The sequence below is a fragment of the Drosophila persimilis genome, unplaced genomic scaffold, assembly GCF_003286085.1.
Source record: "Drosophila persimilis strain 14011-0111.01,24,50 unplaced genomic scaffold, DperRS2 tig00000002-arrow-pilon, whole genome shotgun sequence".
NCBI classification, from domain to species: domain Eukaryota; kingdom Metazoa; phylum Arthropoda; class Insecta; order Diptera; family Drosophilidae; genus Drosophila; species Drosophila persimilis.
Window position 1 is genome coordinate 1,860,586 of NW_020825289.1, and position 144,179 is coordinate 2,004,764.

Below are 144,179 nucleotides of genomic sequence, written 5' to 3' on the forward strand. Positions count from 1 at the left end.
CGACAAGTACTACATACAAAATGAAGAAGTATTTGTTAAAGAAACTAGATTGAAAACCAATGACAATTGTATAAAGGGAATTTTAATGCAAACTCCCACTAAATGTCCATATTCCAAAACTTTTCAAAACTTTCAAATAAACTTTATTGAACCCAATATACTAATCACATGGAATCTTCCAAAAACAACGCTAAACCAGAATTGTGTAAACCAAGAAATCATAGCGGAAGGAAATACCATTATAAAAATCTACAACTGTTCAATCCAATTAAATGAATTTACAATATCAAACACAATGTTAGATTTTGCCCAGAATGTTTATGTCAACAACAACATAACTAAAATAAAACCACTGTCGTATGTCCAAACTAATGAAATAATTATGCAATACACCAAATATAGTAACCTATTACAAATAAGTCTACTAATTTCATTTGTCATAATTATATTAGTACTACTAAGTTATGTAGCTGTTAAACTTAAGAAAACTTCTAAAAGAGTCACGGTTAAATGTATTAATACTATAATAGAAGCAAAAGAGGAACCAACCTCAGCCACCGCACTTGACACCCCGTCACTATACCCGAGGGTAATCGCCTAGGGACAGGCTAATAACAAACGTTGGGGGAGTTACATATCCATAATTCCCCACATCCCATACACATTATGTTTATGTACAATTCATCCACCCCATCCACACAAGTAACAGGACCCCACTCAAGAATCAATAACTGTTTCTTTCCATACTCCAAGCTAGGGCCCCCCATAATATAAACAATGGACCCCATTGTTTCATCAACATTAGAATCACGCCACTCTCGAGAAATCGATTCTTTAGAATCACGCCACTCATGAGGACCAATCAAAGCTAGACATAAAACCAAGGAGTATCACATTCCTAGCTCCGTCATGTAATGCAACACCGATCGCCAGCAGTGGATGCCTTTCATCAAATCCGACGCATCCCCAAATATCGATCCAGGCACGTACGCCACCGACACGAAGATGCAGCCGAGGAAAGCAACGCCCGAAGCCAGAGTCGGGAGTTCCAAGAGAAGGGCTCATGGAAACTAGCCAGCAGCAGAGAGATCAGTTCCCTTTGAGACAAGCAGACCCAAAGTCAAGTCGGGGAATTAATTTAAATCTTGTGACATAAAGATATTTAAGTTTGTAAAATAAAAGTCTTATTTAAAAACTTAAAATCGAGTTGCGAATATTTAACTATATGTATATATTATATATACTGTGTATGTACACAATAACGTGCATGTTCACTGTTTGAAATCGATTTTTCAGATATTATTGGGCAATTATTGTTATTGGCAAAATGCAGTTGAATTTCTGACGGGTATAATCTTCATTACCATTACAAATTTTCTCCATCAACTCTCTTCAGTTTCTAACAAATTTGCAATTCTTTAGAAGTATATTACAATACATATAACCTAAAAAATTCAGTATTTTTGACTGTAACACACACTCAAGTTGATGTTCATAGCCTTATTAGACTGGGCACCATCCAGCATCCATTTCTGTGATGGTTCGTAATAGCCTACTCCAACAGGCGATCATCTACCATCCATTTCTGGGATAGTCCGTAAGGTTTTGCCGTTCCGAAAATTTCCAGTTATCGCACCATCCATATGAGATGTTCATAAAGCGCACGTTTCTATGTGATATTCAGGCGATGGTTTTCAAATACAGCCCTTAAAATCAATTAATGGCAAAAATATATCGCGCATAGACATATTTCAAATTTTACTTCGAATTGTAAGTTGTTAAAGACTAAAAAAAAAATACAACAGACATAATACAAAATGGAAAGACCAGAAATTTATGTTACTGTAATGTATTTGATTTCTTTTTTTATGATTAATTATTTTGTCAATAAATAAATGGACTGCATAGATGGAAAATCCGCAATAAAGATTTGTCATAGGTTTGGTTAGGTTAGGATGACCCGGACGGCCCTCAGAGGGGTCCCCACATAGGCCAGTATGGCCCTTAGTTGTCCGGATAGGGGGGAGGTATGAACCGTCGCGGCAGTGTTTAGGGGGTTTCGAAGTCCTCGAGGATCGAGGTATTTTTCGCATAGGCCAATAGTTGCTGTGGCGTCCTCTTGGAGGCATCTTCCAGTGATGCCAGCACTGGCGCGCCCAAGTACTTCCTCCTTGCCCTTAAGAGAGCAGGACAGTTGCAGATGAGATGTTCTAGGGTTTCGGTTGCCCCAGGTTCTTCACATTTTCTACAACTGTCTCTGTTTGTGATTCATAGCTTTGTTGCATGCGGCGCAGCCAGGCAATGGCCCGTTAATATTCCCACTAATAGTCTGCAGTCCTTCCGTGGTAGGTGCAGGTAGTGGCTGAGTTTGTCATTGCGGTCCTTGCACATGATTTTCGAGGTTCTGCAGGCGGTGGTACTCCTCCACCTACTTTCGGTTTGTGATCCGGCCTGCTTTTCTAGATCGCTTTGCAGCGTTCTAAGGGAGACAGGCACGTTCTCGGTACTCGTATTCGACAGCCCGACGCCTTTCTTAGCTAGTACGTCCGCCGTCTCGTTTCCTTCGATGCCCTGGTGGCTGGGAATCCAGTAGATCCGCACTAACTTTGTCGTGCTTAGGGTATCTAGTGCCTCCCTGCTCGCCAAGACATTTCTGGAACTGACTGCGGACGACTGCATGGATCTTATCGCCGGCTGTCGACGAATAGGTTGACCGCATCGTGTGCTCTTTCAGTGAGAAGAGCGACCTCTGCTGCTTTCCTGATGGCAAAAACCTCTGCCTGGAATATGCTACAATGGTCCGGTAGCTTATATGACAGCCTTATCGCAGGGTCTGTACAGTATAGGCCCGCTCCTACTCCTCCGTCCATCTTGGAGCCGTCCGTATATATATTGAGGTGCTCCGTTTGGTCTCTTCCGATTTTCTAGTCTTCAGGTCCCAAAGATGCAGTTGTTTTTACGTCGAGGCATGTTTGGGGGGTCATGTAATCAGTTGATCTGTTCATTTCCCTTGCAATTGAACTATGCCCGTATTCTTGTGGCGACATATTTCCTGAAGCGATGAGGCGTTGTGCTGCCTTTCCTGCAGTCAGACGGGCGTGGATGTCTAGGGGTTCGATTCCAAGTAGGGTTTCGAGTGCTTTTGTTGGGGTTGACCTCAGCGCCCCTGTAATACAGAGCAAAGCCTGTCGCTGAGTAATTTCATACAGCAGAGTTGGTCGCACCACCGAGAGGTAAGTCCAATGCATCAGAGCCGGAGACAGGCCCCATGTGCTGCTGAGCATCTTCTTGGATGCATAAAGTGCAATGGTGGCCTTCTTTACCCTTTCCAATACATTTGGTTTCCATGCCAGTTTACTATCCAGTACTGTCCCCAGGTATTTGACTTGTGTTTTTGGGGTTAGCCTAGTTTGATTGATCTTCGGGTTGGGTCCATATCCGTACCTTGTACCTCTTGGTAAAGAGGATGAGGTCCGTCTTGTCCGCGTTGATACTGAGTCCCACTTCCTCCGCCCACTCGCGTATCTCCCTGAGTGTTCGTTCCATTAGTGAGCTGAGGGTCGATGGGCAAACACCCGTAATAAGTATGGTTATGTCGTCCGCATAAGCTGTTATTATTGGGGCCTTCCTTTCGTATCTCTTGATAAGGTCACCGACCACCAGATCCCACAGGAGGGGCGACAGGACTCCACCCTGGGGTGTGCCTCTGTGTGCCTCTTTCACCATGGAAGCGGTGCCCCACTCTGATTGCACCCGTCTGCAACCTAGGAGGTTCCTTATCCACAGGTTGATTGCTGGGTGTGTATTAGTCGCTACCAGATAATTTGTTATTGCTTCCGTAGCCACGTTGTTGAATGCTCCGGAGATGTCCACGAATACTCCCAGTGCATACTTTTTATTGTGAAGGGCTTTCTCAATGGTAGCTACTACCGAATGTAGTGCGGTCTCCACCGATTTCCCTTTAGTATAGGCATGCTGGTTGGTTGACATCAGTCCCCCTACCTCATTCCTGATGTGTAAGTCCAGCAGCTTTTCTAGTGTTTTTAATATAAAGGAGGTAAGGCTTATCGGTCTATAGTCCTTGGGACTCGCATGGCTGCACTTTCCTGCCTTTGGGAGAAAAACAACTCTCGATGTTCTCCATTGGATAGGGATATAGCCAGTACTTATACAAGCTGTGAATATTGCGGAGAGCCATGGGGTAATCGCCTCTTTGGTCACCTGCATCATGGCTGGGAATATCCCGTCAAGTCCTGGTGCTTTTCTGCCTACAAAGGAGTCTATTGCGCAGTGGATTCGCTTGGTGGTTAACATATCTGTTGGGGGGTGTTGTTCCTCGGTTGCTAGGTCCTGGTGCTCTTTGGCATCAGGGACCTTGGTGCAACCAGGAATATGTTCCTCCATTAGTGCTGTTAGGGCTTCGTCACTGCCCTCTGTCCACTGTCCGTCTATTTTTAATTGGCTTTGTATGGTAGGCTGCTTATAGGCTTTTCACACTGACGACCATCCACCATCCACCATCCATTTCGGGGATGGTCCGTAAGGTTTTGCCGTTCCGAAAATTTCCCAGTTAGTCCACCATCCATTTTGGATGTTCCTAAACCGCACGTTTCTATGCGATAGTTAGCCGATGGTTTTCAAATGCAACTCTGAATAATTGTCATTCACAATGGAAAAATGGTATTCACTGCGAAAACGTAAACAATGATTGTGACAAAATTAACAAAAAACAAAAACAACAACAGAACAGCTCGGAAGGACAGCAGACCAAAAACTTATTAATAAAATGGATTTAGTGCCAGAAAACTCCTCCAGTGGTACGTTGAATAGATATATTTGTTTTTTATTGTTTATAATATATAATATTATTACACAATGCAGCAAACAAGAGAACAACAGCAGGCGGCAGGGTGAAATGGAGTGCCGCGCTTGAGTGCCTGCTGGTTGACATATGGCAGGAGAAAATTGAAGATTTGCGCGGACCACGCAAAAATTCACATGTGTACATGGAGATGGCCGAGTCCATGAAGGAGGCTGGGCTCGGATAAGTGCTCTGCAAAACTCGTGCAGGATATTACACACACTGTTTGGAGCTACACCGAAAAGCCTGCCAACTGTTCGGTACTCAGAGGACGAGCCCAAAGTGTATAGCGCAATGGCGATGCGCTTTTCCAAAGGAATTGCAGCTCGGCAGTTGGTGTCCTTCTTTCGCAGCACTTCAAGCCGATTCACTAAAATATCAAAGCAGTGCCTCTCCATTCGGAAACTCTCTTTGAAAAACGCCTCGTTGTTTTCTGGTACATCTTTCTCCCAAAATGTCCCGAACCGCTTCTAAAACCATAAAATATGTCCTTGTACTTTAAACTAAATAAATAAATAATAAACTTAATAAATCTTCCGCGCAAATTTAATGAACTTGTTATTGGCATCAGCTGTTTTTGATGGATGTTGGATGGTGGATGGTGGATGGTGGCAGTGTGAATCGGAGTTTCACATTTGTCAAAAAATCCCACCATTCCCCCGGGATGGGCTCAGTGTGCAGAGGCTATTAGAGAGCAGCTTCCGTAGCCGTGCGGTTTCTGGTACTTTCTCGATGTTGGAGCAGAAGGTCCTCTACGAGTTCCGTTGTGCTTTACGTATTTCCTTCTTGTAGCTCCTGAGTAGGAGTCTGTATTCCTCATAGACGATCCCTTCGTTTGCTTGTTTGGCGATCTTAAAGAATTCCTTGAGGTTGTCCCTTTGAAGAGAGAGATCACGGCTCCACCAGAGTGGCTTAGACCTCTTCTTCGTCCTCGAGGGTTTGCACGATGTGTGGTAGGCGTCCAGCAACACGTTGGATAGAGTCTCTAGAGACTTCTCTATGTCCTCCGCGGATTTCACTGTGCCCGGACTCGCGAGCTTTGAAGTAACTGTCTTTTTAAACTTTTCCCAGTGAAATTTTAGAATAGTTTTTCTAAATAACAATACAGAAATTTCTTGGGTGACTGCAATTTTTTATTTTAATACGACGAAAGAAAAGGGGTGCGTGCGTTCGATTTCATGGATTTTTCTCGACTCCTTTCATATATTAAAACAATTTCTTCTATGCCTACCTTACCTAAGGTGGCAAAGCGGGGCGAATTCGCCAAGAGCGAGAGAGCGAGCTTTTATTGCGCTCCCGCTTTGCCCTAGCCTAACTTACACTAGACTTCATGAAATACTATCCTAATAACAATTATTATTATTCAAATGGCGCTACACCGGCCCCGGTGTAGCCTGGAAGGCTTCAAACCATTGGCAGAAGCGCCAATTTGTGTATCGGCCTCCTGAACGTGGCTCCGCTGCTCGTCCTTAGCTCGACCACTCTGACCCTTCCGTCCTGCCCGGCGGTTGTTCCGACCACCCTTCCGAGGAGCCACTGTTGAGGGGGCAGGTTGTCCTCGGCGACGATTACGAGGTCGCCTTCCTTTATGTTTGGCTCCTCCTGGTGCCACTTGCATCTTATTTGTAATCCCAGCACATACTCCCGGGACCATCGCTGCCAGAACATTTGCCTGGCTGACGAGACAAGCCGCCATCGCTTTAAGCAGCTCAGACCCTCCTGGTCCGGGGTCCTGGGTGCTGGGGGTGCGATGAGCGGCCCGCCTGTCAGCAGGTGCCCGGGAGTCAGCGCGTCTTGACGCAAATTCGCGTATCGCGTCCGCTTCCGCCTCTATCTTCCTCCGCAGTTCGCTGAAGTGGCGACTTGCTCCGACGAAATTTGTCGCGTTGTCGCAGTTCACGCGTTGCGGACATCCTCGACGACCGACGAACCTTTGGAATGCCAACAAGAAGGAATTAGTCGTCAAATCGGAAACAATTTCTAAATGAACCGCCTTGGACGCAAAACAGACAAATAACGCTATGTAGGACTTATAAGGGGGCCTTCCACGAATTTTCAGAGTCGTATAGACTGGGCCACAAAAATCAACGCCACATACTGAAAATGGGCGGAGAGCACGGAGCCGGTCTGCGGGTAAGTTGCCCATCATTTGGGTCTGGAGTAGCGGCTTGCATCTAAAGCAACGAATACACGACCTAACTGTCGCCCTGCAGACCGCCTGAGCATTCACTATCCAAATGCGCTGTCTAAGGATACTCACGAGTGCTCGTGGGCCGGCATGAAAATTCGTTTGATGCAGATAGCGAACGTATGTCTGCACAAACTGCGAGCGTTTTGTCAATAACAAAGGAAACTTGGCATTATATGACATAGGAGCGTTAACTAGTCGCCCCCCAACTCGCAACAACGAAAAAGAGCACCATGTCCCAGCCTCTTCATGGATGAAGGGATTCAAGCGCTGAAGACTGGGGCCTAACTTGGTGCCTTTACGAACCCTTTCAATATCTTCTTGAGATTCATTTTTCTGTGTTATTTCGACTATTTTTAGAAACGCCTCGTCGTATTCTACGGATGACGGAATTTTTCCAAAGTTGAGACTTTTGTCTTTGCATTTTCGGATGAAGCGGAACACGAAAACGAACACTCTTAGCAGTTTGAGGTGTGACGAGTATCCCTTGATTACATCCACTAAGTAATTTGGCTTGGCCGCGACGGTCAGTCCGACCGATTTCTTCCGACTTTCCATCTGTATCTCTTCTTCGGAAAGCTCGAAGTGTGGATTTCTGGGCCAGCTCTCTTCTTCAAACTTTAAGAACTCTGGTCCACCAAACCAGATCGACTGCACGATTTCCTCTACGTCACAACCTCTCGAAACTATGTCTGCTGGGCTCTGTTTTGTTGGCACATGCCGCCACGTAGCTTCACTTGACCACTCTTGAATCTCCGCTACTCGGTTCGCAACGAATGTTGACAACGACGAAGGGTGGGATCTGATCCAATGAAGAGTAACTTCTGAATCTGACCAGAATATCATTTTATCAATTGGAACCTTGAGCAGTGATTTGATTCGGTGACAAAGGTCTGCTAGAAGGTGAGCGGCACATAACTCAAGCCTTGGGAGCGTTTTCGTCTTGAGTGGCGCTACTTTCGACTTTGCAGTCAACAAGGAGACCTTGAAACCTTCTGCAGTCTTTCTACGGAGATAGACGCAGGCTCCATAAGCTCTCATGGATGCGTCGGCAAAGGCATGTACTTGAATCGGTGACATGGGATCAGTATGCACAAATCGAGGTATGGTAATCTTCTCCAACTGACCCAAGGATTCTTTTAATAAGTTCCATGCTGTTTCCAAGTTCATTGGAATTGACTCATCCCAATCTAGCTTGTTGAGCCAAAGCTCCTGCAGTAGGATCTTTCCCTTAATTACTAAAGGACTTAACAAGCCAAGGGGGTCAAACAGCTTTGATGTCACCGATAAGATGTTCCGTTTTGTCGCTCGGAGACCCATAACTGACGTGTCAATTTGGAACTTAAAGACGTCTTCGTGTGGCAGCCACGATATTCCTAACGCCTTAGTTGACTCTGAGTCCGAGATCGTTATCGATTTAAGTGTGCTCTCGGATGCGGTGACCTCAGGTGAGTTCGAAAACCATTTAGTCAATTCAAACCCAGCGGTTTGAAGAACCTGAGCCACATCAGACTTAATTGTCTTTAACTCCTCTACGCAACCAGCACCAGTCAACATGTCATACATGTCAACATGTCAACATCGACATAGAAGTCGGAGTCAATAACTTCAGCAGCTTTAGGGAATGAGAGTTTTGCAGACTCACTCAACCTCTTCAAACACCGAATTGCCAAAAATGGGGCTGGTCCAGTCACATATGTTACGGTGTTGAGCTGGTATATTCTCAAGGACTCAGACGGGTCTCTTCTCCACACTATGAGCTGGAATTGTCTATCCGCATCAGCGACCCAGACTTGGCGATACATCTTCTTAACATCGGCTGTCAAGGCGTACCTGTGTAGTCTGAATCGGAGCAATGTCGAATACAGCTCATCCTGTATCGTAGGACCGACCATCAATATGTCGTTCAAGGCCACCTGGGAGGACGTTTTACAAGACGCATCGAAAACCACGCGGAGCTTGGTCGACGTGCTTTGAGGCCTCAACACACACTGATGTGGAATGAAATAATGTGGAGTTTTGGGGATTGTGTTGTCTGTGGTAGACATGTGACCCATGGAGAGGTACTCTTCCATGAACTCCAAGTACATTTTCTGCAACTCGGGGTCACGAGACAATCTTTTTTCAAGCGATAAAAACCGCCGTTTAGCCACATCAAAGGAGTTGCCTAAGATACTGGGATCTGATTTGAACGGCAGTCTTACTTCAAACCGACCTGAAGGCACGACCTGAGTAGTCCTTCTATAATGCTTTTCACATAACTTGTGTTCAGGAGATAAAGACTTTTTAGAAGACGGCAATTCTTCCAGTGACCAAAACTTTTGTAATGTATTGTCGAGGTGGATCACTGACTCTTCTCGACAACTCAAACAATTCCTAGCTTCTTGGGTGGCAGTCACCTTTGGAGTGTATCTGCCCGACACAATCCAGCCGAGAAGCGTTTTCTGCAGAGTTGGATAGTCAGGACCTTGTCGAATCTGACCAACAGATAGAAGTTCGAAAAATGTTTCTGCACCTATCAACATATCTATCTTCTGTGGCTTGAAGAAATATGGGTCTGCAAGTGGTAAGTTCTTCGGGATTTTCCAGTCACTCACGTTAAGTGTCTGATCAGGGTGATACCCCGAAATGGACCTTAGAATCCAGAAATCAACCGAAAACTCACTACCAGTAATTCGCGACTTCACCACCGTGTGTATCTTTTTCTTGACTTGTGAATTGGATTCACCAATACCAAGCAAGTTGATACACGACTCCTGCTGAGTCCTCAGTTATAAAATTGGTTTGAGACCCCGAGTCAAGCAGAGCTCGGGCCAAAACATGTTCACCATTATTTGTTCGGACGCTTACGATCGACGTAGCCAGAATAACTCTATCCATAGCTGTCGCATGGAAAGCATGCGAAGTGGAAGGTTGATTCTGATTGGGAGGAGGAGAAGAATTCTCTGGGGGTGATGGTAACGCTAGACTTTTATTCGCCACTGTGTACCTATGCAATAAGGTATGGTGTGAGCAGCCACACACTCGACACTTCTTAGCTTTGCATCGTACTACAGAGTGGCCTGGCTGCAGACAATTGATGCACAAGGATGCAGTTTTTGCGAATTCGAACCTTTGCATTACTGCTAGCCGACCAAATGGACTGCAATCTGTCAACAAATGGCCTTTCGCATTGCAGTAGCTGCATTGTTGATTTTTGGTATTCGCGGTGGAACACGCGAATGAGCTCCGATTATGCGGCTTGCTTGGCACAGCTTTCTGCTCCTGCTTTGGTTTGTCCGAATTTTCGGCCGAAAGATGCTGATGTCTGCGATTAAGCAACTTTTCACAGTCCGTCCAAAGTGGCAGTTTGTCATAATCGAGCTGTTCTTCCCATTTCTCTTTGGTCACCGGATCGACTCTGCTCAAGACGAGATGAATAATCATCGCATTCGAGATCTTTTTATCATCGCCTATCGACAACAACGAACCATATATGGATGAGGCGGTATCGATAAGGTTCCTTAAGGACGATGCTGATTGCTGTGTCATTTTGGGAAGATTAAATAGGGCATCAATGTGATTTTTAAAGATCAGACAATCATTATCGTAGACCCGTTTTAAGCTAGCCATTGCTTTTTCGTAGTTGGTCTCGGTTACTTGGAAAGCCCTAACTGTTCCCAACGCTTCACCGGAGAGACACGAAAGCAAATGGTTGAACTTTTCGATAATTGGAATGCTTTGGTCATTATGAACTAGAGTCTCAAATAAACCTATGAAGTTTTTAAAGTCCGAAAAGTTGCCGCTGAACTGCGGCAGAGCTAACTTCGGAAGGCGAGCACGAGTTGGGCCACCATAAGCTGGTACTGCCGGTATTGTCTCATCAGCTGTCTTTAATGCGCAAATGAGAGACATTAATTTTGCCTTTGTGACAATTGAGAGTTCTTCCAACTCGACTCCAAATTCATCGTCAATGTCTATATCTTCAATCTTCTCTTGAAGTTCGCGTGCCGTGTCAATGCTACGCATCAGCGTTTCGAGTCTGCACTCGAGCTCCGTCAATACCAGCGGAATATCCCCCGCTTCTAAACGGTCCGCTAATAAACGAATGCCTTTGACACGGCAACTGCGCTTTTTCTTCAGCTCTTCAAGGACGATATTGTTGGCTTTTGAGGTCATATTGATTCTCAATACAAGCAACTGAAGGCGAAAGATCGTTTCTAATAATCGTATTTAATGCCGAGGCACTCCATGAAATAATGGGTAATTGTACCCAAACGAGGTGAATATACCCGAAAAATTTAGGGTAGAGCGTCGCTTGGCTGGCGCGTACACGAAAACCACACAAGAATACCAACGAACTGCACTGGTGACAAGCGAAAACGAAAAATTTCACCGCTGCAGTTCTGAAGAATTAATGTTGTGTATACGTATGCACCGACAACGATCGACGCTAAATTGATTTGCGAGGCACGACTTTGTCTTAATTGATAGTTGGATCCTACTGACACCAAACGAATATACCCGACGAAAACAGGGTATCGCGTCACTTGGTGTTTGATTTGGATCAAGCGCGCCAAACAAAAGAACAACGATAAGCAACGGTGAAGAGCGAAAGCGAGACGAAAAAATTCACCGCTGCAGCTGCGTATTGGTATGCGTGCTTGGCCAACGACCCAACTATACATATATTTGACACAACGAAAACGAGAAAGGGGAAAGAGGCGACAGCGATTGCAGTTAAAACGAGGGGGAACGTTGTGAGTTGCTGCGGACACCGCAACTCTACGGTTATACCCGATACTAAGTCAGTATGGCTCTCCTCCGGCAGACGGCGCTAATATTTAACGACACGACAAAGAGTGCGTGCGAGAGAGACAGAAAATCAGTCTGAGCGTGACGTCGGGCGCTGCGTAGCTACTGCAAATTGATTTGTTCCTTTTGGCTATAAAAATGATCTGATCTGATCCAGATTCAGATAGATAGATATGGTCATTATCTATGATTCTGCGTTTTTAGTTTTCTCAAATCTGCAATATTGTGGATGCAACAGATTTTCGTCCTTTGTGGGGGCGGATGGGGGTGGGGCGAAATTCTGAGATATACGTTTTATAGTGACACTTTAAAGGAGTGTTTGTACCAAATTTGGTTACTCTAGCCTTAATAGTCTCTGAGATTTGTGGTTGCCTAAGATTTTCGTCATTTGCGGGGGCGGAAGGGGGTGTGGCGAAATTTGGACACGAAACGGTCAAGGTCCGATATCACAGGAGCGTGGATACCAAATTTGGTTGCTCTGGCTCTTATAGGTTCTGAGATTCTTGAACTCATATTTTGCAATTGGCAAAACCGACCATGAAACCTGTGTGTTAGAGTGAGACAGAGCGAGAAAGAGTGAAATTGTTTTCGTGATTCTGGCTGTAATAATTATACGATCTGGTTCAGATTTTGCACTCTAGAAGATAAAGTCATCTTCTACGATTCTGCGTTTTTAGTTTTCTCGTATCGTCGAAATTGTGGATGCCACAGATTTTCGCCCTTTGTGGGGGCGGAAGTGGGCGGGGCAAAGTTTTGAAATATTTTTGGAGCAGTGACATATCACAGAAGTCTGGATCCAAAACATCGTTGCTCTAGCTCTTATAGTCTTTGAGCATTAGGCGCTGAAGGGGACGGACAGACGGACAGACGGACGGACGGACAGACGGACAGACGGACGGACGGACTGACAGACAGGGCTCAATCGACTCGGCTATTGATGCTGATCAAGAATATATATACTTTATAGGGTCGGAAACGATTCCTTCTGGACGTTACACACATCCACTTTTACAACAAATCTAATATACCCCAATACTCATTTTGAGTATCGGGTATAATGAGTTATATGTGTAGTTATTGCGTCCAAGAGGGTTAGATGTACATATGTATGTATATATGTATTAATATATATGCTCAACTCTAACTACAGCATGCAATCTAGCTCTACTATGTCATACGTATGTGCCAAGAATTGAAAGCGAGGTGCAATTGTTTCAGCACAAGACAATAATTGCGAGTTTTTTAATCTTTTCGTCTTCACTCGAGCTTTCAATTTTTTGCACAAATACCTCTTGGGAAGATAGGAAATTCCAGGTGCTGTACTCCCCTCTTGTTTATATGTAGCTGCAGACTGATTTTGTTTGGTTTGTTTGATTATTTGCACACACGTCGCGGTCAATTTGGCAATTTAGCTGCCGCACATATGCATGTACATGTATGTATAATAGATTTTGGCTATTTATCTTTTCTTCACTGTGTCACTGTCACTTTTTGCCTTCCACTTGAATTAATATGTACGTTTAAATTGCAAGTCCACCCGGGGGCGCCATGAAATTTTGGAATAGTTTTTCTAAATAACAATACCGAAATTTCTTGGGTGACTGCAATTTTTTATTTTAATACGACGAAAGAAAAGGGGTGCGTGCGTTCGATTTCATGGATTTTTCTCGACTCCTTTCATATATTAAAACAATTTCTTCTATGCCTACCTTACCTACGGTGGCAAAGCGGGGCGAATTCGCCAAGAGCGAGAGAGCGAGCTTTTATTGCGCTCCCGCTTTGCCCTAGCCTAACTTACACTAGACTTCATGAAATACTATCCTAATAACAATTATTATTATTCAAATGGCGCTACACCCAGTATGTATTCCGGGGGTTTCTATAGACTATGACCTTTGAAGAATGTTTGAAGTCGCACTTAAACTGAATGTACTTGTGATCTGAGAAGGAAGGTCTTTCAAGGACCCTCCAGCTAGATACCGTAGTACTGTTTCCCGTTGCAAGTGTTAGGTCTAGCACGTTGGATGAGGTCGGACCTACGAAGGTGTGCTCCTCCCCGACGTTTGATATATAGATTAGTTGCTAGTATAAAGTCTAAGAGTGACTCACCTCTATCATTGATGTCGGTGCTTCCCCACACATTGTGGTGGGCATTGGCATTCGTCCCGATGACGAGTTGACGAGTTTTTAGTGCCGGCTTCTGTCACCAGGCTCCTGAGTTCGTCGTGTGGTGCGGGTCTGTCGTGAGCCATGTAGCAGGAAGCCACCAGAAGGCGCTTTTTCTCACTTTCCAGCATCACAACCGTCAGGTCATCCGCGCTGTAATGAGACATAAGGTAAGCATGGATTCCCTTTCGTACGAGTACGACGGCCCTATTCCTGCTTACCGATGTTGAATAGAACAAGTTATGATTTGAGAACTTTAGTCCGGCCACTGAGATGCCTGTGGCAATCCAGGGCTTCTGGACTAAAGCTATGGCGACGAGCCCTTGCTCCGTGCCATTGAGGAGCTCCGCCGACGCGAACTTGCTTTTATGCAAGTTTAGCTGCAGCACACTCAGCATCATGAGCATCAGCCTCAGTTGCACCTGGTTGACTACCAGCGTCAGGTCACCGTCCTCTTCTTCTTCCTCTGCGTCTTCGAGCGCAAGACCCTGGTCGGCCTCCACGATGGACTCAAGTTCTAAGTCGTTTTCCACCTCGCCTGCCTGTAGGTTGTGTGCGTCCTTGTCTTTGGGGTGGAGCTTTTTGAGGCACAGGTAGACACTACCCATGCCCCACGCCATCTTCCCGAATTTGGGGTACAGCAGATCTTCTGTTTCTTTGTTTATTTGAAGGATCACACATTCCTTCGAAGCTCCCGATTCACGATCTCCAGCTTGGCCCCCTCCCACAATTGGGAGGCCGTGCGCGTCAGCCACCTTAGGGTTGGGTCGTCACTGCACTTTAGGATTTTAACCCCATTGAGTCACCCAGCACTATCGAAAGTGGGAATTGGGGCCGCGGGTTCTTCCTCCATGTGCCCAAACAGTGCGTCGACAAGACGCGCATGCACCAGCTTCCACTATGCCGCTGTCATCTTGCCATTCTCCTCGCTGCGGTCGATGAGTGCCACGATCAGATATCGTTTGGTCACGTCACTGACGTTCACTTTGAGCTTAGTTATTGGCTTCTTGGCCGGTGGAGGGTCTGCACTCTTGGGCCCGCGTTGCCGCTAGCTCCCTGGAGTGTCCTTGATGGCACTCTCAGTCGAGCGTTGCCTCTTCGAGGCTATCATCTCCTCCACCTTATTGGCGAATTCACCGCTCGACGCCCTTATTTTTGGCATTTGTGCGTAGTTTAGCCGGCCCCCCTCTACTGGATGCTCGGCCCAGACCAGCTTGACTTTCTCCTCCTGGGAGATGTTTGCCTTACCTTGGAGCCGGCTTTTGATCTTGAGGGCCGCTTTGTATTGTGCTTTAGTCCTCATCCCCTCTTTGGAATACTTCTACCATTCCCTACGCAGGGAGTTGGTGCCTGGTTCTGGTGAGCGGAGAAGGCTCTCTTCCTCCGTCCTGCTTAATGAAAAAACGCTCTCCGGATCCATGACTGTTTCGACCACGGCATCTGTGCGGCTCAGCTTGCGTAGTGCGGATTGAGTTTTAGGTGTGGCAGTAGCTTTGCAGCTGATATGCCCTGCTCCCGCCAAGTCTGAGGTGTGACCGCTGGCGACACGCAGAGAGGACTGCTCCTCCCCGTGCCCGCCGGTGGTAGCAGTCACGCTTCCCACCGACGTTTGGGTTGACATCCCAACCCGTGCTTGCTCCTTCTTCGACTCCATAGTTGGCCCGAGGGTCCATACTGGTTAATATTTTTCGGGGGGACCACCCCCTAGCGTTTTAGGCCTGACCGCCAGGCACCTCTAGCCATGGCCCTGGTTCGGTTCCCCCGACTTTGAATCGGGAAGACGCCGGACCATAGCCTTAGCTAGACACTGCATTACCCCGGACAGAGCAAGCGACAGTGCATTTCCCTTGTCCGGGGTAATGCAGTGTCCATTGCCCAGCCGGAACCCTCGTGGAGGGTTCAGCTAGAGGATTTTCGCCAGCCGATTTGTCATGATAGTACTGCGGATTTTCGGGAGTCCCGAAATACTTCCGTTAATTTCGACCGGGGCAGATACAACTGTTGCTCTAGTATTCGTTCTGCAACAAAGACGCCGCACCAAAGCGAATTCAACTGGAAAATCTTCTACATATTGTTCGGAAAATTTATGGGATGAGCACCATTAATGTCTATTTTACACGGTTTTTTAGGAACCAATACCGTGTAAAAACAGAATTTGGAAAAATACCCAAATACTTCTTGAGTACCGGGTATAAAAATGTATATATGGATGTATGTAAGTACATTGAGCTTGCTCTTATTTGTATGGGCGAAAAGCCCGATTCGACAATGTTTAGAGGTGCCAACTTGAGGTCAAAGTTAAAAAATACGATATTTGGCCAATGGTTCCTATGGCAGCTATACTATATATCGCTCTGATCGGATTGAATTTTTTTTGTGATTTAGAATATTATAATATAATAATTCAGCTCCCAAAATTTGATCTCGGCTTCTTAATATTTAAGCCAACAATAAATAGTTAACATTCAACTTTTCAAACAAATGTGCACTAATGTGACTGAATTATCGAGTTGCCAACCTCGTCTACCCATAATGCTGTCGGAAAGGGAAACAAAATGGGGAATAGTTGATATGTGAGGACCCATACTGGGAGCCTCACATAGTAACGAGAGCTAATTGATTAAGAAGACAGCCCGAAAATATAGTAAATCGCAATGGAGCGAGATTTGTATCAGTTAAAATCATCTTCTATGGTAGTAAATAAGCTAGTTAAGTTTTGCATAGCCGAAATCCCGCCAAACGGCCAGCTCACACAGAATAGCCTCAAAGAGAACAGCGAGGAGAGAGAGCCATGCTCGGCCGGCAACAGAGCGGATCTCTTTCGAGAAAGTCCCGTTGGCCCGAAAACGAGCGCAAGGCGTGGTGAGAGCCTCGAGCGACCGTTGCAAGAGCGAGGAGTCGATTTTCAGAAGCGAGCGAAGACAGAACGCCGCGGACAGTGAATAGAGAAGCAAAAAGTGTTGAACGGCCGGGCGCCCAAGAAGAGAGGAAGAATGGACGAGCTGCAGGAATACAGACGCCGGATCCGCGGGTGAGCTGGCCGATGGCCAAGGCCATCAGGCCAATAAACTTCGATCGTATGACTAAGAATTCTTTCGCTTCCATTTGCTTTCCCCGGTCGGACCACCGACTGCGGTCATCTCTCCCCCTTCCCCTTCCGTTTTCCTGACCGTTCTCGGCCCCCGCGCTCCCGCTCTGACTCTGGCAACAGGGTTTTACCCTGCTGGAGTGAGAAGCGGTAGGCGTTCTCTTCCTTCCTCTTCCTCACCGGACCCGCGGCTCACCTCGACCTTGGCAACAGGAGTTTTTACCCTGCTGAGGGCGGGGTGTGCAGCGGCCCCTGGCGAGTTTCGCCCCGCCCGGCCCAACGCCCGCTCCCCTCACCACAGCCCCCCACCATAATTTCTCCCGAATGCCCCGTCGTTGACGACGGCTCGGCGATCCATGCGCCCACGACCCGTCTCAACGTCTCAGCAACTTACAAATAAACTGTAGGTGACCCTGGGCAGACTGAGACTGACCCCAGCCTAGGATCACCACTTTACAGATAAAATCAAAGATTAACAATACATATATTTTTTAAGAGGAGTTTAAGTTGACAACTCGAGAAGAAAAATATTTGCGCGACGTTTCTATTCATACCCGACAGTCAAAATGAGTAGAGGCGTAAATTAGATTTTCGGTGATAGGGGATGTGTGTAACATCCAGAAGGAATCGTTTCCGACCACATAATGTATACATATTCTTGATCAGCATCAATAGCCGTCCCTATGAGTGCCTAGTGTTCAGAGACTATAAGATTTAGAGCAACAAAATTTTGTATCCAGACTTCTGGGATATCGGACCTTGACAAGTTTATTTCAAAATTTTGTCACACCCCCTTCCGACCACGTAATGGACGAAAATCTGGGGGTATCCACAAATCTCAGAGACTATTAACGCTAGAGTAACAAAATTTGGTATCCACACTCCTGTTAGATCTCACTATAAAAAGTATATCTTAGAATTTCGCCCCATCCTCTTCCGCCCCCACAAAGGACGAAAATCTGTTGCATTCACAATATTGATGAAAGGAAAAAACGCACAATCATAGAGAATGACCATATCTATCAGGTTGCCGAATCTGGATTAGATCGGATGATTTTTATAACCAAAAGGAACAAATCAATTTGTAGTGGCTACGCAGCGCCCGACGACACGCTCAGACTGATTTTCTGTTTCTCTCGCACGCACTCTTTGTCGTGTCGTTTAATATTAACTAAGTATCGGGTATAAATGTAGAGTTGGTTTCGGTCAACATAAGCTGTTGAAGCTCCAAATGTGGACTTTCAATTTATATGCGAAATGTATAACTGTAAAGAATTTGATCCAAAAATTCAAACATAATTTTAGTAGTATACTAGAATATACACTAGTCAACCACGCACAACACTTTTTTTGTGGGGCTGTATAATTTATAAAGAACAACAATAAGACCTCAATAAAACAAATTTGTTGTTCCAGCTTTTATAGTTCCTATGATCTCGGTGCTCAATTGGAGCGACATGCAAAGCAAAATACAAATATAAATAGTTAATATCTTCCAAAAAACCCAAAAAATTGAAGCTTTGTGGAAATGTTCTGTTAATGCAGAAACATTGAAATGCATTTTCAGCTCAATCCATTGCTGTAAAATTCGTTTGACTGCATGATTAATTGAAATCCAGCGATTGTCGCCAACATAGGGTTTTTGAGAGGGCAAATATTCACTACTATTTTATATGGTAAATGAGTTAATGAAGCTCACTTTACTTCATCATTATAAGCAATTTGCTTACTGAAGCTTTTGCAGAACCATGCGTACGACTCGCTTACAAAAAATTTAATCAATTATGGATAATTCTTCTTTCAAAGCGCCTATTTAAAATTAGCGACGACATAGACTTTTTAACTAAGCATAAACACCACTAATATTTTTTTACCCACCATAACATTACCATTACCAGTTACATTTTGGGTTGATATTTCTAGTTGAGATAACTCTGTTAGAAGTAAATTTTAAATTTAATTTCAGAGTTAATACAAATGTTTTAACAATATAAATTAATTTGTTATCATTATAATTAGAGCTATGTAATTTTTCTTACTTAGAATCTGAGAAACGCTGCATCAATTAAGACATTATTTTTCATCGCCAGTAGCATTTCGTAGACCCTCGTTGAAGTGGTCTTATTTACGTTAGTGCATTTTGTCCGATCTAATTGATATTAGTGCCGCCGGGCAATAAACATTGCTAGCCTTACTTCCTGGCGACAAACTTAATTGGTTTCAACAGGCTGAATATTTAATTTTATTTGCTTGAGCGAATGGCAATGCAATGCAATTTGCATCGCCTTTGTCGCGACACATCCAGATCCTTAAATCTTTTACTATTTAAAAAAATAAAATAAAAGGGTGACTAGCTCATATGTTTTTGGAGAAGGGCACAAAAGAGACGCTCTGATGCCAAACGAGTATCGGTAACACTATCGATATCAGTAAGCATGTATACATGCGATGCCACATTGTTGAAATTGGATCAAATTTACAACAAAACAGACAGAAAGATATCAAATCAAACTTAAAGCGAAATAGATATCCAGATGTCTGAAGCAGTTAAAAAAAACAGATATTTCCGGAAAATGTCATCAATAAATCATTTCCGAGACTACGAACCAAACTAGCTTATTTTAATCCGCAGTGCTCGCAATTGGTTTTAAGGGATTCGAGTCTGACTGAAGGCAGGATTTGTACTGATCGAAAGCATTAAAGTAGCAACGACATACATACATATGTAGCTGTGATTTTATGAATACTGTGGATTCATGGAGAGCTTTAATAGAACAACAGATTCCCAGTTTAGTCCTGCGTATTTCACATATACTTACATTGTACATACATATGTAAATTCCTAACGCTATAGTTAGGAATAATGCGATAGTCATATGTACATATTTATGTGCTTTCAAGCCATATAATTTACTACATACATATGTACATATGTGAAACGTCCTAACGTCCCAAGAGCTAAATACAAATACAAAATACCGAAACTCCTGGCAGATGTAATGAACAACGTAATAAAACGGATGGAATGAATCTATCTTTTAAACATTTATTAGAAATTAAAACATCTGGTCAAAATAATAATACCGTCTAAGTGCTTCGATTTTTGTTGTACGTATACATATACTTATTCATATACATATACGTACATGCATATATTTATACGTCATTACTTTCAAAGATCATAGTCAATGTACCAACAGAGCAGCCTGCAACATGTTGCACAACGGGAAAAACGAGCATAAACGTTGTCAGCTGCAGAAAGGGCCGCGGCTTTACTTTTATACATGGTACTCCAGCGTTTTTTGTATTCAAAATTGCAGATGCCACAGATTTTCGTCCTTTGGGGTGTCGAAAGAGGCGTGGAAGTCTCTGAGATTTAGGCACTCATCGGGACTGACGGACAGACAGACATATCTATGTACATATGTATGTATATCGACTCGGCTATTGATGCTGATAAAAAATATACATATGTATGTACATACTTCGTGGAATCGGAAACTCTTCCTTCTAGGCGTAACACACACCGACATTCATCACAAAACTAATATAGCCCTAAACTCTGCGAGTACCAGGTATAACAAACTTTCTTTCAACTGGTGGTGGTTGGTTTTACAGCAACATTTCGACCCTGCCTGTGTTTGGATACCACGAAAGACTTCAATGCCGAACGAGTTGTGTGTTGTGTTCGAACTTGCGTTGAGGGTGGACTCTCCTCCGGTCCTCGTCGTGTGCTTTATTCTTCCGAGATTCCTTCGTGCTTGATACGGTTGTGGTTGATTACATACATACATACATATATACATACTTTTTACAAATCCAGTTCTCGTTTTGTTGTGTATGTCTATAACTAAGTGTGTAATGTATGAATATAACGAGTGCAATATACTTCAAATTATGTTTATGCTGGAGAAATAGCTTATTTCAGTGTCTATATGTATGTACACAAACAAACCAATTTACATTATTTTTACAAATCCATTCATTTATGCATAGTTAAAAATGTACGTCCGAAGCAAGCTGAAAGCATCCAATTAGTGAAACATTTCATTAAAAATAAATACCTACATATGTATGTATGTTCGGTACTATTCAGTTCTTATGCACACATACGTACATATATATGTATTTAAATAATATTAATGTTCATACATATTTAGATAAAAGTGCAGGATTTTTGTTACACTGGATGTAAACAATTGTTTGTATGTATTTTATTGTATTTGTATTTGTATTGTACAATGTATGTATGTATTTTCATGCATGTATAATCAGCAGGGTCTAATATATTGTGCATATACATACATACATATGTAACTATAAAACACATTGCGCTTATTTTAATAATTTTTGGATCATCAATTATGTATACACATACATATGTAAATACTTCTGCACATTCAAATGTACATATGTACATATTTACCCTGTTCGTATATGTGTACGCACATGCGTTTCAGCCTATTGCTGTTGTAAACGAAAAAATTTGTATTTTCCTTTTAATTGATGATTTGTAACTAAATAAATTTGCATACGTTTATATGAAATTCAATATTTATATATGTTTGTCATCTACATATATAACGAAAATAATTCACTTTTCTCTGCATATGAGATATATGCATGTACATAAATACTACAAAATTAAGAAAAATCTGTCTGCTTATGTATATACATACATATATGCATACATATGTATGTAAATGGCGGGTGGACATAAACAAACATCAATAAAACGCACATTGCCGTCTTCATTCATCAAAAGAAAGATTTATATCGGTATGTAATGTACTTACATATATGTATATTATATACATATATATCTATATATATATATATATATATATATAAAGAAAATATCCAAATATTTATTTCCATATTTATATGTCTGTAAATGCATGTAAATTTGCATTCATATACTAGTACGTATGTACATACATACATATGTATGTACAGTGGCTCATAGCTTAAATGAACCAGAGCACGTTTTTACTCTCAAAAGTGCTATATGTAACTTCTAAACCAACTAAAAATCAAATGTACATTCTATTTTTAGTGGTAGGTTAGGTGGTTTAGAAGTTATAACACTTTTAAGTGTGAAAAGTGTTCTGGTTCATTTAAGCTATGAGCCACTGTACATATGTAAATTTATATTCGTATATGTCTATTCCTTTATATATCCTTTTTTTACATACATATGTAAAAATAAAGCGTTTTGTTTTGGTTTTGTGTGTCTGAATGTACACATCTACATATATATGTACATACATACATACATATTTCTTGTTTGTAACCAGGAGCAATTATATTTAAGGTGGTCTGATATGTTGCAGGGTCATTATTTAGTTTCGGAAAACCGCAGAATACTTACAAATTAAACAGTTCGCGTAGATGTACATATGTACATACATATGTATGTAACATCCAGGATGTGTGATATCACACAGAATCTAGCTCGTTTTCCAAAATTGCCACTACCCCCAATTGGCAATAATCTGAAAAAAAAACACAATTTTGAAGATACGAGAATGACAAAAACAGATAATCATAAAAATCTCTCTCACACACACTCTTCCTCGTGTAGTTCCGACCCTCTGGAGAAGTGATCGAGATATAATAGCCGATTGGTAATTTGTTGGAGTAAAGAGCGAGACTGACAGCCCAGCTACAGTGCCGTTTGTTTCTTATCGAAACGGAACATCGCAGAATAGGCGTTTACAATGGCAACCGTAGGTTACAGCGTTATTAGAACTGCTGATTTGTCTTTAAATAAAGGAAAGAAACCAAAGTTTAGAAAAAAAACAAAATGAATTAAAAAAAAAAAACAACAAGAAAATGCACATAAAGGACTCCATTATCTTATCTGCGGTGGAGCAACATAAAGAACCGGTTTTAATATTCATGGATTTGACAGAATGTCTGCAACAACATTGTCTGTCCAATCACTGGACAAACTGCAACGTCCTCGAAGCGTATGGAATCTTATACAGCTCATTATTTTTTTTCATTTAGAATCATGGCGGCTGGGGCAGGATATAATTGGTTTTAAGGATTTTTGGCGTCGTACAAGAATATAGATAAGGAATGATATTGCGATAGGTTATGGGTGAATTGTGCTATTTGATATGTTAGGGTACTCAGGTATTAATTTATTTATGTATTAATTAACAAATTATCTGTTAATGATGGTACTTAGTTACTAAAGGCGGAAAAAGATAAGTTAAAAGTTAGCTCAATTTAAATGATTATAAATATTGCATGCAATTAGTTTAAGAGACAGTTCAGGGGATAGGGTTTGACAGAGGGAGTTATAATTATGGCATAAAACCCTAAAAGGTTCATGATCAGCATAGTTAGACCTACATATGGGTAGACGGATAGGCCTAAAAGTACGGGTAGGTCTAGATGGAACGGCCAAGTCAATCTGACCCAAGAGAGTTTGGGAGTCAACAGTCCCAAGAAGGAGCTTGTGCACGAACATTACGCCATTGCATATTCTGCGATGGTGCAACGACGGCAGGTCAATAAGATTTAGCCTAGACCGGTAGGGTGGCAAGATTCTACCTGAGTCCCAGTTAAAGTTCCGAAGGGCAAAAATTAAAAATTGCTTTTGCACGGATTCAATAACAGCCTGCTGTTCTTTATACTGCGGGCTCCACACACAAGAACAATACTCCAATATAGGACGTACTAACGAGATGTACAGTTGTTTCGTAACGTACGGGTCGTCAAACTCCTTGGACCAACGCTTGATGAACGTTAAAACACCCTTAGCTTTATTAACAGTTGCAGCAATATGGGTGTTAAAACACATCTTATGATCAAAAAGGACTCCGAGGTCATTTGAACTCGAAATTCGTTCAAGGACATGATTTCCTAGAACATATGGGACAAAATGAGGAGCGCGACGGTAAAATGTCATAAGTTTGCATTTGGAAAGGTTCAGAAAAAGAAGATTAGTTGAACACCACAATAGTAGTTCACTTAGATCAAGTTGAAGGCGTGTGTGCAAATACCAATCAGAGTAAGAAAGACAGATTTTGACATCATCAGCATACATTAGTGTAGTAGAGTATGTTATAACTTGAGGAAGGTCATTCACAAATAAAATAAACAGAAGCGGGCCCAGATGACTTCCCTGTGGCACACCTGAAGTAACATTAACAGTATTTGACAACACGTTAGAAAACAAAACACGTTGAGTACGGTTAGAGAGATAGGACAAAATACAATCTAGAAGATTCGTTGGGAACCCTAATAAAGAGAGCTTGTTAATAAGCAGAGCATGGTTCACAGAATCGAATGCCTTGCTGAAGTCCGTAAAAACTACATCCGTCTGCAAACCAATTTGAAAACCACGGTGGATTAGGTTAGAAAACTCAAGAAGGTTAGTCGATGTTGAACGATGTCTGAAAAAACCGTGTTGTGACGGAGATATCAAGCTGCAACAAAGATGTTGCAGTTGCCGGGTGACCAGGAACTCAAGAAGCTTCGGGATGGCGGAAAGCTTTGCGATACCACGATAGTTTTCAATGTTTGATCTTGAACCTTTTTTGTGAAGCGGAATGATATAGGACTCATTCCAAATTACTGGGAGACAAGACTGTTGCAAGGAGAGGTTGAAGAGAAAGGTCAAGGGTTTGCAAAGGGACTGGGCACAGTGTTTTAAGATGCAACTTGGTACCTTATCTGGACCCGCAGAAAACGATATGTCCATAGATGACAAACCTTCCAGAACAATGCTTTCCTCGAAAAAGGGCAGAAAAATGCTGTTAGCTTGAGGTAGCTGGTACGGATACGGAGTGGATGCGTTGTAAATATGAGAGGAGTACGTTGTTTGGAAAAAGTTAGCGAATAAATTTGCAATACCAACAGCAGAAGCTTCTGTTTTGTTCTGGTAATGAAGGGACGGAGGAAAAACGTTTGACTTGCGCTTAGAGTTAACGAACGAATAGAATTTTTTAGGATCACTACGAAAGTTACTACTACATTGTGAAAGGTAATGATTATAACACTGACTATTGACGGCAAGGAACAGAGAGCGAGCGGAGGAGTATAGAGCTAAGGCCAACGTGGAGCCCGACTTCTGGTACTTTTTATAGAGCCGGGATTTATTATTTTTTAAGTATGACAAATACTTGGAGAACCAGGGAGGCTTGGACGATACAGGTACAGTGATATCTGGAACAAATGTATTAAGGGCGGAGTAAATAGAACTATAAAAAGAGTTAACAGTTGCATCTATGTTCGGTAATGAATAAAGAAACGACCAATCAACACGCGAGAGATGTAGATCTAAATCGATAAAGTTTGTTTTGCGAAAACACTTTATGTGACAAGGAGCCATGGAACTGTCAGCACCTCCAGATTGTGTACACTCCAGTGATATCAACAAAGTTGGATGGTAAGGATCTTCAGGGAGAGATATTGGGCTTGCTCTAGATACCGTAGCAAGAGAACCATCGTTAACAAAAACGAGGTCAAGAAGTCTGTCCCTAATGTTTTTAACGGCATTAATTTGGACAAGGGAAATATCCGTTAGCCCATTGATAAAGTCATTATGGCAATTGGGAAACAACAGGTTAGCGTCATCACAAGGCAGCCAAGAAAGAAATGGGAGGTTAAAGTCCCCAATGACAATAATTCGATCATTGCACCCTAATGCAGAAACAACAGTATTAATTGCTGAGAGGTGGTGTAAGTAAAGCTCAGCATCAGACCTGGGAGGAATGTAAGAGCAGGTTAAATAAAAAAATGCGGAGCCGACACGAACTTTGACTGCAACAAATTCAATTCCATGAATGTTATTGAATGGGAATAACTCAGATGAGAAAACAGATTTAACTGCAATCAGAACCCCACCTGCAAAAGATGGGCGGTCCATTCTATAAATAGTGTAACTATCAATGAAAATTTCATGATCATTGACAGAGGAGTTAAGCCAGGTTTCGGTAAACGCGATGGCATCGAAATCAAAGGACGCGCTATTAGTATGAATTTGACGCAATTTTCCCAGCAAACTGCGAACGTTCTGATAGTGCATGGAAAAATAGTACATCAGTTTTTTGGAGCATGTTCGGTAATTCTTGGATTCGAGTTCGAATCTTTGAGAAGGAACTCATGCACAATTGTATGCTCACGCTATATTGACGGTACTAGAGAACTGGATAGTAAAGAATCAGGGAGAAGAATTTTAAAGGATGATATGTTGCGCTTATGTTTAAATGTAAATTTAGTCACAACTATATCTGCAGGCGAAGTGTTAAGTTTAGAGGAAAGATGTTGTTTAACATCCTCCGTTGTAGCCTCAGGAATAAGACGAGAAACAAATATTGCTTTCCGAGGGACCACTGCTCTAAGTTGAAGTCCCGAGCGAGATAGAGATGGTGGAGCCACTCCTAAAAGAGATCTCGGTCCAAGGGCAGAGGAATTGGCAGCAATGGCTGTAGCAGGAATTGGAGTAGGAATTGGAGCAGGAATCGGAGCAGGAATTGGCAAGACGTCGTCAGCAACCAGCACACCCGCACTAGGAGCACTCACCGCGTCAGAAGTGACGGCCACAGAAACTGCAGGGATGGGATTGATGCTGTTGGGAAGTTGGGTGCTCGAAGGAAGCACATTGCTCGGTGTAAAGAACACCGGAGCCACCGTTGGCGGATTTACAGACAACGGCGTGGCATGACTACACGGAAATGCTTCCGATGGATGAAGGTGGAAGGCAGGCGTACCAATCGGATTAGGTTGCAAGAGATTGGTATCATTATGCGGAATTTTCCGTCTAGGCGATTCGCTCAAGAGTTTGAGCCCAAGAAACTGTGATTCAAGGGCAAGAAAATTCTCGTTGAGAGCCACAAATTGTTTCCGGACATCCAGAAACCCAGTTCGAGTCTGTCTCATAAATGTGCGCATTTCGGCCTCAATCTCCCGAAAAGCCAGACATGACCAAGACAGGCCCATGCGTTTCGAGATCAGATCATTCAGCCGGCCAAAATTTCCACCACCAGCACATTTTATGTGGGCAAAATTGTCGCACAGCCAGCAGCTAAGAAATGAATCACCAATGATTACACCACCGAATTCACATTTCTTTGCACTACAAACGATTGCCATTAGTGACAGCAGTAGAATCACTGTGCACGAATAATAAAAGAACGGAGTGAGATCGCAGGTAAAGTAGGAGAGCAGACAGCAGAGCGAGCCAGACAATCAGCTGCAGCGGCAATAATTCAAAGCAGATGATCCAACGAAGTGCAGAAAACGAGCAGTAAACTCACCAAAGCAGAGACACAAAAGAAAAGTCCACAGAGAGGGAGAGTATAGGCAGTCCAGAGAGAGTGAGAGCAACAATGCGAGCAGCCCTCTTATGCTCACGAGAGATTGTGGGCGATGCAAACGCTGATGCGCGAGAACAGTGCACACCGAAGAAGCGATAACGAAAAGCAGACTGGGCAAAAAACAACAACAAATTGCCTGCACGAGTCCGATGCGTTACGTTGCAATATTGAATTTATATTAAACACTTGTTTACAAACAAAACACTGGTGGTTAACACAAAGTAGAATCAAATTAAAGAGATGCTATAATATATCAAAACAAAGTCCCAACAATGTTGTATGATATTTAGGCAAAGGGCGGAGAATGCGGGAGCAAGAAAAAAAACACAACCGGCTTAAGCAGGAGCGAATGAAGGTAATGAAGGTAATTGGGGATTGCCTCATAGATTTATTTATTTATTTATTTAATAACTGCTAGCTAGGGATTACCCTAATAACAAAAAGTTTTAAATATTTTAAATTTCAAGATGATGGTAAATATGAAATTGTATAAATTTAAGGAATATTTCAGAGTGTAATTTGATTGTAGTTTGTACTTCATATGCGTAAACAAATAGGCCGGAAAGTACGGGTAGATCTGGAAAGACCCTCAGCGTGTGGATATGGCTAAGGGTAACAAAGTACCTTCTGAATTTCTTGGTAATTTCTTTGTAGCTGATTTTTTGAAGTTGTATTTTTAATGCAAACTGTCCTAAAATCCTTAATACATCATCCAAGAGAAAGAAAACTGTTTCATTTGCCAAGGGACTGTGGACTCACAGAAACGTGAGATTAATTTATTCCCGGTACTCAGACATTATATATGTGATTTTATTATTTATATAGCTATTAATATTCGCAAAAGGAAAATTTAATTTTTAAGCCAAACAAAATTTTTTTAAATCGATTTTTTTTTCTTTTAAATTATTTTTTCCTTCTGTTTTGTTTTCTATTCTCACACATACATCTACATCAGCCGTTTTGACTCGCTAGAGAGCTCACACTACACGACGCACAGTTTGCGTCAGACAGACAGACAAAGCGCGTGGAAGGCTTTGCCACTTGTTCATTCTGGCTATAATAATCTGATCTGATCTAATGTAGATTCTCCAATGTGCTAGATATGGTAATTGTCTATGATTCTGCGTTTTTGGTTTTCTCGTATCTCCAAAATTGTGGATGCCACAGATTTTCGTCCTTTGTGGGGGCGGAATTGTGCGGGCGAAGTTTGGAAATATACTTGTAAAACTGACATATCACGGAACTCTGGATACAAAATTTCGTTGCTCTAGCTCTTATAGTCTTTGAGCACTAGGCGCTGATAGGGACGGATAGACGGACGGACGGACAGACAGACAGGGCTCAATCGACTCGGCTATAGATGCTGATCAAGAATATATATAGTTTATGGGGTCGGAAACGCTTCCTTCTGGACGTTACACACATCCACTTTCACTACAAATTTAATATATAGGCGTCAAACAAAACGGACGGACAGACAGACATGGCCATGTATTAGGTCGGCTTTTGATGCTGATAAAAAAAAAAACGCTTACCCATTTCTCATTTTGAGGATCGGGTATAAAAATCATAATTTTGCATTTAAAAACTTAGTATTTCCTAAATTCTAAAGTGACGCTAAAACGTTTTGAGGGTCAGTTAATAGGTGGGTTCATTACGTTTCCAGAGTTGCAAACTCCTTTAAAGCTAGATTGTTGTACTCAAGTTATACAGTGGATTAATATAACTTATAAATACCATATAGCTACGTATGCAGTCCGTCTATCCTCTTTCCACCCAATGAAAAATATATCTGCTCTAGCTCTTATTCAAGGGCTGTTCAATAAGTTTGTGACTTTTTTAATCAAACACAGGTTTTTGGATAAAAAATCGTTTTATTTTTCAACATAGTCTCTTCTTAACTCTACTTTGTGCTACGTTTCTCCAATTCGTATCCCTTTCAAAAAATAGGATTTCTCGTAGTCCTCACAATAGGCATTTTTTTGAATAGGGCGGACCTGAAATATCAAGCATTCAACTTAAAAATTGATAATTGTTTCGGTATATTTTTTCAATATGGTACATTAATTAGGCGTCGTTGAAGGTATCGTTTGTAAAACTCTATGGATAAACGAGATTAGAAAAACTTTTAAATAAAAACTAAACAAAAATAAAATGAACATTAAACATTTGTAAAGCCCCAAATATATAAAAAAAACGAAGGGGAACGTTGTGAGTTGCTGCGGACACCGCAACTCTACAGTTATACCCGATACTAAGTCAGTATGGCTCTCCTCCGGCAGACGGCGCTAATATTAAACGACACGACAAAGAGTGCGTGCGAGAGAGACAAAAAATAAGTCTGAGCGTGACGTCGGGCGCTGTGTAGCCACTGAAAATTGTTTTTTTTTCTATTCGGCTATAAAAATTATCCGATCTGATCCAAATTCAGTAACTGGATAGATATGGTCATTCTCTATGATTCTGCGTTTTTAGTTTTCTCGAATCTGCAATATTGTGGATGCAACAGATTCTCGTCCTTTGTGTGGGCGGAAGGGGGTAGGGCGAAATTCTGAGATATACGTTTTATAGTGAGATCTAACAGAAGTGCGGATACCAAAGATGGATACTCTAGCCTTAATTGTCTCTGAGATTTGTGGTTGCCCCAGATTTTCGTCCTTTGCGGGGGCGGAAGGGGGTGCGGCGAAATTGTGACACAAAACGGTCAAGGTCCGATATCACAGGAGTGTGGATACCAAATTTGGTTGCTCTAGCTCTTATGGGTTCTGGGAGCCTTGAACTCATATTTTGCAATTGGCAAAACCGACCATGAAACCTGTGTGTTAGAGTGAGACAGAGCGAGAAAGAATGAAATTGTTTTCGTGATTCTGGCTATAATAATTATACGATTGGTTCAGATTTTGCACTCTAGAAGATATAGTCATTTTCTACGATTCTGCGTTTTTAGTTTTCTCGTATCGTCGAAATTGTAATGCCACAGATTTTCGCCCTTTGTGGGGGCGGAAGTGGGCGGGGCAAAGTTTTGAAATATTCTTGTAGCAGTGACATATCACAGAAGTCTGGATCCAAAACATCGTTGCTCTAGCTCTTATAGTCTTTGAGCACTAGGCGCTGAAGGGGACGGACAGACGGACGGACGGACAGACAGACATGGCTCAATCGACTCGGCTATTGATGCTGATCAAGAATATATATACTTTATGGGGTCGGAAACGATTCCATCTGGACGTTACACACATCCACTTTCACTACAAATTTAATATATAGGCGTCAAACAAAACGGACGGACAGACAGACATGGCCATGTATTAGGTCGGCTTTTGATGCTGATAAAAAAAAAACGCTTACCCATTTCTCATTTTGAGGATCGGGTATAAAAATCATAATTTTGCATTTAAAAACTTAGTATTTCCTAAATTCTCAAGTGACGCTAAAACGTTTTGAGGGTCAGTTAATAGGTGGGTTCATTACGTTTCCAGAGTTGCAAACTCCTTTAAAGCTAGATTGTTGTACTCAAGTTATACAGTGGATTAATATAACTTATAAATACCATATAGCTACGTATGCAGTCCGTCTATCCTCTTTCCAGCCAATGAAAAATATATCTGCTCTAGCTCTTATTCAAGGGCTGTTCAATAAGTTTGTGACTTTTTTAATCAAACACAGGTTTTTGGATAAAAAATCGTTTTATTTTTCAACATAGTCTCTTCTTAACTCTACTTTGTGCTACGTTTCTCCAATTCGTATCCCTTTCAAAAAATAGGATTTCTCGTAGTCCTCACAATAGGCATTTTTTTGAATAGGGCGGACCTGAAATATCAAGCTTTCAACTTAAAAATTGATAATTGTTTCGGTATATTTTTTCAATATGGTACATTAATTAGGCGTCGTTGAAGGTATCGTTTGTAAAACTCTATGGATAAACGAGATTAGAAAAACTTTTAAATAAAAACTAAACAAAAATAAAATGAACATTAACCATTTGTAAAGCCCCAAATATATAAAAAAAACGAAGGGGAACGTTGTGAGTTGCTGCGGACACCGCAACTCTACAGTTATACCCGATACGAAGTCAGTATGGCTCTCCTCCGGCAGACGGCGCTAATATTAAACGACACGACAAAGAGTGCGTGCGAGAGAGACAAAAAATAAGTCTGAGCGTGACGTCGGGCGCTGTGTAGCCACTGAAAATTGTTTTTTTTCTATTCGGCTATAAAAATTATCTGATCTGATTTAAATTCAGCAAACTGATAGATATGGTCGTTATCTATGATTCTGCGTTTTTAGTTTCCTCGAATCTGCAATATTGTGGATGCAACAGATTTTCGTCCTTTGTGGGGCGGAAGGGGGTGGGGCGAAATTTTGACACAAAACGGTCAAGGTCCGATATCACAGGAGTGTGGATACCAAATTTGGTTGCTCTAGCTCTTATGGGTTTTGAGATCCTTGAACTCATATTTTGCAATTGGCAAAACCGACCATGAAACCTGTGTGTTAGAGAGAGACAGAGCGAGAAAGAATGAAATTGTTTTCTTGATTCTGGCTATAATAATTATACGATCTGGCTCAGATTTTGCACTCTAGAAGATATAGTCATCTTCTACGATTCTGCGTTTTTAGTTTTCTCGTATCGTCGAAATTGTGGATGCCACAGATTTTCGCCCTTTGTGGGGGCGGAAGTGGGCGGGGCAAAGTTTTGAAATATTCTTGTAGCAGTGACATATCACAAAAGTCTGGATCCAAAACATCGTTGCTCTAGCTCTTATAGTCTTTGAGCACTAGGCGCTGAAGGGACAGACGGACAGACGGACGGACGGACAGACGGACAGACAGACATGGCTCAATCGACTCGGCTATTGATGCTGATCAAGTATATATATACTTTATGGGGTCGGAAACAATTCCATCTGGACGTTACACACATCCATTTTCACCACAAATCTAATATACCCCAATACTCATTTTGAGTATCGGGTATAATTAGGTTTGGCTCACAGCGGAAAAAGAAAGCTCAATTTTGTTGCCTAGTGCTATCAAATGGTCAAATACAAACTATTTGACTTCTTCAACATGTGACAGAATACAACTGAAAGATTCCTGTTGAAAGCAGTGTTGTGGACAATCTATTAGAAAATATAAATTTATAAAAATAAATATCGTTGAAAAAATATCATAGAATTTTAGTTTTGATTTTTTTTAAAGTTATTTTTGTATTTCTTAATTAATTAAATAATTAATGGATAAAATTATGTTTTAAGACTTGAACAAATTATGAAATATTATTCAGAATCATATTATGGTTCCTACATTAGGATCCGAAAAGAAACAGAACACTGCACTGCAAGTCGATCGATTAAATGAAAGCAACTTAAAACTATTTTTTTTTTTAATCTGAAAGTTGTTTGAATTGTTTTGTTTCTATAAAATAATCCTCCATCTCCTGTTAAGTGGGGGGAATAACTAATAAGCTTATTATTTCTGAAGAATAACTGCTTGCCGATTTATTTTGTGATCTCACATATCTAATGGATGAAATATATGGATCTGAAGAGGCTGCCAACATGTTGAAAAGGTCTTGGTTTTGCTTAATTCGTGATGTCTTGCACGTATTCTTATTTCTGTATTTTTTGTAATCTTTTTTTCTCGTTTCCTGGGCTGCCTCTGACATCTCTCCAATTGGTAGACTCTGATGTTAAATTAAAATTTGACCATGTGCCAGAATTTTATGAAGCGTGGTAGTTAGCTTCTTTTCAGGATATTTTTCCAGTAGTAGCTCTGTAGTCTTCGCATATTCACCAAAATTGAGGGTACTTATTTTTTCTTTGCAGTTTAAAATATTTAAAATGACACCCAAGTTTTTGATAATGTAAATATTCACCCCAGTTATCTCTGCAGTAATTTCGTTTTTCTCAAAAAATGAGTTTGTGTTTCCAAATCCTTGTTTGGGGCAGTCCACCTTCAGTGATAGTTTGTCTAAGAATTTTTCTGGAATTATTTTTTCCTAGGCTTTTGTATTTCCTTGGCTGGCGTGCTGTTGTCAAAAGATTCTCCCTCTCGCGGAAGTGAACATGCAAGTTTTAAATAATAAATAGTCTAATTCTTGCATGCAAAACCTGATCAAAAAAACAGGTCAAGGTAGAAATACTAGCCTGCATATTCATTCATAATCAACAACATAATTGAGGTGGCGCGAAATGGAAAATTATTCGAATATTGAGTGTACCTGAGCATATGGATTCATTAGTACCTAACCTTTGAGCAGTTTTTCAACTTTGACTGCACTTTACAACGATTTTTTTTGTACTATTTTACTTATTGAACTGTTCTCTGAACTTACTCTGAAATTACTTATTTTTAATCGAGTCAGGACATATATTTACAACTATTAATAAATTAAATTACTTTCTAACGCTATTAATCGTATCATATGTATTGCAGCTCAAAATGTCACTCATCAAATGCACGTAGCCCACAAACAAATGAAATTGATTTCAAATGTATATTTTGGATAGATTACATGTAAAAAAAATCAACGAGGAATAATTTAACGCAAAATTAACAAACTGGGGCTCCTTCGTTCAAGTTGAGCTTTACAATAACTTTAATCAAAAGACACAAAGATATAAGTTGGATTATTATGTGGTACCGATACCAACTTATCACATCAAACATTTAACTCTACAATAAGAAATTAAAAGTTTAATCGTCAAGCACAAAACAATTTACCCCTATTTAAAAATGAATGTTTTTAAAAGGAAGCATTGCCCATTGTGGATTGTATATTTAATTTGTGTTTTTCTGATGGCGTCACGGACTAATGCCGCGGCTGGATCGCAAGGTGTGCCAACATGGATGTAAGTACTTTTGCTTGTATATATTTTATTAGTTATTTAAATACTCTCCAACCCTATCGTTGAAATTTGTAAAATGCTGCGCTTTTAAAGGTATCAATTAGTAGAGTTTTTGACACAAAAATCGTTAAATAGATCAAACATAATATACGTACATACTATTTCCCAAATGTATTTTTACGTCAAGTCATATTTATAATTGTTATTTTAAGTTAAACCTTTATGCAGTTTATAGTAGAATTTGTATTAAAGAAATTAAAATGAATGTAAATTAAAACCATATCTGGGATGTTTTTAAAATTTGAAAACATTTTTAATAAACTTACATATAATATAATACATTGTTGATTAACTTAGTTGATAAGCTCTTCAATGTGACAAAGAGAAAGTGATGCTCAACGAAATGCCTCTCATATTTAAATGGAGACTCACATGGAATGCTGTTACTCAAAACAAGCTGCCACACAACGATTTAGTTTCTAATCTGAACTTTACTTAAACGGTACCGGCAGCCCCGTAGCGTATAATAAATTGAAAGAGCTCGTGTTATACATGTTCTAATTTAAAAGCGCTTCAATACCGCTCATATAGTAGACACTACTTAAACTGATAAGAGTTTATATACATGCACATGCCCCGATAACACAAAAAAAATAATAACAACTAGAAGCATCTTACTACAAATCAACACTACGTTCAATCAGCTCTATAAATAGTGCTTGTTCACTTATCAAGGAGTTTTTGTTCATAGATTATAGACGCTAAAATGGCAACAAACTACAAGAGTCTAATACGTTTGCTAGTAGTCACAAGCTGTGTGGCAACAGCCTATGCAGTATCCAGTACATGGGGAAATATTTCAAACTCCGCTCAACTTTTACATGCTGAAAACGTGGCAAACGCATCATCCCCGGGACGATATGTTAACCATGAGATTAAATATCCGAAAAACGTAAGCATCATCGTGACATATACATATATATGTATACATAAATACATATGAATGTATATATGTATGTATATATATGTACTAATATATATTCTGTCCGATTTCCTGTTTTTGTGTGTGTTGTCAACTTCCAGCACTGGCGGAAACATACTGGAAAATAGCTTACACATATTAGTGTCTTAAAAAGTATATAATTCCAACCTTTTTTTGAGCAAAAACTTGCAAAAATATTTTAATAATTCAGATAAAAAATAACATGAGTATATTTCGAAGCAGCAAAACGTTTTCTTGATTACGAGTCTTAGGTTTTGATCTAAAATATTCACATGCTCGCCAGTGCATCGGAAACTTAAATCTTTCATTTATATCTTTATCCAGTGTTTCCGAGGTAGACATTTTTTCCTTGAAGCCCCCACATTGAAATCTACATATATGAAATCTTCTATATGAGAAAGCTAGTTAACATACAAATTCAAGCACGAACTATAATAGGCCTTGTGTAAAAATGTATACAACTTGTTCGCGCTTCTTTCCCACAATATATATATCTCGGTTTCCACACACTACAGGGCATTGGTAACGGGAGAATCATTACGGGAATACGGGCGTTCGACCAGGTGACGAATAACACGGGTGGCCATGCTACAATTTACTCTGGAGGTCCCGGCTTCAACTTTGTACACATCAAGCTTCAATCTCAGTACAACTATGGCCTTATATTTCGAGTTGAAATTTACGGAAAATAAAACTAGTATCCAAATTGATTATAGCCCATAAGTAAATAAATAACAAAATGCGTAAAATAAAATAGTAAGGAATCTTGAAAAAAAAAGTCTTTTGCTTCTTTTATTATGACCCATTAAAATAAGGATTCTCTTTGCGCAAGAATCACAGTACAATACAACTACACTGAGTCATTTTACAGATAGTCATTTCATAATTTTCCTTTTTTTATTGACTTTAATGTAATATGTACATACTATATAAGAACATTTCTGCCAATTGTCATATAATTTAATTATATATAATATTTTTTTTCTTGATTATTTTTATAATTATGTTTATAATATAAGAGAGATAAAATCTCTTATACTTTTACATTTAATAGACAGCAAAAAAATCACTCAATAAATAAATATTAAATATTCCCAGTTTGGCGTTTTGGCAACTTAAGCTAAAAGATCACTTCTATTTTTGGTAGCGTAGAGTTAGGTCATATTTAGGGTTTTATCTTAGAATCCGTACTTTTGATTGTTGTTTTGCTGAATACTTAATTAATTACTTACATAATTACTATGCAAATAGGAATACATCTTTTTAAAATTTTAATTTTTTATTATTAATTTGTTACATTTTGTCGTATGAACGTAACGTTACTCCTGAAGGGAAATCCTAAAATATGAAAGTGAATTCTTTAGCGTTTGTGAAAATGTTCTTCAGAAACAACCTTTTTTGTGAGGTATTTCTCAATTCGAAGTCTTGAAGATATATAATATATAATGATATAGTGAATATAATGATCAGATTTTTTAATATTTTTCGCTGAATGGTTTGGTCATTGGTAAGTAACAATATAACAATAACAATCTACGTAAAATCGTTGCAAAATTGCGCAACATAGTTCTTCTAAGTACAACCAATCGAGTATACGAGTATATGTACATAATAATACTTCTGTACATATGTACATGCATGTAGGTAGAAATTATAATGTTAAAGTTGTTACAGTTTGCAAAATTGCGCAACATAGTTCTTCTAAGTACAACCAATCGAGTATACGAGTATATGTACATAATAATACTTCTGTACATATGTACATGCATGTAGGTAGAAATTATAATGTTAAAGTTGTTACAGTTTATTGCTGGCAAAGTATTCCACCTAACATTTATAAGTCCTTCTTAAATGTATTCTTAATAATATCAGCATATTTTTTATGTTTTTTATTTTTTATTAGAACAATAAACTATGTGTACACTTAAATACACTTAAAATGTGTAAGAACATCGCGGAAAAATAACTATTCGTGAGATATTTTACCATGGAGTTTATCATTCGATCATGCTCCATATATTTCCACTTGAGATTTAATTCCGGATCCTCTTGAAGAAGTAAATTTGATTGTCACTGTCGTGTCACCTACACCGCCAGAAGTGATCTCAGCAGTTGCACCGCGCATGCGTTTTAGATCCGTTATGTGTATATAACTTATAGTTTTGGCGGTGCCCGCCTGGGTCAGCGTATATGTTTTTGTTGTGGTTTGCAGCAGCATCTTTGTTTTAGTTATGACCTCGCGTGCAATTAGGGTATCAGTTGTTAATTTAGTACCCCACGTATAATCGTTACCTTCGCTACTACTGCCGCCTAGACCGTTGATCAAACAGACATAGGAGCCTAGTAGCAACAAGAACACACTGCTGAAGTACATTTTAACAGAAGTGAGTTCCGGTGGTGTTTTGAAGATGGAAGAATGAATACTGATGCGAATGACAAGACAGCCTTTCGTTTTTATAGGGCCGGCGTGATTAAAAAATTGTTATTCGATGATGACCTACTTCGATAATAAAATTGTGTCTCCAACACCTGCAGCATATCTCAAAAGTCCATAAATTCTAGCTTTCCACACTTTGTGGAAACTCTTGTAACGGCTCTTTGCTGTTATCGGTTTAACATAAAAAAACAAAACATTTTATTGCTGCGTATCTCATTTATTATGGAGAAAGTAAAGTGGAATACTATACATCATAATAGTTGGTGTGGTGTTAAATTTTAAATTTGTTACACTTTATCGGCCCCATATTTCAACAACATCGTTAATGCCATAGCCACGCACTGAATTAAATAAAATTGTAGCACCCTTCGAACCAGGGCCACCGCTTATAAGCTCGGCAGTGGCTCCATTATTTTTCTTTTTGTCAGTGATTTGAATGGCAGTAATAGTTAACGCGTCTAGGTTGTCCTGCAATTAAACAAAAACACTTGATTGTTTAGAGATATTGCTTAACTTAATAGGTATTTAACCTACCGACTGTTTAAAAACATATTTCTTAGTTTGTACCAGACCAACAAAAAATGCTTTCTTGACTGTATCTTTGGCTAGCTTGTAGTCATTGGCCCCAATTTCGCCCCAGAGGTAGTTGTTAGTGGCACACACCGGTTCGTGGAAAGCGACGAATAAGATGAATGCTACTGTCACTACAAAAGCTACGGAACTTTGCCTCATTTTGAGAATTTCGCTGAATCTGCAAAACTTTTCAAACTGCAACGCAACAAATCTTACACGAACCTTTTATTTATAGCGCTATACTCTATACTCTGAACTAGTTTGATAGTACAATCATATACTCGACTTGCGAATGCGATCTCCGATATTCAGACTGGAGTATATCCACTAATCTGATTTCTTTATAATTTTGGGAATGCAACAGAAAAACTGTCTATAGGAATTACAGTTATTTTTCTGACAAAAAAAAAAAATTTAACAGGGATCTCTTAAATTTCTTAATTCCCTTTTCAAATTCAATTAGGGATCTTAAATATCAAAACGGTCCTAAAGCCCTCTGGCTTTGGCTCCAAATTTGGTTAGATCTTGCTGTTAAAAGTGTATATATATGTACATATGTCAAAAACGATTCATTCTGCCCTTTTCACACACACGTAACATAAGCCACAATACGAGTTACGGGGTATAAATATAATGCTACATTTTACCTAAATTGTATTATTCAGGGTTCAAATTAATTAAGAAACTTTATCTTATCGAAAATAGAGACAAAAATATTAATTGCTACAGCAAAACATGGCAAGCTTTAATAGAAAAATGAAAAGTAAAAAAAAAAAAACAAAGCTCGCTGCTTAGAATTTTGTATACCCTTGAAGTCTGATGACCATTTAACGTTATTTTATCTACTAAAATAAATTCAAGTTATTCTTAATGTTCATTAAAATAGTAGTGGCGCAACTTTCAAAACCCTTTTTGATACATTTCTAGACTACCAAATTAAAGAAGTCATACTTCTTTAAAAAGCCTGAAATTAAGTATTCCACCTCTTTGTCTTTAACGACCGTAATACCCGTAAAAGCTGCTGTTCATTGAAATAACAGCGCTGGGTGTAGTTATTTAAAAAATCAAAATTGTAAAATATCACCATCAATATATGTAATTATTAAATATTTTGATGAAAACAATTTTTGGACACGGCACCATCTACTTTTCCTTTTGGAGCGAAAAATTAATCATTGCTTTGTCCAGAAGAAGAGACCTAAGAGTTAGACGAAAAAATAAAGGCAAAAGTAAGAAGTCGAAATCTTGTGAGGGTATATCATATGAATATATCAAACTGTAAATCCATCTACCAAAGCCGAGTTTTGGAAAGTGGTTTAAAAAGTATTGACTCAAATACTAATCAAGAGTCGGCAGGACCTTATGCTAGGCCGTTGCAGTGAAAAAAATGTATTGAAAAGTAAGAAAGCGTATAAAATGTAAGTATCTTAGATTATCTTAGAAGATTGGGTTCATGAGTCACACACATAATTAAAATTAATAATTATACTAATAATTATATGAAATGCATCTCGTAAAATAATAATAAAAAAAAAGTGTTCTGGATTTACGAAAAATTCATTTCTGTGTATGAAAACGATGATCCTTAGATCATCCCTCTGTGAACCGGATTCTCTTAGCAAGATGAGTTGCTATGATGTCAACCATGTTACTGCGTATGTTCACTGTCATGACGAAAGTGGCCAGTTACTTTAAGCATAGTTTTTCATTAATTGACCATTTCGCCTCTATCAGGGCCTATACGGTTCCGTTTTTACGTTTTTATGTTTCTAAAAACAGGACAATATTTTTTTCATACTTTTTCCGAAATTCTTGAATTTAATGGTACGCAATTTATTTTGAGCTCGATAGCTTAAAGGTAAATGAGAGAGTTTTCCGAAACAGTATATTTAAATAAATAGATATACCTATATACTTACATATACTTTAAACCAACTAGTAAACGTTGGAAAAAGTAATATCCTTAAATTTTCACAAAAAGGGAATTCCTCTAAATGTTTGCTATCTGCAATTGCTCTGTCCAGTAAATTTTCTTCCATTTCTCTTTATGCTCTTTCTTGTTTTTGCATGGTTTCTTGCTGTTTTTGAGCTATGTGGGTTTTTATCTATTTGTGTACAAAAATGTACAATTTTTGATTTTTGAACAGTGTTATTTCCAAACCGTGTAAAAAAAGACCGTGTAAAAACAGGTTTAGGTGTACCGGCAAACTAACTTTCAACAAGGGGTTAAAGATTCCGTTGGAGATTCGAGTAATTGGGTTGACTTATCGGAGTGCTGCGCGCTTTGCATTGATGACCGAATCGGACAATCTTATTTATATATATGTATATATATGTATATATATGTATATATATGTATATATATGTATATATATGTATATATATGTATATATATGTATATATATGTATATATATGTATATATATATAATTGTATATTTTTTCAATTTCAATTAGGGATCTTAAATATCAAAACGGTCCTAAAGCCCTCTGGCTTTGGCTCCAAATTTGGTTAGATCTTGCTGTTAAAAGTGTATATATATGTACATATGTCAAAAACGATTCATTCTGCCCTTTTCACACACACGTAACATAAGCCACAATACGAGTTACGGGGTATAAATATAATGCTACATTTTACCTAAATTGTATTATTCAGGGTTCAAATTAATTAAGAAACTTTATCTTATCGAAAATAGAGACAAAAATATTAATTGCTACAGCAAAACATGGCAAGCTTTAATAGAAAAATGAAAAGTAAAAAAAAAAAACAAAGCTCGCTGCTTAGAATTTTGTATACCCTTGAAGTCTGATGACCATTTAACGTTATTTTATCTACTAAAATAAATTCAAGTTATTCTTAATGTTCATTAAAATAGTAGTGGCGCAACTTTCAAAACCCTTTTTGATACATTTCTAGACTACCAAATTAAAGAAGTCATACTTCTTTAAAAAGCCTGAAATTAAGTATTCCACCTCTTTGTCTTTAACGACCGTAATACCCGTAAAAGCTGCTGTTCATTGAAATAACAGCGCTGGGTGTAGTTATTTAAAAAATCAAAATTGTAAAATATCACCATCAATATATGTAATTATTAAATATTTTGATGAAAACAATTTTTGGACACGGCACCATCTACTTTTCCTTTTGGAGCGAAAAATTATTTTTTTTAACATATTAGATCTCAATGAATGTTGTTTCTATCCAATAAATGACGCGTTGTTTTTCTTTGTAGGTGTCTTGGACTAAGATCGCCATTTATTGAATTTGGAAGTCAAGAGGAACAGCTGGCGAATACAAGTATTCCTCTTAATATCACTAAAGATGAACAAGCATATATGCATCAAGAGGGTCTGCGTAAACTTGGAACTTTTATAAAACCTGTAGATTTGCGAGACTCTCAGACTGGTTTTGTAAAAGCAGATCTCACTAAAAGACTGACAAATGATCCGCCAAGATCTCGCCGGATTCATCCGATACAGGAAGAAATGGATCAAAAACAAATTGTACTTCTTGATGATGATACTGATGAAAATGGTCTGCCCGCTAGCTTAACTGATGAGGATCGCAAGTTTATAGTGCCAATGGCACTAAAGAATGCATCACCTGATCCTGGGTGGCTTGATTCTGCCTCTTCCCATCCACCAGTTGTAAAATCGACATTCGTAGCCGCTTCCAATACACAACGTCGAGCCACGCAAATAGCACATAGCAGTACATCGACGAAACTAGAAGTGGACCCTACTTCCAATATAGACGATTTGAAGAAGCACATACTGTTCTTGCACAATATGACTAAAACCAATACAAACTTTGAGTCAAAGTTTGTTAAATTCCCAAGCTTGCAAAAAGACAAAGCTAAGCAGTCTGCTGGTTCACCAACGAACGTGAAACGTCCGCCTAGACCGGTTTTCCAATATGCAGCGCCGATAGCGCCGCCCACACGCAAAGTTCCGCACGGCGCACATACTCCAGGTCAACAGCCGTTTGGCGGTTACTACCATAACGATGAAGATATAAATACGTTGTCGTCTTTTCTTAAACCAGTTGCGGATACCAATGATTCTGCTCAAAGCGATGGGAACAGAAAGTTGGATAATATTCCCATAGTGCCTCAAGTACACTTGTTGAATGAGGATGAGTCAACGACCCGGTCAACCACTGAAGAGACAGTGCCCACCATAGTAAGTCCAGGAAATTTGGAACCGGCACGCACAACGAAGCGCCCGGCTTGTCTTCGTAATCCAGAATCACCAAAATGTATACGTCAGCGGCGACGAGAAGAGCAACAGCGCCAACGGGAACGAGATGAGTGGTTTCGAGGTCAATCAGAATACATACAACCTCGGTTTCAGCCTATCATACAAACGATCAATAATACTAGGCGTTTCGCTGTCTCTATTGAGATACCAGATTCCTTTAAAGCACATTCCGCCTTGACTTCACCATCCGATGAAGCAGAGGATGAAAGGCTGTATCGTATGAAGCGCTCGCAACCAAGCGGTCAGAAAGCCATGAAAGAAATCACTGAAGGCTCAGCTGAAAAGAAATTTGATAAACTGGCTCGTGATACTGATTATTTCGACCGAGATATTGTGATGACATCGGCAGATATCGCAAGTGGAAGCGATTTCCTGATCGCCAAGATGAACGGCTTGGTATCACCTAAAGAACAGTACAATGATACAACTTCAAGACTAAATGCCTACTCAGAAAAAATAGACCTAAATCCTAATAGCTGTTATAAAATCAATGGCTTAAGCTACGGCCAGAAAAAACAATGTGTAAAGCATACTAGTGTTATGCCAGCGATTAGTCGTGGTGCCCGTGCAGCTATTCAAGTAAGTATGTAACAAAAGTGGTAACATACTAATGTATGTAACTATTATTGCTGCATATTAAAGTATGTAGTACATGTGCATATATTGAACATAATATGGGCTAAGATAAAAAATCTAAATATACACCCAGAGACAAAAAAAACCATATATATAAACTTTGAAAAAAGGGAGTCAAAATTTAATTTAAATAAAAAAACGACTATACAACCATCACTCAATTTTAACAGTAATTTTCGAGCGAACAAGAAAAAAGTCAAATTGAATTCAAAGTTTTTTGTTTTTTAATAGTAATTAATTAATCTTTTTCGGTATCAATCTTGACCATGGGAAAAAACTTTATTTATATTCAGGATTGGCTTGAAAATTATGTTGAGATAGTATCAGAGGTGCCGCAATGTTTTGCAAATTATATTTCGGCTCGAACTATTTAACGTCGCTCAGTGGAGGTAGTTTAAGTGGCAAGGTAAAACATATCAAAATTTAAAAACATGTTGGGGTGATTCCTAATTGTTACGCCCTATATCCTCGGATAAGTATGTATTTTTTAAATTATCTGCTGGTTCATATTTTTGTCCGCATATCTCTACATATTTATAATAGAAGTCAAGGAAAAAATTCAATGGAGATTTCATGCTCATTTCAATTCTCCATTTGCCAGACTATCAACTAATTATCATTTTAGTTCAATCGTAAACCAAACCAGCAGATACAAAAATTACTTCGGACTTGTTCTGCGACAAATTTTTCATATCACTATAAGATTTTAATACAAACTTTGCGAGTTCCGTAAAAACATACGGGTGTATAAACACACACACACACGCACGATATTTCTGAAATATAACAAAAAATCTGATCTCAAATATATTTATTACCGATATTTGTATTTAAATTTTAAGAAGTTTTCATCTCCTATTTTAAACCGTTTCTTTGTTTTTATTTATCAGGAGTGCCAATTTCAATTTAAAAGTCGTCGCTGGAACTGCAGTACAACTAACGATGAAACCGTTTTTGGTCCCATGACAAGTTTAGGTGAGTATTTTAAATAAAATTTAATTCTATACTATATTCTTAGCTATGTTCCAGAACTAGTAGTCAATCAACACAAAATAATTGCGATCAACATTAATAAAACCTTCGAATAAACATTGAATGAATTTTGATTGAAGAATGCTCCATTCAAGAATGCATCCAACAATCGTTTGAATAAGAAATGGTTGCATCGGGTTTTTAACTAGTCCAAAGCAAATTTCGGTTCGAATTTAGTTCTTGTTTCTGAAAAATGCAGTCTTTTACCCGCAAAGAGCGCCATTAAAAAGTCGATTTAACTCTTGGAAGAATATTTTATTTAGAATATTTATAGTAGTTAGTTATGGTTAGTAAAGGATAGTATAGTATAGCATATATAGCCGTCCGGTCCATCCATCCTTCAACCTCTTCAAATGTTTTGCACTCCGATTAATGCGTTTAACAGTTGCCAAACTTGCATTTACACCGCATTCTTCACTAATGTTGGCTGCTGAACGCTTGGAATTTGAAGCAGGTCTAATGATAAGTTGTCTGTCTTCTGGTGTTGTCGCGTGCTGTGACGAATAAAATTGCCAATTACATTTTGGCTTCGTCCGATTTTTTTTTTTTTTTTTTTTTTTTTTTTTTTTTAGCGATTTCAACCTGATTTAGGCCTGAATTTATATAACCTGTTATTTGACATTTTTCAAAGGGATTTAAATGCTTTCCGCCACCCATTTTTGAAAAAAATCGACGTAAATTTCTTTGACTGCAACTTTCAAACAAGAAATGACGTCGTTTAATAAGCGATAAGGACGTCAAAATGCAATAGTGCACTTGAACCTATTCAGATGAGCTTGAATAAAGTTTGCAGTTTGTTGGGCAAATTGCGTCAAATTCATACAAATAGTGCGTCTTTTGATTTCGACGCCATAGCTTTTACCGAAACCTGGCTTAACTCTTCTGTCAATGATCATGAAATTTTCATTGATAGTTACACTATTTATAGAATGGATCGCCCATCTTTTGCAGGTGGGGTTCTGATTGCAGTCAAATCTGTTTTCTCATCTGAGTTTTTTCCATTCAATAAAATCCATGGAATGGAATTTGTTGCAGTCAAAGTTCGTGTTGGCTCGGCATTTTTCTATTTAACCTGCTTTTACATTCCTCCCAGGTCTGATGCTGAGCTTTACTTACACCACCTCTCAGCAACTAATACGGTCGTATCTGCACTAGGTTACAATGATCAAATTATTGTCATGGGGGACTTTAACCTCCCATTTCTTTCTTGGCTGCCTTGCGATGACGCTAATCTGTTGTTTCCCAATTGCGACGATGACTTTATCAATGGGCTAACGGATAATGGACAGATATCTTGACCCAATGTTTCCTGAAGATCCTTATTATCCAACTCTGTCTATATCCCTTGATCCCTTGTCTATATATCCCGATCTGGTGGTGCTGACAGTTCCATGGCTTCTTGCCACATAAAGTGTTTTCGCAAAACAAATTTTATCAATTTAGATCTACATCTCTCGCTTGTTGATTGGTCGTTTCTTTATTCATTACCGAGCATAGACGCAACTTAACTCGTTTTATAGCTCTATTTACTCCGCCCTTAATACATTTGTTCCAGAAAAAACTGTACCTGTATCGTCCAAGCCTTCCTGGTTCTCCAAGTATTTGTCATACCTAAAAAACAATAAATCCCGGCTCTATAAAAAGTACCAGAAGTCGGGCTCCACGTCGGCCTTAGCTCTATACTCCTCCGCTCGCTCTGTGTTCCTTGCCGTAAATAGTCAGTGTTATAATCATTACCTTTCACAATGTAGTAGAAACTTTCGTAGTGATCTTGAAAAATTCTATTCGTTCTTTAACTCTAAGCGTAAGTCAAACGCTTTTCGTCCGTCCCTTCATTACCAGAACATAACAGAATCTTCTGCTGTTGGTATTGGAAAAATATTGGAAACTATCGTGATATCGCAAAGCTTTCCGCCATCCCGAAGCTTCTTGAGTTCTTGGTCACCCGGCAACTGCAACATCTTTGTTGCAGCTTGATATCTCCGTCGCAACACGGTTTTTTCAGACATCGTTCAACATCGACTAACCTTCTTGAGTTTTCTAACATAATCCACCGTGGTTTTCAAAGTGGGTTGCAGACGGATGCAGTTGCTACGGACTTCAGCAAGGCATTCGATTCTGTGAACCATGCTCTGCTTATTCACAAGATCTCATTATTAGGGTTCCCAACGAATCTTCTAGATTGGATTTTTTTCTAACTCTAACAACCGTACTCAACGTATTTTGTTTTCTAATGTGTCGTGAAATATGGTTAATGTTACTTCAGGAGTGCCACAGGGAAGTCATCTGGGACCGCTTCTGTTTATTTTTTTTGTGAACCTTTATAAATGCAATCTTATGACACATTACCGTCGCGCTCCACATTTTGTCTCATATGTTCTAGGAAATCATGTCCTGGAGCGAATTTTGAATTCTAATGACCTCGGAGTCCTACTTGATCATAAGATGTGTTTTAACAGCCATATAGCTGCAACAGTAAATAAACCTGAGTTCGTGCACAAGTTCCTTCTCGGGATTGTTGACCCCAAAACTCTCTTGGGTCAGATTGACTTCGCCATTCCACTCCGCTTACCCATAGGTAGGTCTAGTTACGCCCAACAATAACCTTTTAGGGTGATATTCCATAACTATAACTGCCTCTGTCATACCTTATCCTCTGATCCTCTGAAGCTAATAGAGTGTAATATTTATCATCCCCTAAATTTAACAAACTTTTAACTTCTCTTCTTTCCTCCTTTTGTAACTACATAAGTACCATTATTAGCAGATAATTGTTAATTAAATAAATAAATAAAACTGTAGAGTTGCAGTCGCAGCAGCAACTCACAACGTTCCCCCTCGTTTTATTTTAATTTCAATCTCTTCAAATGCTTGACTCTCCTAATAAGGCGTTTTAAAATTTCCAAACTCAGAATTTCACCGATTTATCTAAGGATAAGTCGCTTGTCTGCTGGTGTTGTTGGGTGCTGTGACTTTCCTTTGCTTCATTACAAATCAAATCACCAACTTCCCTTTTAATATCGTCTGATTATTGTGCATTTTTACGCTGATTACGTATAGAACCCATGTAATCCCAATAATTGCCCTTTTTCAATTGCTTCTCGGGACCCATTTCACAAAAAACCGCGGTAAATACCTTGAATTCAAATGAGAAAAAACATTGACATCGGTAACTCATCATGATTAGACCACAACCTATAATCAGCTGTTGCTAAATTGAATACTTAATTTTACAAACGCGGGACGTTAAATAAATTCTCTCATTAGTGGATCGTTTTAGCTCTTAACACAACTCTATACTTACCCAATCAATCTAATAAATTCCTATATGTAATTGCAATTAAAATAATATTAAGAATATTAAATGTGATAAATACTATCTGTTGAGCTACAGAGCTTTTCCAGCACCGTATGTTCGCGATCTATATATTAAAATTCGACGATTTTTCGGCTTAATATTGTGGTTTTTTGTGGGTATGTAATGGTATATAATTAGCACGCTTCAAGACGGGGTCAAATTGAAGACGTAGGGATCGGTTCAAGACGGTGTCGGATTGAAGAACTATTCGCAATAGACGTGAAAAAAGACGTCCAAACGTCCCCTAATGCAAGCGAGAGCGCTAAGAGATCGATATAGAAGGCGAAAGAAAGACGTGGCTATAATCTATGGATCATTGTTAGTAACATACTACGTAACCCAACACTATCCTATTTTGAAAGTTGGACAAAACTGCAGACAATATCTAGAATTTTGTTAATATCGGTTCAGAAGTTTGGGAATTTATTAGGAGTAAAGTTACATCACATGTAATATGTATAAGATAATATACGCTTCAAAAATGCACTAGCACTAATATACCACTAACTGAAATCTTTGTATCTAATGCAGCGGCACCAGAAATGGCATTTATTCATGCTCTTGCAGCAGCAACGGTGACCAGCTTCATTGCCCGTGCGTGTCGAGATGGCCAATTAGCGTCGTGTGGCTGCTCGCGTGGGAATCGGCCTAAACAGCTTCACGACGATTGGACGTGGGGGGGTTGTGGTGACAACCTGGAATACGCTTATAAGTAAGTAGTAACTTCGTTCGATCTCTTATTTTTATTCCGATTAAGTCTCTTAAACTAAATTCAGTGACATATTCACTGAACTTAGTTACAATTTTGTAGATACAAGCTTGTACCAGATGTTCTTAACGCAAAAAAAGGAAGCATTTCCGATCTTATAAATAACAATTAATCTTGATCATCATCAATACCCTGGACATAGCCATAGGCGTCGGCTTACCTATTATTTTGCACTCTAGACATATGCTTATATAAAAGGTTACACAAGTAACCTTTACTAAAATTTGTTATGAATTAGTGGACTGTATAATCTTTTAATATATTGAGCTTATTTATTTACTTATATTGAGTATTTAAGATTGTCGGTTATGTTACAAAGTGTATATGAATAGCGGGGGTTGTCTGTGATGCGGCGGTATGAACTATGCGTGCGGTTAGTTTCATCTAGAGATTTCGACTAACTTCCACTCCACAAAAGAAGTCGAGCCAAAAGAGAATTGAAAGATCAGGCGATGCGACGGTCCAATGCAAAACGGTACACATCGTTGTATGCGTGTGCAGCTGCGGGCTTTAGCTATACGTGTGAGAACATTACAGCTATGTTTTGGACACGAGCAATAACAACACAGCTATGCGCGTGAAAATAGTTACCTAAGCGGTGTAATACACTCATGAGCGTATGAATATGGCAGTTGTAATATACATAAACATTGAACTACAAAACTACGAGGCTCATTTCTCACCATACCGGCCCCCCTGAACGACTGTTCAGAACAAAGGAAGCACAGCAAGTTTGGTAATAGGTCTCTTGTAAACTCCTCGGGCTGTTTTGACGGTGACCACTCACTCGAACCCTCTCGTCTTGGCCAGGATGAACTTCGGTGATTCGCCCAAGCAGCTACTTGCTAGGCAGTTGATTCAGCTCCTTCAGTACCACAAGAGTGTCCACGGTTATGTTGTTGGACTCCTGCTGCCATTTCGTGCGAGGTTGCAAGGAAGTAAGGTGTTCCAGACTCCAACGTTTCCAGAATCCTTGAACCTTGGCTTACAGTTGTCTCCAACGCTGCAGTCTATTAATGTTGACGTCTAACAAGGACGGCTCCGGCACCGACATGTGAGGTTGACCTGCAAGAAAATGAGCGGGGGAAAGGGGATCCAAGCTGTGATCGCTGGGCGCGCACAGTGGGCGAGAGTTGAGTAAACCTTCAATCTGAGTTAAAATTGTTGAATATTCCTCGAAAGTCAATGCACTGCTACCAATTACTCGGCGAAGGTGGAGTTTGTTAGATCTTACGCCTGTCTCCCAAAGACCTCCAAAATGCGGTGCAGACGGCGGAATAAAGTTCCAGTTGATTTCCTGACTCGTCAGAAAATTAGCAATTTCCTCGTCCTGACTTTGAGATTCAGCTATCCGTTGCATCTCCGTTAGTTCCTTTCTGGCTCCATGGAATGTTGTGCCATTGTCTGAGTACAAATCGGATATGGGGCCATGTCGAAACCAAAACCGTTTGAAGGCGGCGATAAATGCAGGAGTCGTCAAATCACTGACGAGCTCGATATGAATTGCTTTGGTGGACAGACAAACAAAGATGGCAAACCAAGCTTTGCCAAACTTCGGTGTCCGACCTGCTGATGTCTTGATGGTAACTGGTCCAGCGTAATCCAATCCAGAATGTAGAAAAATACTATTGCCTCAACGTGTGGAACATAAAATCGACTCCAGCGTGTAACGATGTGACGTGCTGGTGTCTAGCTAATAAAACAGCGACTGGTGATTCCTTTGGAAGAAGTATGTGATGTTTTACATCATAGGTTGCCATCGAATTTCCAATTCGTGCTCCTACGCGCAGAATTCCTTGGTCGTCAACAAATGGAGTGTAGTGAATCAACTTGGATTTTTGAGAAAGGGCTTGTCCAGTGCTCAGCTGTTTGTACTCCACTTGGAAGAACTCCATCTGGACATGTTTGATTACCCTAGAGCGGGCATATTCAAGCTCCCATGACGATAAAAACGATGACAGGCGGTCCTTGCAACGAGGTCGATGTACAAAACGAAAGCAATGGCTAAGTGTCGGCAAGAGATGTGACCAGGAGGAAGCTTTGTTGATCATACAGTTAAGATCATTTCCTTCATTGGAAATGTGTAGATTAACTTGGGGCTTGACCTTTACTTCCATCTGCTCAGCGTCCTCAGTCGACATTGCGAACTTTGTGTTAGCAGGTGGCCAAGTGCGATGTGATTGGGAAAGCCACAGTGGTCCATTCCACCACAGTTATGTTCTACCAGATCCCTTGGTAGAAGTTCGCGTGATGCACGGCATTGTCCTCAGTGCGAATGTGTTGCCAGCAGCTACGTGGGCAAGCTTCCAGAATCCCTGCAGTGCGATTGCCAACCTAAGTGTTCCAGGTCCGTGGGGGTGATGAGAGCCAATGCAGTCCAATTTCTGAGTCGGACCAACACGATATACTGGAAATAGCAAGAGTTAGAGCTTGCGGCAATGTGGGCCCCATCGGCGGAGCACAATCCTTTCTCTGATGTTGGACGATGTACACGCCATCGTTTCTGCGGGTGTGCGTATGAACGCAGTATTTCTCAGCGTGCTCACTAGCATCGGTGGTAACGTTGCTTGGTTTAACTTGTTCCTTATCCATGATCGATTGAACTAAAGAGTCCAGATCCTCGTGAGCGTGATGTGCTAGTGCGTGGTTGTATGCATCACTACTGAGATGGTAGCTGCCTGTAATGACCCAACCAAAATTAGTATGAAGTGGAATAGGATATTCTAAGCCAAACTCTTTGCGTTGTCCAGTGTAAATGTTCCAAACCTCATCAGCTCCTAAAATCACGTCGATTTCGCCTGGTTTACCAAATGTTGGGTCCGCTAAGGGTAGATCACGAATCTCTTCCGACATTGGAGTGTTCGACTCGATCCGCTGGGCTGGAATCGAGGAGGTTAACGTGTTCAGACCTGTGTAAAGTAAAGACCTGTGACCACCACTGAGGCTGAGCTTGTGCGGGAGAGCAGCGTGAATGGTAAGCGACCTCTAGTAACCCCGGCAGGGTTTGCGCCTAGACCAACCACTGGTATATGAGCATGCGTGCGCGGCAATCCGATTTGTTGAATAAATGATTCGGCGACCACCGTTATAGTTGAACCAGTATCCAGCAATATCCTGCAGGTTGTTTCGTTGCCCCAGGAGTCTACTATAGTGGCCAAAATCGTTGGCAATATAGCGTTACCATTGGCACCGAATTCCCTCTCCAATGTATAGTGGCTGACCACGGCAGGATCAGCATCCGCAGCGAACTTGGACGAGCGGGAGGTTGAGTCAGCGGATGTATTAACAGCAGCGGAAACCGGGACAGAGCGTATATCCTCTGGATGGACAAGAGTGTGGTGCCTCAACTTACACAGACAGCACGTGTTTCTGTAATTACACTCCTTGACTTGATGAGATCGGCTTAGACAATTGAAGCACAAATTACCATCCCTTGCGAACTTGCGGCGGTCCGCAAAATCCAGAGCCTTGAATTGTGTACACGCATACAGACTGTGTTGCTCGTGACAATATACACAATCACGAGCAGGCGTATTTGGCACGTCAACATGATGAGACATTGCACGACGTTTATTCAGCACCGTGTGTGTATTCTGGAGTAGCTTTGGAACTTGACAAGACTCAAGTGCATCGCAACGGGCGAAGACAAAGCCGAACAGGTCATTTATAGTCACATTTTCCTTGCACGATTCACTGGAGGTGGCCCAAGCTTCCTTGCATTCAGGGTCTAGCTTTGAGAGCAAGATATGGATCAGCCACACATCGCGGCTGTCGCAGCGCAGCGCATGTAGGCCACGTATACTTTCGTCGGCGGTGTCGACTATTTTACGCAACTCGGCAATGATTGAACCCTTTGCGGTTGACAACCAAAGAAAGTTTTGAATGAACGAACGAGCAATCAGTGACTTTTTGTTATAGCGATAATTGGCATCCGATATGGGAATATGTTTTATCAGAGACAACGCTTCACCATCCAGATAGGATTTCAAATAATGAAACTTTTGGCACTTGGACAGACTACTCTTCATGTCGATTGAGCCTAAGAACAAGTCACTAAACTGATACCAATCCTCATATCTGCCCGAAAACGTTCGAATGCGTATTTTCTCGAACTGCAGCTCTGTGGTTCCCGATGAGTCCCGAATCCTCTCCAGAAGTTGAGTTTGTCCCTCAAATAAGCGTTCCACAGTGTTCGATAGCAGTAGATTTGAGTTGTCGTGCTCATTATGGTATGGCTTCAGTGAAAATACTATGCGCACTAAAGAACCGTTTCTCATATTCGGGGATATCCAAATCTGGATCCACGTATTCATCTTCATCATCATATTGGACCAGCTCTTCAGAGAGCTCCATAAAGCGGTTGAAAGTTGCCACCAGTCGGTCCAACTTGTGCTCTAAAGTTTGCACAGAAGTACATGACTGTACAAACTCTTGAGCCTCCGTAGCCACGCGAGTTAGTTGGGATTTGCAGGCACCACGTTGCTGAATTAGACGATGCACTAGAGCCTTCATGGCGAACAGCGGTCAACGATATCACTCAATATGTATATAAAATAAACTCAAACGCGGAAATCCGGCGTATAATCTTTTAATATGATGCGGCGGTATGAACTATGCGTGCGGTTAGTTTCATCTAAAGATTTCGACTAACTTCCACGGTCTTCGACGGTCCAATGCAAAACGGTACACATCGTTGTATGCGTGTGCAGCTGCGGGCTTTAGCTATACGTGTGAGAACATTACAGCTATGTTTTGGACACGAGCAATAACAACACAGCTATGCGCGTAAAAATAGTTACCTAAGCGGTGTAATACACTCATGAGCGTATGAATAGGGCAGTTGTAATATACATGAACATTGAACTACAAAACTACGAGGCTCATTTCTCACCAATAATATTCCTATTTTTGTGAAAACCAGATAATTTTTTTCTTTAATTAATTAATAATTGATATAGATATTTCTAATCATTTTGTCAAAAAAGAAGCTAACATAAATCCTAGCCAAACTAGGAGTGGCGGCACACGTGCACAGAATATATATAATATATTCCCGCACTCCGTTTATTCATGTTGATGTCTCATGTTCATTTCCGTGCAGAAATTGTATTTTGTTCATTAAATATTCATCAGCAGTACACATATGCCTACCAGAGAATTGCAAAAATGAATTATACCCGATACTCAAAAAGAGTATAGGGGTACCCATATGGTTTACCGAGGTCGAACGGCATTTTCAGTCCCTTGTTAAATAAGCGCTGTCTTCTTCATGATCTCCAACTAGTTAAGTCGGTATATTCACTGGGTCCAGACGGGGTTCCAGGCTGTGCACTCAGTTACTGCGCCGAAGCTATGTGTGGACCCTTGCTTTAAGGGTTTCCCGAAATCTAGAAGGAATCGTTTATAATTCCTCTCCATAAAAAGAGTAGCGAAAAGTAGTAGTAGAAAAGGATTCGACTCTGTAAACCATTCCCTGTTTTAGGGTTTCCGCCCTCCAGAGATGGATTTCCTGCTGCCTAAGGCTTCGCGCAAATTCTTTAACGCCGCAGTCTGCAATTTAAGAGTCTGGCCTATGCCACCTTAAGGCTTATTAAGACCCAATAATCATGTAGTGAAGCTTTGAGAGAAATAATTGGTCACATACCGTAAGGTTGTGTTTGCGTTGGATCCCAAACAATTCAAAAATCGAACAAAAAGAGTCTCGTGTCGATTGGTTTAAGAAAATGATCAAAGAATACGACGAATCAACATAAGCGAAGAATCATGGATATACAAATTTGAGTCCGAAACAAATTTGTATCGACGACGGTATGCGTGTTTTTTAATGTTTAATGTCTAGAGTTCAACTATAGACAGTTAAACTGTGTAAAAATAGGAACGTACAAATCATAAAAATGATCTGCTACTGGAAAATTCGGTAACACAATTTATTATTTATTTCAATTTATGAGCAGCACTTGTCCGCTTTAACCGCTGTTGCTTCCTCGCTATCTGATAAAGATCGTATGATAGTTCTTGGTGACTTCAACTTGCCAGGAACTGTTTGGTCTTCGGTAAACGAGTCTAGTATCCTAGTGCCCATGTCACGACATGACTTTGTTGACGGCTTGCTTGACCTGTCCTTGTCTCAAGTCAATCATGTGAAAAATTCCTTGGGTCGATTGCTTGATCTATGCTTTGTATCGGATCCGACCATAGTGTTGTTAACCCGAGCCCTTCCGCTCACTATACCTGAAGACGCCTACCACCCTACTTTCGAGGTGTCGCTAGACATAGGACCAACTGTATTGGATCGGTCGAGTAGACTACCTGAACGTGTCCGCTGCTTTCGTAAAGCCGAGTTTGCGAAGCTTAATAACCTAATTAGGGATTTTGATTGGTCCGCTTTGTACTTGTGCACTGATGTCACAAAAGCCACAAACATTTTTTACAATGCTCTTGGCACATTTTTTGATTCTTGTGTCCCGCTTTCTTGTCCGATTAGATCTGGAAAACCCCCTTGGTTTACCAAAGAGTTATCCAGTCTAAAAAACTTAAAATCAAGACTTTATAAAAAATTTCAAGAAGTGGGTTCTCCTACTTCTCACTCTCGTTATGTAATAGCTCGGTCAAACTTTTCAGTTCTTAATGCTCAATGCTATAAGAACTACCTATCTCGTTGCAGGATACGTTTTTCTCAGGACCCTAAACAGTTTTACTGCTTCGTAAACAGTAAGCGTAGAACGTCCGCACACCCATCCTCGCTATCATTTTGTAATACGTCGGCAAATAATGATCAGGCAATTGCCGATCTTTTTGCCCAGTTTTTCCAAACTACCTATTCTGAGGAACGCTACTCTGGTCAACCGTACCCATACGGATTACCGAGGTCGAACGGCATTTTCAGTCCCTTGTTAAATGAGTATTCCCTACTTCAAGATCTTCGACTAGTTAAGCCGGTGTTTTCACCGGGTCCAGACGGGGTTCCAGGTTGTGTACTCAGGTACTGCGCCGAGGCTCTGTGTGGACCATTGCTTAAACTATTCACCATGTCCATTGATTCATCTTGCTTCCCCCCAATCTGGAAGGAATCGTTTATAATTCCTCTCCATAAAAAAGGTAGTAAGTCTGATGTAAAAAATTATAGAGGTATAGCAAAGTTATCCGCTATTCCCAAATTGTTTGAGAAGGTTTTAACTCCGCACTTGCAACATCTCTGCAAGTCACTTATATCTCCAACTCAGCATGGATTTATAAGGCGGCGATCAACCACCACGAACTTGTTAGAGTTTACCTCTTTCATTATTAAAGGCTTTCAAGGTAACTTACAGACGGATGTTATTTACACCGACTTTAGTAAAGCATTCGACTCTGTAAACCATTCCCTTTTAGCACATAAACTTGACCTTTTAGGGTTTCCGCCCAACCTCCTGAGATGGATTTCTAGCTATCTTTGTTCTAGGTCTCAAAGAGTCCTCTTCAAAAACTCCCTCTCTTTACCAGTAAAGGTTTCTTCGGGAGTACCACAGGGCAGCCATCTAGGCCCCTTACTCTTCACACTCTTTATTAATGACTTGCCTTCAGTAATAACATACTCTCGAGTACTTATGTATGCGGATGATGTTAAACTCTGTGTCCAGTACAAGGACATTTCATTTCATTCTCGCTTGCAATCCGATCTCAATAGCTTTCAGTCATGGTGTTGTGCAAACTTGTTACACCTTAATGCCTCGAAATGCAAAGTTATGACATTTCATCGTTCTAACCCTTTGTTGGCTCCCTACACCCTATTTGGGGGTTCTCTTGAGAGAATTACCCTGGTGGATGATCTGGGTGTTATGTTAGATCCCAAGTTAAAGTTTTCCGAACACATTTCTACCATGGTAAATAAGGCCATGGGCGTGCTTGGGTTTATAAAGAGGTGGTCAAAGGAATTTGACGACCCCTATATAACAAAGACTCTCTATACCTCGCTTGTTCGTCCGATCTTAGAATACGGCTCCTGTGTATGGTGCCCTCAGTACAAAGTACACCAGGACCGTATAGAATCAGTACAGAAAAACTTTTTACTCTTTGCTCTGCGGGGCCTTAACTGGGATGCAGGTGTAAGACTCCCATCTTACTCTAGTAGACTATTATTAGTAAACCTCCCATCCTTAGTTAACCGTAGAAAAATGCTTGGTGTGATATTTATGCACAACTTGATCAGGGGTGACATAGACAGCCCTGATCTGTTGAGCCGCATAAACTTCACGATTCCTATTAGACTGACTAGAAACTTTATACCGTTGTTCCTTCCACTTTGTAGATCGAATTATTCCTTGCATGAACCGTTTAGGGTCTTATGCTCGGACTATAATTCCCTCTACCATATTATATCCTCCACTAATTCTCTTCCTCTTATTAAATTACTAATCCTTACACACCTCTCTAGTAATTAGTAATTGTAGCGGTATTTGTATTTTGTATTTTATTGCATGCTTAATTTCTTAATAAGTTTAGTGCTAATTTTCCTCGAAGGTTAGTCTAATATCTATCTTTCTTGCATGCTCGCGTTTGGTTCGGCTACGCACCGCGCGTCATGCGGCAGCGCCCCTCGGTCGGTTGGGCGGGAGGAGGGCTGCGTTTTGCCTGGGATCCGCGCGTAACAGCCTTCTGCTGGTGTCACACGGGCCACTTGACGGTGCAGTAATTGCATCGCCTCTTGTTAGATGCAGTCATTGCATGTCAACGTCCAATAAAATAAAAAAAAAAATACAAGGCAAAAGAAAGTTAACTTAAATTATTTATTAACGAAGATTTTACTTCGAAAGCACAAGTATCAAAGGTAAAAAGATGGACAAATTTATTGTAGTCGCGGCAAAGGCTACGGAAAGATTCATGGTCAGAGTAGATCGAAGGACAGGAAGACGCAGAGGATAGTAATACCTAGTCGGGTGGGATGGGACAGCAATATTGATAAGGCTAATGAGGGCCGAGGATTCAACGTCGCCTAGGAGAAGTTTGTGGAGAAATAGAATTCCATGACAAGTCCTACGGCTTTCAAGAGAGTGCAAGTTAATGAGACGCAGCTGACTCCCAAGTAAGTCCGCGCAGGGCATAGATAAGGAATTGTTTTTGAACGGACTCGAGTATATCTTGATATTTTTGGTAATGGGGAGACCAGATACAGGAGCCATATTCCAAGATAGGCCGTACGTAAAGTACTTTAGTGGTATAGGGGTCAGAAAATTATTTCGACCATCTTTTGATAAAGCCAAGGAATCCTTTGGCTTTATTTGAAATAGCGGATATATGAGAATTTAAACATAAGTTAGGTACGAAGATAATGCCTAAGTCATTAACTTTGTACAGGCGTTCCAAGGAAATGTTGTTAATTGTGAAGTCAAAAAGGTAAGGCTTGTTGGAAGGTCATTTGGAAATGTTAAGAGGAAGAGATCCGATTGAAGAAATACGGGGGCACAGGATCGCTATAGGAAAAACAAAGCTTGACATCATCAGCACTCATAAGGACTCGTGAATTAGTTAAAGCTTGGGGAAGATCATAGAAAAAGAGGTTAAGGGCCCGAGATGGCTACCTTGTGGCACACCCAAGAGATAAAAACTGGTTTAGAAAGAGAAAATAGGTCGATCGCAAAGGTACGCATTAGTCCAAAGAAGAAGTTTAGTCGGAAATCCTAATAGAGATAGTTTTTGGATGAGGAGATTGTGGTTAACTGAATCGAAAGCTTTACTAAAATCAGTATTGACTACGTCAGTTTGACATTGCTTTGCAAATCCGGCAGTTACATAGGAGGAAAATTTAAGGAGGTTAGACGAAATTGAGCGACGTTTTACAAATCCGGGCTGTGATTCTGATAACATGGAACTACAAAAGTGGAGCTGAGAAGTTATACTTTTTTCGAAGAGTTTAGGAATGGCAGGTAAATTGGAGATACAACGGTAGTTTGAGACGTCTGATTTATAACCCTTTTTATGAATAGGAATTATGTAAGATTTTTTAAAGACGGTGGGAAAATAACCAAGCTCGAGAGAGAGGTTGAATAGTTTTAAGAGAGGCACGCCAAGAGAATCCGTGCAAAGTTTAAGCACGGCACTGGAAACCAAATCAGGACCAGTGGAGAAATAAAATTTACACGATTTTAAATTAGTTAAACGGCCATCATAATCAATAAAGGGGGGATGGATATAACTAGAACTGTTTAAAGGTATAGGATATGAGTGCGCGGCTGGATAGTCGTTAGGTGAATCGAGAATTGAATGCATGTTACTAGAAGGAGCAGGGTAGAAAAGTTGAAAAAAAAGTTTTAAAGCGAGCCAAATAGCAGTCTACGTATCTGGTATACCTTAATACCTTTATATCGTACATTCATTCCAAATCTAGTCCAAAACACTTTGCAGAATCAGGATTCATTTGAATTACTTTGTCGGGTCAAGCAGCGTAAATATTGTAAATTATTGCTAGTGGTGCGGCCCAAAGGAAATGCATTTTGTTGTTGGTTGTCATTTGCAATGCCAACTGTAAAGATTATTTTGTTACCGCATATAATATTGTTATATATTTCTATACCGAGCATCTCTAACGCTCTCGGTGTATCCTACGCTCTCGCTCGCGTCTAAGCTTGCTGCATAGGGCACGGCAATTTGGCCCGTCAGCCCTTGCATTCTCAGTCTTAAGCTAATCGTCGCAGCTATTAGATTAACATCCTCGCATCAATATGTACATAAATATATATGTACATCAATATGCATATGTAAGTTGGCTTACATATGCAAATAAATTGTGAATTATATACAAACTCTCCGCTTTTATTAAATTCAAAACTCGCAACAGTTATTAAAAACGCTTAATAGCGTCACGTACTTATTCTTTAATATTTGCGACTATAGTTTCTGCATTCAAAGCATGCAAGACTATGAAGACAACAATCTTTTATAACACTATGCAACACCTCATTGAATTTGAAAGCTTAATATTTTCCAGACATAAGTTTGCAAGCTTGCAGCTTAAGCTGCAAAGTATTCGGGTAGGATATATACCTGCATTTATCAGCTTTTCAGAATTGCTAAGTTCGATATAAGCAGGCGTAGGATACAAAACTTAATGTGAAAAAAGAAGCACTACCTCTAAAAAAACAAATGCAAAAAAATACCAGATAATGCAAATTAACTTAAAAATTTTTAATAATTATAAAGTTTATTCATTAAATTTTAGAAAAGCTAGTGAAAAATCTTACTAGCCTAATATTTGTTCAATCATTTTTTAAATATTTCATCAACAGATTTGCTACCGATTTCATCGATGTGCGTGAGAAAGAGGCTCACCGTGAAACTCGCGGCGTTCGTAAAAGGACTCGCGAAATTACCTTGAAGACTTTAATGCAGGCTGACGATATAAAAACATTTGGGACATCCGAATTGGAAACAACAAACGCAACGTTCTTGATTAACGCAAAAAATGACACTATCGATAATTCGTCAAAAGAACTCAGAAAAAAGTCGAGTGCTAACAATAATTATTTACGTAAAGACCTTGTGGTAACAGCAACTCCATTAAAACTTCAAAGAAAGGAGAATAGTGGACCAGGCTTACCAGATGATCTATTCGAGCTTCAGCAACGTATTACCAAAGAAATACTCAATTCAAAATTGGAGGGAAGGGAAATGCTGGTATTGCAGGTAAGAATACCTCCTGCAATTTGTAAACAAATAAAGTTATATTTACGACCTTGTCAATAGATTAAATATGTCTGTAAACATGTTTATGGGTAAGAGGTCGGTAATCGCACAAAAGTTTTAGCAAGAAAGGCGAGATTCCTGTGAGTAAATATTTTCGATTCTTTAAAAGCCAGCTAACTGGTTAGACTTTTAAATTTTAAAACTTACAAAGATGGGAATATTTTGGACTAATTTAGCTTTCTTGGTTTTAGCTATTCTTTAAACTGGACAACAGCAGATAAGAATCTGTATAATCAAATTTTACGCACACGCGAAATTTTGAGATATACATATGTACGTTTTATAGTGAGATCTAACAGAAGTTCGGATACCAAATTTGGTTACTCTAGCGTTAATAGTCTCTGAGATTTGTGGATACCCCCAGATTTTCGTCCTTTGCTGGGGTGGAAGGGGGTGTTTGAGATGCCAAGCTTTTTTGGCACCTATGTGTTTCAAAAATGAAAAGAGATTTTGGGTTAAACTTTATAATTCGTATTTAATCTTGGTGGCTTAGCGGAAGCCGATTGCTTGCTATTGCCAGATAAACTTTATGCGTAATTCAGCCATTCTAGTTCCCCCAGGAAGTGGGATTGAAGAATGATTGAATTCGGAGATTAAAAACTTGCAAAATTAAAGAATGAATTGGCTTGCAGCCAAGCGGTTAAAAAGCCAAACTGCAGCTACGGTCAAAAGCTGCAATCGTGATAGCAAGTTTCCGTGGAGGATCACTTGCCGTCATTCCACGTTCAACTTAATCATCGCCACTGAGGTTTAACGTTAGTTAGGCGAATTGTCGAGGCGAATTGGTAGCATTCAAATCGATTGATACAGTTTGTGATGAGAACAAAGCTGTAAATTTTGCAACCAAGTTTTTGAAAAAAATGTTATGAATGGAAAAAGTGTTTGGGTCCAATAAAACCAGATGTAAGATAATTAAGTTATATGAATTGATATTCTTGATCAGCATCAATAGCCGAGTCGATTGAGCCATGTCTGTCTGTCCGTCCGTCCGTCTGTCCGTCCCCTTCAGCGCCTAGTGCTCAAAGACTATAAGAGCTAGAGCAACGATGTTTTGGATCCAGACTTCTGTGATATGTCACTGCTACAAGAATATTTCAAAACTTTGCCCCGCCCACTTCCGCCCCCACAAAGGGCGAAAATATGTGGCATTACAATTTCGAAGATACGAGAAAACTAAAAACGCAGAATCGTAGAAGATGACTATATCTTCTAGAGTGCGAAATCTGAACCAGATCGTATAATTATTATAGCCAGAATCACGAAAACAATTTCATTCTTTCTCGCTCTGTCTCACTCTAACACACAGGTTTCATGGTCGGTTTTGCCAATTGCAAAATATGAGTTCAAGGATCCCAGAACCCATAAGAGCTAGAGCAACCAAATTTGGTGTCCACACTCCTGTGATATCGGACCTTGACCGTTTTGTGTCAAAATTTCGCCGCACCCCCTTCCGCCCCCGCAAAGGACGAAAATCTGGGGCAACCACAAATCTCAGAGACAATTAAGGCTAGAGTATCCATCTTTGGTATCCGCACTTCTGTTAGATCTCACTATAAAACGTATATCTCAGAATTTCGCCCTACCCCCTTCCGCCCACACAAAGGATGAGAATCTGTTGCATCCATAATATTGCAGATTCGAGATAACTAAAAACGCAGAATCATAGAGAATGACCATATCTATCCAGTTGCTGAATTTGGATCAGATCGGATAATTTTTATAGCCGAAATGAAAAAAAAACAATTTTCAGTGGCTACGCAGCACTCGACGTCACGCTTAGACTGATTTTCTGTCTCTCGCACGCACTCTTTGTCGTGTCGTTTAATATTAGCGGCGTCTGCCGGAGGAGAGCCATACTGACTTAGTATCGGGTATAACAGGAGAGTTGCGGTGTCCGCAGCAGCTCACAACGTTCCCCCTCGTTTTTCAGCTGGCTTGTTACTTTCAAGGCGAAATTTAATTTCAGTAAAGAAAACAAGCAAAACATTTTTTCTCAATTAGGGACACATTTTTCAATAAATTCGATACCAAGAATAGCAAGAAATTAAAAAACAAAATGATTCTGGTACAAAATAAAAAAGTCAACTTTTGTAACATCAATGGGATCTGCAGGTCTGCAGTAAAAACTTTTACGACATTTATTAGCTTCAAAATAATTTGTAAAAGTTGAACCTTGTTCCGGTGCTTATTTTCCTATGTACAATTTTTTAATTTTTATACCCGATACTCAAAATGAGTATTGGGGTATATTAGATTTGTGGTAAAAGTGGATGTGTGTAACGTTCAGAAGGAATCGTTTCCGACCCCATAAAGTATATATATTCTTGATCAGCATCAATAGCCGAGTCGATTGAGCCATGTCTGTCTGTCCGTCTGTCCGTCCGTCCGTCTGTCCGTCTGTCCGTCCCCTTCAGCGCCTAATGCTCAAAGACTATAAGAGCTAGAGCAACGATGTTTTGGATCCAGACTTCTGTGATATGTCACTGCTACAAAAATATTTCAAAACTTTGCCCCGCCCACTTCCGCCCCCACAAAGGGCGAAAATCTGTGGCATCCACAATTTTAAAGATACGAGAAAACAAAAAATGCAGAATCGTAGAGAACCATATCTTTTAGACTGCGGAATCTGAATTGGATCGTATTATTATTATAGCCAGCATCAAGAAAACAATTTCATTTTTTCTCGCCCTGTCTCTCTCTAACACACAGGTAGCATAGGCGGCTTTGCTTAGAGTAAAACATTAGCGCCTAGATCTCAGAGACTATAAAAGCTAGAGTAACCAAATTTGGTATCCACACTCCTAATATATATCGGACCGAGACGAGTTTGTTTCAAAATTTCGCCACACCCCCTTCCGCCCCCGCAAAGGATGCAAATCTGGGGATATTCACAAATCTCAGAGACTATTAAAGCTAGAGTAACCAAATTTGGTATCCGCACTTCTGTTAGATCTCACTATAAAACCTTTATCTCAAAATTTCGCCCCACCCCATTCCGCCCACACAAAGGACGAAAATCTGTTGCATCCACAATATTGCAGATTTGAGAAAACTAAAAACGCAGAATCATAGATAACGACCATATCTATCAGATTGCTGAATCTGAATCAGATCAGATCATTTTTATAGCCAAAGGAAACAAATCAATTTGCAGTGGCTACGCAGCGCGTCACATCACGCTCAGACTGATTTTCTGTCTCTCTCGCACGCACTCTTTGTCGTGTCGTTTAATATTAGCGCCGTCTGCCGGAGGAGAGCCATACTGACTTAGTATCGGGTATAACTGTAGAGTTGCGGTGTCCGCAGCAACTCACAACGTTCCCCCTCGTTTTTATCTGTAAAGAACGTTTTATGGTCAATTTCGCTATTTACAATAAAATAAACCCAACTGGGTAACAAATTTATAATTGGAGGAGACTTTAATGCGAAGCACAGGCTTTGGGGTAATCACAGAGTAGACCGCAGAGGGCGCATGACGCCCCAACTAATGGGTCGACTCAACTACTTGCGACAGGAAGACCCACCCACTACCCACCGTTTCAGAGGTCCATGCCCTCTTGGCTAGACATCTTCATATATCGATCTATTCCTAGCAATCAACTTACCATCCGTGAAGAGCATGACCTTAGCTCGGACCATCTGCCTATCATTGCTACATTATCGACAACTCAGCAGCTTCAGCAAGGCACAACCGAAAAACAGCACAGGGTAGAACATATACTAGACGGTTTCCAAGACGGTTGCTTATTTGGATATTTCGCAGGCCTTCGGCCGGTTGTGGAACGAGGGGACTACTCGGCACTGAGGGGGAGGACCTTCCGTGTTGCCCACGATAGTGCAGCTTCTTTGACCAAGACCAAGACCATAAGTTGCTCTAACAGGGACAGCAGACAACGTACTTTGTATCAATCAAAATATAAAATAAAATCCTAATTTTAATAAATAAAAAGATTCGTGTATTGATTTTATCCATAACGCTCATAAAACTTTTGCACCTCTTTTCGGTTGATGTCCCACTGTGCTGCGAGAATGGTAAACTATTAATTGAATATGCCATGAATTCGGCAACAGTGGGAATGGGAGAATATACTTTAATATAATAATGTCCTGATCTAATTAAAATTGTGTGATCTACATAATCAAATTATTTAGATTCTGCGCTTTCAGTTTACTTTTATACTTAAAATTGCGACTGCGACAGATTTTTGGCGTTTAGGACTCGGGGCATAAATTGGAGATACATTAGTTTATTTATTTACTTAACAATTATCTGCTAATAATGGTACTTAATTACAAAAGGAGGAAAGAAGAGAAGTTGAAGATTTGTTCAATTTAGGTGATTATAAATATTACATGCTATTAGCTTAAGGGATAGTTCAGGGGATGAGTTATAACAGAGGGAATTGTAGTTATGGCATATAACCCTAAAAGGTTCATGTAGGGCATAATTAGACCTACTTATGGGTAAGCGGATTGGCCTAAAAGTACGGGTAGGTCTAAATGGAACGGCAGCGTCAATCTGACCCAAGAGAGTTTGGGAGTTAACAATCCCGAGAAGGAGCTTGTGCGCGAACATTACGCCATTGCATATTCTGCGATGGTGCAACGACGGCAGGTCAATTAGATTTAGTCTAGACCGGTAGGGTGGCAAGATTCTACCCGAGTTACGAAGGACAAAAATTAAAAATTGCTTTTGCACGGATTCAATAACAACCTGCTGCTCTTTATACTGCGGGCTCCACACACAAGAACAATACTCCTATATCGGACGTACTATACAGTTGTTTAGTAGCATACGGGTCGTCAAGCTCCGTAAGTGTGATATCACAGAAGTCTCCACACAAATCTGTCATTGTCAAATTTGTAATTGTCTCTGACATCTAAGGGCTCATCAAGTCGATGAGACAGATGGACTCGGCTATTTATGCTGATCAAGAATATAAATAGTTTATACGGTTAGAAAAATATTTAAAAAAGTGTAAATTAGTACATTTGACAAGCGATACTCCTTCAACATCAGTACCAAACTGTTTGAATCTGGCATTCTGTGCTTCGTCCTTATCTTCATCTCCGCGTGTACTATGTTATAATTTAAGCGTATGCATATCGTTGATTGAAGGAATGGGAAATTTGACTCTTTATATGTACATATGTATGTATTTGAAAACGAAAATAAATAAATTAAATTATAAGAATATATGTATAAACATATGTATATGTAGAAACTGTAGTAACGGATTCTTAACCTTCAAAAGAAACTGTAAAATCTTAAGTTATGCCATCTTTAGGTTCTTCATACATGTTCACAAGTTTTATAGCCTCTATTTTGTATACTTTCCACAGGAAAAAATTAATCGAGAGATTTTAAACTCGAAAATTTTTCAAGCAGACGGTAAAAGCAAACGACGGAAACGGAAGCGGAAGAATCAACGGGCTGTAGTTGAAGACGCGCCTATTGCTAGCAACAATGACAGAGTAAATTATGTGGATGGAGTGGATACTTCAACCACAACAACTACCAAGGCTAGAAGCCTAATGAATTTACATAACAATGAAGCAGGTCGTCGGGTATGTTTTTGAAATAAAATTATTTTTTCTATTACGTAGTGGAAATAAGTTTTCCAAATTTGTTGTTCAAATCCACTGTTGATTAAGGTTGTGACGGCGCTTCGGCCGGGGGATTTGCTCGTCGCGCCGGGTTCCACAGAAATTTGTTTGATCTCTGGGTGTGGTAGCTGAAAGAGAGTCTCGTGGTTCAAGAATAAGGCGGGGATTAAGCGGTAATAAAAGAGATAGAGTTATTTTTATTGTTCTTCAAAAGGGTACAAAGTTTGGTAGGTGCGCGGGTTTTTTTCTTCTGGCTCTTCCTTCGGGGTCGTCCTTCGGGTCCTGGTAGTCTTCTGGTCGGTGTCGGTTGAGGGTGTGGAGGTCTAATGCGCTCCGAGGAGAAATAATGTTGCGGAGGGTAAATGCGCTCCGAGGAGAATAGGAGGATCGTTGGGGCTGCTGGTGGCTGCTACTGATGCTTACCTCTCCACTGGCCGGAGCCGAACTGATGATGATCGCTCTGGCGGAGCCCCTTTTATTTCCGAAAAGCAGCTGATCGTACGGTATGTCCCTAGCGAATTGTGCTGAGGTGTCCCTAACGCGTTTATACGGATCGGCTGATAGTGTGCCCGTTGGAGCTTGGGTTATGGTCACACTTGGGGCGGTGAGCTGTGGGTGTGACCGTGGGTGGCTGTGCTACGGGCCCATTGGTGGTGATCAGCTGTGGTTGGTTTTATGTATCATTTATTGTTTTTTTATTTCTTTTTATTTCTTATGTGGCAGGTCTTCATGTATTTGTCGCTTATGTTCTACTTATCCTACTAATACTTATTTTATAGTCTTCATGGCTTGTCTTGGTGTTTCTAGTGTTATTATTGTGGTATTTGTGGCGCCGGCGCTTGGTCTTCCTGGCGCTGGACGTCATAAGTTTACTACTCTGGAATACTCAGAGTGACGCTTGAAATTACGATGCTTCTTCACAAATATTTTTAGGCGGGTAAATAGAAAGCTTTTGTTACGAAATTTGCATATGTTTCTATTGACGTCTGAAAAATTAGAAGAGTTTTTCTAACTGAAATTAACCGAAAACTTTGGGTGGCTGTAATTTAGTTATTTATTCGGCGGGGCGAAAATGGATACGCTCGATCTCCTTCAATGTTAGCAAACAACTACATTTTCTTCACAATTCAAATCTCTTACTCTAGCTAACCTACGGTGGCAAAGCGGGGCGAATTCGCCAAGAGCGAGAGAGCGAGCGTTTATTGCGCTCCCGCTTTGCCCTAGCCTAAATTACACTAGACTTCATAATTACGACCAAATAAAGAATAATCGCCGCATAGAATGAAGGTCACGCAACACCGGCCCCGTTGAACGCCTGCATCGGCTTCAACACATTGGGAGCGGCGCCAACTTGTGTATGGCCCGCCGGCGATGAGCGACCCGCCTGTCAGCAGGTGTTAGGGCCTCGCCGTCGCTTGGATCTTGGCTGATGGCTCCCAGCGGCCTCGAGTTCATTATGGCCTCGATGCCGACGAGGACTGTGGCGAGCTCTTCGACGGTTAGGAGCGCGCTGCCTACTGCCCGTAGGAGTACGCTCTTGGCAGTTTGTGCTCGTGGGCCGACATGAAAATTCGAATGGTGCAGATGACGAATATAGCTTCGCACGAATTGCGAGCGCTTAGTCAAAAGCAGAGGAAACTTGGCATCGTATGATATAGGAACTTTGGCTAGTCGCCCCCCCACTCGCAACAACGAAAAGTTGCACCAAGTCCCTGTGTCTTCATGGATGAATGGGTTCAACCGCTGAAGACTAGGACCAATTGTAGATCCTTTCCTAACTTTTTCGATTTCTCCGTGATACTCGTGATGCTGGACGATTTCGACAATTTTATAAAATGCTTCATTGTATTCGGTCGGTGAGATAGTTTTTTCGAAATTTAGGCTTGGGTCTTTATATTTTCTTATGAAGCGGAACACATACACGAACACTCTAAGCAGTTGGAGGTGTGAGGAGAATCCCTCGATGACATCTAACAGCTCCGAACTTCGCACAGCCGCGGTCAGACCGACCGCAGTCTTCCTCTTTTCCAGCTGAAGATCATCGGAGTGTTCGAAATGAGCGTTCTTGGGCCAGTTTTCTTCTTCCTCTTTCAGAAATAATGTTTCTTCGAACCAAATTGACTGAACGATTCGTCGACGTCACAACCTTTTGAGACAATATCTGCTGGGTTCTGTTTCGTGGGTACATGACGCCACGTAGCATCATCTGACCACTCTTGAATCTCAGTCACTGTACTTGAAACGAATGTCGACAACGACGATGGATGAGACCGGAGCTCTGAATCCGACCAATAAACGACTCGTTCAATGGGCTCGTTTAATAGGGGCTTGATTCTGTGATAGAGATCTGCGAAAAGGTGAGCGTCACATAACTCAAGCCTTGGGAGCGTTTTGGTCTTGAGCGGCGCTACTTTGGATTTCGAAGTCAACAAAGATATTTTTAAACCTTCTGCAGCACGCTCCATAGGCTCTCATGGAGGCCTCAGCGAAGGCATGTATTTGAATCGGTGACATCGGATCGGAATACACAAACCGAGATATGGATATGTCTTCCAATTGAGAGAGTGTATTTTTCAACTTATTCCACGCTGTTTCCAAATGCAGCGGGATCGACTCATTCCAATCTAGTTTGTTAAGCCAAAGCTCCTGCAATAGGATCTTGCCTTTTATGACGATAGGACTTAACAAACCAAGGGGGTCAAACAACTTTTATGTCACCGATAGTATGTTCCGTTTTGTCGCTCGGAGACCCATAACTGAATTGTCAATTTTGAACTTAAAGGCATCGTCAGCAGGTAACCATGAGATTCCTAACGCCTTTGTCGACTCTGAATCCGAGATTGTAATGGGTTTGGCTGTGCTCTCAGATGCGGTGATCTCGGGTGAGTTTGAGCTCTAGGGAATGAGAGCTTCGCAGACTCACTCAACCTTTTCAAACACCGGATAGCTAAGAATGGGACTGGTCCAGTCCCATAGGTTACAGTGTTGAGCTTGTATAATCTTAAGGATTCAGAAGGGTCTCTTCTCCACACTATGAGCTAAAACTGCCGATCCGCTTCGTTCACCATCACTTGGCGATACAACTTTTTGATATCGGCAGTCAGGGCAAACCTGTGCAGACGGAAACGGAGCAGTGGTAAGTATAGTTCCTCTTGAATGGTAGGTCCGACCATCAGAATATCATTCAAGGCCACCTGTGAGGACGTCTTGGACGAAGCATCGAACACGACTCGGAGCTTGGTAGACGTACTTTGGGGCCTCAGAACACACTGATGAAGGATTACGTAGTGTGGAGTAGAAGGAATCGTATTGTCATTAGGAGACATATGACCTAAGGAGAGGTACTCTTCTATGAATTCCAAGTACATTTTCTTCCACTCAGGGTCATGATGCAATCGTCTTTCAAGCGAAAAAAACCGCCGTTTAGCAACCTCAAACTAGTTGCCTAAACAATTTCGGCCTGATGATAGTACCTGAGTCGTCTTACGATAGTGTTCTTCACGTAGCTTGTGCTCAGGTGTGCCAATTTTCTTGGTAGATGGCAGACCAATCGGTCAGGGTTATAACCTAAAATTGATTTCAGGATGCAAAAATCAAAGGAGAACTCACTACCATTTATTCGCGACTTCACCCCTGTGTGTATTTTTTCCTTTACTTGAGAGTTAGATTCACTAATTCCAAGTTAATACAGGACTTCTCTCTACGGATCTGTAAGCGATTAGCGAGGTCCACGGCAATGAAATTTGTTTGTGATCCAGAGTCGAGCAGAGCTCTGGCCAGAATGTGTTCACCGCTCTTAGTTCAGACGCTTACGATCGATGTAGCCAGAATTACCCTGTCCAACGCTGTCCCATGCAGAACATGTGACGTGGAAGGTTGATTCTGATTTGATGGAGGAGAATAACTCTCATGGGGTGGTGGCAACGCGAGACTATTCGCCGACACTGTGTATCGATGCAATAATGTATGATGTGAGCGGCTGCACACTCGACATTTATTGGCTTTGCATTTTACAACAGCGTGGCCTTTTCGCAGATAATTAATGCATAAGGATGCCGACTTGGCAAACTAAAAACTTTGCATCACCGAGAGACGCGAAAATGGAGGGCAATTTGACACTACATGGTCTCCTGAATTGCAGTAGCTACAAGATTGCTGAGTTCTACTGTTGGTAGAAGTGGAAGAACAAGCAAATGAACTGCGATTATGTGGCTTGTTTGGCATGACTTTTTCTTGCCTTGGCTTGGTCGATTCCTTAGCAGACAGATGCTGGTATCGACGATTCAAGACTTTCTCAAAGTCGGGCCACAGCGGCAACTTCTCATAGGTAACCTGTTGTAAATATGAGACGAGTACGTTGTTTGGAAAAAGGTAGCGAATAAATTTGAACTACCAACAGCAGAAGCTTCTGTTTTGTTCTGGTAATGAAGGGACGGAGGAAAAGCGTTTGACTTACGCTTAGAGCTAACGAACGAATAGAGTTTTTTAGGATCACTACGAAAGTTACTACTACATTGTGAAAGGTAATGATTATAACACTGACTATTGACGGCAAGGAACAGAGAGCGAGCGGAGGAGTATAGAGCTAAGGCCAACGTGGAGCCCGACTTCTGGTACTTTTTATAGAGCCGGGATTTATTATTTTTTAAGTATGACAAATACTTGGAGAACCAGGGAGGCTTGGACGATACAGGTACAGTGATATCTGGAACAAATGTATTAAGGGCGGAGTAAATAGAACTATAAAAAGAGTTAACAGTTGCATCTATGTTCGGTAATAAATAAAGAAACGACCAATCAACACGCGAGAGATGTAGATCTAAATCGATAAAGTTTGTTTTGCGAAAACACTTTATGTGACAAGGAGCCATGGAACTGTCAGCACCTCCAGATTGTGTACACTCCAGTGATATCAACAAAGTTGGATGGTAAGGATCTTCAGGGAGAGATATTGGGCTTGCTCTAGATACCGTAGCAAGAGAACCATCGTTAACAAAAACGAGGTCAAGAAGTCTGTCCCTAATGTTTTTAACGGCATTAATTTGGACAAGGGAAATATCCGTTAGCCCATTGATAAAGTCATTATGGCAATTGGGAAACAACAGGTTAGCGTCATCACAAGGCAGCCAAGAAAGAAATGGGAGGTTAAAGTCCCCAATGACAATAATTCGATCATTGCACCCTAATGCAGAAACAACAGTATTAATTGCTGAGAGGTGGTGTAAGTAAAGCTCAGCATCAGACCTGGGAGGAATGTAAGAGCAGGTTAAATAAAAAAATGCGGAGCCGACACGAACTTTGACTGCAACAAATTCAATTCCATGAATGTTATTGAATGGGAATAACTCAGATGAGAAAACAGATTTAACTGCAATCAGAACCCCACCTGCAAAAGATGGGCGGTCCATTCTATAAATAGTGTAACTATCAATGAAAATTTCATGATCATTGACAGAGGAGTTAAGCCAGGTTTCGGTAAACGCGATGGCATCGAAATCAAAGGACGCGCTTTTAGTATGAATTTGACGCAATTTTCCCAGCAAACTGCGAACGTTCTGATAGTGCATGGAAAAATAGTACATCAGTTTTTTGGAGCATGTTCGGTAATTCTTGGATTCGAGTTCGAATCTTTGAGAAGGAACTCATGCACAATTGTATGCTCACGCTATATTGACGGTACTAGAGAACTGGATAGTAAAGAATCAGGGAGAAGAATTTTAAAGGATGATATGTTGCGCTTATGTTTAAATGTAAATTTAGTCACAACTATATCTGCAGGCGAAGTGTTAAGTTTAGAGGAAAGATGTTGTTTAACATCCTCCGTTGTAGCCTCAGGAATAAGACGAGAAACAAATATTGCTTTCCGAGGGACCACTGCTCTAAGTTGAAGTCCCGAGCGAGATCGAGATGGTGGAGCCACTCCTAAAAGAGATCTCGGTCCAAGGGCAGAGGAATTGGCAGCAATGGCTGTAGCAGGAATTGGAGTAGGAATTGGAGCAGGAATCGGAGCAGGAATTGGCAAGACGTCGTCAGCAACCAGCACACCCGCACTAGGAGCACTCACCGCGTCAGAAGTGACGGCCACAGAAACTGCAGGGATGGGATTGATGCTGTTGGGAAGTTGGGTGCTCGAAGGAAGCACATTGCTCGGTGTAAAGAACACCGGAGCCACCGTTGGCGGATTTACAGACAACGGCGTGGCATGACTACACGGAAATGCTTCCGATGGATGAAGGTGGAAGGCAGGCGTACCAATCGGATTAGGTTGCAAGAGATTGGTATCATTATGCGGAATTTTCCGTCTAGGCGATTCGCTCAAGAGTTTGAGCCCAAGAAACTGTGATTCAAGGGCAAGACAATTCTCGTTGAGAGCCACAAATTGTTTCCGGACATCCAGAAACCCAGTTCGAGTCTGTCTCATGGCCTCAATCTCCCGATAAGCCAGACATGACCAAGACAGGCCCATACGTTTCGAGATCAGATCGTTTAGTTGGCCAAAATTTCCATCACCAGCACATTTTATGTGGGCAAAATTGTCGCACAGCCAGCAGCTAAGAAATGAATCACCAATGATAACACCACCGAATTCACATTTCTTTGCACTACAAGCGATTGCCATTATTGACAGCAGTAGAGTCACTGTGCACGAATAATAAAAGCACAGATTAAGAGCGCAGGCGAAATGGGAGAGGAGACAGCAGAGCGAGCCCCACAATCAGCAGCAGTGGCATTAATTCAGAGCAGACGATTCAACAAGTGCAGGGAACGAGCAGTAAACTCACCAAAGCAGAGACAACAAAAGAATACTCCACAAAGAAGGAGAATATAGGCCATCCAGAGAGAGTGAGAGCAAGAATGCGAGCAGCAGGCCCGCATATGCTTTCGAGAGAGTGTAGACGATGCAAACGCTTATGCGCGAGAACAGTGCACACCGATGAAACGATAACCAAAGTCAGACTGGGTAAAAAACAATAACAAATTGACTGCACAAGTCCGATATTACTTTGCGAAACACCGGTGATTAACACAAATTTTAGTCAATATCAAAGAGATTCGATGATCTACCAAAACAAAATGACAAATGATACCAGCCAGGCTCCGTTTTTCACTTTCACAAAATTTTTCCGATTTACTTTTGAAATCACATAAATTGGGGCTCTCTTTTTCCCATTCCGCAAGATTTCTTCGTTTTCAAAACGAAAACATTTTCGTTGACGAAATGAAAAGTAAACGGCTTTTTATACAACAAAACGAACCTTAATTGCAAAAGGAAAAAAATAGATGACTTATTGATGCATAAACATAAACATACCTATATCAGAGTAATTTAACTTGTGCTTTCTTTATAAATAATTTTATTTTAACCCAACCTCAAATTTGCTTCGGACAAAATTGGCCACAGCAACAACAAATTTCGTTTTGGTGTAAGTAGCTGACGCATTCCGATTTGGTTATCGGAGCGTTGGCAAGTAATACATTTTTGCGTATAACAGCACAAATGTGCATGTAACAGCTCAGACTGTGCTTGTAACATGCGCTTAACAGAACATCTGGGTGAGCACAGCTGTTTCCCGCCCAATGTAATTCGGACTTTTCTGCAATCGTTTTGCTTTAAAACAAGCAATTGAAAAAATAAAAGGCATTTTAATCACGCTGTATTTTTACAAAGCAGCCAGGTCAGTTGTTTTTGTTTGCCAGAAACGATGAAAAAAGAAACATATCGATAAAAAAAATATGTGAAAACTGGAGCCACCTTAAAAAAGGGGCAGAGAATGCAGGAGAAAAAAAAAACATGACCGGCTTAAGCAAGAGCTATAAGCGAATCTCCGCGCAGCTTCGGCCGCGTTTTTGACTTTTCGTGTCTTCCATTTTCGCTCTCTCGTCTATACATTGCCGCTTAAGAGGTATTTCATTTTCCGTTGCTGTGACGTGTTGCACAACTGTTAACATGGACAACGATCCGAATATAGGCGCGGGCGGATATATTGTGATGGCTGATTCCAGACTGAGACTGTATAAGCGTAAAAGTCAGTCATTATATGATCGATTGCACAGGCTTTGCGAATCCTTCGCGGGCAATAAAATTGACAAATTGACCGCCGCGGAAGTCGAGGTGCGCCTTGATATGTTGGCAGAAATTCGAAAGAAATTTAATACGGCCCATAATGAATTGGAGGCTCTTGATCGAAACGAGATTGGAAGTGAGCTGCACGAAAAGTTCGATATTCGGTTCATATTATTGAAAGATGAGTTGCTGGCTGCTGTTGACTTAAGCCAGTCGCACGCCTCTGCCCATTCTACGACTCTGCCAAACCATTCCGGACATCATGGCTCACAAGCAGTGATTTCCTGAGCTGAAAGTGCCTTAGTTTTCTGGTGGATACGTCGAGTTTTCGGATTTTATGGCCATGTTCAAATCGGTGATTGAAGCGGATGCGGATCTCAGTGAAATTCCAGCACCTTCGCTCTTGCATCTCTGATGCAGCTTTCGACTCGGTTCGATCGTTGGAGCTCTCCAGTGCCAATTACGAAGTAAATGTATCCGATTGGAGTATTCCATCTAACATTCAGCTTGCCGATGCTGCATTTTTATACCCGATACTCAAAAGGAGTATTTGGGTATATTAGGTTTGTGGTAAAAGTGGAAGTGTGTAACGTCCAGAAGGAATCGTTTCCGACCCCATAAAGTATATATATTCTTGATCAGCATCAATAGCCGAGTCGATTGAGCCATGTCTGTCTGTCCGTCCGTCCGTCTGTCCGTCCCTATTAGCGCCTAGTGCTCAAAGACTATCAGAGCTAGAGCAACGATGGTTTGGATCCGGACTTCTGTGATATGTCAATGCTACAAAAATATTTCAAAACTTCGCCCCGCCCACTTCCACCCCCACAAAGGACGAAAATCTGTGGCATCCACAATTTTAAAGATACGAGAAAACCAAAAACGCAGAATCGTAGAGATTGACTATATCTTTTAGACTGCAGAATCTGAATTGGATCGTATTATTATTATAATATAATTAATAATAATATAATTAATATAATATAATTAATATAATATAATATAATTAATATAATATAATATAATTAATATAATATAATATAATATAATTAATATAATATAATATAATATAATTAATATAATATAATATAATTAATATAATATAATATTTCATTTTTTCTCGCCCTGTCTCTCTCTCTCTAACACACACGTAGCAAGCCGGCTTTGCTTAGAGTAAAACATTAGCGCCTAGATCTCAGAGACTATAAAAGCTAGAGCAACAAAATTTGGTATCCATACTCCTAAGATATCGAACCGAGACGAGTTTGTTTCAAAATTTCGCCACACCCCCTTCCACCCCCGCAAAGGACGAAAATCTGGGGATATTCACAAATCTCAGAGACTATTAACGCTAGAGTAACCAAATTTGGTATTCGCACTCCTGTTAGATCTCACTATAAAACGTATATCTCAAAATTTCGCCCCACCCCCTTCCGCCCCCACAAAGGTCGAAAATCTGTTGCATGACCATATCAATCCGGTTGCTGAATCTGGATCAGATCGGATTATTTTTATAGCCAAAAGGAACAAATCAATTTGCAGTGGCTACGCAGCGCCCGACGTCACGCTCAGACTGATTTTCGGTCGTGTCTTTTAATATTAGCGGCGTCTGCCGGAGGAGAGCCATACTGACTAAATATCGGGTATAAATGTAGAGTTGCGGTGTCCGCAGCAACTCACAACGTTCCCGCTCGTTCAATTCTCAACGGGTTATTCTCCTCATTGGTGCGAGCGTTTTTTATGATCTTCTCTGAGTACGGGAAATCAAATTCTTCTGGCCTGCCTCTTCTGCAGAAGACCCGGCTTGGGTGGATCGTATCTGGCGATGGACAGAAGGTTTCAAGCTCGGCGCTTTCGGCAACGCACAATTGTCCAGATTCGGAAGCTGAGATGGATAAAACTCTTCGTATGTTTTGGGAAGTCGAGAATTTTGTGGAAGCTGGTTTGAATACCAAAGAAGAAGACGATTGTGAATCTCATTTCGTAAGCCACCTTTCACGGTTGCCGTCCGGGGAGTATGCAGTTCGTCTGCCGCTAAAGAACAATAATGATCACTTAAGAGAATCTTATGCTCAGGCTTATTGACGGTTCAATATCGAACGTAATCTTACACTCAAGGAGCGGTATTCCGCCTTTATAACGGATTTATACATTGATTTGCATCATATGCACCAAGTCAACCCTGATTCCCGTAGCCTCTGCAAATATTTCTTGCTTCAGCACTGTGTCCTAAAGGAGGACAGTACGACGACAAAACTCCGTGTCCTTTTCGATGGATCCGAAATAAAATTACGATATGTTCTTTAATGCGTGACATCCAAATTGCAAGTGTCGCTTGCCTGCCCTTTACATTGCCGCTCCGATCGCTAAGCGCAGCTTCGCTCGGCAGACGTCGGTAGGCAGACGCAAAGCGGAAATAGCGAAGAGCGAGCTGGCAGAGAGCGTTTAGCAGGGCAAGCACGCGCAAAGCTTTAACAAACAAATGAGTGACATAGACATAAGTAACAAACAAAATAAGCGGCTGAGTGCCAAGAATTAGGTGCTATTTGGCAAGCAGCTAATCGGCTGGGTTCTGCTCCGAACAATAGTGACAGACTGATTTTGTAGTCTGCCCAGTGGCTCTCCTCGTTCGCGCTTTTGGCCCTGTTGAAGAGGGTCTTGCAGTTTTTACGTAGGATGTCTATTTGTTTTGACCACCAGGGGGGTTTCTTTTTCCCCCTAGGTTTGCTAGAGGGACATGCTGCCGCGAAGGCTTTGTTGCATGCTTCTGTGAACCTGTTCACTAGGCGATCTAGGTCGTCTTTTGTGTCAGGGAATGATGTTACTTTGGCGGGGAGTAAGTCCTCCAGGGCTGAGTTATATCTTTCCCAGTTGGCTTTCCTGGGATTAATATAGTCCTTAGGTTTCGGACACTCGAGGGATAGTGTGGTCTCGATGTATCTGTGGTCAGAGAAAGAGTGGTCATCAAGGACTTGCCAACTCTTGACTATGTCTTACAGGTTGGGAGACACTAAGGTGAGGTCAATAACCTCCTGTCGATTTTTAATTATAAAAGTGGGGTCGTTGCCCCGATTACAAATAAATAGATTTGAGTTAAGGATGAAGCTGAAAATTGACTCACCCCTTACATTTGTGTTCGAGCTCCCCCATTGAGTGAGGTGAGCGTTGGCATCGCAACCTATTAATAGGTCTATGTCCGACCTCTCGCTGTCGCTGGCTAGTTTGCGAACAAGGTCGTTGGGAGGATCGTTCCCTCATGGGCCATGTAGGACGACATCAGCCTTAGATGTGTCCCTTTCAGCTCTGGCTTGCCTCCGTGTTGTCGCTATCGCTATAATTATGGAGCAGAAAGATATTAAGGTGCTTTCTGGCGAGAATGCAGGTGCGGGTTTTACCTTCATGTTGAGCTACAATTATCTTGTACTCCTTCGACCCTAGTCCCTAAACCTTGTCTCCCACTATCCAAGATTCCTGGATCAGGGCTACGTCTGCTCCGCTCTCTTCGAGGCGGAGAGCAGCAGATGCTGCTTTACAGTGGTGGAGATTGATCTGAACGAGCCTTAGTGTTCTCCACCACTGTAATGTCGGCATCCGGATCGTCCTCGGCTTCCTCGTGGTAACACATCGCCTCGAGGTCGCATCTCAGCGTGCCATCGGTGGAGTAGCCCTCTGGGTCTATCTCTGTGTGATCGTCGGGTGCTTCGATCTCCGAGGCAGCGTCCTGCTCGACTGGCTTGTCGACAAGACGTGCCTCGGCCGCCGCATCCGACTTGTAGACCTTTACGGTCACAGAGCTGAACCCAAAATTGAGCTCGCCTTTGGCAGCCTCAATCGGGGCCAGCGACTCTTTGTTGAGGACGACCACCGCCTGGTTTGTGGGGCCCTGTGTCGTCTCAACTTTGACCACCTTCTAATCCGCTGTTGGGAGGTGGGGGTTGCATCTTTGCAGCATTTTTAGGATGCGCTCCGGCTCCTTCATTGAGGCGGGCACCCAGACTCTCGCCCTTGGTCTACTGGGTACTTCGCTCCAGTCTACAGCGACGAGCTTCGCTCCTGGGTAGACTTCCCCGACTTGCGCTACCGCTGCTTTGTACAGCTGTACGGAGCGCTCATCTTCACAGGCTACGATTTTTATGCGTCCTTTCTCTGGCAATCTGCGCGAACGATGCGTTAGGCAGCACTCTGGAGCGCTTCGGTGTCGGCCCCGGAGTCTCCTGCGAGCGCTGCCTTTTTTGCTGAGGGGCTTCCTTCTTCGGTGCTTCCTTGCCAAAGTTCGGCAGCACCTTCGAGGCCCACTCAACCTTCTTAATCCATTTGTCCGTCGGGCTGGACATCTGGCTTGCGTTCTGCCGACAGAGTATGTTGCCAGCACTCCTTCTATCGGCATATGTAAAAGATTTGGCTTTGACACTAGTAGATGGTGACCCGGCAGGCAGAGCAGCCGCAGGATTGCATAGCGACTCTGCCAAGGTATCGGTTTTGGGAGCCAATTCACCACCCACCCCGACACCGGGATGGGACCCCTTTGGGCTCTCCCTAGCATCTTCCGCCGCGCAGGTTTTCCCTGCTGATTTCCGGGTCGGGCGAGGCCTTTGGGCCGCTGCCTTCCCCTGTTTGGGATTGCTCCCTGTTGGCATTTGGGGAGTGCCAGACTCATTTTGTTTGTTTTTAAATTCTTCCATTCTTTTCCCACGAGCTGCAGAGAAGGGGTACGGTCCGTCCGGGCAGAGATCCACGTTGCCCGGATAAGGCATACTTAGAACAGGGGGCTGCCAAGTCCCTGAGCTCTCCGTTAACGACTGGGCTAGTTTTATATACCGGGCCCCCAGCCAGGCTGACTCTCGGCACGGGTCGAATAACACTCTTAGTCCGGCCCGGTGTGAGCTGAATGTGGGGGGTTGGGATGTGGGTAGGTAGTGTGTAGGGATAGGGGAGTGTGTGAGCTACTTATACGAGGCGGCACCACAAGCGCATCGTCAGTGTTGCTACTTCGCGAACACCCGCTGGCTGTCCGGGGCTGCTTATTTTCGGTACTCTCCCTACGGATTTCCGATTATTCGCAGCTGACCTACCTATATGACCTGTATATAGGTAGGTCGTTCGCTATCCGCAACCTGCGACCCGTCCGGTGGCCTCAGCTAGGCCCCCTTTGAGCCACCTCACGAGCTCATCAGAACAGAAACTTTCTTAGAAAAAAAATAGACTTTTTAGGACACATAGTTAAGAAGGCGAGAGATCAAACCCGGACAAGATAAAAGCCATAAAAGACTTTCCCTGTCCCAAAACCTCCAGACAAATCAAATCCTTTTTAGGATTGCTAGGGTATTACCGGAAATTCATCAGGGACTTCGCTAAGCTTACAAAACCAATAACAAAACAGCTCAAAAGGGGCAAATGGGTCGTAATCGATTCGGAGTTCCGACAAGCGTTTGAACTTTGCAAAACGCTACTAACTAACGACCTTATATTACAGTACCCGGATTTCGAAAAAACATTCACCCTTACAACTGATGCGAGTAACTTCGCTATAGGGGCCGTGCTCTCCCAAGGCCCAGATAACGCTGATAAACCAGTTTGTTTTGCTAGTAGGACTCTGACAGACGCAGAAACCCGGTATTCCACGATAGAAAAGGAAATGCTGGCTATAGTTTGGGCGGTAAAGTACTTCCGCCCATACCTATATGAAGTTCAGAATTGTAACAGATCACAAGCCTCTAGTTTGGTTAGGCAATTTCAAGGGTCAGAACCCAAAGCTCCTTCGCTGGAAAATAACACTTTCCGAGTATGACTACGAAATAGTCTACAGGAAAGGTTCACAAAACGTTGTAGCAGATGCCTAAGTAGAATAGAGCCAAATATCTGCGTAAATGATACCAGCCCCACAGTAACCCCTAGTATACCAACAATCAATAGCCCGTTGAACCAGTTCTCTATCCAAGCGATATTTAAAATCAACCCGATAGCTTCATGCGTTCAACCACAAAGTTCGTAGAGTTATCTCCGAACCTTCTTTTACGTTAGAAAAATACCCAACAAGACTTTGGCAATCCACACTACCGACGAAATATTCAACAGTATAGAGATATCGTATTCTAAATATTTTTCGGATAGCAACCTTTACAATATTTGTAGATGCTTAATTTTCCTTGGGGAACCAGCAAACCCAGGCGAGACCAAAGAATTAATCAAAACGTACCACACGAAAAATAACCACAGGGGGATCGATGAGACATACGAACACCTGAAAAGGGAGTTCTACATACCTCAATTGAAAAACGAAATTTCCGAAATAATTCGAAATTGCGAGGTATGCCTCACCCTTAAATATGATAGGCAACCACAAAAACCCCCTTTCGTTTTACCCGAAATACCGAACGGACCATTAGATATCATTCACACAGACATCTATACAATCAACAGTAATTACAACCTGACAATTATTGATAAATTCTCTAAATTTTCACAAGCTTACCCACTAACAAACAGAAACTCTGTTAGCGTCACAAAAGCATTCAAAGACTTTATGAGCCACTTCGGCTTGCCCAAAAAGATAATACTCGACCAAGGTGCCGAATTTGCGGGAGCTGTTTTCAAAGACTTTCTTCAACAGTACAATATCGAGCTGCATATCACTTCCTTCCAACAATCAAGCAGCAATTCGACAGTCGAACGCTTACACTCAACACTAACAGAAATCTATAGAATAATCCTCAAAAAGAGGAAAGAATTGAAATTGACACAAGACCATAACGAAATCCTCGACGAAACCATAATAACTTACAACAATGTCATCCTCAGCAGTACCAACTTGACACCTTTCGAACTATTCAGTGGACGAACACACATTTTCGATCAAATAATCCAATTTAATAACGAACATGAATACTTGACAAAACTTAACGAATTCCAAACTACACTTTACCCAGCAGTCAAGCTAAACATGGAAAACCAGACCTATAAAAGAACAGAAAAAGCGAATGAATCTAGGATAGAGGCCCCCACCGTACCGACGGGTAATCTAATATTTAGGAAGGAAAATAGGAGAAACAAATTAACACCGCGTTTCAGAACACATAAAGCTTTAGTAGACAACGGGAAAAAAAATACAAAAAAAAAAAAAACACAAACAATAAAGTAAAAGTTTACACCATGCATTAACTACCCCTTAAACTGAACTCTTACAGACTAACGCTAGGGTATGCACAACGACTTTTGCTCGACGTTTTTGATAAGGACCAGCCGTTAATAAAGGTCAACCTGGGACCGGCTAGAGTAGTAAATTCATTTAAAACAATAAACCACGTCATCCACTTAAACGATTACGAAGTAACAGCAGAACAACTTATCAAAGTAATCGATAACTTACCTAACGACAACGCATTCTCTGACCTAAAACTAACATTGCATGAAAAGATTCAGCAGGTGTTAGAAAGATTGAGCACCTTACTCCCGCATAACATACCGAGGAGGGGATTGATTAACGGACTAGGTAGCATAGTGAAGATCGTTTCAGGCAATATGGATGCCGACGATGAGACAAAAATAACCAACAATTTCGCAAATATTAACAAAAATTTAGAGCTCAGCCAGAAATTTAGGAAAGAGACACTAATTAGATTTAAAAATATTACGAACCATATCAACATCGAACAAGAAGCGATTAGCAATTTCATAAACACTTACCAAAATAAAATCTCTAAAGAACTAGATTCAGAACAACACACTATACAACTTATAAAAATATATCAATCGAATCACTTATAGTATAGACATATTATATAATCACCTAAGCAACATAGCGGAGAGCCTGCTATTCACCAAATTAAAATTAATCCCAAAATATATCTTAAATTCAGAGGAGATTCAAAGAATTAAAAAATTACTGTCACATCAAAATATTACACTAGAATTAGACCATGAAATGTAAAACGTACTTTCACTGGAATCAACAACAGTAAACAAAACTCTAACTTTTAAAATTAAAATATCCATGCTATCACAGGAACAATACCAATTGTACCGATTAATACCCTTACCGTATTAACGTATGAACGACTATGTCATTCAACCCGGACATTGTAATGTCCACTTTGACTACTTTGACTGTCGCAACATTCTACATACCGCGGCACAAACAACCGCCTACACATTTTAACATAACAACATCGAAACTGGAACCCGACATCCGGCATAATGCCGACTCGGCGGTTTCACATACGCTAGCCCGTTGCAACATTTTATACTTATGTATGCCTTATGTACTAAACTCAAAGCCTCTGCGAAGGCTTCCTAAGAATATAATTAATAAACACAGAACACTTCAATTTTGAACTCGAAACCGAACAGTCAGACTTTATACAAACTCAAACACAATCTTTGGAAAAGACAGAAATATAAACCCATACAAGAACAACCAGGACCATCTACAAGAAGAAGAAGGCCGAACTAGTAACTCGCGCGCATTGGCTTGGGCTGAACGGCAGGAACCAACTACAACTGCGGAGGTCACCTCACGGATGGAGCTGTTCCAATCGGATTGGAAAGAGTTCTCACAACTTGGGGATTCCATGGCCCTTCTCGAACACGTGGATGGGTATGGAAATCCAGAGGAAGACAATGCAATCTACGAGGAAAAATATCTAACGGCACATGCAATGATTTTGGAGAAAAAGCGGTTGGTACAACCAACTACAACTACAACGATCAACGGGGATGGCAGCAAAGGGCTTCATCTACACAAAGACGCAGTACTCTGTCTGCTACAACAACAACAGCTATTTGAACAGTCAGCTGCAAACCAGAACATGTCCATGCGTGCTGGTGGAGAGAGCGAGATGGGCGAATTCGGAAGCGCGGTGAATTCAAATTCTGCATTTGGTGCGGTCACACCAATACAAAGCGAATTTCCAAAAATTCAAATCGAACGGTTCGCTGGCAGCTACACAAAGTGGCCAGTTTTTCAGGATATCTATTAACGTACAATTCATAGCAGGCATGACCCTAAACGGTTCTTGCAAGGAATAATTCGATCTACAAAGTAGAAGGAACAACGGTATAAAATTTCTAGTCAGTCTAATAGGAATCGTGAAGTTTATGCGGCTCAACAGATCAGGGCTGCCTATGTCACCCCCGATCAGGTTGTGCATAAATATCACAGCAAGCATTTTTCTACGGTTAACTAAGGATGGGAGGTTTACTAATAGTAGTCTACTGGAGTAAGATGGGAGTCTTACACCAGCATCCCAGTTAAGGCCCCGCAGAGCAAAGAGTAAAAAGTTTTTCTGTACTGATTCTATACGGTCCTGGTGTACTTTGTACTGAGGGCACCATACACAGGAGCCGTATTCTAAGATCGGACGAACAAGCAAGGTATAGAGAGTCTTTGTTATATAGGGGTTGTCAAATTCCTTTGACCACCTCTTTATAAACCCAAGCACGACCATGGCCTTATTTACCATGGTAGAAATGTGTTCGGAAAACTTTAACTTTCCGTCTAATAAGACACCAAGATCATTCACCAGGGTAATAGGATATAGATAGCCAACAAAGGGCTAGAACGATGAAATGTCATTACTTTGCATTTCGAGGCATTAAGGTGTAACAAGTTTTGCACAGCACCATGAATGAAAGTTATTGAGATCTGATTGCAAGCGAGAATGAAATGAAATGTCCTTGTACTGGACACACAGTTTAACATCATCCGCATACATAAGTACTCGAGAGTATGTTAATACCGAAGGCAGGTCATTAATAGAGAGTTTGAATAGACCTAGATGGCTGCCTGTGGTACTCCCGAAGAAACCTTTACTGGTGAATAGAGGGAGTTTTTGAAGAAGGCTCTTTGAGACCTGGAACAAAGATAGCTGGAAATCCATCTCAGGAGATTGGGCGGAAACCTTAAAAGGTCAAGTTTATGTGTTAGAAGGGAATGGTTTACAGAGTCGAATGCTTTACTAATGTCGGTGTAAATAACATCCGTCTGTAAGTAACCTTGAAAGCCTTTAATAATGAAAGAGGTAAACTCTAACAAGTTCGTGGTGGTTGATCGCCGCCTTATAAATTCATGCTGAGCTGGAGATATAAGTGACTTGCAGAGATGTTGCAAGTGCGGAGTTAAAACCTTCTCAAACATTTTAGGAATAGCGGATAACTTTGCTATACCTCTATAATTTTTTGCATCAGACTTGCTACCTTTTTTATGGAGAGGAATAACAAACGATTCCTTCCAGATCGGGGGGAAGCAAGAAGAATCAATGGACAGGGTGAATAGTTTCAGTAAAGGTCCACATAGAGCCTCGGCGCAGTACCTGAGTACACAACCTGGAACCCCGTCTGGACCCGGTGAAAACACCGGCTTAACTAGTCGAAGATCATGAAGTAAAGAACATTCATTTAACAAGGGACTGAAAATGCCGTTCAACCTGGGTAAACCGTATGGGTATGGATGACCAGAGTAGCTTTCCTCAGAATAGGTGGTTTGGAAAAATTGGGCAAAAAGATCGGTAATCGCCTGATCATTATTTTCCGACGTATTACAAAATGATAGCGAGGGTGGGTGTGCGGACGTTCTACGCTTACTGTTTACGAAGCAGTAAAACTGTTTAGGGTCCTGAGAAAAACGTATCCTGCATCGAGATAGGTAGTTCTTATAGCATTGAGCATTAAGAACTGAAAAGTTTGACCGAGCTACTACATAGCGACAGTGAGAAATAGGAGAACGCACTTCTTGAAATTTTGTATAAAGTCTTGATTTTAAGTTTTTTAGACTGGATAACTCTTTGGTAAACCAATTGGGTTTTCCAGATCTAATCGGACAAGAAAACGGGACACAAGAATCAAACGAGAGGAACATTGTGAGTTGCTGCGGAAACCGCATCTCTACATTTATACCCGATACTTAGTCAGTATGGCTCTTCTCCGGCAGACGCCGCTAATATTGAACGACATGACAAAGAGTGCCTGCGAAAGAGACAGCAAATCAGTCTGAGCGTGTCATCGGTCCCTGCGTAGCCACTGCAAATTGATTTGTTCCTTTTGGCTATAAAAATGATCCGATCTGATTCAGATGCAGCAACTTGATAGATATGGTCATTCTCTATGATTGTGCGTTTTTAGTTTTCTCGAATCTTTAATATTGTGGATGCAAAAGATTTTCTGCCTTTGTTGGGCCTGAAGGGGGGGGCGAAATTTTGACAAAAAACATTCAAGGTCCGATATCACAGGAGTGTGGATACCGAATTTGGCTGCTCTAGCTTTTATAGTCTCTGAGATCCTTGAACTCATATTTTGCAATTGGCAAAACCGACTATAAAACCTGTGTGTTATAGAGAGCGAGAAAGAATGAAGTGTTTTCTTGGTTCTGACTATAATAATGATACGATCCAATTAAGATTTTGCACCTAATATTTTCGACCTCCAAAATATATATCAAAATACAGCCACCCAAAGTTTTCGGTTATTTCGTATTAAAAAAACTCTTCTTATTTTTCAATGTATAAGAATAAGTTTGTTATACCCGATACTCAAAATGAGTATTGGGGTATATTAGATTTTTGGTTAAAATGGACGTGTGTAACGTCCAGATTCCGACCCCATAAAGTATATATATTCTTGATCAGCATCAATAGCTATCAGTGCCAAGTGCTCAAAGACTATAAGAGCTAGAGCAACGACATTTTAAATCCGGACTTCTGTGATATGTCACTGTTACGAGAATATTTCAAAACTTTGCCCCGCCCACTTCCGCCCCCACAAAGGGCGAAAATCTGTCGCATACACAATTTTAAAGATACGAGAAAACCAAAAACGCAGAATCGTAGAGAATGACCATATCTTTTCATAACCACGATTAAAGATCAACAATTCAAAAATATTCGACGATTCCCTGAAACGTCACGGAACATACATATATACTAGAATTACACAGTTTTAAGTACGCATAAGTCATTGTTCTTTATTAGTTCTAATGTTGATTTTTAAATATGGATGGAGTTTGTGTGCGTGTGGCTCAAACTCTAGGCAGAGACTGGTTCCAGAGCGACAGAGTTGCTTAGCAAAAAACGAAAGCTGGTTATTTCTATGGATAAATATTCAATATTGCGGTATTCCGTAGAGCAACATAAAGTCTATGTTCTGCCTGAATACAGTCAAATTGCACATGCAAAACTGATGGGATGGCCAGAAACAAAAAAAACGTCTAGCGTTAGTAGAAATAAAACGTCTAGACCTGGTGGAACACCCTTTGAAACGGCTCATTAAAAGTTTACCTCGACATCAGATTGAGAGTCTGCCGAAAATCGCACATTAATCAGCAATGAGGCTGATTCTAAAATGTTTTTGGATACATCGAAATATTGGAAAATTCCGCAACCTTCGTCTGCTCTCTACTGCCGCCCTATATTATTTAAATACGCCATAGAATCTTCGGATTAAATAAAGTCAACTGTAATCGATATTAAGAATCAGATTGAAAATATGGGTCAGGTACAACATAAAATCACGGAAGGAAAAACCATACGTGTCGATTTTGAATTTTTCCTATTTTAATTGATGGATAATTTTTTAACGATCTCACTTTTACTACATCGACCTCACAATGCGCATTTTATAAAAAAATACAAAAGTACTTAAAAAATTTTGATGATTCTATAATTAAAGAGGAAACCTTAGAATAGAATAGAATTTCCCCATTTCATGCAAAAATAAGATGTATGGAGTTTATTCTTAAACTTACATATACCATTACACGAAGCGGAGAATTTTTGGACAACGGCACGCCAGCCAAGGAAAAACAAAACAATGGAAAAAAAACGAGGGGGAACGTTGTGAGTTGCTGCGGACACCGCAACTCTACAGTTATACCCGATACTAAGTCAGTATGGCTTTCCTCCGGCAGACGCCGCTAATATTAAACGACACGACAAAGAGTGCGTGCGAGAGAGACAGAAAATCAGTCTGAGCGTGATGTCACGTGCTGCGTAGCCACTGCAAATTGATTTGTTCCTTTTGGCTACAAAAATTATCTGATCTGATCCAGATTCAGCAATCTGATAGATATGGTCGTTATCTATGATTCTGCGTTTTTAGTTTTCTCGAATCTGCAATATTGTGGATGCAACAGATTTTCGTCCTTTGTGTGGGCGGAAGGGGGTGGGGCGAAATTTTGAGATACACGTTTTATAGTGAGATCTAAGAGAAGTGCGGATTCCAAATTTGGTTACTCTAGCGTTAATAGTCTTTGAGATTTGTGAATATCCCCAGATTTGCATCCTTTGCGGGGGCGGAAGGGGGTGTGGCGAAATTTTGAAACAAACTCGTCTCGGTCTGATATATTAGGAGTGTGGATACCAAATTTGGTTGCTCTAGCTTTTATAGTCTCTGAGATCTAGGCGCTAATGTTTTACTCTAAGCAAAGCCGCCTATGCTACCTGTGTGTTAGAGAGAGACAGGGCGAGAAAAAATGAAATTGTTTTCTTGATGCTGGCTATAATAGTAATACGATCCAATTCAGATTCTGCAGTCTAAAAGATATGGTCATTCTCTACGATTCTGCGTTTTTTGTTTTCTCGTATCTTTAAAATTGTGGATGCCACAGATTTTCGCCCTTTGTGGGGGCGGAAGTGGGCGGGGCAAAGTTTTGAAATATTTTTGTAGCAGTGACATATCACAGAAGTCTGGATCCAAAACATCGTTGCTCTAGCTCTTATAGTCTTTGAGCATTAGGCGCTGAAGGGGACGGACAGACGGACAGACGGACGGACGGACAGACGGACAGACAGACATGGCTCAATCGACTCGGCTATTGATGCTGATCAAGAATATATATACTTTATGGGGTCGGAAACGATTCCTTCTGGACGTTAAACACATCCACTTTTACCACAAATCTAATATACCCCAATACTCATTTTGAGTATCGGGTATAATTATTCAAGATAAATTCGTTGACAAACTATTAGTGAAGGTGGGCTGCCCCAAGCAGCCCACCAGCCATGTAAACGCATCACATTCATACTTTTAGAAAAACGAAATTACTGCAGAAGTAACTGGGGTGGATTTTATCAAAAGATTGGGTGTCATGTTGCAGTACTTGCTGCGACTCAATACTTTCCCGTTCGTTTATTTTGTTATCTGAAACGAAACTGGGTGGAATTGGGTGGTCGACACTTAGTCGGAAATCATATTGTGGGAGGAAGTGCAGAAAATAGACTTTTAATGATGTTTACTCCAATTTATTATATTTTACATTTATTCGAATTTAATATGCCACACAAGATTACCGATATACCGGTAAAATTTAAAATACACAAATTCAATTTATTCAGCCAGGCTCCGTGTTCACAAAAGTTTTAAGATTTACTTTTGAATACACATCAATTAGGGCTCCCGTTTTCACATTCCGCAAGATTTATTCGTTTTCAAAACGAAAAAATTTTCATTGACGAAATGAAAAGTAAACGAAACGAACCTTAATTACAAAAGGAAAAAAATAGATGACTTATTATGATGCATTAACATAATCTTGACACTTATATCAGGGTAATTAAACTTTAATAATTTTATTTTAACCCAAACTCAAATTTCTCGGCAAAAATTGGCCAGGGCAACAAAAACAACACCTTGAAACGAAAATGAAACGTTTTGACTGAAAGCGTAATCCGCAAAAGTAAGTGAAAAATGGAGCCTGCCTGATTTTGAAATTATGGGGTATTTTTACGAGTAACTAGTGTGATCGTGAAAAGATCTATTGCATTAATAATGTGCGTATTTCGGGATGTCGACCGTCCTGCAATGGTAGAAAATTCCTTTGCCTCAGTCTCCTTTTTATATGTACCATATACTATGATAATCATCTAATTTTAGATTTTTGTATTTTTTTTAAGGCCGTCATTAAAAAAACTCGAATAACTTGCAAGTGTCATGGAGTCTCTGGATCATGCAGTTTAATTACCTGCTGGCAGCAATTATCATCTATAAGAGAAATTGGTAAGTTATGCTCTAAAAATAAAATAGTGACATGATATGACGGTCATCTAAGGATCATGTAGACGTATACGGTCGTATGGCCCTAAGTGTTTTTTTGCGAAGTGAACTATCTTCTTATATCCCTTGATATAGGCAAATTCCAATGATGCTGCTCTTGTCATGACGAAAAATTCCGCCTGGAATATGTTAAGTAGGCTGCTGTTTAAGATTCTGGCCTAATTATGACAAAACAAACTTTAGTTGTTGAAAATGGTTTTATTGGTTTTAAAAATATTCGCAAAGAATTCATATTCACCATTTTCAAATGTTTAAAACTCTTATCGCACAACTTTCACCATCAGAAAGATGTATCTCTAAAACAAGACTTCATCAGCTTCTGTCGGCGTCAAAATACGTTGACAATTCAATTTTTTTTTTTTTGCTTAAAAAAGTTTTTGTTAATTGTGATAAAATGTTTTTGAAGCAGATGTCCTTTTGATTCGATACATTGGGTGGTTAAAAAATCTATCTATATGAGTGGTTTGATGTGGAAGAGCTTGGACTGTGATAGTAAAGACCACTCTTTTATGTTGGTTTTTCTTGATATTATCAAAAACCTTCCGGACAAAAAAATTGTTACTGACCACTCAGAATCGGTCTTCGTACTTTTCTCTATCGAAAAAGTAGCAGCAGTAGTTGTTTAACAGTTTTCGAACAAAGAGGCAAACAGTTTATTTGCATTTGGCTCTTTGTTTCAGACTTAAATTCTTATATCCTTGATATTGCACCTGTGTAGATATAAAACGCAGTTTTTGAAGAACCACGATCGCATTTTTTGACTATTTTCTTAAACCAATCGACACGAGCCTCTTTTCGACCGATTTTTAAATTGTGTGTGATCCAAGGCGAACACACCTTTTTTTTACTACGATGTGATCATGAAAAATCTTATGGACGTCATACTAATGCTTAAGGATGTTTCAATCTTATGCTGACATGACGATCTTCCCCAATTATTTCTGTGTTAACTAATTTTTATTTATTTATTTTTATACCCGATACTCAAAATGAGTATTGGGGTATATTAGATTTGTGGTAAAAGTGGATGTGTGTAACGTCCAGAAGGAATCGTTTCCGACCCCATAAAGTATATATATTCTTGATCAGCATCAATAGCCGAGTCGATTGAGCCATGTCTGTCTGTCCGTCCGTCCGTCTGTCCGTCCCTATTAGCGCCTAGTGCTCAAAGACTATACGAGCTAGAGCAACGATGTTTTGGATCCAGACTTCTGTGATATGTCACTGCTACAAGAATATTTCAAAACTTTGCCCCGCCCACTTCCGCCCCCACAAAGGGCGAAAATCTGTGGCATTACAATTTCGACGATACGAGAAAACTAAAAACGCAAAATCGTAGAAGATGACTATATCTTTTAGAGTGCAAAATCTGAACCAGATCGTATAATTATTATAGCCAGAATCAAGAAAACAATTTCATTCTATCTCGCTCTGTCTCTCTTTAACACACAGGTTTCATGGTCGGTTTTGCCAATTGCAAAATATGAGTTCAAGGATCTCAGAACCCATAAGAGCTAGAGCAACAAAATTTGGTATCCACACTCCTGTGATATCGGACCTTGACCGTTTTGTGTCAAAATTTCGCCACACCCCCTTCCGCCCCCGCAAATGACGAAAATCTGGGGCACCCACAAATCTCAGAGACTATTAACGCTAGAGTAACCAAATTTAGTATCCGCACTCCTGTTAGATCTCACTATAAAACGTATATCTCAAAATTTCGCCCCACCCCCTTCCGCCCACACAGAGGACGAAAATCTGTTGCATCCACAATATTGCAGATTCGAGAAAACTAAAAAGGCAGAATCATAGATAACGACCATATCTATCAGATTGCTGAATCTGGATCAGATCAGATAATTTTTATAGCCAAAAGGAACAAATCAATTTGCAGTGGCTATGCAGCGCCCGACTTCACGCTCAGACTGATTTGCTGTCTCTCTCGCACGCACTCTTTGTCGTGTCGTTTAATATTAGCGGCGTCTGCCGGAGTATACTGACTAATTATCGGGTATAAATGTAGAGTTGTAGAGTAGAGAACTCACAACGTTCCCCCTCCTTTTTTATAAGATGTACTTCTTTTTGTACGTTAATCGATTTTAGACGCGATCGTACAAGAAAACGGTATATGTAAGCTTATCCCAGAAAATATCATACTTCTTACTACAGTGTTAAATTTTGAAAGTTTTTTTACTTCAGCTTCAGTAGAAAACAAAATTTAATTTTATTTTTTCTGCATATTTAAAAGATAAAATATGCTGGTGGTGGAAATTTTGGCCGTCTAAACAGTCTGATCTCGAAACGAATGGGCCTGTCTTGGTCATGTCTGGCTTGTCGGGAGATTGTCGGGGCCGAAATGCGCTCTTTCATGAGACAGACTCGAACTGGGTTTCAGGATGTCCGGAAAAAATTCGTGGCTCTCAACGAGAAATTTTTAGCTCTAGAATCGCAATTTACATTTTAATTTACATTGAAACATAATCGCAACATACACTCCCCGACACTTGAATACGACATACTAAATTGTACACTTTAGGCACCAATATTTTCGGGCACAAGCCAAAGAAAACGGTGAAAAAAAACATGTTTTATTATTTTAGCACTAGCTTAAAGTACAGTTTTAGATTTTTAAATCGAGTTTTAGTCGTGATTTTTAGTTGCGGCTCGCAGATGAGATCTCATAGAGGTCTCGGAAGTAGCAATTTTGGTTCGGTTTTTAATGTTTTTGCCATAATTTGACCCGTTCTTTATGAAATCACTCAGAACACACCTAGTTTAACCAATTTCATCACTTATTTTCATTATTGATGGACCTACTTCCTTCGAGGCTTTTATAGTGGAGTTTTCGTCCTTTGAAAAGGACTTACCATAACCCAAATTTTTTTCTCGTAATAATGACACCCTAATTGATTTTTGAGAATTTATTCAATGTCCGGTCGCGACCACATCCAAAATAAAAAATTTTTCAATGTGAATGTCGTATTCAAGTGTCGCATTTTTTGGGAGCGGAAATTTGAGTTATGTCAATTAAATTTTTTTCCTCAATCTACTTTGATGAATATTGCTATTATTTTTTTTAATTTATGCTAAATTGAATAGAGATTTGAGGAAAATTCAAATTCACCGTTTTCTTTGGCTTGTGCCCGAAAATAATGGTGCCTAAAGTGTACATTTTAGTATGTCGTATTCAAGTGTCGGGGAGTGTACCATCTTTTAAAAATCTTCTCCCTGATTCTTTACTATCTAAATCTCTTGACCCGTCAAAATGGACTGACTATACAATTATGCATAAGTTTCTTCATAAAGATTCGAAATCGAGTCCCAGAATTACCAAACCTTCTGCTCCAAAAAACTAATTAACCATTTTTGTATTCACTATCAGAACGTTCGCAGTTTGTTGGGCAAATTGCGTCAAATTCATACAAATAGTGCGTCTTTTGATTTCGACCCCATAGCTTTTACCGAAACCTGGCTTAACTCTTTTGTCAATAATCATCAAATTTTTATTGACAATTACACTATTTATAGAATGGACCGCCCATCTTTCGCTGGTGGGGTTCTGGTTGCAGTAAAATCTGATTTCTCATCTGAGTTATTCCCATTCAATAACATCCATAGAATTGAATTTGTTGCAGTCAAAATTCGTGTTGGTTCGGTATTTTTCTATTTAACCTGCTCCTACATTCCTCCCAGGTCTGATGCTGAGGTTTACTTTAACCACCTCTCAGAAATTAATACTATCGTATCCGCATTACGTTGCAATGGTCAAACTATTGTTATGGGGGACCAATCTACCATTTGTTTCTTGGGTGCCTTGCGACGACGCTAACCGGCTGCTTCTCAATTGCCACAATGATTTTATTCATGGGCTTATCAATTTTTCCTTGTTTAAATTAATGGTGTTAAAAACATTAGGGACAGTCTTTTTGGCCTCATGTTTCCTGAAGATCCTTACCATCCAACTCTGCCGATATCCTTTGGTGTACCCGATCTGATGGTGCTGACAGTTGCATGGCTCCTTGCCGCATAAAGTGGTTTCGAAAAACCATTTGTTTAAACACGGAGCGTTTTCCGCATTAATGTTTATTCACGGATGAGGGCGTGTTAGTTTTTAGTAAACGAATAAAATTTGATGTATGCGTTTAAGCGTTAGGCAATAACAATTTATTACAAATTATAGTGCTTAATCACTGAGCATAAGAGAGACTTTACTGTGTAAGGTAGCGATCTTGGCTGGGGTACATATCTCAATCTACTCCAGGGTCGAAATTACAGCAATATTTATAATTTGACGGGGCTCAGAATTTCGGACTGACGAAGGCAGTCTCGCAGACGGGAGCGATCGTGGTGAAGGAGAACCGTACGGGGCGTGTCAGCCGGTTTCACCAAGAACGCTTAGGCAATCGCCGGATAGCGCTTTCAGGATCTTATCAGGCTCAGAATTACTACGAAGGTCTTTGCTATGCGGAGATACTGACAAGTATCGCCGAGAGTACTTACGGGACCCTGTCGGTCTACTGGGATCATACATGGCGCCAACAGCTGTCACCGAGAGCGCCTAGGCCTAGGCCTAGCACCGTAGACTGCACTTGGCCTAGTTTCCATCGTAGCGGTGGCAGTTTGTCCTCATGGATGATGTGGTCATCCATCCGTGCCCTCGGTGAGGTTCGTTGAGGGTGCTGTCCACTTCGTGCGCGATCGCAATTCGTTGACATAGTCAACAGACCATTTCTTCCAAAAACGTTGCTTGACGTCCGTAATCGCATCGTAGCGGTCCATATTTGACATATTGATATTCTCGAGAGACCTCTCAGGTAGTGATCGCACTAGTGCGATCTATAGTGAGAGTGCTATAGTCATTTGGGTCTGACGAAAGCGGCGGTTCTATACAAATTTGGACTAGGCAGCAGCAACGGATGTTTTTGACCGTCTGGTACTTATGAAGTAAACGGATGTCCTCTGCAAAATGAGTTTGTTGAATGTTCCAAATAACGCAATGTAAAGCAAAGCGAAGTTCATCTGGCGTCGTTGCGGTTGTGGTAAATGTCGATTGATTCCGACATCTCCTTATGACCCAAACCATCCAAGCAATGAGACGAAGACTGTGAGAGTTCGAGTTGATATTATCGACGATGTTGAGGATATTATTTGTCTCCTGTACGGCAGCGAACAAACTTTTCCGTTTCTCCGAGTTAACCACGTCCATGTCAACATCAAGTTTTCCACCGGTGGCGGGCCAGTTTAGCTAATCCTCAAAAACCATGGAGACTTGATACAGCCTCGTGACAATATCAACAGGGTTTTGATGTGTGGCACTTAGCGCCATTTTCCATCAGAAGTTAAATCCTGAATATCGGACACTTTATTTCCAACAAAGGTCGATAAGGTGACTGAGTGTTGTTACAGCCAATGCAATACGAGCTGTGAGTCGCTCCAAAAATAAGATGTAATAGTGTGTTTACTGAATATGGCCTTGATTTTGTTATAAAACTGAGAAAGTAGATGTGCACCGCATAGTTCAAGCTTCGGCAGAGACTGTTTCTTCACTGGTGCTACTGACTTAGAAGTGAACAATTTCACTTTGACCTGTCGAAGCGAATTCTCCGTGCTCCAGGTTAGGTTAGGTTGACTCGGACGGCCCTCAGCGGAGCCCCACATAGGCCAATATGGCCCTTAGTTGTCCGGATAGGAGAGTAATGAACCGTCCCTGCAGTGTTTAGGGGATTTTATACTCCTTTAAAAAAATCGAGGTATTTTTCGCATAGGACAGTAGTTGCTTTGGCGGCCTCTTGGAGGCATCTTCCAGTAATGCCAGCACCGGTGCGCCCAGGAATTTCCTTCTTGCCCTTAAGAGAGGGTTCTAGGGTTTCGGTTGCCTCCTACAACTGTCTCTGTTGGTGAGGCCTAGTTTTGTTGCATGTGCGGCAGCCAGACTGTGACCTGTTAGTATTCCCACTAACAATCTACAGTCCTTTCGTGGTAGGTGCAGTAGGTAGTGGCTGAGTTTCTCGTTGCGTTATTTAAAAATGATTTTCAAGGTTCTGCAGGGGGTGGTACTCCTCTAATTGCCGCTTGGCTGTCGACGAATAGATTGACCGCATCGTGTGCTCGCTCTATAATCTGAGCGACCTCTGCTGCTTTCCTGATGGCGAAAACTTCCGCCTGAAATATGCTGCATCGGTCCGGTAGCTGATACGACAGCCTTATCTCAGGGTCAGGGTCCGTCCATCTTGGAACCATTCTTATATATGTTAAGGTGTTTAACTTGGTAACTTCCCTTTTTCCAGTCTTCGGGTCCCAGAGATGAGATAGTTTTGATGTAGAGGCAAGTTTGGGGGATCATGTAATCATGTAATCAGTGGATCTGGTCATGTCCCTGCCAACTGAACTGTGCCCTTATCCTTGTGGCGACATATTCCCTGATGCGATTAGGCGCTGTGCTGCCTTTCTCGGAACCTTGTACCTCTTGGTAAAGAGGATGAGGTCCTTCTTGTCCGCGTTGATACTGAGTCCTACCTCTTCTGCCCACTCACGTATCTTCCTGAGTGCACGTTCCATTAAGGAGCTGAGGGTCGATGGACATACACCCGTAATAAGTATGCTTATGTCATCTGCATAAGCTGTTAGTTTTGGGGTCTTCCTTTCAAATCTTTTGAAGAGGTCGTCGACCACCAGATTCCACAGTAGTGGCGACAGGACTTCCTTTTACAATGGAAGCGGTGTCCCACTCCGATTGCACCCGCCTACAACTTAGGAGGTTCTTGATCCAAAGGTTGATTGCTGGGTGTATGTTATTCGCTTCTAGGCGAATTGTTATTGCGGTTGTGGCCACGTTATTGAATGGTCCGGAGATGTCACCAAATGCACCCAGTGCACACTTTTTATTGTGAAGGGCGCTCTCGAGGGTGGCTACTAGCGAGTGTAGTGCCGTCTCCACTGATTTCCCTATGGTATAGGCATGCTGGTTGGGTGACATCAGTCCTTCTGCCTCATTCCTGACGTGTAAATCCAGCAGCTTTTCTAGTGTTTTTTGTATAAAGGAGGTAAGGCTTATCCGTCTGTAGGCCTTGGGACTCGCAGTGCTGCACTTTCCTGCCTTTAGGAGGAAGACAACTCTCGAGGTTCTTCATTGGATACGGATATAGTCCGTACTTAGACATGCTGTGAATATTGCGGAGAGCCACGGGGTAATCACCTCTTTGGTCACCTGCAACATGGCTGGGAATACCCCGTCCAGTCCTGGTGCTTTTGTGCCCGCAAAGGCGTCTATTGCCCAGTGGATTCGCTTAGTGGTTTACAGATCTGTTGGGGGGTGTTGTTCCTCGGTTGGTAGGTCCTGGTGCTCTTTGGCATCAGCGACCTCGGTGCAGCCACGGACATGCTCCTCCATTAATGCTGTTGGGGCTTCATCCCTGCCCTCTGTCCACTGTCCGTCATCTAGCTGTAATTGGCTTTGTATGGTAGGCTGCTTAGGCGGTTTCTGGTACTTTCTCGATTCCCTGAGGTTATTACTTTGAAGAGAGAGATCCCTGTTCCACCAGAGTGGCTTGCACCTCTTCTTCGTTCTCGAGGGCTTGCACGATGTGTGGTAGGCGTTGGATAGGGTCTCTAGGGACTTCTCTATATCCTCCGCGGATTTCACTGAGCCCGGATTCGCGATCTTCGAAGTAACTGTCTTTCTAATCTTTTCCCAGTTTGTATCCCGGGTTTGTATCCCCGACTGATATCTTCGAATTCGCACCTAAACTGAATGTACTTATGATCTGAAAAGGAGGGTATTTCAAGGACTCTCCAGCTAGATACCAGCTGCATAGATTAGTTGCTAGTATAAAGTCTAAGAGTGACTCACCTCTGTCATTGATGTCAAGGCTTCCCCACACATTGTAGTGGACATTGGCGTCCGTCCCGATTTCGAGTTGATGGTTTTTGGTGCTGGCTTCTGTCATCAGACTCCTAAGTTCGTTGGGTGGTGCCGGTCTGTCATGAGCCATATAGCAGGAAGCTATCAGGAAGCGTTTTTCCTCACTTTCCAGTATCACTACCGTCAGGTCATCCGCGCTGTAATGAGACATAAGGTAAGCATGGATTCCCTTTCGTACGAGTACGACGGTCCTGTTCCTGCTTACCGATGTTGAATAGAACAAGTTATGATTTGAGAACTTTAGTCCGGCCACTGAGATGCCTGTGGCAATCCAGGGCTTCTGGACTAAAGCTATGGCGACAAGCCCTTGCTCCGTGCCATTGAGGAGCTCCGCCGACGCGACCTTGCTTTTATGCAAGTTTAGCTGCAGCACACTCAGCATCATGAGCATCAGCCTCAGTTGCACCTGGTTGACTACCAGCGTCAGGTCACCGTCCTCTTCTTCTTCCTCTGCGTCTTCGAGTGCAAGACCCTGGTCGGCCTCCACGATGGACTCAAGTTCTAAGTCGTTTTCCACCTCGCCTGCCTGTAGGTTGTGTGCGTCCTTGTCTTTGGGGTGGAGCTTTTTGAGGCACAGGTAGACACTACCCATGCCCCACGCCATCTTCCCGAATTTGGGGTACAGCAGATCTTCTGTTTCTTTGTTTATTTGAAGGATCACACATTCCTTCGAAGCTCCCGATTCACGATCTCCAGCTTGGCCCCCTCCCACAATTGGGAGGCCGTGCGCGTCAGCCACCTTAGGGTTGGGTCGTCATTGCACTTTAGGATTTTAACCCCATTGAGTCACCCAGCACTATCGAAAGTGGGAATTGGGGCCGCGGGTTCTTCCTCCATGTGCCCAAACAGTGCGTCGACAAGACGCGCATGCACCAGCTTCCACTATGCCGCTGTCATCTTGCCATTCTCCTCGCTGCGGTCGATGAGTGCCACGATCAGATATCGTTTGGTCACGTCACTGACGTTCACTTTGAGCTTAGTTATTGGCTTCTTGGCCGGTGGAGGGTCTGCACTCTTGGGCCCGCGTTGCCGCTAGCTCCCTGGAGTGTCCTTGATGGCACTCTCAGTCGAGCGTTGCCTCTTCGAGGCTATCATCTCCTCCACCTTATTGGCGAATTCACCGCTCGACGCCCTTATTTTTGGCATTTGTGCGTAGTTTAGACGGCCCCCCTCTACTGGATGCTCGGCCCAGACCAGCTTGACTTTCTCCTCCTGGGAGATGTTTGCCTTACCTTGGAGCCGGCTTTTGATCTTGAGGGCCGCTTTGTATTGTGCTTTAGTCCTCATCCCCTCTTTGGAATACTTCTGCCATTCCCTACGCAGGGAGTTGGTGCCTGGTTCTGGTGAGCGGAGAAGGCTCTCTTCCTCCGTCCTGCTTAATGAAAGCACGCTCTCCGGATCCATGACTGTTTCGACCACGGCATCTGTGCGGCTCAGCTTGCGTAGTGCGGATTGAGTTTTAGTTGTGGCAGTAGCTTTGCAGCTGATATGGCCTGCTCCCGCCAAGTCCGAGGGGTGACCGCTGGCGACACGCAGAGAAGATTGCTCCTGCCGGTGCCTCCTACAACTGTCTGAGCGACCTCTGCTGCTTTCCTGATGGCGAAAACTTCCGCCTGAAATATGCTGCATCGGTCCGGTAGGTGATACGACAGCCTTATCTCAGGGTCAGGGTCCGTCCATCTTGGAACCATTCTTATATATGTTAAGGTGTTTAACTTGGTAACTTCCCTTTTTCCAGTCTTCGGGTCCCAGAGATGAGATAGTTTTGATGTAGATGCAAGTTTGGGGGATCATGTAATCATGTAATCAGTGGATCTGGTCATGTCCCTGCCAACTGAACTGTGCCCTTATCCTTGTGGCGACATATTCCCTGATGCGATTAGGCGCTGTGCTGCCTTTCTCGCAATCAGGCGAGCGTGAATGTCCAGGGGGTCGATTCCGAGGACAGTTGCGAGTGCTTTTGTTGGGGTTGACCTAAGCGCCCCTATAATACAGAGCCGAGCCTGTCGCTGAGTCTTTTCCATAAGCTTATGGTATGTCTTCTTTTTGGTAGCTTGCCCCCACACTAAGGCTCCATACAGCAGAGTTGGTCGCGCCACCGACATGTAGATCAAGTGCATTAGAGCAGGTGACAGGCCCCATGTGCTACTGAGCATCTTCTTGGATGCATAAAGCGCAATGGTGGCCTTCTTAATCCTTTCCACTACATTGGGTTTCCATGCCAGCTTGCTGTCCAGTTCTGTGCCTAGGTATTTCACCTATGCTTTCGGGGTCAGCCTAGTTTGGTCAATTATCGGGGGGTCCATATCGGAACCTTGTACCTCTTGGTAAAGAGGATGAGGTCCTTCTTGTCCGCGTTGATACTGAGTCCTACCTCTTCTGCCCACTCACGTATCTTCCTGAGTGCACGTTCCATTAAGGAGCTGAGGGTCGATGGACATACACCCGTAATAAGTATGCTTATGTCATCTGCATAAGCTGTTAGTTTTGGGGTCTTCCTTTCAAATCTTTTGAAGAGGTCGTCGACCACCAGATTCTACAGTAGTGGCGACAGGACTTCCTTTTACAATGGAAGCGGTGTCCCACTCCGATTGCACCCGCCTACAACTTAGGAGGTTCTTGATCCAAAGGTTGATTGCTGGGTGTATGTTATTCGCTTCTAGGCGAATTGTTATTGCGGTTGTGGCCACGTTATTGAATGGTCCGGAGACGTCAACAAATGCTCCCAGTGCACACTTTTTATTGTGAAGGGCGCTCTCGAGGGTGGCTACTAGCGAGTGTAGTGCCGTCTCCACTGATTTCCCTATGGTATAGGCATGCTGGTTGCGTGACATCAGTCCTTCTGCCTCATTCCTGACGTGTAAATCCAGCAGCTTTTCTAGTGTTTTTTGTATAAAGGAGGTAAGGCTTATCCGTCTGTAGGCCTTGGGACTCGCATGGCTGCACTTTCCTGCCTTTAGGAGGAAGACAACTCTCGAGGTTCTTCATTGGATACGGATATAGTCCGTACTTAGACATGCTGTGAATATTGCGGAGAGCCACGGGGTAATCACCTCTTTGGTCACCTGCAACATGGCTGGGAATACCCCGTCCAGTCCTGGTGCTTTTGTGCCCGCAAAGGCGTCTATTGCCCAGTGGATTCGCTTAGTGGTTTACAGATCTGTTGGGGGGTGTTGTTCCTCGGTTGGTAGGTCCTGGTGCTCTTTGGCATCAGCGACCTCGGTGCAGCCACGGACATGCTCCTCCATTAATGCTGTTGGGGCTTCATCCCTGCCCTCTGTCCACTGTCCGTCATCTAGCTGTAATTGGCTTTGTATGGTAGGCTGCTTAGGCGGTTTCTGGTACTTTCTCGATTCCCTGAGGTTATTACTTTGAAGAGAGAGATCCCTGTTCCACCAGAGTGGCTTGCACCTCTTCTTCGTTCTCGAGGGCTTGCACGATGTGTGGTAGGCGTTGGATAGGGTCTCTAGGGACTTCTCTATATCCTCCGCGGATTTCACTGAGCCCGGATTCGCGATCTTCGAAGTAACTGTCTTTCTAATCTTTTCCCAGTTTGTATCCCGGGTTTGTATCCCCGACTGATATCTTCGAATTCGCACCTAAACTGAATGTACTTATGATCTGAAAAGGAGGGTATTTCAAGGACTCTCCAGCTAGATACCAGCTGCATAGATTAGTTGCTAGTATAAAGTCTAAGAGTGACTCACCTCTGTCATTGATGTCAGGGCTTCCCCACACATTGTAGTGGACATTGGCGTCCGTCCCGATGACGAGTTGATGGTTTTTGGTGCTGGCTTCTGTCACCAGACTCCTAAGTTCGTTGGGTGGTGCCGGTCTGTCATGAGCCATATAGCAGGAAGCTATCAGGAAGCGTTTTTCCTCACTTTCCAGTATCACTACCGTCAGGTCATCCGCGCTGTAATGAGACATAAGGTAAGCATGGATTCCCTTTCGTACGAGTACGACGGTCCTGTTCCTGCTTACCGATGTTGAATAGAACAAGTTATGATTTGAGAACTTTAGTCCGGCCACTGAGATGCCTGTGGCAATCAGGGCTTCTGAACTAAAGCTATGGCGACGAGCCCTTGCTCCGTGCCATTGAGGTGCTCCGCCGACGCGACCTTGCTTTTATGCAAGTTTAGCTGCAGCACACTCAGCATCATGAGCATCAGCCTCAGTTGCACCTGGTTGACTACCAGCGTCAGGTCACCGTCCTCTTCTTCTTCCTCTGCGTCTTCGAGCGCAAGACCCTGGTCGGCCTCCACGATGGACTCAAGTTCTAAGTCGTTTTCCACCTCGCCTGCCTGTAGGTTGTGTGCGTCCTTGTCTTTGGGGTGGAGCTTTTTGAGGCACAGGTAGACACTACCCATGCCCCACGCCATCTTCCCGAATTTGGGGTACAGCAGATCTTCTGTTTCTTTGTTTATTTGAAGGATCACACATTCCTTCGAAGCTCCCGATTCACGATCTCCAGCTTGGCCCCCTCCCACAATTGGGAGGCCGTGCGCGTCAGCCACCTTAGGGTTGGGTCGTCATTGCACTTTAGGATTTTAACCCCATTGAGTCACCCAGCACTATCGAAAGTGGGAATTGGGGCCGCGGGTTCTTCCTCCATGTGCCCAAACAGTGCGTCGACAAGACGCGCATGCACCAGCTTCCACTGTGCCGCTGTCATCTTGCCATTCTCCTCGCTGCGGTCGATGAGTGCCACGATCATATATCGTTTGGTCACGTCACTGACGTTCACTTTGAGCTTAGTTATTGGCTTCTTGGCCGGTGGAGGCTCTGCACTCTTGGGCCCGCGTTGCCGCTAGCTCCCTGGAGTGTCCTTGATGGCACTCTCAGTCGAGCGTTGCCTCTTCGAGGCTATCATCTCCTCCACCTTATTGGCGAATTCGCCGCTCGACGCCCTTATTTTTGGCATTTGCGCGTAGTTTAGCCGGCCCCCCTCTACTGGATGCTCGGCCCAGACCAGCTTGACTTTCTCCTCCTGGGAGATGTTTGCCTTACCTTGGAACCGGCTTTTGATCTTGAGGGCCGCTTTGTATTGTGCTTTAGTCCTCATCCCCTCTTTGGAATACTTCTGCCATTCCCTACGCAGGGAGTTGGTGCCTGGTTCTGGTGAGCGGAGAAGGCTCTCTTCCTCCGTCCTGCTTAATGAAAGCACGCTCTCCGGATCCATGACTGTTTCGACCACGGCATCTGTGCGGCTCAGCTTGCGGAGTGCGGATTGAGTTTTAGTTGTGGCAGTAGCTTTGCAGCTGATATGGCCTGCTCCCGCCAAGTCCGAGGGGTGACCGCTGGCGACACGCAGAGAAGATTGCTCCTGCCGGTGCCCGCCGGTGGTAGCAGTCACGCTTTCCACCGACGTTTGGGTTGACATCCCAACCCGTACTTGATGCTTATCAGCCTCCATGTCTGGCCCGAAAGTCCGTACGGGTTAATATTTTTCGGGCGGACTAAGCCCTAGCGTTTTATGCCTGACCACCAGCCACCTCTAATCATGGACCTTGTTCAGTTACCCGGATTTTAGATAGGGAAGACGCTGGAAGCGACAGTGCATTACCCTTGCCTGGGATAAAGCAGTGTCCCTTGCCCAGCTGGCACCCTCGTGGAGGGTTCAGCTAGAGGGTTTTCCCAGCCCAATTTTCGTTCCAATTAAGCTTCTTACCAGTTACCAACCCTAAGTAACTAGCACTGCCGCGAGAGGAGAGCCTGCATCCATGTTATATTAGTGGGTTGATGTGAGAGACCTTGTATTGTTTTGTGAATTTCCGTTTTTGTGGGATTTACTACTAGGCCGCGTGATTCTGTCCATTCCGACATTTACAATAGCTTCGCGGTCATTAAGTCGTAGAGTGTTTGAAGGTATTTCCCCGAGAAGATAATTGCAACGTCTGCCGCGTAAAGCACGACTTTGCAGACCGCCTTAGTCTTTGAGATGTATAGATTTCCGTGGATTTTCCTTTCCGGTAGACATGCTGTGCGCCTGACAGCATCTGAGGGTGTATAGTTGCCCTCAGTTGTACCCCGGCAATTCTCTCAAAAGTTTTGAGGTGGTACGACGATAGGCTGATTGGACTAAAACCTTTTGCAGTGGAGTGCGAGGCTTTCCCTGCTTTGGGGATGAAGACTATCTTTGCCATAAGCCAAGCTCGCGGGATTGTGCCCACAGCCAGTAGCTTGCTGAAGATACATTGTAGCCAGTTGATGGCCGTTTCCTCGGTCCTCTGAAGTTGGGCCGGGGCTACTTGTTCCGGCCCTGCCAGCGGCCTCAGCAATTTGCGACAATTGCGACTCAACGCTCTCCGTTCTCTTTCGTAGTGATCAGACGTGTTTTTGTTTTGCGCTCCGCATTTTTTCCTTTTGTTTCGAATAAACAGCCGGAGTTTTCCTAACTAAATTCTAAATATACTTTCTAACCAGACAACAATCTGGAAACCTATTCATTTACGCGAGTGCATGCCTTTTGATTTGTGTTGAAATATTATTTAACTTTTTATTTTTCGGCGTCAGCTTGTGTTGTGTTGTGTTGTTGCAGTGAGTGAGTATTGCATTGCAGTCCGCTCTCGTCTGGTAGCTTTTGTTGTCTTATCACTCTCTCGCTATCACCTCAACCTCAATAACTGTTCTTTCTCTCTCGCTCTTTCAACTTTCTGAGCAATAGCGCTCTCTGTCTAGTAGCTCTCGCTATAACCGCTCTCCACTCTGCTCTCTTTTTTTTCTTACCAATTCCGCTTTGAGCGTTGTCTGGCACATTGGTCTGATACCAAGTTGTTTTGGAAATTTTTAATTTTTTTGATTTTAATTTTTCTTTGCAAATTTTCTTAAGAAAATATATTCCGTTTTGTAAGAATGTGATCAGCCTAGGGAGGTGTGCCGGCTCGATGGTTGTACTTCCGGGGAAATGCGTGTCGCGTATAATGTGTAGGGACTCCTCACTTAAGTTGGGCACTTTACCAACATTTGAGGCAGCCTACCGAGGGGGTAGTTTTCGAGAGGATCTTCGTCTATTTCCCAGCAAAACTTTTGCCAAGAGACCCTCCTTGCTTTTCTTGTTTCTTTTTTAAATAGTGCAAGACCAGAACAGTTATTTATGGGTAGGTAATAAAGCAAAAAAAGGCACAAGATGAGAGCGGGATGTAATGCAATGCAATGAGTACTTAGTAACAAATTTAAATAATGTTTTTACACAGATTAAAAAGCATACACTCGCAAAATAGTATAGATTATCTATTCCAACGATTTGCGGAACATTGATATTGACGAAATCAAAAAAGAACCCAAAGCTCAAAAAGTGATTGACGCAACCAAAATACTTAAACAGAAAGACAACGTACTCCATGAAACCGGACTCATCATCGTTAAATTCGACACACCAACTCTACCCCAACATTTAATGATCGGTTACGAACGAGTGAACGTACGTCCACAAACACCTCGCCCCCTCAAATGCCACAACTGCCAAAAATACGGCCACCCTTCTAAATACTGCAGATCCGCAAAGATCTGTATAAACTGCTCGGAAGTTCATCCTGCTGACGATGAACTATGCTCTAAGCCAAAGTTTTGTAGTAAGTGCAAATTCAACACCGACATTCAGAATAACCACAGCCCCACAGACAAAAATTTCCCAGATTTCCTCGAACAAAAAGAAATCACAATAATGAAAGCAATAGAAAGAGTAGATTTGACCACCGCAAAGAAAATTTGCCACCAACGGAACACCCAACGAACACCGAAACATCTACCTCATCATCACACACCTTAAACCTATCACACCGAATAAGACCAATCAAAGACTAAGGAGACATCACCTCAAACACACATCCAATCAAACCTAAGCCAAAATAATACAATGGAACATCCACGGATACAAAAATAGCTATGTAGAACTACAAACACTCATGAAAGCCCAAAACCCTCAACTTATAGACCTACAGGAAACCCACATAACTAAGCCCATCACACTTCCAATCCCTATTAACTCTACCCTATACTGCAACAATAACCCCACAGATGCGTTCGGTGGAACAGCTCTCCTCATTCACAACACCATCTCCCATACCAAAATTCAACTCAACGCAGACTTCGACGCCGTAAGACTCACCATAAAGTCAAAATCAAATCTCAATATCATATACGCCTACATCTCCCTTAACAAATCCTTCAACACCCTTAACCTCGAAAACGTCCTCACCCCGACAAACGACCACACCATTGTCCTAGGAGACTTCAACAGCTGGCACCCCTACTAGGGCTCTCCTAAGGCCAACTGCAGAGGAAAAACAATAGCCTAATTCCTAGACCGTTCGAACTTTATCGTACTAAATGACAAGACCCCGACCCACTTCTCAACACACAATACTTTTACCCACATCGATCTCTCACTTTCAACAGCCAGAATTGCATCACAGATCCTTTGGGAAGTGATAGACGACCTTTACGGTTCTGACCATTTTCCCATCTTACTTTCGCTGTTCAACACGCCCTCTCCCCCGAACTTCACCCTTAAACGGGCTTTCAATCTCAAAAACGCAGACTGGAATCTCTTCAGGAAACATACAGCCCACATCATCTCCACAACCCAATGTCGCCCTAATAAAAAAAAATTACTTATCCAAAGTGCCCACCTATCTATCCCACAAAACACCACCTTCTCCCTCATCCGTATTGTTCCCTGGTGGAACAAACAACTTTCACTCCTCAAAAGAGACAAAGTCGCCAAATGAAAACATCTCAAACACAACATAACCAACCATAACATCATAGAATACAAAAAATCAAAGGCTAGTTTTAAAAGATCAATTAGAGAAACCAAACGAAAAGCGATCCTTGAATTCACAACCCACATACACCCTAACTCAGATCCAACCACAACATGGCCCAACATCAGACGTCTCTGCGGTCTTTACACCACAAAAAATATCCATGCCATTCATAACCCTCACACCCAATCGCAATCAAACTATCAATCCGAAATAGCCAACTCCTTCGCACAGACATGGTCAGAAGAAGCAGACGACTTAAACTTCTCCCCAACATTCCTCTCAAACAAACTCCTTATTAATACTCCTTCTAACTATACCCCAACACCATCAGCACTAAAAATCGAGAAAGATATAACATTCATCGAATATACAGCAGCGCTGTCCACCTTGAAAGGTCCTGGTCTTGACCGAATTTCTTACTCTATGCTAAAGAACTCACCCTACCCCCTTAAAACCAGAATCCTAACACTCTACAACAAGATACTCGACTCCTCCATCCCACAGTCCCTTAAACTCAGGCCCATCTTAAAACCACAAAAGCCCCAAATCGATATCAAATCATACAGGCCCATCTCTCTAAACTCATGACTTGCCAAAACTCTGGACAAGGTTGTTGCAAAAAGGTTGTGGTGGTTTGTTTTAAATAACAACCTGATCCACAACAACCAACTAGGGTTCAAAAAAAGAAAATCTGTACTAGACAGACTACGTTATGTAGACCACCTAGCTACCAGAGCCATCGCCCTAAAAAAACACCTCACAGTCATCTCGCTGGACTTCACCAAAGCCTTTGACAAAATTGGCATTCACACCGTAATAAACCAGCTAAAAAAAATGGAAGATAGGGCCACGAATACTTAATTATGTTAAGAACTTTATGTCCAACAGGAAAATCCTCGTCAAAACTGTCAAGCCTCTCAAATATTTTCCCTCTTAGTAATGGCATTCCCCAAGGCTGCCCCATCTCCGTTATCCTTTTCCTCATAGCATACAACTCACTCACCGATATCATCTCCCTCCACAAACAAATAAAATTTTTGCGCGTACGCCAACGACTTCCACCTACTTATCAATCACAACAAACAAAACCAAATAGCGACTGGTGCAATCACTCAGGTTCAATCCTCTTTAAGGAAACCCAAGATACTCACCGGTGGCACAACTATCCAAGCTACCGACACACTCCTAGGGCTCACAATCAACACCAAATACAATTGGAACTTTCATATCAACAAACTCAAAATTGACCTTGCTAACCCACTAGGCATAATCAAACCCCATCAAACACCTCATCACTAGTCAAAATTATAAATTCCATAATCATTTCCAAAATAAATTTCTGCCTTCCCATGTATGGATTTGCAGAATCCCAACTTAACCTCCTGAAAACCATCCTAAATACAGCATTAAGAGCCGCCCTTGGATCATTTCGTACCACCCCCCATAAATAACATGCTATCTGAAACTAACATCTTCATCATTGAAAGCAAACGAGACTACCTAACCGGAAAATCTCCAAAAACCTCATACACGGAAAATCCACCACCCTAAAGACCCTTACCAAAAACCATAGAAAAAAACACCGACTTCCCAGCACGGTAGACAGGGCCCTACAAATTTCCCAAAAACACCTCATCCCTTTTTCCCCAATCAGAACCTACACATCCAAAAAATTCAACATCCTTACCATCCACAAATCAACAAATATCAACCTCTCCAAACACAACAAAAACACCACCCCTACAATTGTCTTCCACCAACTTTTCCACTGTATTAAATCAACTCTCCCCAAACACAACTTCCTCTACACAGACGGCTCCAAAGCTGGGGGCATCACCAGCTACTGTATTACAAACGAGTCATCAGTAATAAAATCAGGATTGCTGCCAGCATACTCATCCGTACTCTCCAGCAAAATAGTTGCAATACACGAAGCCATCTTATTTACCCGAAATAAACGTGGAAAATATGCTATATGCACCGACTCCCTCTCCTCTATCACCGCAATCAGGAACCACAACAATCACTCCTACACGCATCCTCGATCAAAAATCTATTATCCATTTCTCAAAGATCTTAATAATCACAGTCACATAGGCATGAAAGGCAACGAAATCGCAGACTCTGCAGCCAAGATGAACACCAAATTTCCCCTCATTTACACCCCAAACCACAATTCTACCGATATTGCACACTTCCTACATGGAACATGGTACCAACAAATTAGCAACCTCGCTACCAACAACACCCCCCCAAAGAACAATATCCTTAATAGAAGGCACCAGGTCATAATTAATAGACAGACTGGGCCACACCAAGCTGACCAACGCCTACTACATTGACAAAAAATTGCCCAAGACTTGTCCATTGTGCCGCAACGCGAACATAGACTTGCGACACATACCATACAAATGCCCCTCACTCTCCTCTCAAAGGTCCCTATCATTCAAAAACAAAGACCCCATGCAACTGATCTCAAATCCCACCAACGAAAATTCCAAAACTATCCTCAAATTCCTTGTAACCGCAAATCTCCTTCACAAAATATAACCGAGCATACTGTAAATACCCATCCCAACACCTCTGTAAATATATATAAAATCTGACCCAATTACCCTAGAGCTTAAGGCCTCAGTAGCTATAGCTCCAACACTTGTTAATATTTAGTTTTAACTAGCTATTAGCATTACATAAATAAATAAATAAATACAAAAAATAAATTATTTTACGAAAGCACCGGCTGTTTATGCAAAGCGGAGCGCAGAACAAAACACGTCTGGTCGCTGCGAAAGAGAACGAAGGATTGAGCTGCGAGAAGGCTCGGCTGCATAGCAGAACTTAAATCTAAATCGATAATCACCGATCATTAAAAATGTTTATAAACCGTATTCAACCCCTGTTTTGTATCGCTTAAAAACGAGGCGTCATCGGGTTATCTTGTTTAGTACTTGTCCTATCTTTTCTCATTTACCCTTCTGAAAATGCTCATTAGCTCAACAGAAGTATTATTAATTTATTAATATTCATTATTTTACGTATATATTATATTAAACTTGTTGTATTTTCAACGTTATTATTTCCAGGTGATTATCTGCGGGAGAAATACGAAGAGGCAACCAAAGTGAAGTTAAATAAACGAGGACGCCTTCAGGTTAAGGATTCGCAATTTAAAGTACCCACAGCGCACGACCTTATTTACATAGATGAAAGTCCCGACTGGTGTCGAAGTAACTATGTTCTGCATTGGCCTGGTAATTGTTTTAAAATAGTTCATTTAAATGCACATTTTGATAATCTTTTTTATCAGGTACGCATGGACGGGTTTGTCACAAGAGCTCGTCGGGTCTAGATAGCTGTGCCATACTTTGCTGCGGTCGAGGCTATAATACCAAAAATATTGTCGTCCATGAACGGTGTAATTGCAAGTTCCATTGGTGCTGCCAGGTTAAATGCGAAGTTTGTACAAAGGTACTGGAAGAGCATACATGTAAATAGAATATTTAAAAGCAACGGAATAGTAATATCCAAATGTTCATTGCATAGCCATTATATATTTAATGGATACTTACAAAAATTATTTATTGAAATCAATAAGTTACAAAATCGATCATTCTGCTTTCTGGTATTTATTTTTTAACAATTAAACAGGTTACTAAATCATTCGATTTTCATTCCTGCGAAATAACTATAGAGTTAACTTATACTATTTAAAGATAGTTAAAATTAAGGCTTGCTTTATTTCATATATATATTTTGCCTCACGAATTGGGAAAATATTGTAACATGCGCTTTCATCCGAACTCGAAATTAAGCATGTATGTAACTACTTTTTTAAAAAACTATATTCGTAATAATTTGTATTCAGCGTAAAATAGCTTCGATTTTTAATGCTTCTATCCTATTAGTAAGTTTAATTCGTAAAACGAGTGTATTTATAAGTCAGAAAAATTGAAACTGATTTTAAAATATACAAATTGATGATTGTGACGTGTAGCTAATAATTCGATTTTAGCGCTAGAATAAGTTAAATTAGATCTAAGTAGATGCAATGATCAACCTATGCTCGTAACGTAACTTACTTTTGTAAGTATACATCTATATGATTTAGAATGAATTGTGTGTCTTCTAATGTATGAGAGCACATCTTTCAATATAAAATGTCCAATTAGTGTTCCAAAAAGTTAAGTCGAACTATTGATAATGAAATATCGGCTCTCAACTGTAGAATCATATGCAAATTACGAATAAAAAGATTGTACATGTGGAAATCAAATTGATTAATCGTGGTTTTCTTAGATATTTGTTAAATACTTATTATCATATCCTAGTAGTAATTAAAAAACTATATATTTTACTTTTTGATTTTAGTTTTTTTTTGTTCTCTCTTTTAATCACAATGAAATTTTACTGAATTGAAATGAATCGTGCTGTGTTCCTGTTCGCGTTCATGTTTCTACTATTGCGACCAAGGGGATGTTGCCCTTGTCAAGGCAAGTCTCTTTGAGAACAGAAGGGTGTTTGAAGTAGACAAGGTTATATTTTTAGAAAATAGTACCTCAACAATTACCGGTAATATGGATGATAATTTTTTCAATGTCGGCAGCTAATAGTATTTTTTTTTGCTGCTATCTATGCTATTATATTCTAGGGAAACTTGCGACAACACACCTGGGGCAACACTAATCATTTAATTATCTAGCAACATCGTCTACATAATTGTGTAATCGATACAAAGCAAAGTCCAATGGCCCAACATTTTTTTGTTCTTCCGTTTAAGGAATCAAACCTTATTTTTAAAAAAATACCAAAATTTTGTGTTTGTAACTGTTATTAACTGTCAAGAGCATTTGGGAAGGTACCGAATGGTATTCAACGATAGCTTGAACGCCTATTATATTGGTCGACTTTTCCGGAGTTTTTAAAGTCAAAACTTTGCATTTGAGAGCTTAATATTTCCCAGACGGTAAGCTAAGGTACAAAATGTTTGGGTCCAATTCAACCAGATGCGTTCACAAAGTTAGCCTTCCTTTTGGGACATAGTATAGACATCTCTGAAATGTCATTTAGAAAGACCGAGCCCAAGTGTTGTAGCCTTCTTCTGCTGAGAGCTGGACAGGAGCAGAACAGTTGTTCCACTGCCTCCTCCACCAGATCTGGCCAATTCGTCTATGCTGTCGCTACAAATGTTTATCCGAGCTGACATAACGGCAACAGATTGAAGGCAGTTCAGAGCTTCCCAGATCAATATGACCTCCGCTTGGAAGACCAGCTTGTCCAGCTTCGATCCATCTGTAAATATGTTGTGGGCCTGGGAATCATTGTACATTGTAGCCAGTTGATGGACATTTCCCCGGCCTTTGAAGTTGGGCCGGAATTACTGTGTCCGGACCTGGCGATTTGAACGGGTTGAAGCTGTTTACTGCCTAGCTTATGTTCCGTTTTGTAAGGATGTATTCCATCGAAGTTACTAGGGAGATGCGCCAGCTCGATGCTTGTATAGTCGTCGAAGATTTTTTCTCGCTCCGGCATTTTCTACCCTTTGATTAAATATCATACGACATCATCAACAATCTGGAAACCTATTCTATTCCGGGAGTGCATGCCTTTTGATTTGTGTTAAAACATTATTTAATTTTTTATTTTTCGGCGTCGGCTTGTCGTGTTTGTGTTGTTGCAGTGAGTGAGTACGCATTACATTGCATTGCAGTCCGCTCTCGTCTGGTAGCATTTGTTGTGTTATCACTATCTCCCTATCACCTAAACTTAAATAACTGTTCTTTCTCTCTCGCTCTCGTAACTTTCTGTTCAGTAGCTCTCTCTCTCTCATTAGCTGCTGCTGCAACTGTTCTCCTCTCCTCCTATTAGCGTTTGTCTGGCACACTGGTTTGATAGCCATTTGTTTTGAAATATTTGATTTTAATTTTGTTCAAATTTTGTATTATGGAGTTTTCTGTTGTATGTGCCAAAAAATCATGCGATAAGCAGATCACCCACGATCTGCCGATTATTCCCTGCTGGTTCTGCGACAGCGTAGTGCACGCAAAATGCACTGGATTTTCTGGCCTTGTGAGTGATGCCATTTCAAAGCGTAATGGTTTGCAGTACAGTTGCGGAGCATGCCGTGCGGTGGAGAAAGACATGGTAGCTTTTATGAGGCAGACGCGGAGTGGCTTAAAGGAGCTGACCGTTGGTTTTAAAAACCAATACGATCGGCTCCTAGCCCTGGAGGCTCAGTTTAGCGGTTTAAAACTGCTGAATGAGTCTCCGAGGCGCAAAAAGGTTGCTCCGCGGGATCTGCAAGTGCAACCGTCACTCGCCGTGCGCCGCCGAAAAACTGACTTCGACCACTCCAAGTGTGCAGCAGTTGATCTCGTTTGCCACTCCAAGGGCAACGACAGCTGCTGGCGATGCAGATTCGGTAGCCGAATTCATCGCCTCGTAGAATGTGCAGCCAAGTACGTCTGCAGCGTCCCGTCTATCCCGATCCCACCAGTAAATAGACGTTCCGGACCTCCAGATATTGCCACCACAGGTACTAGTCCTATGGTGACTAAACCACTGGTGGGAGTCCCACCAAACCGACAAGTTTTTGTTTCACGGCTGGCCTCTGACTTCACATCTAATGATGTAATTGCTTTTATTCAAAGCAAAATAAAAGCCGGGGGTTTAAAGGTGGAGAAATTCTACTTCTCTTATGCCAGGGAGATAGCCTCGTTTGAGATAAGCATCTCCCCAACCCAATTTGACACCATTTGCTCCGCCAAATTTTAGCCGGAGCATTTGGTGGTGAAGGAGTTCAAGGCTCCCATATCCCTTACAAATCTTTCCAGTGTGCCACCCTCAACCTGAACTTCCTCTTCCTCAACTTCCTGTCTTGCTTACACCTTTCCAAAAAACTAACTTTTCTTTTAGTAACTTTTTGCATTTGCTTCCCACGTTATTGTGCTTACCGAAACCTGGTTAAAGCCGGACATTCTTAGTTCCGAGGTTCAAACCGTTCGTCTCGACGTGCAGGAGGGGTTCTGATTGCAGTGAACTCTAACTTTGCTTCGGAACACTTCACAGTCCAAGTCCAACAGGAACTGGAATTCCTGTGTGTAAAACTGATTCTTCCCGCTTTCGCTATATTCATTACTTGCTCATATATTCCACCTTCTACGGATATTTCAATTTATGAGCAGCACTTGTCCGCTTTAACCGCTGTTTCTTCCTCGCTATCTGATAAAGATCGTATGATAGTTCTTGGTGACTTCAACTTGCCAGGAACTGTTTGGTCTTCGGTAAACGAGTCTAGTATCCTAGTGCCCATGTCACGACATGACTTTGTTGACGATTTTTTTGACCTGTCCCTGTCTCAAGTCAATCATGTGAAAAATTCCTTGGGTAGATTGCTTAATCTGTGCTTTGCATCCGATCCGACCATAGTGTTGTTAACCCGAGCCCTTCCGCTCCTTATACCTGAAGACGCCTACCATCCAACTTTCGAGGTGTCGCTAGATATAGGACCAACTGTATTGGATCGGTCGAGTAGACTACCTGAACGTGTCCGCTGCTTTCGTAAAGCCGAGTTTGCGAAGCTTAATAACCACATTAGGGATTTTTATTGGTCCGCTTTATACTTGTGCACTGATGTCATAAAAGGCACAAACATTTTTTACAATGCTCTTGGCACATTTTTTGATTCTTGTGTCCCACTTTCTTGTCCGATTAGATCTGGAAAACCCCCTTGGCTTACCAAAGAGTTATCCAGTCTAAAAAACTTAAAATCAAGACTTTATACAAAATTTCAAGAAGTGCGTTCTCCTACTTCTCACTCTCGCTATGTAGTAGCTCGGTCAAACTTTTCAGTTCTTAATGCTCAATGCTATAAGAACTACCTATCTCGATGCAGGATACGTTTTTTTCAGGACGCTAAACAGTTTTACTGCTTCGTGAACAGTAAGCGTAGAATGTCCGCACACGCATACTCGCTATCATTTCGTAATACGTCGGTAAATAATGATCAGGCAATTGCCCATCTATTTGCCCAATTTTTCCAAACGACCTTTTCTAAGGAAAGCTACTCTGGTCAACCGTAGCCATACGGTTTACCGAAGTCGAACGGCATTTTCCTAAAATTTTCGAGAAGGTTTTAGCTCCGCACTTGCAACATCGCTGCAAGTCACTTATATCTCCAACTCAGCATGGATTTATAAGGCGGCGATCAACCACCACGAATTTGTTAGAGTTTACCTCTTTCATTATTAAAGGCTTTCAAGGTAACTTACAGACGGATGTTATTTACACCGACTTTAGTAAAGCATTCGACTCTGTAAACCATTCCCTTTTAGCACATAAACTTGACCTTTTAAGGTTTCCGCCCAACGTCAGGAATGAGGTAGAAGGACTGATGTCACCCAACCAGCATGCCTATACCATAGGGAAATCAGTGGAGACGGCACAACACTCGCTAGTAGCCACCCTCGAGAACGCCCTTCACAATAAAAAGTGTGGACTGGGAGCATTTGTTGACATCTCCGGACCATTCAATAACGTGGCCACAACCGCAATAACAATTCGCCTAGAAGCGAATAACATACACCCAGCAATCAACCTTTGGATCAAGAACCTCCTAAGTTGTAGGCGGGTGCAATCCGAGTGGGACACCGCTTCAATTGTGAAAGGAAGTCCTGTCGCCACTACTGTGGAATCTGGTGGTCGACGACCTCATCAAAAGATTTGAAAGGAAGACCCCAAAACTAACAGCTTATGCAGATGACATAAGCATACTTATTACGGGTGTATGTCCATCAACCCTCAGCTCCTTAATGGAACGTGCACTCAGGAAGATAGTGGGCAGAAGAGGTAGGACTCAGTATCAACGCGGACAAGAAGGACCTCATCCTCTTTACCAAGAGGTACAAGGTTCCGATATGGACCCCCCGATAATTGACCAAACTAGGCTGACCCCGAAAGCACAGGTGAAATACCTAGGCACAGAACTGGACAGCAAGCTGGCATGGAAACCCAATGTAGTGGAAAGGATTAAGAAGGCCACCATTGCGCTTTATGCATCCAAGAAGATGCTCAGTAGCACATGGGGCCTGTCACCTGCTCTAATGCACTTGATCTACATATCGGTGGCGCGACCAACTCTGCTGTATGGAGCCTTAGTGTGGGGGCAAGCTACCAAAAAGAAGACATACCATAAGCTTATGGAAAAGACTCAGCGACAGGCTCGGCTCTGTATTATAGGGGCGCTTAGGTCAACCCCAACAAAAGCACTCGCAACTGTCCTCGGAATCGACCCCCTGGACATTCACGCTCGCCTGATTGCGGGAAAGGCAGCGCAGCGCCTAATCGCATCAGGGAATATGTCGCCAGAAGGATAAGGGCACAGTTCAGTTGGCAGGGACATGACCAGATCCACTGATTACATGATTACATGATCCCCCAAACTTGCCTCTACATCAAAACTATCTCATCTCTGGGACCCGAAGACTGGAAAAAGGGAAGTTACCAAGTTAAACACCTTAACATATATAAGAATGGTTCCAAGATGGACGGACCCTGACCCTGAGATAAGGCTGTCGTATCAGCTACCGGACCAATGCAGCATATTTCAGGCGGAAGTTTTCGCCATCAGGAAAGCAGCGGAGGTCGCTCAGATTATAGAGCGAGCACACGATGCGGTCAATCTATTCGTCGACAGCCAAGCGGCAATTAGAGGAGTACCACCCCCTGCAGAACCTCGAAAATCATTTTTAAATAACGCAACGAGAAACTCAGCCACTACCTACTGCACCTACCACGAAAGGACTGTAGATTGTTAGTGGGAATACTAACAGGTCACAGTCTGGCTGCCGCACATGCAACAAAACTAGGCCTCACCAACAGAGACAGTTGTAGGAGGCAACCGAAACCCTAGAACCCTCTCTTAAGGGCAAGAAGGAAATTCCTGGGCGCACCGGTGCTGGCATTACTGGAAGATGCCTCCAAGAGGCCGCCAAAGCAACTACTGTCCTATGCGAAAAATACCTCGATTTTTTTAAAGGAGTATAAAATCCCCTAAACACTGCAGGGACGGTTCATTACTCTCCTATCCGGACAACTAAGGGCCATATTGGCCTATGTGGGGCTCCGCTGAGGGCCGTCCGAGTCAACCTAACCTAACCTGGAGCACGGAGAATTCGCTTCGACAGGTCAAAGTGAAATTGTTCACTTCTAAGTCAGTAGCACCAGTGAAGAAACAGTCTCTGCCGAAGCTTGAACTATGCGGTGCACATCTACTTTCTCAGTTTTATAACAAAATCAAGGCCATATTCAGTAAACACACTATTACATCTTATTTTTGGAGCGACTCACAGCTCGTATTGCATTGGCTGTAACAACACTCAGTCACCTTATCGACCTTTGTTGGAAATAAAGTGTCCGATATTCAGGATTTAACTTCTGATGGAAAATGGCGCTAAGTGCCACACATCAAAACCCTGTTGATATTGTCACGAGGCTGTATCAAGTCTCCATGGTTTTTGAGGATTCGCTAAACTGGCCCGCCACCGGTGGAAAACTTGATGTTGACATGGACGTGGTTAACTCGGAGAAACGGAAAAGTTTGTTCGCTGCCGTACAGGAGACAAATAATATCCTCAACATCGTCGATAATATCAACTCGAACTCTCACAGTCTTCGTCTCATTGCTTGGATGGTTTGGGTCATAAGGAGATGTCGGAATCAATCGACATTTACCACAACCGCAACGACGCCAGATGAACTTCGCTTTGCTTTACATTGCGTTATTTGGAACATTCAACAAACTCATTTTGCAGAGGACATCCGTTTACTTCAGAAGTACCAGACGGTCAAAAACATCCGTTGCTGCTGCCTAGTCCAAATTTGTATAGAACCGCCGCTTTCGTCAGACCCAAATGACTATAGCACTCTCACTATAGATCGCACTAGTGCGATCACTACCTGAGAGGTCTCTCGAGAATATCAATATGTCAAATATGGACCGCTACGATGCGATTACGGACGTCAAGCAACGTTTTTGGAAGAAATGGTCTGTTGACTATGTCAACGAATTGCGATCGCGCACGAAGTGGACAGCACCCTCAACGAACCTCACCGAGGGCACGGATGGATGACCACATCATCCATGAGGACAAACTGCCACCGCTACGATGGAAACTAGGCCAAGTGCAGTCTACGGTGCTAGGCCTAGGCCTAGGCGCTCTCGGTGACAGCTGTTGGCGCCATGTATGATCCCAGTAGACCGACAGGGTCCCGTAAGTACTCTCGGCGATTCTTGTCAGTATCTCCGCATAGCAAAGACCTTCGTAGTAATTCTGAGCCTGATAAGATGCTGAAAGCGCTATCCGGCGATTGCCTAAGCGTTCTTGGTGAAACCGGCTGACACGCCCCGTACGGTTCTCCTTCACCACGATCGCTCCCGTCTGCGAGACTGCCTTCGTCGGTCCGAAATTCTGAGCCCCGTCAAATTATAAATATTGCTGTAATTTCGACCCTGGAGTAGATTGAGATATGTACCCCAGCCAAGATCGCTACCTTACACAGTAAAGTCTCTCTTATGCTCAGTGATTAAGCACTATAATTTGTAATAAATTGTTATTGCCTAATGCTTAAACGCATACATCAAATTTTATTCGTTTACTAAAAACTAACACGCCCTCATCCGTGAATAAACATTAATGCGGAAAACGCTCCGTGTTCAAACAAATGGTTTTTCGAAACCACTTTATGCGGCAAGGAGCCATGCAACTGTCAGCACCATCAGATCGGGTACACCAAAGGATATCGGCAGAGTTGGATGGTAAGGATCTTCAGGAAACATGAGGCCAAAAAGACTGTCCCTAATGTTTTTAACACCATTAATTTAAACAAGGAAAAATTGATAAGCCCATGAATAAAATCATTGTGGCAATTGAGAAGCAGCCGGTTAGCGTCGTCGCAAGGCACCCAAGAAACAAATGGTAGATTGGTCCCCCATAACAATAGTTTGATCATTGCTACGTAATGCGGATACGATAGTATTAATTTCTGGGAGGTGGTTAAAGTAAACCTCAGCATCAGACCTGGGAGGAATGTAGGAGCAGGTTAAATAGAAAAATACCGAACCAACACGAACTTTGACTGCAACAAATTCAATTCTATGGATGTTATTGAATGGGAATAACTCAGATGAGAAATCAGATTTTACTGCAACCAGAACCCCACCAGCGAAAGATGGGCGGTCCATTCTAAAAATAGTGTAATTGTCAATAAAAATTTGATGATTATTGACAGAAGAGTTAAGCCAAGTTTCGGTAAAAGCTATGGCGTCGAAATCAAAAGACGCACTATTCGTATGAATTTGACGCAATTTGCCCAACAAACTGCGAACGTTCTGATAGTGAATAGAAAAATGGTTGTGGAGATAATGTTTTTTATCCCCAATCGGCCGACTAATTATTCTAATTAAATAAAACTAGGCGCAGAAATAAAATTGCGATATGTTCTTTAATGCGTGACATCCAAATTGCAAGTGTGGCTTGCCTGCCCTTTACATTGCCGCTCCGATCGCTAAGCGCAGCTTCGCTCGGCCGACGTCGGTAGGCAGACGCAAAGCGGAGATAGCGAAGAGCGACCTGGCAGAGAGCGTTTAGCAGGGCAAGCACGCGCAAAGCTTTAACAAACAAATGAGTGACATAGACATAAGTAACAAACAAAATAAGCGGCTGAGGGCCAAGAATTAGGTGCTATTTGGCAAGCAGCTAATCGGCTGGGTTCTGCTCCGAACATTCACCCCCCGTTGGAAGGCAAAGGCTTTCAACAGATCCATCCTGAAGGGGCAGAACCGCTATTTTTTCAACGGCCCTCTTGAAGATGCTTGTTTGGGCGCAGCTGGCGGCTACGCTGGGATGATCGTCGAACGCAGCCATCGGCGCTTCTTTACGAAGGCGGCTTGTCGTGATTACGTCTTGATCATCGGGAACTTCTGTAATTGCATAGAATGGCAGGAAATTTGGAAATGTAGAAATTGTTGAAAGTTGAATTTCATTTAGCGTGGATATGTAGGTTTTTAATATATGGAAAAGTTCGCGCTGTAGTTCCTGATTCTCCGATCGCAGTTTTCCACTTGCACCTGGCACTTGAGCAGCTGCTTCCTGCATTGCTGCTCTAAGTTTTGGTACTCCAGCGTTGTGGGTCGAAAATCGTCAATAGAGATGCACGAGGAATTTTCAAAAGCGGCTAAAGCTGCACGCTTATTCTCCGAGCTATCAATGCTTCCTGATACTATCCAACCAAGTTTTGTCTCCTGCAATGTTGGCAATTGGGCTGATAGTCGAATCTGTCCGACGCACATTAAATCGAAGAACAAACCAGAACCTATCAACAGATCGATACGTTGGGGCTTGGAGAAATTAGGATCAGCTAGTTTTAGATTATTCGGCATTGGCCAATCCTTTGCGTCTACGCCGAAGTTAGGCTGCATTTCCGTAATTGAGTTGACAATTGCAGCGAAGGAAGCTCGATAGCTTGCGTCCTGGGATTGTACAACTATATGTACAGACTTGCTCGAAGGTAGAATGGAATATCCGATTCCAGAGATGTGAACATAAGACGAGCGATGATCCAACTGCAACTGATCAGCAAGTCTAGATGTTACAAAGTTTGCCTGTGATGCAGAATCCAAAATGGCACGACATGGGATAAGTGCTCCATAACGATCTGTTACATGGACGAGGGCAGTAGGTAGCAACACGTTCTGGCTAGGCTGAGATTTCTGGATCGAGGGGGGAGGGCTAGAAAACCCGCTTGCTAGAAGCACAGTCGCGGCCTCTTGCTGGATCGATTCCTCGGCCGGTGAAGAGGAAGATGAAGCACCAGTTCCCGATGGAATGTGGAGTAGCGTTTGATGTTTGGCCTGGCAATGCCTGCAAAGTCCTGACCTGAACCTCTGCAATTCATGGCCTTTGTTGAGGCAGTTCAAACACAAGCGGCTCTTCTTTGCTTCTTTGTATCGTTCAAACGCAGAGAGATTCAGGAATGCCTGACATCTAGATATGTAATGCTCGGAGGAATTGCAATGGTTACATATGGGGTTAGGATGGTCGTTACTGGAGGTGATAAGGGTGACAGGTTTGTCTTCTCCCACCTGTTGACTAGGACTTCTTGCCATGGCTGATCCCAAATTCTCCAACATTCGACATCTCGCTTCCAAAAATGAGGCCATGCTTGACCACCGAGGCAATCCTGAAGTCGGCAAGTTCTCTTCCCATTTCTCCTTTGTTTTGTGGTCCAGTTTCGTGCCTATGATGTAGATCAGTAACCCATCCGAAATCTCCTGCGGGGTTGCCAAGGTCTGAAGTGCACGCAAGTGCGAATTGATTTTCTAGCGCGCGCAAGCCGATAGCTGAGCCCTTCTCCACCCCTTGCAGCCCGAAAATAGCCTTGACGTGTGCCTGAAAATGTAACAGTTTATTATCGAATCGCAACATTAGCAAATTCAACGCCTTGTCGTAATTCTCCTCAGAAAGTTCCAAGGAACGAATCGTATCCAGCGCAGCACCATTTAGACATCCACGAAGATATTGGAATTTTTCGATGATTGGTATACGATGGTCTTTGTGCACCATTGTCGAGAACATCGAGTGGAATTCTGGCCAATCCATGTAGTTCCCCCCGAATCGCGGAAGCTGCAATTCGGGCATTCGAGAACGGCCTATACTATTATAGGCGAACAACGACGAATTCCCCTCGAGAGTATGCCGAGCCGTTGAATTGGCAACATTTACCGTGCGAGCAGCCATCAACTCCCGCGACAGCCTGGACCTAACCTTCACATAAACATTCGAAAAGTCCAGTCGGGCATCATGGGCTAACTGCAGGAAATCCAGCCTTTCAAGGCTCATTTGAGCGGCATCGAAATCCGCATTCATTCGCTCGATTTGCTCTAAGCGAGCTTGAAGTTCTGCCTCATCTAACTCGGCAAGCTCTTCCATGGTGAGAAAGCGATCCATGGCCTTTAGTTGGCGCTTGATGGACTCGGCCTTGTGCTTGTAGAAATCTACATCACTCAGGTGCTGCCATGTTGAGGTTTTAAAAGAGTCACTCAACACGGCCGAAAAAGACACCCTGTATACGTATAAACGTGGGAACCGAAAGCAAAGGGATTACAGCTAATGCCTTTATCTGTGCGGCTGTGCGAGCTGTCCGATTCCGCTTTGTACTCCGCTTGTGTGTATTAGTGAGTTCGCTGCACTGCCTACCGCACTGCACTGACCGAATTGTCGCGACAGAGAAATTAATAGCCAGCAATGAGTAATTATTTCGAATTATATAAAACTCGGCGCAGAAATAAAATTACGATATGTTCTTTAATGCGTGACATCCAAATTGCAGGTGTGGCTTACCTGCCCTTTACATTGCCGCTCCGATCGCTAAGCGCAGCTTCGCTCGGCCGACGTCGGTAGGCATACGCAAAGCGGAGATAGCGAAGAGCGAGCTGGCAGAGAGCGTTTAGCAGGGCAAGCACGCGCAAAGCTTTAACAAACAAATGAGTGACATAGACATAAGTAACAAACAAAATAAGCGGCTGAGGGCCAAGAATTAGGTGCTATTTGGCAAGCAGCTAATCGGCTGGGTTCTGCTCCGAACAATGGTTAATTAGTTTTTTGGAGCAGAAGGTTTGGTAATTCTGGGACTCGATTTCGAATCTTTATGAAGAAACTTATGCATAATTGTATAGTCAGTCCATTTTGACGGGTCAAGAGATTTAGATAGTAAAGAATCAGGGAGAAGATTTTTAAAAGATGGTACACTCCCCGACACTTGAATACGACATACTAAAATGTACACTTTAGGCACCATTATTTTCGGGCACAAGCCAAAGAAAACGGGGAATTTGAATTTTCCTCAAATCTCTATTCAATTTAGCATAAATTAAAAAAAATAATAGCAATATTCATCAAAGTAGATTGAGGAAAAAAATTTAATTGACATAACTCAAATTTCCGCTCCCAAAAAATGCGACACTTGAATACGACATTCACATTGAAAAATTTTTTATTTTGGATGTGGTCGCGACCGGACATTGAATAAATTCTCAAAAATCAATTAGGGTGTCATTATTACGAGAAAAAAATTTGGGTTATGGTAAGTCCTTTTCAAAGGACGAAAACTCCACTATAAAAGCCTCGAAGGAAGTAGGTCCATCAATAATGAAAATAAGTGATGATTTTGGTTAAACTAGGTGTGTTCTGAGTGATTTCATAAAGAACGGGTCAAATTATGGCAAAAACATAAAAAACCGAACCAAAATTGCTACTTCCGAGACCTCTATGAGATCTCATCTGCGAGCCGCAACTAAAAATCACGACTAAAACTCGATTTAAAAATCTAAAACTGTACTTTAAGCTAGTGCTAAAATAATAAAACATGTTTTTTTTCACCGTTTTCTTTGGCTTGTGCCCGAAAATATTGGTGCCTAAAGTGTACAATTTAGTATGTCGTATTCAAGTGTCGGGGAGTGTATGTTGCGATTATGTTTCAATGTAAATTAAAATGTAAATTGCGATTCTAGAGCTAAAAATTTCTCGTTGAGAGCCACGAATTTTTTCCGGACATCCTGAAACCCAGTTCGAGTCTGTCTCATGAAAGAGCGCATTTCGGCCCCGACAATCTCCCGACAAGCCAGACATGACCAAGACAGGCCCATTCGTTTCGAGATCAGACTGTTTAGACGGCCAAAATTTCCACCACCAGCATATTTTATCTTTTAAATATGCAGAAAAAATAAAATTAAATTTTGTTTTCTACTGAAGCTGAAGTAAAAAAACTTTCAAAATGTAACACTGTAGTAAGAAGTATGATATTTTCTGGGATAAGCTTACATATACCGTTTTCTTGTACGATCGCGTCTAAAATCGATTAACGTACAAAAAGAAGTACATCTTATAAAAAAGGAGGGGGAACGCTGTGAGTTCTCTACTCTACAACTCTACATTTATACCCGATAATTAGTCAGTATACTCCGGCAGACGTCGCTAATATTAAACGACACGACAAAGAGTGCGTGCGAGAGAGACAGCAAATCAGTCTGAGCGTGACGTCGGGCGCTGCATAGCCACTGCAAATTGATTTGTTCCTTTTGGCTATAAAAATTATCTGATCTGATCTAGATTCAGCAATCTGATAGATATGGTCGTTATCTATGATTCTGCCTTTTTAGTTTTCTCGAATCTGTAATATTGTGGATGCAACAGATTTTCGTCCTCTGTGTGGGCGGAAGGGGGTGGGGCGAAATTTTGAGATATACGTTTTATAGTGAGATCTAACAGGAGTGCGGATACTAAATTTGGTTACTCTAGCGTTAATAGTCTCTGAGATTTGTGGGTGCCCCAGATTTTCGTCATTTGCGGGGGCGGAAGGGGGTGTGGCGAAATTTTGACACAAAACGGTCAAGGTCCGATATCACAGGAGTGTGGATACCAAATTTTGTTGCTCTAGCTCTTATGGGTTCTGAGATCCTTGAACTCATATTTTGCAATTGGCAAAACCGACCATGAAACCTGTGTGTTAAAGAGAGACAGAGCGAGATAGAATGAAATTGTTTTCTTGATTCTGGCTATAATAATTATACGATCTGGTTCAGATTTTGCACTCTAAAAGATATAGTCATCTTCTACGATTTTGCGTTTTTAGTTTTCTCGTATCGTCGAAATTGTAATGCCACAGATTTTCGCCCTTTGTGGGGGCGGAAGTGGGCGGGGCAAAGTTTTGAAATATTCTTGTAGCAGTGACATATCACAGAAGTCTGGATCCAAAACAACGTTACTCTAGCTCTTATAGTCTTTGAGCACTAGGCGCTGAAGGGGACGGACAGACGGACAGGCAGACATGGCTCAATCGACTCGGCTATTGATGCTGATCAAGAATATATATACTTTATGGGGTCGGAAACGATTCCTTCTGGACGTTACACACATCCACTTTTACCTCAAATCTAATATACCCCAATACTCATTTTGAGTATCGGGTATAAAAATAAATAAATAAAAATTAGTTAACACAGAAATAATTGGGGAAGATCGTCATGTCAGCATAAGATTGAAACATCCTTAAGCATTAGTATGACGTCCATTAATAAGATTTTTCATGATCACATCGTAGTAAAAAAAAGGTGTGTTCGCCTTGGATCACACACAATTAAAAAATCGGTCGAAAAGAGGCTCGTGTCGATTGGTTTAAGAAAATAGTCAAAAAATACGATCGTGGTTCTTCAAAAGCTGCGTTTTATATCTACACAGGTGAAATATTATGGATATAAGAATTTAAGTCTGAAACAAAGAGCCAAATACAAATAAACTGTTTGCCTCTTTGTTCGAAAACTGTTAAACAACTACTGCTGCTACTTTTTCGATAGAGAAAAGTAGGAAGACCGATTCTGAGTGGTCAGTAACAATTTTTTTGTCCGGAAGATTTTTGATAATATCAAGAAAAACCAACATAAAAGAGTGGTCTTTACTATCACAGTCCAAGCTCTTCCACATCAAACCACTCATATAGATAGATTTTTTAACCACCCAATGTATCGAATCAAAAGAACATCTGCTTCAAAAACATTTTATCACAATTAACAAAAACTTTTTTAAGCAAAAAAAAAAAATTGAATTGTCAACGTATTTTGACGCCGACAGAAGCTGATGAAGTCTTGTTTTAGAGATACATCTTTCTGATGGTGAAAGTTGTGCGATAAGAGTTTTAAACATTTGAAAATGGTGAATATGAATTCTTTGCGAATATTTTTAAAACCAATAAAACCATTTGCATCAACCATTGCTGCCAATTCCTCTGCCCTTGGACCGAGATCTCTTTTAGGAGTGGCTCCACCATCTCGATCTCGCTCGGGACTTCAACTTAGAGCAGTGGTCCCTCGGAAAGCAATATTTGTTTCTCGTCTTATTCCTGAGGCTACAACAGAGGATGTTAAACAACATCTCTCCTCTAAACTTAACACTTCGCCTGTTGATATAGTTGTGACTAAATTTACATTTAAACATAAGCGCAACATATCATCATTTAAAATTCTTCTCCCTGATTCTTTACTATCCAGTTCTCTAAAACCGTCAATATGGCCTGAGCATACAATTGTGCATGAGTTCCTTCTCAAAGATTCGAACTCGAATCCAAGAATAACCGAACATGCTCAAAAAAACTGATGTACTATTTTTCCATGCACTATCAGAACGTTCGCAGTTTGCTGGGAAAATTGCGTCAAATTCATACTAATAGCGCGTCCTTTGATTTCGATGCCATCGCGTTTACCGAAACCTGGCTTAACTCCTCTGTCAATGATCATGAAATTTTCATTGATAGTTACACTATTTATAGAATGGACCGCCCATCTTTTGCAGGTGGGGTTCTGATTGCAGTTAAATCTGTTTTCTCATCTGAGTTATTCCCATTTAATAACATTCACGGAATTGAATTTGTTGCAGTCAAAGTTCGTGTTGGCTCCGCATTTTTCTATTTAACCTGCTCTTACATTCCTCCCAGGTCTGATGCTGAGCTTTACTTACACCACCTCTCAGCAATTAATATTGTTGTTTCTGCATTAGGGTGCCATGATCGAATTATTGTCATGGGGGACTTTAACCTCCCATTTCTTTCTTGGCTGCCTTGTGATAACGCTAACCTGTTGTTTCCCAATTGCCATAATGACTTTATCAATGGGCTAACGGATAGTTCCCTTGTCCAAATTAATGCCGTTAAAAACATGAGGGACAGACTTCTTGACCTCGTTTTTGTTAACGATGGTTCTCTTGCTACGGTATCTAGAGCAAGTCCAATATCTCTCCCTGAAGATCCTTACCATCCAACTTTGTTGATATCACTGGAGTGTACACAATCTGGATGTGTTGACAGTTCCATGGCTCCTTGTCACATAAAGTGTTTTCGCAAAACAAACTTTATCGATTTAGATCTACATCTCTCGCGTGTTGATTGGTCGTTTCTCTATTCATTACCGAACATAGATGCAACTGTTAACTCGTTTTATAGTTCTATTTACTCCGCCCTAAATACGTTTGTTCCAGATATCACTGTACCTGTATCGTCCAAGCCTCATTGGTTCTCCAAGTATTTATCATACTTAAAAAATAATAAATCCCGGCTCTATAAAAAGTACCAGAAGTCGGGCTCCACGTTGGCTTTAGCTCTACACTCCTCCGCTCGCTCTATGTTCCTTGCCGTCAATAGTCAGTGTTATAATCATTACCTTTCACAATGTAGTAGAAACTTTCGTAGTGATCCTAAAAAATTCTATTCGTTCGTTAACTATAAGCGCAAGTCAAACGTTTTTCCTCCGTCCCTTCATTACCAGAACAAAACAGAAGGTTCTGCTGTTGGTATTGCAAATTTATTCGCTAACTTTTTCCAAACAACGTACTCGTCTCATATTTACAACGCATCTACTCCGTATCCGTACCAGCTACCTCAAGCTAACAGCATTTTTCTGCCCTTTTTCGAGGAAAGCGTTGTTCTGGAAGGTTTGTCATCTATGGACATATCGTTTTCTGCGGGTCCAGATAAGGTACCAAGTTGCATCTTAAAACACTGTGCCCAGTCCCTTTGCAAACCCTTGACCTTTCTCTTCAACCTCTCCTTGGAACAGTCTTGTCTCCCAGTAATTTGGAATGAGTCCTATATCATTCCGCTTCACAAAAAAGGTTCAAGATCAAACATTGAAAACTATCGTGGTATCGCAAAGCTTTCCGCCATCCCGAAGCTTCTTGAGTTCCTGGTCACCCGGCAACTGCAACATCTTTGTTGCAGCTTGATATCTCCGTCGCAACACGGTTTTTTCAGACATCGTTCAACATCGACTAACCTTCTTGAGTTTTCTAACCTAATCCACCGTGGTTTTCAAATTGGTTCGCAGACGGATGTAGTTTTTACTGACTTCAGCAAGGCATTCGATTCTGTGAACCATGCTCTGCTTATTCACAAGCTCTCTTTATTAGGGTTCCCAACGAATCTTCTAGATTGGATTTTGTCCTATCTCTCTAACCGCACTCAACGTGTTTTGTTTTCTAACGTGTTGTCAAATACTGTAAATGTTACTTCAGGTGTGCCACAGGGAAGTCATCTGGGCCCGCTTCTGTTCATTTTATTTGTGAATGACCTTCCTCAAGTTATAACATACTCTACTACACTAATGTATGCTGATGATGTCAAAATCTGTCTTTCTTACTCTGATTGGTATTTGCACACACGCCTTCAACTTGATCTAAGTGAACTACTATTGTGGTGTTCAACTAATCTTCTTTTTCTGAACCTTTCCAAATGCAAACTTATGACATTTTACCGTCGCGCTCCTCATTTTGTCCCATATGTTCTAGGAAATCATGTCCTTGAACGAATTTCGAGTTCAAATGACCTCGGAGTCCTTTTTGATCATAAGATGTGTTTTAACACCCATATAGCTGCAACTGTAAATAAAGCTAAGGGTGTTTTAACGTTCATCAAGCGTTGGTCCAAGGAGTTTGACGACCCGTACGTTACGAAACAACTGTACATCTCGTTAGTACGTCCTATATTGGAGTATTGTTCTTGTGTGTGGAGCCCGCAGTATAAAGAACAGCAGGCTGTTATTGAATCCGTGCAAAAGCAATTTTTAATTTTTGCCCTTCGGAACTTTAACTGGGACTCAGGTAGAATCTTGCCACCCTACCGGTCTAGGCTAAATCTTATTGACCTGCCGTCGTTGCACCATCGCAGAATATGCAATGGCGTAATGTTCGTGCACAAGCTCCTTCTTGGGACTGTTGACTCCCAAACTCTCTTGGGTCAGATTGACTTGGCCGTTCCATCTAGACCTACCCGTACTTTTAGGCCTATCCGTCTACCCATATGTAGGTCTAATTATGCTGATCATGAACCTTTTAGGGTTTTATGCCATAATTATAACTCCCTCTGTCAAACCCTATCCCCTGAACTGTCTCTTAAACTAATTGCATGCAATATTTATAATCATTTAAATTTAGCTAACTTTTAACTTATCTTTTTCCGCCTTTAGTAACTAAGTACCATTATTAACAGATAATTGTTAATTTAATAAATAAATAAATAAATAAATAGAAATAAGTCATCTATTTTTTTCCTTTTGTAATTAAGGTTCGTTTCGTTTACTTTTCATTTCGTCAATCAAAATTTTTTCGTTTTGAAAACGAATAAATCTTGCGGAATGTGAAAACGGGAGCCCTAATTGATGTGTATTCAAAAGTAAATCTTAAAACTTTTGTGAACACGGAGCCTGGCTGAATAAATTGAATTTGTGTATTTTAAATTTTACCGGTATATCGGTAATCTTGTGTGGCATATTAAATTCGAGTAAATGTAAAATATAATAAATTGGAGTAAACATCATTAAAAGTCTATTTTCTGCACTTCATTCCCACAATATGATTTGCGACTAAGTGTCGACCACCCAATTCCACCCAGTTTCGTTTCAGATAACAAAATAAACGAACGGGAAAGTATTGAGTCGCAGCAAGTACTGCAACATGACACCCAATCTTTTGATAAAATCCACCCCAGTTATTTCTGCAGTAATTTCGTTTTTCTAAAAGTATGAATGTGATGCGTTTACATAGCTGGTGGGCTGCTTGGGGCAGCCCACCTTCACTAATAGTTTGTCAACGAATTAATCTTGAATAATTTTTGTTCCATTGTTTTGTTTTTCCTTGGCTGGCGTGCCGTTGTCCAAAAATTCTCCGCTTCGTGTAATGGTATATGTAAGTTTAAGAATAAACTCCATACATCTTATTTTTGCATGAAATGAGGAAATTCTATTCTATTCTAAGGTTTCCTCTTTAATTATGGAATCATCAAAATTTTTTAAGTACTTTTGTATTTTTTTATAAAATGCGCATTGTGAGGTCGATGTAGTAAAAGTGAGATCGTTACGAAATTATCCATCAATTAAAATAGGAAAAATTCAAAATCGACACGTATGGTTTTTCCTTCCTTGATTTTATGTTGTACCTGACCCATATTTTCAATCTGATTCTTAATATCGATTACAGTTGACTTATTTAATCCGAAGATTCTATGGCGTATTTAAATAATATAGGGCGGCAGTAGAGAGCAGACGAAGGTTGGGGAATTTCCCAATATTTCGATGTATCCAAAAACATTTTAGAATCAGCCTCATTGCTGATTAATGTGCGATTTTCGGTAGACTCTCAATCTGATGTCGAGGTAAACTTTTAATGAGCCGTTTCAAAGGGTGTTCCACCAGGTCTAGAAGTTTTACTTCTACTAACGCTAGACGTTTTTTTTTGTTTCTGGCCATACCATCAGTTTTGCATGTGCAATTTGACTGTATTCAGGCAGAACATAGACTTTATGTTGCTCTACGGAATACCGCAATATTGAATATTTCTCCATAGAAATAACCAGCTTTCGTTTTTTGCTAAGCAACTCTGTCGCTCTGGAACCAGTCTCTGCCTAGAGTTTGAGCCACACGCACACAAACTCCATCCATATTTAAAAATCAACATTAGAACTTATAAAGAACAATGACTTATGCGTACTTAAAACTGTGTAATTCTAGTATATATGTATGTTCCGTGACGTTTCAGGGAATCGTCGAATATTTTTGAATTGTTGATCTTTAATCGTGGTTATGAAAAGATATGGTCATTCTCTACGATTCTGCGTTTTTGGTTTTCTCGTATCTTTAAAATTGTGTATGCGACAGATTTTCGCCCTTTGTGGGGGCGGAAGTGGGCGGGGCAAAGTTTTGAAATATTCTCGTAACAGTGACATATCACAGAAGTCCGGATTTAAAATGTCGTTGCTCTAGCTCTTATAGTCTTTGAGCACTTGGCACTGATAGCTATTGATGCTGATCAAGAATATATATACTTTATGGGGTCGGAATCTGGACGTTACACACGTCCATTTTAACCAAAAATCTAATATACCCCAATACTCATTTTGAGTATCGGGTATAACAAACTTATTCTTATACATTGAAAAATAAGAAGAGTTTTTTTAATACGAAATAACCGAAAACTTTGGGTGGCTGTATTTTGATATATATTTTGGAGGTCGAAAATATTAGGTGCAAAATCTTAATTGGATCGTATCATTATTATAGTCAGAACCAAGAAAACACTTCATTCTTTCTCGCTCTCTATAACACACAGGTTTTATAGTCGGTTTTGCCAATTGCAAAATATGAGTTCAAGGATCTCAGAGACTATAAAAGCTAGAGCAACCAAATTCGGTATCCACACTCCTGTGATATCGGACCTTGAATGTTTTTTTGTCAAAATTTCGCCCCACCCCCTTCAGGCCCAACAAAGGCAGAAAATCTTTTGCATCCACAATATTAAAGATTCGAGAAAACTAAAAACGCACAATCATAGAGAATGACCATATCTATCAAGTTGCTGCATCTGAATCAGATCGGATCATTTTTATAGCCAAAAGGAACAAATCAATTTGCAGTGGCTACGCAGGGACCGATGACACGCTCAGACTGATTTGCTGTCTCTTTCGCAGGCACTCTTTGTCATGTCGTTCAATATTAGCGGCGTCTGCCGGAGGAGAGCCATACTGACTAAGTATCGGGTATAAATGTAGAGATGCGGTTTCCGCAGCAACTCACAATGTTCCTCTCGTTTGATTCTTGTGTCCCGTTTTCTTGTCCGATTAGATCTGGAAAACCCAATTGGTTTACCAAAGAGTTATCCAGTCTAAAAAACTTAAAATCAAGACTTTATACAAAATTTCAAGAAGTGCGTTCTCCTACTTCTCACTGTCGCTATGTAGTAGCTCGGTCAAACTTTTCAGTTCTTAATGCTCAATGCTATAAGAACTACCTATCTCGATGCAGGATACGTTTTTCTCAGGACGCTAAACAGTTTTACTGCTTCGTAAACAGTAAGCGTAGAACGTCCGCACACCCACCCTCGCTATCATTTTGTAATACGTCGGAAAATAATGATCAGGCGATCTTTTTGCCCAATTTTTCCAAACCACCTATTCTGAGGAAAGCTACTCTGGTCATCCCAGGTTGAACGGCATTTTCAGTCCCTTGTTAAATGAATGTTCTTTACTTCATGATCTTCGACTAGTTAAGCCGGTGTTTTCACCGGGTCCAGACGGGGTTCCAGGTTGTGTACTCAGGTACTGCGCCGAGGCTCTATGTGGACCTTTACTGAAACTATTCACCCTGTCCATTGATTCTTCTTGCTTCCCCCCGATCTGGAAGGAATCGTTTGTTATTCCTCTCCATAAAAAAGGTAGCAAGTCTGATGCAAAAAATTATAGAGGTATAGCAAAGTTATCCGCTATTCCTAAAATGTTTGATAAGGTTTTAACTCCGCACTTGCAACATCTCTGCAAGTCACTTATATCTCCAACTCAGCATGGATTTATAAGGCGGCGATCAACCACCACGAGCTTGTTAGAGTTTACCTCTTTCATTATTAAAGGCTTTCAAGGTAACTTACAGACGGATGTTATTTACATCGACTTTAGTAAAGCATTCGACTCTGTAAACCATTCCCTTTTAGCACATAAACTTGACCTTTTAGGGTTTCCGCCCTACCTCCTGAGATGGATTTCTAGCTATCTTTGTTCTAGGTCTCAAAGAGTCCTCTTCAAAAACTCCCTCTATTCACCAGTAAAGGTTTCTTCGGGAGTACCACAGGCAGCCATCTAGGTCTATTCAAACTCTCTATTAATGACCTGCCTTCGGTATTAACAATACTTTCAATACTTTCTCGGGAAAGTATTGAGTCGCAGCAAGTACTGCAACATGACACCCAATCTTTTGATAAAATCCACCCCAGTTATTTCTGCAGTAATTTCGTTTTTCTAAAAGTATGAATGTGATGCGTTTACATAGCTGGTGGGCTGCTTGGGGCAGCCCACCTTCACTAATAGTTTGTCAACGAATTAATCTTGAATAATTTTTGTTCCATTGTTTTGTTTTTCCTTGGCTGGCGTGCCGTTGTCCAAAAATTCTCCGCTTCGTGTAATGGTATATGTAAGTTTAAGAATAAACTCCATACATCTTATTTTTGCATGAAATGAGGAAATTCTATTCTATTCTAAGGTTTCCTCTTTAATTATGGAATCATCAAAATTTTTTAAGTACTTTTGTATTTTTTTATAAAATGCGCATTGTGAGGTCGATGTAGTAAAAGTGAGATCGTTACGAAATTATCCATCAATTAAAATAGGAAAAATTCAAAATCGACACGTATGGTTTTTCCTTCCTTGATTTTATGTTGTACCTGACCCATATTTTCAATCTGATTCTTAATATCGATTACAGTTGACTTATTTAATCCGAAGATTCTATGGCGTATTTAAATAATATAGGGCGGCAGTAGAGAGCAGACGAAGGTTGGGGAATTTCCCAATATTTCGATGTATCCAAAAACATTTTAGAATCAGCCTCATTGCTGATTAATGTGCGATTTTCGGTAGACTCTCAATCTGATGTCGAGGTAAACTTTTAATGAGCCGTTTCAAAGGGTGTTCCACCAGGTCTAGAAGTTTTACTTCTACTAACGCTAGACGTTTTTTTTTGTTTCTGGCCATACCATCAGTTTTGCATGTGCAATTTGACTGTATTCAGGCAGAACATAGACTTTATGTTGCTCTACGGAATACCGCAATATTGAATATTTCTCCATAGAAATAACCAGCTTTCGTTTTTTGCTAAGCAACTCTGTCGCTCTGGAACCAGTCTCTGCCTAGAGTTTGAGCCACACGCACACAAACTCCATCCATATTTAAAAATCAACATTAGAACTTATAAAGAACAATGACTTATGCGTACTTAAAACTGTGTAATTCTAGTATATATGTATGTTCCGTGACGTTTCAGGGAATCGTCGAATATTTTTGAATTGTTGATCTTTAATCGTGGTTATGAAAAGATATGGTCATTCTCTACGATTCTGCGTTTTTGGTTTTCTCGTATCTTTAAAATTGTGTATGCGACAGATTTTCGCCCTTTGTGGGGGCGGAAGTGGGCGGGGCAAAGTTTTGAAATATTCTCGTAACAGTGACATATCACAGAAGTCCGGATTTAAAATGTCGTTGCTCTAGCTCTTATAGTCTTTGAGCACTTGGCACTGATAGCTATTGATGCTGATCAAGAATATATATACTGTTGAGACAACGAGCTTTTTCGCTGACTATGATTGTTCAATAATTTCACAAATTATTAATTTCCGAAAACGTTATAAATTTTATTATAGGTATTTTGTGTGTTGAGGGTGGCCGAAGATGCCAGAGCCTTTTACAATAGTATTAGAGTGACACACTTGGATGAGGCAAGCGAGCCGATCTCGAGCCAAAGTAATAGATTGGGGACAAAAGGGTCTGTTCTCCAACTATATCAAGCGGTAACTGCTAGAGCAGGCGCAGCTGCTGACGGCTTAGCGACGGCATAGGAAAGAAATATAACAAGAGCGAGCATAGATAAGAATAGATGATTAAATGAGAGCATGTTGCTGAGCGAGCATAGATAAAGCTACGCTTACGTTACGTTAGTTTAGTATAATGACCAAAATAGAAAAGAAAGTGAATTGATAGGCAATAAAACAATGGTATAAAATTTACACTCGGGCTTCGCCCGAACATACTCCCCCCGTGGAAGGATCCATGCCTTTCACCTCATCTCGTAGAGGCAATAGACATAGTTTTGCAAGTGCTCTTCGGCTAACACCTGTAGCCATCCTGATCAAGGCGACTCGAGATACGCCATCAGCTCCTGGGATGAGCTCGAGGATTCTCGCTAGAGGCCACTTCAGAGGAGGGAAGTTCTCGTCCTTAACAAGAACGACATCATTGACGTGAAGCTCAGGATTCCGGGTGCGCCACTTCGTTCTTTCTTGAAGACTGGTTAAATACGATTGGAGCCAGCGAGACCAAAAGATTTGCTGAAGCTGTGTGACCTTCTGCCAACGGTCCAAGCGATCGACGTTTAAATGAACCAAGTCAGGCTCCAAGAAGGTTGTGATAGGGGCGCCAACTAGAAAATGGCTGGGCGTGAGTACATCGAGATCTGCAGGGTTCTCTGAAAGAGGAAACAATGGCCTTGAATTAATGATTGCACAGATATTGCACGCGAGAGTGCGCAGCTCATCAAATCCAAGAAGCGAGGATCCGAGGGCACGTCGAAGATGATGCTTAGCAAGCTTGACTGACGCCTCCCACAATCCTCCAAAATGTGGCGATCTAGGAGGAATGAAACGCCAATCGATGCAATCGTTGAGACAAGCTTGATGCACGGCTTCTTGATGACTGTCGCTTAGGAATAGCGACTTAAGTTCCGCCAGTTCGTTCCGCGCTCCAACAAAATTTGTGGCATTATCTGACCAAATACGAATCGGTCTTCCACGGGTGCAAATGAAACGGCGAAGAGCAGAGAGGAACGCAGAGGTTGTAAGATCCTTCACAAGCTCGATGTGAACCGCCTTGGTGGAGAAGCATATAAAAATGCTCATGTAGCACTTTAGTGGGGGCCGGTTTCGAACTTCTGATTTATACAGGAACGGACCGCAATAGTCCACGCCGGTAACTAAAAATGCACGAGATTCGCTGACTCTGTCCACCGGAAGATCTGCCATTATTTGCTCGAGAGTTCGAGGCTTCACTCTAAAGCATCTGACACACTTTTGGATTACGTGTGCTACGGTCTTTCGGCCACCGATTGGCCAGTACGTTTGACGAATGATGGCTAATAGCGACTGGGGTCCAGCGTGAAGGTGCTTTTCGTGTAAGTGCCGTATCAGAGCAGAAGTGATGGAATGATTCTTGGGCAATATTATGGGATGCCGTGCTTCAAAGTCCAAGGTAGAGTTTTTAAGACGCCCTCCAACTCGAAGCAAACCGCAATCATCTAAAAATGGCGAAAGAGAGGCGATCGAGCTTGAAGCCTTGATGTCCTTTCGCGTTTTCAGGGCTCTTATTTCAGTGGATAGACGAGATTGTTGAGTAAGACGAATAAGCAGTTCGGTTCCCAAACGCAAGTCCTCCACAGTTATTCCAGACTTTCGTCGATGAATGAATTTGCATACATACGCAAAAATTCGTTGCATTTTGGGGAAGGAATTTACAAACTTTGATTCTTCCACCAAATATCTTGACGCGCAGTTTGTAATTAGTATGGTTTTTCGTGCCTCCAAAACCGGCTCTGGAAGAGCAGGTGTACTTGGCCATTGATCCTTACTGGCTGTCAAGTATGTAGGTCCATACTTCCAAAGATGAGAATTGATGAGCTCAGCTGGTAATGATCCTCGAGAAAGCATATCGGCAGGGTTTAGATCAGTTGGCACGTGCAGCCAAGACATTCCAGATGTGAGTTCCTGAATAACAGAAAGTCTATTAGCGACAAATACATTGAAGTTGGATGGTTGATTCTTGATCCAAGCCAAAACGACTGTGGAGTCACACCAGCAATAATAAGAGCACTTGAAGTTCATCAAAGACACTTCATGCATAAGCTGAGCGAGTAGCGCTGCACCACATAATTCCAACTTGGGTATTGTGATAGTCTTCAGTGGCGCTACACGAGATCTGGAAGATAGAAGATTTGCCTTGACTCCATTGTCGCCTTGCGAAACAGCGTAGATGCAAGCTCCATAAGCACTCATGCTGGCATCACAAAATCCATGCATTTCAAGGTTGCTGCTTCGAAGGAAAGATAGGCGCGGGAAAGAAATTTGTTGCATAGAGTCAAACTGCTGAATAAAGTTGATCCAAGTTGTGCGTAAGGAGACTGGCAGACTTTCATCCCAATGAAGCTTTTCTTTCCACAGCTGCTGTAGAAATATTTTTGCTTTAGTAATAACTGGCCCTATAAGTCCGAGTGGATCATAAAATCGTGCAATAGTTGACAATACAACTCGCTTAGTTGGTTTCGAAGGGACTTGATTGGGACAGAATGAAAATAATAGCTCATCCGAAGTGGGATTCCATGCTAAACCTAGCGTCTTGGTTACATCGCTGCCATCAGTAAATTTAACAAATGTTTCCCTATCTTCATGGGGTATTTGATCGAGTACATATGTATCGTTGGAACACCATTTTCTGATCTTGAAATTTCCTTTGGCTAATAGTCCTGACACCTGGCGAATTATTTCCAGCACCTCATTTGTAGTATCTCCCCCCGTTAGCAAATCATCCACGTAAAAGTCCCGCAGCACAACTTCAGAGCCAATTGGATATGACGAACTCTCGTCTGCCGCTAGTTGGTGCATAGAACGGACGGCCAGAAATGCTGCTGGTTTCGTTCCATAGGTCACGGTATCCAGCTTGAATGTCCTTAGCTCCTCGAGGGGTGAGTCACGCCACAGTATGCACTGCAGAAAACTATCTTGGGGCGAGACACGGACGCATCTATACATTTTACAAATGTCACCAGTCAATGCTATACGAAAGGTACGAAATCGAAGAAGAGTCGTAACTAACTTTGGCTGAATTGTTGGGCCTGACATCAATATATCGTTGAGGGAATATCCTGTAGATGTACAAGCGGATCCGTCGAAAACTACTCGGAGTTTTGTGGTGGTTTTGTCTTCTCTTAAGACGCAGTGATGAGGAAGAAAAAATTTGCATTGTTTAAGTGCGTCACTTTTGACAGGGGACATGTGATTCAAATCGACGTATTCCTTTATAAATGCGGCGTATTGGGCCTTGAGAAGCGGTTTGCGAACCAACTTGCGCTCTAGATTGAGAAATCTGCGATAGGCTTGTTGATAAGAATCTCCAAGAAGGCTGTCACTCAGCTTTAAAGGCAATTGAACGCAATATTCGCCACTTGGAAGCCGACCGCAATGTTTTTTGAAATGTTCCTCGCAAGCAATTTCCTCCTTTGTTGCTTCTGTAGCGGGACCGTGGCAGTTTTCCACTTCCCAGAACCTTCGCACTAGCTCATCCAAACCAACGGTAGGCGCTTGACTCAATTCCGTCGAACTAGAGGCAGCTAGGAGCACTGAGCTGCGGGAGTACTGACCTCCACCTGTGACAACCCAGCCGAGACGGGTTTTTTGTATTATAGGAAGTCCCCTCTCCAATTTGATCTGTCCAACGCATAAAATGTCGTAAAATAAGCTGGCTCCAATAAGTACATCGATGCGCTGAGATTTGTTAAAGTGTGGGTCAGCAAGGCTGATATTGGATGGCATTTCCCATTTGGATACATCAAATGAAGAAGCAGGCTGGTTTCCTGTAATACGTGGAGCAACGAGAGCTGTGAGACTCGTGAAGTAATCGGAAGTCCTGGATTGAATGACCAAATTAACTGAACCTTCCGTGTGAAATGCAGAATCAGCGCCGATACCCGATACTGATACCGACCCTTTGGCTCGTTTCAGCTGAAGCCTCTGAGCAAAGCGAGAGGTTATTAAATTAATCTGAGAGCCTGAATCCAGAAGAGCCCGGCAAGGAAGAAGATCACCAACTCGACTCTTTATCATAATGACTGTCGTGGCTAGAAGCACTACGTCTGAGCTAAGATTCTGAGCAGGAGGCGAGCATGGTGATGAAGCGGCAACAAGAGAACTTGAAAGATTGGGGCCTGGGCATAAGTCTGTCTGAATAGGAGACGTAGTAGCGTTTGCAGGTTCCGTGTTAACTGACGTAGGCAGCGGATTGTTGATATGTAAAAGGGTATGATGCTTTTCACCGCATGTGCGACAAGAGCCTGAACTGCAGGAGGTATTCCGATGTCCCTTCTTCAAACAGTTGAAGCAAACTCTAAGCTTCCTTGCCTCTCTAAGACGCAAAGATGGCGAAAGGTTTCCAAAGCGAGTGCAGCTGTAAATGTTATGCCCTTTATTATCACAGAACACGCATTCCAATACGATTGTATTTGTAGCAACAAGACTGTGTTTTGAATGAGTGATTCGTTTATGTTTTCCAACCTGACTGCTATGGATTTGAATCAACATAGCTTGATCCATGGTCTCCATGGCTTGACATCTCCTCTCCAAAAAAGCCGAAAAATGGTCCCATGTTGGTATGACGTTAGGGGGCGACAGCTCCTCCCATTTGGTCCTGGTATCAGAGTCGAGATACTTGTATGTGGAGTGAACGATGATGCATCCAGCTATTTCCTCCATGGTACCCATCGATCTAAGCGCTCTCATGTGAGAATGAAGCTTGTCCGATAAAGTACGTAGCTTTGTAGTTGACCCATCTTCAACCTTCTCATGCCTCAGAATCTCAGCGACGTGTGCCTGAAAGATTAAACGTTTATTATTGAAACGATTGTTTAAAATGTCCAATGCAATATCATAATTGCTCTCCGATACTTCCAAAGAGCGAACAGCCTCCAGGGCAGGTCCATCCAAACATGAGCGCAGGTGCTGGAACTTCTCAATCTTTGATAGAAAGGGCTCCTGATCTATTACTGTGCTAAACATCGAGTAAAAGTCTGCCCACTCAGTATAACCTCCACGGAAAGTGGGAAGTTTAATGTCAGGAATATGATATCGTGACCGTACATTTCCGGAGGCAGTAACGTTGAGCTCGGGTCGTATCGTTGAGTGATGCGGCATGTTCTGGGTAGTCCTGCGGAGTGCTGAGCGAATACGAACTTCGATTTCCATCGCCAAATCCTCAAAATTGTTGCTTAAGTCGCTGCCAATTTCGCTTACATCAAGCTCTTCTAAATTAGAATGAGTAACATTAAATGAGTCGGATATTTTTTCCAAGAATTTTAAATGAACACTTAGCGCATCTTCACTGATTGGGTTGTTTTCATCATTCAATATCGTCTCTCGAAGTGAAACGGCTTTGTTGTATATTGAGAGTGCCTTTAGTTTGTAAAAAGACACCCTGTTTTCCGGCACGTCATTAGACTCATCCATTTTCGACAGGCAGCAGCGAGCAAAGCACAAAGAAGAATCGAAGAACCAACCGTTTGATTTTTTTTGGTATGCAAGCGCAAGTGCAGCGAACCCGAAGCCGCTAATGCACGTAGCTGTATTAGTGCTTGTAAGCAAGCGCGCGACGAAATGGGAACTAACTGCTTCGCGTTCGAACAGTTATGTTTAGCGGATAATTTTCACTGTTTATAATTGTTTATTTCCAAATTGTTACTGACGATCACGTCGGGGTCACCAAATGTTGAGACAACGAGCTTTTTCGCTGACTATGATTGTTCAATAATTTCACAAATTATTAATTTCCGAAAACGTTATAAATTTTATTATAGGTATTTTGTGTGTTGAGGGTGGCCGAAGATGCCAGAGCCTTTTACAATAGTATTAGAGTGACACACTTGGATGAGGCAAGCGAGCCGATCTCGAGCCAAAGTAATAGATTGGGGACAAAAGGGTCTGTTCTCCAACTATATCAAGCGGTAACTGCTAGAGCAGGCGCAGCTGCTGACGGCTTAGCGACGGCATAGGAAAGAAAAGATAACAAGAGCGAGCATAGATAAGAATAGATGATTAAATGAGAGCATGTTGCTGAGCGAGCATAGATAAAGCTACGCTTACGTTACGTTAGTTTAGTATAATGACCAAAATAGAAAAGAAAGTGAATTGATAGGCAATAAAACAATGGTATAAAATTTACACTCGGGCTTCGCCCGAACATATACTTTATGGGGTCGGAATCTGGACGTCCATTTTAACCAAAAATCTAATATACCCCAATACTCATTTTGAGTATCGGGTATAACAAACTTATTCTTATACATTGAAAAATAAGAAGAGTTTTTTTAATACGAAATAACCGAAAACTTTGGGTGGCTGTATTTTGATATATATTTTGGAGGTCGAAAATATTAGGTGCAAAATCTTAATTGGATCGTATCATTATTATAGTCAGAACCAAGAAAACACTTCATTCTTTCTCGCTCTCTATAACACACAGGTTTTATAGTCGGTTTTGCCAATTGCAAAATATGAGTTCAAGGATCTCAGAGACTATAAAAGCTAGAGCAACCAAATTCGGTATCCACACTCCTGTGATATCGGACCTTGAATGTTTTTTTGTCAAAATTTCGCCCCACCCCCTTCAGGCCCAACAAAGGCAGAAAATCTTTTGCATCCACAATATTAAAGATTCGAGAAAACTAAAAACGCACAATCATAGAGAATGACCATATCTATCAAGTTGCTGCATCTGAATCAGATCGGATCATTTTTATAGCCAAAAGGAACAAATCAATTTGCAGTGGCTACGCAGGGACCGATGACACGCTCAGACTGATTTGCTGTCTCTTTCGCAGGCACTCTTTGTCATGTCGTTCAATATTAGCGGCGTCTGCCGGAGGAGAGCCATACTGACTAAGTATCGGGTATAAATGTAGAGATGCGGTTTCCGCAGCAACTCACAATGTTCCTCTCGTTTGATTCTTGTGTCCCGTTTTCTTGTCCGATTAGATCTGGAAAACCCAATTGGTTTACCAAAGAGTTATCCAGTCTAAAAAACTTAAAATCAAGACTTTATACAAAATTTCAAGAAGTGCGTTCTCCTACTTCTCACTGTCGCTATGTAGTAGCTCGGTCAAACTTTTCAGTTCTTAATGCTCAATGCTATAAGAACTACCTATCTCGATGCAGGATACGTTTTTCTCAGGACGCTAAACAGTTTTACTGCTTCGTAAACAGTAAGCGTAGAACGTCCGCACACCCACCCTCGCTATCATTTTGTAATACGTCGGAAAATAATGATCAGGCGATTGCCGATCTTTTTGCCCAATTTTTCCAAACCACCTATTCTGAGGAAAGCTACTCTGGTCATCCCAGGTTGAACGGCATTTTCAGTCCCTTGTTAAATGAATGTTCTTTACTTCATGATCTTCGACTAGTTAAGCCGGTGTTTTCACCGGGTCCAGACGGGGTTCCAGGTTGTGTACTCAGGTACTGCGCCGAGGCTCTATGTGGACCTTTACTGAAACTATTCACCCTGTCCATTGATTCTTCTTGCTTCCCCCCGATCTGGAAGGAATCGTTTGTTATTCCTCTCCATAAAAAAGGTAGCAAGTCTGATGCAAAAAATTATAGAGGTATAGCAAAGTTATCCGCTATTCCTAAAATGTTTGATAAGGTTTTAACTCCGCACTTGCAACATCTCTGCAAGTCACTTATATCTCCAACTCAGCATGGATTTATAAGGCGGCGATCAACCACCACGAGCTTGTTAGAGTTTACCTCTTTCATTATGAAAGGCTTTCAAGGTAACTTACAGACGGATGTTATTTACATCGACTTTAGTAAAGCATTCGACTCTGTAAACCATTCCCTTTTAGCACATAAACTTGACCTTTTAGGGTTTCCGCCCTACCTCCTGAGATGGATTTCTAGCTATCTTTGTTCTAGGTCTCAAAGAGTCCTCTTCAAAAACTCCCTCTATTCACCAGTAAAGGTTTCTTCGGGAGTACCACAGGCAGCCATCTAGGTCTATTCAAACTCTCTATTAATGACCTGCCTTCGGTATTAACATACTCTCGAGTACTTATGTATGCGGATGATGTTAAACTCGGTGTCCAGTACAAGGACATTTCATTTCATTCTCGCTTGCAATCCGATCTCAATAGCTTTCAGTCATGGTGTTGTGCAAACTTGTTACACCTTAATGCCTCGAAATGTTATGATATTTCATCGTTCTAGCCCTTTGTTGGCTCCCTACACCCTATTTGGTGGTTCTCTTGAGAGAATTACCCTGGTGGATGATCTGGGTGTTATGTTAGACCCCAAGTTAAAGTTTTCCGAACACATTTCTACCATTGTAAATAAGGCCATGGGCGTGCTTGGGTTTATAAAGAGGTGGTCAAAGGAATTTGACGACCCCTATATAACAAAGACTCTGTATAGCTCGCTTTTTCATCCGATCTTAGAATACGGCTCCTGTGTATGGTACCCTCAGTACATAGTACACCAGGACCGTATAGAATCAGTACAGGAAAACCTTTTACTCTTTGCTCTGCGGGGCCTTAACTGGGATGCGGGTATAAGACTCCCATCTTACTCTAGTAGACTACTATTAGTAAACCTCCCATCCTTAGTTAACCGTAGAAAAATACTTGGTGTGATATTTATACACAACTTGATCAGGGGTGACATAGACAGCCCTGATCTGTTGAGCCGCATAAACTTCCCGATTCCTATTAGACTGACTAGATTTTATACCGTTGTTCCTTCCACTTTGTAGACCGCGTTATGACTTGAGAGAACCGTTTAGGGTCTTATGCACGGATTATAATTCTCTATACCATATTATATCCACCACTAATTCTCATCCTCTTATTAAATTACTAATCCTTACACACCTTTCTAGTAATTAGTAATTGTAGTAGTATTTGTATTTTGAATGCATGCTTAGTTTCTTAGTAAGTTTAGAGCTAATTTTCCTCGAATGTTAGTCTAATGGCTATCTTTGTTGCATGTTCGCGGTCGGTTCGGCTACGCACCGTGCGTCATGCGGCAGCGCCCCTCGGTCGGTTGGGCGGGAGGACTGCTGCGTTTTGCCTGGAATCCGCGCGTAACAACCTTCGGCTGGTTTCACACGGGCCACTTGACGGTGCAGTAACTGCATCGCCTCTTGAAAGATGCAGTCATTGCATGTCAACGTCCAAGATAAAAAAAATCAATGTTACACTAAGAATTTGTAAAATCTGTTTTTTGAATATTTGGGTTTTTATACCCGATACTCAAAATGAGTATTGGGGTATATTAGATTTGTGGGTAAAATGGATCGTCCGGAAGGAAGCGTTTCCAACCCCATAAAGTATATATATACTTTATTCTTGATCAGCATCAATAGGGCCATGTCTGTCTGTCCGTGGAAGATGAGTGACAGGCAGTTATGGTACTGTTTCTGATACTGATTTTATTGACAAAAATGATTCTTATTTATAGGTAATAAAAGGTACAAAAGTGCTGAGTCTGTAAAATATATGTTTTGTGTATTATGGATAATTTTAGTGTCTGGTGGGCAATTGCGACATTTTGATGGTCAGCAACTGCCTCCGCTGTCTTCGCACTCTGCGGAGAGAGTGCATTGTCAGCAGAACTCACTGCAGTGGCGGAGATAGTGCATTGTCAGCAGAACTCACTGCAGTGGCTAGTGTGTTGTCAGCAGAACTCACTGCAGTGGCTAGTGTGTTGTCGTGAGGTATTATATTGCATGTTAAATGGAACACTGTGTCGCGGTGTCACTGTGTTATGCCGACGGGTCTTATAAGCTATTACTTAAGCATACTTCTGCAACTGAACATTCTCCCGGCCGTTGAAACTGTGTTCAACCATCGTTCAAGTCGACGGTAAACCGGCGTGCAAGGGGTATAGGGGGTGATGACATGGCTGGATCGGGATTTGATGGCCTTGGTTTCCATAGTTGATACTTCTTCCGGAAAATGAAGGCAATGATCAGTAGAATTGATATTGCTAGGGCTGCATAAGCAACGAGTTGATGGTGCTGCACGGTGGTGAGATGGTGTGGCAGCTCGTGCAGATTGATGGCTGATAGTTGCTGGCGTAGATCATCAAGCTCTTGAAGGAAGTCTGATGTCTGGTTCTTCAGTTGCCACATTGGTGGCGAGGGTGATGTCTCCGGTGGGTTCACGTCACCAAATCGAGTGTAAGTCGATTTTACTTCGCTGATTGTGGTGCTGAAGGTACTGATGCTTACTTTAGGATTGCGCGCAGTGCAACCAGGGGCCATGGAGAGTAGCCCAGTTCCTTCCAGTGTTATGGTTGACGGAACTCCGTTGCATACTGCTTGAAGTTTAGTTGTAGAATGCGTTGCGAAGATCCATTTATTTGGATGCTGAGTTTTTAGCCACACCGTGTCAGCCTTTGTGTGTGTTACCTGACACAGTGTTTCTGTTTTATTGTTAAACAGTTGAAACTCACAGCGATTGTCCACATTGAAGATCGTCTGGTGGTCAAAGCAGATGAACTCCTCGTTGTGTACTTTAAGACAACGTCGGAATTCCTCTTGGGTAGTGCCCATGAACTGGTCTCGGTGGATGTTAACTGTTACTATGGTGGTCCTGAGGTCAAATAGACTCCAGCTTGTTGAATCCCAAAACGGAATTGGGATGATGCTGAAGACTTCGAGCTGAGCTGTTGAGACCAGCGGTAGCGTCAGCTTGAAGATGACGTGCTTTGCAGTAGGGGTTCCTTCGGCTCGCATGATTCTGTATAGTTGAATCACCTCCTTCGTTGTGACCGGCAGCATTTGATCTTGTGGCAAATGATCCCGTATCTGGTCTAGTTGGTCTATTAGTTGCTCGGGCGACACCAGAGTGGGGCTTATTCTCCGATGATGAATACCGATTAGGACATCAGATATGTCGGACTGCATTCGTTGCAGAGTTGTTGTGAGCAGCGTTAATTGTGCTATTAGTCCTAAGTACGCTTGAGTCAGATGATCGCTGTGATACGACCCTCTTTCTCGGTTGATAGTAGCCAAATGCTGTTCCAAAGTTTTTAGGCGATTATCAGTTGTTAATTTGTCCTTTCTGACTACGTTTATTGTCGCGTCGACAATTGATGTTTGGTTTTGGAGCAGATGTAGTAGAAAGTCTTCATTGGTTTTCACCTTCTCAATCACTTGAGTCATCTCTTCTGCGTATTTTGCGTCGAGAACACCAAACAGGCTGATTGCTACATTTCCTATGATGTCCAGCGGCGATCTGCGTTTTCGAGAGTTTTTCATTAAAACGCTT

The 144,179-nt window shown here is 41.6% G+C and overlaps 4 protein-coding genes across 6 annotated transcripts; 2 read left to right on the forward strand and 2 right to left on the reverse strand.

Annotated features, from left to right (window-relative positions):
• The first annotated feature begins 20,542 nt into the window (after window positions 1–20,542).
• On the forward strand, window positions 20,543–109,669 carry LOC6603244 (protein Wnt-5). Of its 3 annotated transcripts, none has more exons than XM_026985579.1 (10): window positions 20,543–21,034; window positions 33,870–34,285; window positions 41,530–43,135; window positions 44,083–44,167; window positions 48,114–48,294; window positions 59,613–60,009; window positions 65,413–65,637; window positions 88,621–88,723; window positions 108,556–108,723; window positions 108,780–109,669. In XM_026985579.1, exons 2-10 carry the CDS (start codon window positions 34,170–34,172, stop codon window positions 108,965–108,967), a joined length of 3,069 nt encoding a protein of 1,022 aa, XP_026841380.1. In that variant the 5' UTR covers window positions 20,543–21,034; window positions 33,870–34,169; the 3' UTR covers window positions 108,968–109,669. The 3 variants fall into 3 exon arrangements, with proteins under 3 accessions (XP_026841380.1, XP_026841381.1, XP_026841382.1); XM_026985580.1 differs by having other exon boundaries at window positions 20,543–20,866; XM_026985581.1 differs by lacking the exons at window positions 65,413–65,637; window positions 88,621–88,723; window positions 108,556–108,723; window positions 108,780–109,669 and adding an exon at window positions 60,070–60,119.
• Window positions 34,815–36,126, forward strand: LOC6603249 (probable salivary secreted peptide). Its single transcript, XM_002028190.2, has 2 exons — window positions 34,815–35,234; window positions 35,801–36,126. Exons 1-2 carry the CDS (start codon window positions 35,049–35,051, stop codon window positions 35,975–35,977), a joined length of 363 nt encoding a protein of 120 aa, XP_002028226.1. The 5' UTR covers window positions 34,815–35,048; the 3' UTR covers window positions 35,978–36,126.
• Window positions 37,228–37,680, reverse strand: LOC6603250. The gene has a single exon (XM_002028191.2). It carries the CDS (start codon window positions 37,657–37,659, stop codon window positions 37,291–37,293), a length of 369 nt encoding a protein of 122 aa, XP_002028227.1. The 5' UTR covers window positions 37,660–37,680; the 3' UTR covers window positions 37,228–37,290.
• LOC6603243 lies at window positions 37,919–38,461 on the reverse strand. The gene is made up of 2 exons (XM_002028193.2): window positions 38,257–38,461; window positions 37,919–38,190 (listed from the first exon to the last, which is right to left on the reverse strand). The coding sequence occupies exons 1-2, from the start codon at window positions 38,452–38,454 to the stop codon at window positions 38,017–38,019; spliced, it is 372 nt and encodes a 123-aa protein (XP_002028229.1). The 5' UTR covers window positions 38,455–38,461; the 3' UTR covers window positions 37,919–38,016.
• Window positions 109,670–144,179: the final 34,510 nt, after the last annotated feature.

What these genes read in the sequence shown, in the direction of transcription:
- LOC6603244 (XM_026985579.1), top strand. Translation starts at nt 34,170, where the DNA reads ATGAATGTTTTTAAAAGGAAGCATTGCCCATTGTGGATTGTATATTTA. An exon ending in GTGCCCGTGCAGCTATTCAA is followed by an intron (nt 43,136 to 44,082) that starts GTAAGTATGTAA and finishes TTTATTTATCAG; the next exon opens with GAGTGCCAATTTCAATTTAA. An exon ending in TGGTCCCATGACAAGTTTAG is followed by an intron (nt 44,168 to 48,113) that starts GTGAGTATTTTA and finishes TATCTAATGCAG; the next exon opens with CGGCACCAGAAATGGCATTT.
- LOC6603249 (XM_002028190.2), top strand. Translation starts at nt 35,049, where the DNA reads ATGGCAACAAACTACAAGAGTCTAATACGTTTGCTAGTAGTCACAAGC. An exon ending in AGATTAAATATCCGAAAAAC is followed by an intron (nt 35,235 to 35,800) that starts GTAAGCATCATC and finishes CACACACTACAG; the next exon opens with GGCATTGGTAACGGGAGAAT.
- LOC6603250 (XM_002028191.2), bottom strand. Translation starts at nt 37,659, where the DNA reads ATGTACTTCAGCAGTGTGTTCTTGTTGCTACTAGGCTCCTATGTCTGT.
- LOC6603243 (XM_002028193.2), bottom strand. Translation starts at nt 38,454, where the DNA reads ATGAGGCAAAGTTCCGTAGCTTTTGTAGTGACAGTAGCATTCATCTTA. An exon ending in AATATGTTTTTAAACAGTCG is followed by an intron (nt 38,191 to 38,256) that starts GTAGGTTAAATA and finishes GTTTAATTGCAG; the next exon opens with GACAACCTAGACGCGTTAAC.